The following is a 144,179-nucleotide window of genomic DNA, read 5'->3' on the forward strand; positions in this document are numbered from 1 at the left end:
CTATAATGTCTCTTATCACATCCCAGTATACACTGGCGACACACTTTATCGCAGTGCGGCCAGATCCGCAAGCCGGGAGATTTCCCGGCTTGCTAGTGGCCGCCCCTCGGCGTGCCGCGCGTCATAGACGCGCGGTCACGCGTCTTCGGGAGCCTGCGCCCCCTGCACGCGCGTCCAGGGCTCCCCGAGGGAGCCCTGGTGTCCCGCGATCTGCGGGACGGCGGCAGGGGGTTCCGGGGGACCCGGCGGACCCGGCAGCGGGAGGGAGAGCGCCCCGATCGGAGGGCGCTCTTCCGCTGCTTCGGCGCGCGCCCGTCACACTCGGGCGCGCGCCAGGCTACTGCTGCGGCACAGAACGGGCAAATGCTCGAATAAACTGCGCCGCAGCAGTATGGATACTTTCTATTATCACAAGCTGCTAACATGTGACAGGGCTCAGAGTCTGAGCCCAGAATGTGACATACTGAACATTCTCATTCTAAATTTCAAAAAATATTGTGTTGATTTCTGACCTGACTGCCGTGGTTACAGCTCAACCACTCTGTTCTACTGCATGTCACCACTTTCTGCCACAACCAGCTGACGGTGGATCTGCAAGGAGTTCAACGCTCATTGGCATCACATCTGTGGCTTGGTTAACGTATCATTTCTCCAGCTTTTTATTGTATTGTTTTGAAGTAGATTATATTTATTTAGTTGAATAGATATTTATTTAGTTTAATAGATATTTATTTAGTTAAATAGATTATATTTGTAAGTTTAATAAGTTATATTTCTTAGTTTAATAAGTTATATTTCTTAGTTTAATAAATTATATTTCTTAGTTAAATAAGTTATATTTCTTACAGTAGTTTAATAAATTATATTTCTTAGTTTAATAAGTTATATTTCTTAGTTTAATAAATTATATTTCTTAGTTTAATAAGATATATTTGTTAGTTTAATAAGTTATATTTCTTAGTTTAATAAGTTATATTTCTTAGTTTAATAAGTTATATTTCTTAGTTTAATAAATTATATTTCTTAGTTTAATAAGTTATATTTCTTAGTTTAATAAGTTATATTTGTTAGTTAATAGATTATATTTGTTAGCACAGTAGATTATATTTAGTAGTATTTAAGTCTCCCCCTCAGTGCCCCATTAGGACCCGTGCGCATATTTCACATCTTTTCGGAGTCGCTTATTTTTTAGACCCTCGGAGCCGAAACCTAAAGGGGTCAGCTAAGAAAGTTCGGATCAAGAGGAGCCGCACAGTTTAAAGACAGAACATTTCCAAGGGAGATGGAGACAATTTGGGTAAGATCTGATTAAAGGACAACCTTTGGGGAAGGAAAGGGTGACGCGGGAGTGTAAGAGGGGGGTGAGAGAGCAAGGTGGTGTGTCAGATTGGGGCAGAGCAAGAGAACGCAAAAATGATGGGGATTTGCTGCACACCAAAAAAAACAATTAGTGATACTTTTACCGGTGCCCCTTAGTCTCAGGGAAGACCGGCATTTCGTCCAATGTATACAATATGATTGATGGAAAAGGGCACACGGATTTGAATAAAAAAAGATAATTTATTGTGCCACAGACTACAATGTTTCGGCTGCTGGCCTTTCTTTACTGGCTTTAGTGGGTTTAGCCACTTTACCTGAGAAAGGCCAGCAGGCTGAAATGTTGTTGTCTATGGCAATGCAAGAGAAAACAGGTTGGGGGGGTGGGTTCTCACAAGGTCGCCGACCCATGGGTGAGTGTCCCCGGTGGCAACTAGTCCTGGACCCCGGGAAAGCTGTCTGTGGCCCATACAAGCTGAGTAACATGTAGAAAGGACACATGTATGTTCAGAATGAGTTAGCATGGTATTTTGAGAGGCATCATAGCAGGTCAGTGCAAGTCAGTGCAGAGCACTGCAAGGTCAGTCAATATGAGGAAGGGTCCGATGGAGGAGTTGGAGGGTCCCAGAATATCTCTTAAAGCAGGGGTGGGCAAATCGAGGGTTGCGACATTTTCTTGGGGAGGAGGGGCTCGGCGCTTACAGTGGCCCCTCGCTCTTCCCCACAGCATTTAAATTAAATGCCGGAAATCGCGCGCAAGGCCTCTGTAAGTTCCCTTTCCTTGATTCCGGCGGCTTCTGGAGACAGCAACGTGGCGTCACATGATGTGGCATTGCCATAGCAACGTGATATCACATGACGTCGTTACATCAGAACGTCGGAGACAAGGTGGGGAGGGGGGAGCAGGGGAAAAAGGTTGCGCAACCCTGTCTTAAAGCATTGTCTTGCATACAGATCAGAGGCGAAGAATGGATATGGATATCCGATGTGAAGGAGGAAATAATACTGAGATCACTACCGCTAAGACCGATTCGATGGAAGAAGGTGAGTGATGAAATAGCCGTCACTGTGTAACTCTTCCAATTACCTGCAACTTCATGCAGAGAAATAGCAACGCTTGTTTTTAACGCATTAAGCGCCTAATGGGGAATTCAACTGCTGAGAGTTTAAGGGAGTTACTCACCAAACTCAGCGACGTTTCTGTGTCTCTGTGATAACTCCCCCAGGACATGCTTGAAAACCAGAGGTAACTCAATGTATTTTTGATAAATAGAAACATGACCTTCTGGGGAGGGGTATATAATGGGTACTGGGCCTGGTGAGGTGGGTATAACGGGTTCTGGGCCTGGTGAGGTGGGTATAACGGGTACTGGGCCTGGGGAGGGGCGTATAGCAGGGTACTGGGCCTTGGGAGGGTTGTATAACTGGGTACTGGGCCTTGGGAGGGTTGTATAACTGGGTACTGGGCCTTGGGAGGGTTGTATAACTGGGTACTGAGCCTGGGGAGGTGGGTATAACGGGTATTTGCCCTGTGGAGGGCGGTATAACGTGGTATTGGGGAGGGGGTATAAGTGGCACAGGAGCTCTTGCGATACAGAGTATCACTGTCCCTGGTTACAAACACTTCATGTCTCCTGCAGATCAGGACACGCACGAAGGTGGTGCCCTTTGTGCCACCGGACGACGAGGCGGGCTACGAGGCGGACGACGAGGCATACGATAAAGCGGGCGTCAAGTGGTGCGAAGAGGTGGGCTACAAGGCGGCCGATGAGGCAGACGACGAAGCGGATGTCAAGTCTGGCGACGTGGTGGACAATGGCCTAGGAGAATACGAGAGGTGTGGACGGATCTGCTGCTTCACCTTTTTTAGGCGGAGGAGAAGACCCCGGGAGCAGGTAGCAGAATATGAGAGGTGCGGACAGATCTGCTGCTTCACCTTTTTTAGGCGGAGCAGCAGACCCCGGGAGCAGGTAGCAGAGGAGCCAGGGCGTAGATCCAGGGGTATTCTAGGGGCCCTGAGAAGTTGGTTTGACCGCAGGAGAGGCAGATAAGATCAGGAAGGCTGCGGGAGGGGCAGGTACTAGAGGGAGATTGGGATATTGGGCGTGAGAGGGTGAGAGAGAACAAGGAGCAGGGCCGGAGCACGGGTTTCATGCGCCCCAGGCAAAACTTAAAATTTGTGCCCCAGTTGTATAAAAAATAATAAGATAAATAAAATAATAAAATAAACAGTGGCGTAGCTATCGGGGCTGCAGGGGGTGCGACCGCACCCCAGCGCGACGCAAAATAAAAATAAAAGGGCGCCAAAATACTGGATAAAAAAAAGAATAATAATTTTAAAAAAAAGATAAATAAATTAGAAATAATAAGAGGAAAAAATAATAATGATTATTAATGCGCCCCTAGGACCTTTGCGCGCTAGGCGACCGCCTAATGGCCGGCCGGCCCTGCGAGGTATGCGGGAGGAAAAGGGGTGAATGGGATAGATATGCAGGGGGATGGGGGAGCAGGTGAGTTATTCACAGGGGCACAAGGGCCCCATCACCCGCATCTCTATATACTGAGTGTGCCCCTGTGTATAACAACGCTGATCTGTGCTGTTCCATCTGATCTCACTGCGCAGTGATCCAGGGACCATCCGATCGCCATTTAATGGGGTCAGGAAGGAATTTTTTTCCCCCATTGCACAGCAGGGGTTATGTTTCGCCTTCCTCTGGATCACAGCAACAAACTGCCCTTTGTGCATGAATTATCAGTGAGATCTTTATACACCCTGCATTGGTCTTCACCCCTTTGCTGCCGGAGGGGCCTGCAGTGCATTGCTCTGCGTGTTACTATATCGCTCTGCAATGTGCTGCAGGCCCCTCCCAGCAAAGAGATTAATTATTTAAATAAAATACTCTCTTTAACCCAACCTATGTGTATTGTCTTTTCTATCCGTTGTATCTATTGCTAACAGCTCAGTGATTCTTCCCCAGGACGCTGCACTAGTGTCACGCTGCCAAGCCCGGGTGTGAGGGAGATTTATAGGGTCACATATACACTTCTGCCAAAACACGAGTGCAAACAGGGAGCCCCTCTGATCTCATATCTTTTATAACACAAAACGGTATCTAAAAAGGTAAAAAGAACATACATGGGATTCTGCTACAAATATCTCTCTAATTACAAACCAATTAGCAAATCATTCAGATTAGAGTCGAGCGAAAAGAAAGGGTTAAGTATCTCATGTACAGTATATGCAGTGCAGGCTGTTCTGCGCATTACATGCAGGGGGCAAAGGTTAGGAGATATAAGTAATGCTGATCTCAGAGCTGACCGGCTGACCTGCTCTACCGGCTGACCGGCTGATCTGCTCTACTGGCTGACCGGCTGACCTGCTCTTCTGGCTGACCGGCTGACCTGCTCTACCGGCTGACCGGCTTCCCTTCTTCCAGCTAACTGACCTGAATTGTGGCCCCTGTATCTCCCAATTAAACGTTTTATTGGCATATTCTTGTTTGACTCGTTCTATACAGACATTTTCTATACATTCATTGTGGGATTTGATAACATCTGTAAGATCTCTCAGAACATCACATTCTGTACGTTTGTGCTGAATATTTTTCCATTCTCAATTTACTTAGGGGCCTATGCAGAGAGCAGCGCTGGAAATAATTGGAATTGGTAATAAATTGTACCTGTAATGGCGTGATTTTATCTCCATATGCAGAAAGGTCAGAGAACTGCATTTAAAATCATGCTTGATTATGGAGAGTTTCAACCGGCGAGATGCGCGCTGGTGAAACATGTTTGAAAAAAAGCGCGTTTTTTTTTTTCTTTTCACTCTCGCCGGTGAGCTCCAGTTTCCTGCCAACTTTTGTTGGCGGAGCTAATTGTAGAATTTCTCTCCATTTTAATGGCGCGAACAGCCGCTAGATGGCGATCGTGCCTTTCTGCATACGGCCCTTTTCAAAACTGGCGAGATTTTGGTTCTCGCCAGCCGTGCGGCGAATTCTACTAAAAAAAAAAAAAAAAAATGGCGCTTTTTACTCAACTCGCCATTTCCAACCTTATTATAGCCATATAGCGCTAAAAAACGCCGAAATTTCCGTTCGCGCTGCTCTCTGCATAGGCCCCTTAATATTAGTTTTTGGCTTCAATTATTTATATCGAGCCCAAAATACCTTTATACAGAATGCTGTTCCCTTTATCCCACAAATGCTGCTTCATTAAAGCCCAGGGGTGGCACTTTGTGCATTCTCAAACTTTTAGGCAACATCCCTAATTTCCAAAAGTGGGATAAAATCTGTGCATATTTAAATGGTTAATTTTTCCATTTTTCCATTGTGACAAAATATCAATTTTCTCACTCAGACTACTAAATCCCTCCCCAAATATATCCGTTTCACATAAAAGTGTGTGCGCGTCTCCTTCCGCCTAACTGGCACGTCGTCCTTACGGGCGCCACTCCATGTAACTCCACGCTGCCCTCCAGTGGCAAAAGAAATAAGATACATTTACTATACTCGTCTGGCAGCTGCTCCCGTATAAGGTGGGTAACTCTGTATTAGGGGTCTTGGTTAGAGTATATTTTATACTTATGTCGGATAGATGAGGAATTAATATTCCTAACGGGTTATTGTGAGAGGCCTTAGATCTTATCCTATATGCACGCAGCCCTCGCCTCTCTGACCTTGAACACGTACTTCAATCTGATTTTTTGAGACGTGAAACTGGATTTCCCAAAACAAACTGATTTTAAACACTGACAAGACTGTAACAATGGTATTTGGGACCAGAGCTAAATTGCTAAAGCTGCCAATGACAGAGCTTCAGATAAAAACCAGCTCTAATACCATCCTAGCCCCTGTTACTTGTTTGAAATATCTGGGCATATAGTTCAACTCCCATTTAACATTTGGGTTGCACATTGATACCCTGACATCCAAATCCTATGCCAAACTAGGTGTACTTTACAGGAACAAATCCTCCCTAAGGCCCTCATGCAGTAATCGCCTACAGCGATTCAGTAAGCCCAGAGAAGCTGGCGATTAGAGCAAAAATAACCGGTTTTTTTTTTTGCCGGAAAATAAATAAATAAATAAAATCTGCAGACGCGCGGTGATAAGCCACTTTTCGGCACTGATCGCCAGTTTTTCAAACACGCTCAATTCTATAAGCTCTGATCAGCTTATTGCGGCTGATCGCCACTTTAAAATTGCTGTTTCTTCTCCAAATTGTCCAGCCACAAAAGTAGGCAAGAAGGTGGGGTGAAGCTGCGATGAAAATAAAATGCATGTATCCCGGAGCTGATATCCATTAATATCAGCACCAGAAACCCCCGGCATGAATCCGATGCATAAAAAATGCATTTACAGGCAACTTCATTACCGCCAAGGCAATGAAGGGGTTATACACCCGTGCCAGGCTTATTGTGGGTAGCGGGGGTGGGAGAAGGTGGCATTTGGCCCTGGGTGGGTGTTTAGGCCTTGCCAGGGGGTTGGGGGATGACTTAACCTCTTCTTTAACTTAGCGGTTAATACCGCTAAGGTAATGAAGGGGTTAACCCCTCCCACTACCCCCCCACCCAGTAGGCCTAAACACCCATCCTTGGGGCCAATACCCCGTTCACCCACCCCCGCTACCCACAATAAACACAAATACACATAACAGCCCCACTGGCCACCTCCTAGGTCCCTAATAAACCATTACAATATTCATAAAACCATTATTTTGTTTACACCCAGGATTATTACATGGGATTAGGGCTATGTTATTCAGTGAGGGGTTGTATGTTTGTATTCGTAGGGACAGGCAAGGCCGGAGCCAGATGGGGTTCTCCTGCCTCTGTCCTCCCTGTCTCCTGACCCTTCCTGTAGCCGGACAAAGAAGAAGAAGCAGGCACACGGTCTTACTCAAAGGAGGTTTAACATGCCATAAAGTCCAACGTTTCGGCAGTCAAATACTGCCTTTCTCAAGGTGAAGGCTACCAAACACAAGAAAACAGTCACAATATATACCACCCCCCCTGATACTCACCCCTCCCCATTCTGCCACATAACCAGGATGCTGACGCCCACCTGATGACGCCAGAGCTACCATATGGCGCCCCCTAGTGACGTCAGACGTCTAGGTCTAAATCCCTGGCAATACAGCATAGAGCTGTCTTGGAGGACTGCAGCCACAGCCACACATGGGGGAGTGTTCAGTCTGGGGAGAGGTGTGGCTGTGGCTGCAGTCCTCCAAGGCAGCTCTATGCTGTATTGCCAGGGATTTAGACCTAGACGTCTGACGTCACTAGGGGGCGCCATATGGTAGCTCTGATGTCATCAGGTGGGCGTCAACATCCTGGTTATGTGGCAGAGTGGGGTGAAATAGGACCGGTATCTGTTAGACTTCCATCGCCCTATCTTTTGTATCGCAGCTACTGACAGCCCCGCGCGTGATGCTTCCGTTGCCGCCCCAATCCGGAACGAATGTGTCCCGTATTGTGCCTCGTCGAGGCCCTGGTGTCTTAGGCACATGCGGAAAACCCGCAGGTACTGGAATCTAGATAACGGTACCCCGTCCGCGTGAAGGAGCAGGGGGCCCTGACCGTCTGGCCTGCATGCCAAGTATTCCCTGAGCGTGCTCACTGGGCAAAATTTGGTCCCTGGTAGCCTAGCAAAGATATCCACGCTCCCCTCCCCCGCTGGTCTGTTTTTGACCTTTTCACGTGTAGTTTGACCCACCCTTCCCCTAAGACTATGTCCTCAAACTGCATCCCTCCCTCGCCTTTGCGCGACGCGCACACCAGTTCCCCGGCTCGCAGTGCTGCGAAGAAAGCCAATGCAAACGTCAGCCGGAAAAGTTTCGCCTCGAACCCCGATAGGCACACTCTGTCTGCGGCCTGCATTAAACCCTCTAATATCGCTGGTGTCACTGGCCTTCTGCTGTCATTTGCCGCCGTCCCCTTCGTTAACCACGCTAGGACCCTTTTGATGATAAATGCCTTCGTTGGGTCCCCCTTGCCCTCTAGCTGCAAAAAGAAGGAGACTCCTGTCACTTTTTTCCCTATGGACCCTCCCGATAAACCCCTTGCCCTTAAGTTTAGGACAAATGATAGCAAGGTCCCGACTCCCAATACGTCGAGACCCAATTCCCCTGCCAGACTTTGATAATCGCGCCACGCTGCCGAATAGGCCCGCCACGTACCCGGAGCCAGCGATGATCGTACCAACGAGGTCACTGGGTCGTCGCCAGCACCCAAAGGTCTGCAGGGCATGGACTGCCGATTAGGTCCGCCCCGGGGGCCAGTCTCCGAAACAGCGCCATCTGTAACCGGGATAAGGCATCAGCAATGTTATTCACCACCCCCGGGACATGTCGAGCCTTGAACGCTATGTTCAATTGCAAGCATGCCAGTACGAAACAGCGCAGAAGGGACAGCACCGGCGGGGAGCGTGAGCCGAAATTGTTCACGGCTTCCACTACACCCATGTTGTCTGTCCAAAAAATTACTTGCTTATTCGCGAATAAGTGACCCCACAGGCGCACTGCGACGAGCAAGGGAAATAGTTCCAAGAACGCCAAGTTCTTAATGAGCGGCATCCCCCGCCAGTGGGGAGGCCACCGCTCCGCGCACCATGCCCCACCGAAGTAGGCCCCAAAACCGACTGACCCTGAGGCGTCTGTAAACAACTGCAACTCTGTGTTGTTGGATGGGGGACCTCGCCACAAGGTTCTGCCGTTATAATCCTTTAAAAAACGCAGCCACACCGTCAAGTCCTTTCGGATTTCGGCGGTGATGCGGATGAAGTGGTTGGGTCGTCTCACCCCGACCGTTGCTGCGGAGAGGCGCCTGGCGAAAACCCTCCCAGCCGGCATTACGCGCGCAGCAAATACTAAGTGGCCTAGCAGCGCCTGGAAGTGCCTCAATGATGTTTTCTTGAGAGCTATGAATTCGCGGAGAAGCCTGCTTAGGGCGACCAGCTTCTCCGGAGGGAGCCTGTACTCCATCGCCTCAGAGTCGATTTCTATGCCCAAAAAGGTAAGAGTGGTTGTTGGCCGCACCGTCTTCTCGTCGGCCAAAGGAACGCCGAACTCACGCGCCAGGGCTGAAAATTCGAACAGCCACCTAGCGCATAAGTCCGAACCCCTGGGGCCAACAAAAAGGAAGTCGTCCAAGTAGTGCATGACCCCCGCTGCCTGCACCCTCTTCCGGGCCACCCATTCTAGGAAAGTGCTAAATATCTCGAAATAAAAACAAGAAAGCGCCCCTCCCATTGGTAAGCATAAGTCTATGTAGTACTGACCTTCGAGCATGCAGCCTAGCAAATGAAAGCACTCGGGGTGGACTGGCAAGTGTCTGAAGGCCGATTTGATGTCAGCTTTTGACATTAGAGCCCCTTCTCCCATCCTTTCCACCAGCGCTGCGGCTTGATCGAAGTTCGCGTAAGACACCGAACTCAACTCCCTGTCAATGCCGTCGTTTACCGACGACCCCTCGGGGTAGGATAGGTGTTGTATCAACCTATACTCCCCAGCCTCTTTTTTTGGGGACCACTCCCAATGGGGAAATCCTGAGATTAGGCAGTATATACACACACCATATGCTCCACGCAATGGCCCGAAGCCAAGCATGCAGCATATACACCATATAATCCAAACCCGTCATGTAACCGCGCATGTGGTCTATAAACATTATATTCAGAACCCAGCACGTAACCATGATTGCAGTGTATACCATATAATCCAAATACAGCACGCCACCACCACTGCGGTACCGTATACACCCCTGTAACCCAAATACCGCACATTATAACACTGACTGTAGCATATATACCCGTTATAATCCAATACGGCGCGTAACCTTGAATGCAGTATATCCACTATACCCGCCATGTAACCCACTTAAAGCACATTATAACACTGAATGCAGCATATATACACCTTATACTCCACATGCCGCACGTAACCGTGAATGCAGTATATACTCTATAAACGACTTTATAACCCTGAATGCAGCATATATACACTTTATAATCCACATACAGCACTTACCCTGAATGCGGTATATACACTATGTACGCCATGTAACCCAATTACAGCACATTACAACACTGAATGCAGCATAAATACATAGGGTGACCAGATTTCGAAAATGAAAAACCAGGACACCTTAAAAAATAATTTATTAAACAAATGACATCACGTGACACCCCCCGTTGCCATGACAACAAGACACTCTGATGCCCCTGCAGTGTTAGTGTGTATAGAGGTGGGGGCTTTGCTTGGGCCCTTCAACTCTTACAGCCAGGGCATTATTGGCCAGGAATGCCCAGTTCGGAGGGGATTACTACTTCAAAATGTATTTGATTCGTAACAACATCAAAAAACTCTAATACCAATAACTAACAACCACAGACAATGATAATCTAAACCATCAAATAAAATGTCTACGGCCCTTGTTCAAGCATGTTTGCGGTACTTACCAGATAAATCAGTGCCTGCAATCCACGACTGTATCCGCCTCTCCGAGCGTCTGAAAGCAATCCAGCGTTCCTGGTGTGTGGCTGAAGAGGTGAGGGACTCCCTCCTCTCAAACGGAAAAGAAGAGCAAAAAATAGAGTTGGAACATACCTATCATACAGGGATGAGAGAGAGAGACAGAGAATGAGAGAGAGACAGAGAATGAGAGAGAGACAGAGAATGAGAGAGAGACAGAGAGAGGGACATAGGGAGAGAGAGACACAGAGAGAGAGAGAGAGACAAAAGTAATGTACTGTATAACCATTATACCGTACCCCCTAGTATTCGTGTAATCATTGTCCCACACCCCCTATAACTCACGCTTTGGCAATACTGAAATGTTCTTTTGTCATGCCAATAAAGCTGATTTGATTTGAGAGACAGAGACACAGAGACACACACAGAGACACAGAGAGAGACAGAGATACAGAGAGAGAGAGAGAGAGAGACACACAGAGAGAGACAGAGACACACAGAGAGAGACAGAGACACAGAGAGAGAGAGAGAGACACGGGCCTATTTAGTAAGCGTTGATAAGGCTGCGTCTATAGTATTTCAGACGGAGGGAAGGCACACACGCTGCAATACACTTGCTGAAGTCTGAGCTTTTTATGGCTTTGCAGGGTATGCAGCGGGTGCGATTGGGGGCGTGGCAATGAATATTTGGAGGCGTGGCAATAACGTTCCGGCGCGGACGTCACTTCCCTACCTCACATCCCGATCCACCGGCATTTTTTCAGATGCAGCATCTGAAGCACTGTGCAGACAAGAAGAAAAATGCACACAATGCGCACCAGAGATTAAAATATAGTAAATTATTTATTAATAAAACAAGAAATAATCGTGGGGGATCCAACCCCACCTCAGTACATATGCGTCACAGATCCGGGTTCGGTTACAGAGTGACCTGACGTGTCACGACAGGTCACTCTGCGCGTATTCTGACAGGCTGAGACGGCGTTTGCAGGTAGGAATTTATATATACACTATATCTTCATCTCCTTCATAGTAATGACATTAAAAACACATTTATTCACAGAATTAAGTAGTCACTGTGTGGGATTAGTTTAAGATTTATTTATTAGATAATTTATCACTATGTAACACACTTTAAATCACAAATAAATAGGTATCACATTATTGCAATGTATTCAGTTGTAAGATATTAATGTTATTTGTAACACACAGTAGATTAGAAACATCACAATAATTAAGTATTAAATGTAATATTTATTGATCCATGTAGCACTATTACAATTTGTTGGCATGGTAATCTATAACAGGGGAGCGCAAACTTCTGAAGCTGCGTCCCCCTGCCTGGCCTCCCCCGGTCTTGCGCCCCCTCTCCTACCTGCCAGCACACTCCGGGGTCGAGTGACGTCACATGACCCCGCGGTGTCATTTGATGCCGCGTTGCCATGGAGACGTGTCTGAATCCCGGTCAGTGTTACTGTTGCAGAGGCCTCACGTGATCCCCGGCATTTCATTTAAATGCCTTGGGGAGGAGCGCGGGACCTCTGCACCCGCCCGCGCACCCCCAGACAAATCTCCCGCCCCCCAGTTCACGCACCGCTAACCTATAACATTATGTGTGTGTATATGTGTGTGTAAATATATATATACACATATACACACACATATATATATATGTATATATATATATTTATATATACATATATATATCTTCTCTCCGAAGAAGACCGTTTTATATGTATGTATGTATGTGTGTGTGTGTATATATATATATGTATGTGTGTGTATATATATATATATATATATATATATATATATATATATATATATATATATATATATACACATACGTATGTGTGTATATATATATATATATATGTGTGTGTGTGTGTCATACAAGAATCTATTACTGTATTATCTAAAATCAGTAACACATGTGATCTATTATGCCATTACCAATTGGACTGTAGGACTATAAAACCATTACGAGTGAGTTGTAGCATTATCCCCTGATGAAATCGGCCGTGTGCTGAAGAAACGCGTAGGTACTTTGTTCTCGTTATTGCCACACTATCCGTCTTGACGCCGGAAGGGAAGTTGGTACGCAGCCAAGACGAGACACCGGAATTACAGAGTGGAATCACAACTGCATACTACAGATTGCCGGAGGACCACACTGCGAGGGGCGCAGCCTATCGAGTTTCCCGGTCATCGTCCAAAGTCTGGAGCTGCGGATTGACCACCGGATTACCACGGAGCCCGAGCTTGTCTCATACAATGCTTTTACCAAACGGGCGTTTGTGAGTTTGTTATTTTTATCTTGTCCAGGAAATGAAATTGTTAAACCAAATTTACACATGGAGCGGGCGCTTTCTCTTCTTTTTGTTTTGTTTAGATATCTATCGAGGAGGTGGTTGTTTCCCCGAAGAGAGCTGCCAGGGCTCCAGAGGACGCCCGAATTGGATCCTTTTATGATTGAGTTATAACATAGCTATTAGAGCTAGTTTTCTGGACTTTTATTGTGTTTAGGCATAGTGTTTATTATTATTTTATTACAGCTACTTTTTAGTAATTGCACTGTTATTAATTCTGGCCACTATTTCTCACTGCCATTATAATCTCTCTCTAGCGACAACCAGATTGCTATATCAGCTATATTATTTATTGGTTATACCAGGGGAGCACAAACTTTTGCAGCTCGCCCCCCTGCCTTCCCTCTGTTGGTGCTCGCGCCCCCCCCCCCCCCTTACCTTGATGCGGCGTTACGTGACCTGCAGCGGCATTTGACGAGGGTGACGTCACATGACCCCGCGGCGTAATTTAACACCGCGTTGCCATGGACACGAGTGACGCCGGCAGAGTCAAGGTAAGTAATAGCATTGCAGAGGCCTCACGTGATCCCCCGGCATTTAATTTTAATGCCTCGAGGAAGTGCGCGGGGCCTCTGCAACCGCCTGCGCCAACCCCCCCCCCCGAAAATTCTCCCCCCCCCCACTTTGCGCACCTCTGGGTTATACCATATATATATATATATATATATATATATATATATATATATATATATATATATATTGTGACAGAAACCAGGGGATGGTAATAAATTCCGTATATAGGGCTCCCAGGATACTAGACAGTTTCTATCCTGTTTGGCCTGGGAGTGCAGCCTTATAATACATACACTCCATCCCACAGTTTGGCAAGCGCTGGAACTGAGGGATGAGAGATCCAGACCAGAGTTTGTCTGCTGCCTGATTTCTGTCACCTGTCATGCTAATTAGGAATCAGGTATGAAAGACTGATTTCCTGTTTGCTCTGGGCTCCCCACAAGAGCCAGGAGGCTGGAAGGCTGCTGAACTACAGAGGGGAGAAGCCTCTTCCCCAAACAGGTTCAATCTTTCTGTTCATTTGTGTAAGACTGCAAAAGTACCGTGTTTTGATGTTGGAAGTGGAAAAGCCACTTCCAACCCTGAGTCAGGGATATCTAAGTTAAGTTATCGCTCAGGTGAGCAGCTTTTGTTTTGATCTGTTTTCTGTTGTATGCACTGTGGCAGTCTCAGTGCCTGGGACTGAATAAACCAGGCATAGCCTGTTTAAAGGAACAGTACGTGACGCCTCATCATTTAACCTACCCTAAAAGACCGTGTTCTAAACAGTCCCGGACAAACGACGGAGCCCCGGAGTAAGCCGTTTGTCACAATATATATATATATATACACACACACACATATACACACACACACACGTGTATGTGTGTATAAAACAGACTATATATATACATATAGTATGATATATATATATACATACTATATGTGTATGTATATATATATATATAAATATATATATATATGTATATATATATATATATATACGACTATTAAGGTTAAAGATAATGGTGAAATACAGGGTTGCAGACCTGTCTAAGACATGCAAATGAATATACAGGAATATTTACAGTATATATATATATATATATGGCCACCAGAATACCAAGAAGTGATCTCCTTGAATACAAACAGAAGGAGACAAGCGACAGGGTTCCTTTGGTGGTCACATATAACCCACACCTAGGAGACCTACGCAAGATCGCCAGGAAACTACAACCCATCCTCCAGGAAGATACAAGACTGCAACAGGTCTTCCCTGAAGCACCCTTATTATCATACAGACAACCCCATAATCTCAAGAATATTATGGTGAGGAGTAAAGTATTCAGCAGTACAACTGAATGCGGGATAAAACCATGCCAGGACCCAAGATGCAAAACCTGCGCAATGCTCTACACAGCGGACACAATACAAATACCACACAAGAATCGGGAATACAAAATCAGAGGAGGGTTCACCTGTTCCTCCAGCAATGTCGTGTACCTCATCATGTGCATGAAATGCCCAGGGGGCTGCTACTACATAGGTGAGACAGGACAGGGGCTAAACAAGAGAATGAACCTGCATCGCCACAGCATCACACGCGGAACAAGAGACAGTCCTGTTGGCGAACATTTCTCTGACTCTGGCCATAAGATGAACGATCTGAGGGTTGCCATACTCAAAGGTAATCTTAAAACCCCGAAAGAGAGACGGTTGCATGAATACAAATTTATGCAACTGTTCGGGACACTTAGCAGTGGCCTAAACAGAGATCGAAATTTTATGAGTCATTACTGACACTAGCGAACTCTCTTCCCATGAGCGCTAAAGGCCATGTCTGTACATACTGTGCTATATGTATGCACACACAGCTGTCTCTCACACATACTAATACTCCTTATTTTTCCATCCATATACACCAATAGGGACCACATAGTATCCACACACACTTTTACTTGTGCTACAAACTCTCACATTTCCACACCCACCCACACCATTTATATCCCTCTCACTCCACACACACTTTGTGTAGAGCACTGTTTATACTGTGGGCTCTCCATTCATTTTTATTCACACTGATACACATACACACTCTTTCTTCACTTGCTTTCAGTTACCCTTTGACACCTCTAGCCATAAAACACATCCACACCGGGGGAAGGAGAAGCACAGATAACATTCCAAGAGACACTGTTTTTAAGTTATCCTTGCTTCATTCATTGTAACATCGCCGGAAGAAGAGATCAGTGTATCTCGAAAGCTCGCACAAATAAAAGCATTTCGTTAGCCACAGAACGGTATCATCTATTTATTTTTTGATTATTGAAGCTCGGCTAACACAGTACTGATACCTCTACATGTATATATATATATATATATATATATATATATATATATATATATATATATATATATATATGTGTTCAAATAACGGGGGGAAAAAAGGGGGGAAGGTGGGAAAAAAAACCTCGCATCTACTTTTGCAATATTAATGCCACCATAAGCCAATAAATAACTTTACATCAGTAAGAATTGGCGGTGCTCACGGGTTGTAAATAGTATGAGTGAAAAGAGAAAAAAGTAACCCGTATGGGAGCACTCAGGTATGCAGATTAACATATAGTATTTTATTTATTTGACACAGTGCAAAAAAGGATAAGTAAACAGTACATGATTAAAAACACTTAAAAAAGGCTAGGACCCCTGTCACGGGTACTACCCATAGACACAAGTGGGCAAAACTAGGGAATGACTCAAATTGTCAACCCTTAACATGAAAATGGATAGTGACTCAAGAAACACTTGGATCGGTCAGAATAAATCACAACAGGTTAATGGGTTCACAGGCACCTATACAAAGCTAAAGATAATACGTACTACACACCAATGAAGTGACTAGTCAAAATATAAATGACAATCTTAAACCATCATGAATCTGCTTGAGCATACAATTATGTAACCAATACCAACAGCACAAATAAATCACTTGAAGGAAAAAGGTGGCATGATGGGATGAAGTCACTAGATGTGTAGAGCAATGAAGTGTGTGAATAGCATGTATGGAAAATTGCCTGATGAACACCTATTAGATAACCTTGTGTGTGTTGTCAGTATCCATAATGAAAAAATAGAGTGTCACAGTCCAGAGATTAGTTGCACCAGTGCTGGGTAGCATAGTTACGTGAACATCTGTCAGGGGTCCTGCCTAGCACCCCCACTCCGACGCGTTTCGTCCAGAGACTTAGACTTGGAGTGGGGGTGCGTCGGAGTGGGGGTGCTAGGCAGGACCCCTGACAGATGTTCACGTAACTATGCTACCCAGCACTGGTGCAACTAATCTCTGGACTGTGACACTCTATTTTTTCATTATGGATACTGACAACACACACAAGGTTATCTAATAGGTGTTCATCAGGCAATTTTCCATACATGCTATTCACACACTTCATTGCTCTACACATCTAGTGACTTCATCCCATCATGCCACCTTTTTCCTTCAAGTGATTTATTTGTGCTGTTGGTATTGGTTACATAATTGTATGCTCAAGCAGATTCATGATGGTTTAAGATTGTCATTTATATTTTGACTAGTCACTTCATTGGTGTGTAGTACGTATTATCTTTAGCTTTGTATAGGTGCCTGTGAACCCATTAACCCGTTGTGATTTATTCTGACCTATCCAAGTGTTTCTTGAGTCACTATCCATTTTCATGTTAAGGGTTGACAATTTGAGTCATTCCCTAGTTTTGCCCACTTGTGTCTATGGGTAGTACCCGTGACAGGGGTCCTAGCCTTTTTTAAGTGTTTTTAATCATGTACTGTTTACTTATCCTTTTTTGCACTGTGTCAAATAAATAAAATACTATATGTTAATCTGCATACCTGAGTGCTCCCATACGGGTTACTTTTTTCTCTTTTTACTCTATATATATATATATATATATATATATATTGCGCGCGCACACACACATATAACGTTTTATCCAACTTTTTCATTTATCATTTGTAGAGAAAATGAACATTGTCGCCAGAAGCGCTATTTTTTCAAAATGTAACATCTCTACTAGTGTAAAATGATACTTCATATAAAGCAGGTTATGGGACCCAGTATAAAATGACTATAATGTCTCTTATCACATCCCAGTATATGGATACTTTCTATTATCACAAGCTGCTAACATGTGACAGGGCTCAGAGTCTGAGCCCAGAATGTGACATACTGAACATTCTCATTCTAAATTTCAAAAAATATTGTGTTGATTTCTGACCTGACTGCCGTGGTTACAGCTCAACCACTCTGTTCTACTGTATGTCACCACTTTCTGCCACAACCAGCTGACGGTGGATCTGCAAGGAGTTCAACGCTCATTGGCATCACATCTGTGGCTTGGTTAACGTATCATTTCTCCAGCTTTTTATTGTATTGTTTTGAAGTAGATTATATTTATTTATTTGAATAGATATTTATTTAGTTTAATAGATATTTATTTAGTTAAATAGATTATATTTGTAAGTTTAATAAGTTATATTTTTTAGTTTAATAAGTTATATTTCTTAGTTTAATAAATTATATTTCTTAGTTTAATAAGATATATTTGTTAGTTTAATAAATTATATTTGTTAGTTAATAGATTATATTTGTTAGCACAGTAGATTATATTTACTAGTATTTAAGTCTCCCCCTCAGTGCCCCATTAGCACCCGTGCGCATATTTCACATCTTTTCGGAGTCGCTTATTTTTTAGACCCTCGGAGCCGAAACCTAAAGGGGTCAGCTAAGAAACTCCGGATCAAGAGGAGCCGCACAGTTTAAAGACAGAACATTTCCAAGGGAGATGGAGACAATTTGGGTAAGATCTGATTAAAGGACAACCTTTGGGGAAGGAAAGGGTGACGCGGGAGTGTAAGAGGGGGGTGAGAGAGCAAGGTGGTGTGTCAGATTGGGGCAGAGCAAGAGAACGCAAAAATGATGGGGATTTGCTGCACACTAAAAAAAACAATTAGTCATACTTTTACCGGTGCCCCTTAGTCTCAGGGAAGACCGGCATTTCGTCCAATGGATACAATATGATTGATGGAAAAGGGCACACGGATTTGAATAAAAAAAGATAATTTATTGTGCCACAGACTACAATGTTTCGGCTGCTGGCCTTTCTTTACTGGCTTTAGTGGGTTTAGCCACTTTACCTGAGAAAGGCCAGCAGGCTGAAATGTTGTTGTCTATGGCAATGCAAGAGAAAACAGGTTGGGGGGGTGGGTTCTCGCAAGGTCGCCGACCCATGGGTGAGTGTCCCCGGTGGCAACTAGTCCTGGACCCCGGGAAAGCTGTCTGTGGCCCATACAAGCTGAGTAACATGTAGAAAGGACACATGTATGTTCAGAATGAGTTAGCATGGTATTTTGAGAGGCATCATAGCAGGTCAGTGCAAGTCAGTGCAGAGCACTGCAAGGTCAGTCAATATGAGGAAGGGTCCGATGGAGGATCCCAGAATATCTCTTAAAGCAGGGGTGCGCAAATCGAGGGGTGCGACATTTTCTTGGGGAGGAGGGAGGAGGGGCTCGGCGCTTACAGTGGCCCCTCGCTCTTCCCCACAGCATTTAAATTAAATGCCGGAAATCGCACGCAAGGCCTCTGTAAGTTACCTTTCCTTGTCTCCGGCGGCTTCTGGAGACAGCAACGTGGCGTCACATGATGTGGCATTGCCATAGCAACGTGATATCACATGACGTCGTTATATCAGAACGTCGGAGACAAGGTGGGGAGGGTGGAGGGGGGAGCAGGGGAAAAAGGTTGCGCAACCCTGTCTTAAAGCATTGTCTTGCATACAGATCAGAGGCGAAGAATGGATATGGATATCCGATGTGAAGGAGGAAATAATACTGAGATCACTACCGCTAAGACCGATTCGATGGAAGAAGGTGAGTGATGAAATAGCCGTCACTGTGTAACTCTTCCAATTACCTGCAACTTCATGCAAAGAAATAGCAACGCTTGTTTTTAACGCATTAAGCACCTAATGGGGAATTCAACTGCTGAGAGTTTAAGGGAGTTACTCACCAAACTCAGCGACGTTTCTGTGTCTCTGTGATAACTCCCCCAGGACATGCTTGAAAACCAGAGGTAACTCAATGTATTTTTGATAAATAGAAACATGACCTTCTGGGGAGGGGTATATAATGGGTACTGGGCCTGGTGAGGTGGGTATAACGGGTTCTGGGCCTTGTGAGGTGGGTATAACGGGTACTGGGCCTGGGGAGGGGCGTATAGCAGGGTACTGGGCCTTGGGAGGGTTGTATAACTGGGTACTGGGCCTTGGGAGGGTTGTATAACTGGGTACTGAGCCTGGGGAGGTGGGTATAATGGGTATTTGCCCTGTGGAGGGCGGTATAACGTGGTATTGGGGAGGGGGTATAAGTGGCACAGGAGCTCTTGCGATACAGAGTATCACTGTCCCTGGTTACAAACACTTCATGTCTCCTGCAGATCAGGACACGCACGAAGGTGGTGCCCTTTGTGCCACCAGACGACGAGGCGGGCTACGAGGCGGACGACGAGGCATACGATAAAGCGGGCGTCAAGTGGTGCGAAGAGGTGGGCTACAAGGCGGCCGATGAGGCAGACGACGAAGCGGATGTCAAGTCTGGCGACGTGGTGGACGATGGCCTAGGAGAATATGAGAGGTGTGGACGGATCTGCTGCTTCACCTTTTTTAGGCGGAGGAGAAGACCCCGGGAGCAGGTAGCAGAATACGAGAGGTGCGGACAGATCTGCTGTTTCACCTTTTTTAGGCGGAGCAGCAGACCCCGGGAGCAGGTAGCAGAGGAGCCAGGGCGTAGATCCAGGGGTATTCTAGGGGCCATGAGAAGTTGGTTTGACCGCAGGAGAGGCAGATAAGATCAGGAAGGCTGCGGGAGGGGCAGGTACTATAGGGAGATTGGGATATTGGGCGTGAGAGGGTGAGAGAGAACAAGGAGCAGGGCCGGAGCACGGGTTTCATGCGCCCCAGGCGAAACTTAAAATTTGTGCCCCAGTTGTATAAAAAATAATAAGATAAATAAAATAATAAAATAAACAGTGGCGTAGCTATCGGGGCTGCAGGGGGTGCGACCGCACCCCAGCGCGACGCAAAATAAAAATAAAAGGGCGCCAAAATACTGGATAAAAAAAAGAATAATAATTTTAAAAAAAAGATAAATAAATTAGAAATAATAAGAGGAAAAAATAATAATGATTATTAATGCGCCCCTAGGACCTTTGCGCGCTAGGCGACCGCCTAATGGCCGGCCGGCCCTGCGAGGTATGCGGGAGGAAAAGGGGTGAATGGGATAGATATGCAGGGGAATGGGGGAGCAGGTGAGTTATACACAGGGGCACAAGGGCCCCATCACCCGCATCTCTATATACTGAGTGTGCCCCTGTGTATAACAACGCTGATCTGTGCTGTTCCACCTGATCTCACTGCGCAGTGATCCAGGGACCATCCGATCGCCATTTAATGGGGTCAGGAAGGAATTTTTTCCCCCCATTGCACAGCAGGGGTTATGTTTCGCCTTCCTCTGGATCACAGCAACAAACTGCCCTTTGTGCATGAATTATCAGTGAGATCTTTATACACCCTGCATTGGTCTTCACTCCTTTGCTGCCGGAGGGGCCTGCAGTGCATTGCTCTGCGTGTTACTATATCGCTCTGCAATGTGCTGCAGGCCCCTACCAGCAAAGAGATTAATTATTTCAATAAAATACTCTCTTTAATCCAACCTATGTGTAGTGTCTTTTCTATCCGTTGTATCTATTGCTAACAGCTCAGTGATTCTTCCCCAGGTCGCTGCACTAGTGTCACACTGCCAAGCCAGGTGTGAGGGAGATTTATAGGGTCACATATACACTTCTGCCAAAACACGAGTGCAAACAGGAAGCCCCTCTGATCTGTCATATCTTTTATAACACAAAACAGTATCTAAAAAGGTAAAAAGAACATACATGGGATTCTGCTACAAATATCTCTCTAATTACAAACCAATTAGCAAATCATTCAGATTAGAGTCGAGCGAAAAGAAAGGGTTAAGTATCTCATGTACAGTATATGCAGTGTAGGCTGTTCTGCGCATTACATGCAGGGGACAACGTTTAGGGGATATAAGTAATGCTGATCTCAGAGCTGACCGGCTGACCTGCTCTACCGGCTGATCTGCTCTACTGGCTGACCGGCTGACCTGCTCTTCTGGCTGACCGGCTGACCTGCTCTACTGGCTGACAGGCTGACCGGCTCTACCGGCTGACCGGCTTCCCTTCTTCCAGCTAACTGACCTGAATTGTGGCCCCTGTATCTCCCAATTAAACGTTTTATTGGCATATTCTTGTTTGACTCGTTCTATACAGACATTTTCTATACATTCATTGTGGGATTTGATAACATCTGTAAGATCTCTCAGAACATCACATTCTGTACGTTTGTGCTGAATATTTTTCCATTCTCAATTTACTTAGGGGCCTATGCAGAGAGCAGCGCTGGAAATAATTGGAATTGGTAATAAATTGTACCTGTAATGGCGTGATTTTATCTCCATATGCAGAAAGGTCAGAAAACTGCATTTAAAATCATGCTTGATTATGGAGAGTTTCAACCGGCGAGATGCGCGCTGGTGAAACATGTTTGAAAAAAAGGGCGTTTTTTTTTTTTCTTTTCACTCTCGCCGGTGAGCTCCAGTTTCCTGCCAACTTTTGCTGGCGGAGCTAATTGTAGAATTTCTCTCCATTTTAATGGCGCGAACAGCCCCTAGATGGCGATCGTACCTTTCTGCATACGGCCCTTTTCAAAACTGGCGAGATTTTGGTTCTCGCCAGCCGTGCGGCGAGTTCTACTAAAAAAAAATAAAAAAATGGCGCTTTTTACTCAACTCGCCATTTCCAACCTTATTATAGCCATATAGCGCTAAAAAACGCCGAAATTTCCGTTCGCGCTGCTCTCTGCATAGGCCCCTTAATATTAGTTTTTGGCTTCAATTATTTATATCGAGCCCAAAATACCTTTATACAGAATGCTGTTCCCCTTATCCCACAAATGCTGCTTCATTAAAGCCCAGGGGTGGCACTTTGTGCATTCTCAAACTTTTAGGCAACATCCCTAATTTCCAAAAGTGGGATAAAATCTGTGCATATTTAAATGGTTAATTTTTCCATTGTGACAAAATATCAATTTTCTCACTCAGACTCCTAAATCCCTCCCCAAATATATCCGTTTCACATAAAAGTGTGTGCGCTTCTCCTTCCGCCTAACTGGCATGTCGTCCTTACGGGCGCCACTCCTTGCAACTCCACGCTGCCCTCCAGTGGCTAAAGAAATAAGATACATTTACTATACTCGTCTGGCAGCTGCTCCCGTATAAGGTGGGTAACTCTGTATTAGGGGTCTAGGTAGAGTATATTTTATACTTATGTCGGATAGATGAGGAATTTATATTGTGAGTGGCCTTAGATCTTATCCTATATGCACGCAGCCCTCGCCTCTCTGACCTTGAACACATACTTCAATCTGATTTTTTGAGACTTGAAACTGGATTTCCCAAAACAAACTGATTTTAAACACTGACAAGACTGTAACAATGGTATTTGGGACCAGAGCTAAATTGCTAAAGCTACCAATGACAGAGCTTCAGATAAAAACCAGCTCTAATACCATCCTAGCCCCTGTTACTGGTTTGAAATATCTGGGCATATAGTTCAACTCCCATTTAACATTTGGGTTGCACATTGATACCCTGACATCCAAATCCTATGCCAAACTAGGTGTACTTTACAGGAACAAATCCTCCCTAAGGCCCTCATGCAGTAATCGCCTACAGCGATTCAGTAAGCCCAGAGAAGCTGGCGATTAGAGCAAAAATAACCGGTTTTTTTTTTGCCGGAAAATAAATAAATAAATAAAATCGGCAGACGCGCGGTGATAAGCCACTTTTCGGCACTGATCGCCAGTTTTTCAAACACGCTCAATTCTATAAGCCCTGATCAGCTTATTGCGGCTGATCGCCACTTTAAAATTGCTGTTTCTTCTCCAAATTGTCCCGCCACAAAAGTTGGCAAGAAGGTGGGGTGAAGCTGCGATGAAAATAAAATGCATGTATCCCGGAGCTGATATCCATTAATATCAGCATCAGAGACCCCCGGCATGAATCCCATGCATAAAAAATACGCAAAAATACCCGTGCCAGGCTTATTGTGGGTAGCGGGGGTGGGAGAAGGTGGTATTTGGCCCTGGGTGGGTGTTTAGGCCTTGCCAGGGGGTTGGGGGATGACTTAACCTCTTCTTTAACTTAGTGGTTAATACCGCTAAGGTAATGAAGGGGTTAACCCCTCCCACTACCCCCCCACCCGGTAGGCCTAAACACCCATCCTTGGGGCCAATACCCCGTTCACCCACCCCCGCTACCCACAATAAACACAAATACACATAACAGCCCCACTGGCCACCTCCTAGGTCCCTAATAAACCATTACAATATTCATAAAACCATTATTTTGTTTACCCCCAGGATTATTACATGGGGTTAGGGCTATGTTATTTAGTGAGGGGTTGTATGTTTGTATTTGTAAGGACAGGCAAGGCCGGAGCCAGATGGGGTTCTCCTGCCTCTGTCCTCCCTGTCTCCTGACCCTTCCTGTAGCCGGACAAAGAAGAAGAAGCAGGCACACGGTCTTACTCAAAGGAGGTTTAATATGCCATAAAGTCCAACGTTTCGGCAGTCAAATACTGCCTTTCTCAAGGTGAAGGCTACCAAACACAAGAAACAGTCACAATATATACCACCCCCCCTGATACTCACCCCTCCAGGCTCTGCCACATAACCAGGATGCTGACGCCCACCTGATGACGTCAGAGCTACCATATGGCGCCCCCTAGTGACGTCAGACGTCTAGGTCTAAATCCCTGGCAATACAGCATAGAGCTGTCTTGGAGGACTGCAGCCACAGCCACACATGGGGGAGTGTTCAGTCTGGGGAGAGGTGTGGCTGTGGCTGCAGTCCTCCAAGACAGCTCTATGCTGTATTGCCAGGGATTTAGACCTAGACGTCTGACGTCACTAGGGGGCGCCATATGGTAGCTCTGATGTCATCAGGTGGGCGTCAACATCCTGGTTATGTGGCAGAGTGGGGTGATATAGGACCGGTATCTGTTAGACTTCCATCGCCCTATCTTTTGTATCGCAGCTACTGACAGCCCCGCGCGTGATGCTTCCGTTGCCGCCCCAATCCGGAACGAATGTGTCCCGTATTGTGCCTCGTCGAGGCCCTGGTGTCTTAGACACATGCGGAAAACCCACAGGTACTGGAATCTAGATAACGGTACCCCGTCCGCGTGAAGGAGCAGGGGGCCCTGACCGTCTGGCCTGCATGCCAAGTATTCCCTGAGCGTGCTCACTGGGCAAAATTTGGTCCCTGGTAGCCCTAGCAAAGATATCCACGCTCCCCTTCCCCGCTGGTCTGTTTTTGACCTTTTCACGTGTAGTTTGACCCACCCTTCCCCTAAGACTATGTCCTCAAACTGCATCCCTCCCTCGCCCTTGCGCGACGAGCACACCAACTCCCCAGCTCGCAGTGCTGCGAAGAAAGCCAATGCAAACGTCAGCCGGAAAAGTTTCGCCTCCAACCCCGATAGGCACACTCTGTCTGTGGCCTGCATTAAACCTTCTAATATCGCTGGTGTCACTGGCCGTCTGCTGTCATTTGTCGCCGTCCCCTTTGTTAACCCCGCTAGGACCCTTTTGATGATAAACGCCTTCGTTGGGTCCCCCTTGCCCTCTAGCTGCAAAAAGAAGGAGACCCCTGTCACTTTTTTCCCTATGGATCCTCCCGATAAACCCCCTGCCCTTAAGTTTAGGACAAATGATAGCAAGGTCCCGACTCCCAATACATCGAGACCCAATTCCCCTGCCAGACTTTGATAATCGCGCCACGCTGCCGAATAGGCCCGCCACGTACCCGGAGCCAGCGATGATCGTACCAACGAGGTCACTTGGTCGTCGCCAGCACCCAAAGGTCTGCAGGGCATGGACTGCCGATTAGGTCCGCCCCGGGGGCCAGTCTCCGAAACAGCGCCATCTGTAACCGGGATAAGGCATCAGCAATGTTATTCACCACCCCCGGGACATGTCGAGCCTTGAACGCTATGTTCAATTGCAAGCATGCCAGTACGAAACAGCGCAGAAGGGACAGCACCGGCGGGGAGCGTGAGCCGAAATTGTTCACGGCTTCCACTACACCCATGTTGTCTGTCCAAAAAATTACTTGCTTATTCGCGAATAAGTGACCCCACAGGCGCACTGCGACGAGCAAGGGAAATAGTTCCAAGAACGCCAAGTTCTTAATGAGCGGCGTCCCCCGCCAGTGGGGAGGCCACCGCTCCGCGCACCATGCCCCACCGAAGTAGGCCCCAAAACCGACTGACCCTGAGGCGTCTGTAAACAACTGCAACTCTGTGTTGTTGGATGGGGGACCTCGCCACAAGGTTCTGCCGTTATAATCCTTTAAAAAACGCAGCCACACCGTCGAGTCCTTTCGGATTTCGGCGGTGATGCGGATGAAGTGGTTGGGTCGTCTCACCCCGACCGTTGCTGCGGAGAGGCGCCTGGCGAAAACCCTCCCAGCCGGCATTACGCGCGCAGCAAATACTAAGTGGCCTAGCAGCGCCTGGAAGTGCCTCAATGATGTTTTCTTGAGAGCTATGAATTCGCGGAGAAGCCTGCTTAGGGCGACCAGCTTCTCCGGAGGGAGCCTGTACTCCATCGCCTCAGAGTCGATATCTATGCCCAAAAACGTAAGAGTGGTTGTTGGCCGCACCGTCTTCTCGTCGGCCAAAGGAACGCCGAACTCACGCGCCAGGGCTGAAAATTCGAACAGCCACATAGCGCATAAGTCCGAACCCCTGGGGCCAACAAAAAGGAAGTCGTCCAAGTAGTGCATGACCCCCGCTGCCTGCACCCTCTTCCGGGCCACCCATTCTAGGAAGGTGCTAAATGTCTCGAAATAAAAACAAGAAAGCGCCCCTCCCATTGGTAAGCATAAGTCTATGTAGTACTGACCTTCGAGCATGCAGCCTAGCAAATGAAAGCACTCGGGGTGGACTGGCAAGTGTCTGAAGGCCGATTTGATGTCAGCTTTTGACATTAGAGCCCCTTCTACCATCCTTTCCACCAGCGCTGCGGCTTGATCGAAGTTCGCGTAAGACACCGAACACAACTCCCTGTCAATGCCGTCGTTTACCGACGACCCCTCGGGGTAGGATAGGTGTTGTATCAACCTATACTCCCCAGCCTCTTTTTTTGGGGACCACTCCCAATGGGGAAATCCTGAGATTAGGCAAGGGAGGGGACTCGAAGGGGCCAGCCATCCTTCCCAATTGGACTTCCTTCCAGACCTTTTCCCTAGCTACGTCACCGTGTGTCCTGACCAATTTCAAGTTCCGACTAAACTCAGATCCCGCTTGATATTCAAACGGGATCCTAAACCCCTCCTTAAACCCAGCTAAGAGTAGCTGGGCTGCTTCCCTATTGGGATACCTTGCTAGCCACGGTGCCAAATTGGCGACGATTATTGGTGTCGCTGCCCTCGCGTCCAAACTTCCGCCCTTTGCTCCTCCCCCTGCGACCGCCCTTCTTAAAACACTTTGCCTGGGCGTGGCGGCCGCCGCAAAAGGAGCAGATGTGTTGGAAACGGCAGTTGTCGTACGTGCAGTTGGACTGGTTAAACGGCCAACAGACGCCCGAGTTGGTGCGCAGCGACTGGCTAGTCCCTGGTACGTTATTCCGCCATGTCCCCCTACCTCCGGTGCCGCACCCTTGAAAGGAATCTGCCCCGCCCCCAGACACAAACTGCAGATACAGGTTGACGTCCTTGACGTTCCATGGTATCACCACCTCATGGGCCTTTATTGATTGCCTAAAGCACTGGTCATATGTTCACCAACCCGTTCCCCCGTAAGCGTGGTGTGCTTCCTCGATCATGTCGTGATACGTAAAGAGCGAGGCGCACGCCTGGGGATCCTTCTCCCCAATTACTCCAGCCAGGATAACAAATGCCTTAGACCAATTGCGAAAGGTGTGTGGGAAAAGCCTCTTTTCCACATCCACCTTCTTCGCTTCCCCCGTCTTTGAGGACGCGGCCAACGCCTCCCTGTAGCCTGGTAGCAGAGATAATATATCTACGTACTCCCCGGCCCATATCTTGTCCTTCACCTCTTTCAGCAAGTGCAAGCCCACTGAGCTAGGTCTGGATGTATAAGAGACCTTATATGCCGCATCGGGCATCCTCTTATCCTTGGCTAGCTCCTCTGAGGCGGGTGCCGCCTGAGGGAGGGGGAGCATGGAGGATGGTGAGTCCACTAGCCCGGCCTGCCCACCGGCCCCTAGAGGTGTGTTGTTAACCGCCTGCGGGGGAACCGCGGCCACTGCCGCTGCTGGAACTACAGGTGTCGCTACCGCTGGCGCCGCCCCCAATGCTGGCGCTACGACTGTCGCTATAGCTGGAGCTATCGCCGCTGCTGATGCGATTAGCGTTGCTAGAACTGGCGCTGCGCTTATCGCTGGTGTCACTACTGCTGGTGACTCTGCCGGTGCATGAGCATCAACAGCTGCCTCTGGAACCAGCCTTCTTCCTTGCTTCGCGCGTCAGCCTGCAGTTGTATGATTTTGTCTACGAAGTACATTCTGATTGATGCGCTAAGTGTCGCGGGAGTGTGATTTCAATTTGCGTGATTTAACTATGTGTTCCGTCTACTGGGTTTTCTGTGAGTATGGGAAGTATCGAGGGTCGACGGAGGCGGATCCGATCCGGATGAAAACTGAATTGCTACTCGCACGAGGTACCGAAACTGACTGAAAGAAACATGAATTGATATGTTATCATCGATACATGGGACCTCCTGCTAACCGAAGAAGGGGCGTTAGGCCTGCTATTTGCAACCGCCCCTTTACCCCCTTCCCGCATGCATATTTGCTATACCAGCATAGTTTCCTGATCGTGCCCAGTCAGGGAGTGGGATTACCCGCACCATCCCTGGCCATGTGCTGAACAGGAAGTGGGATTACCCACACCAAACCAGAGGCATGCGGCCCTGTGCTGAACAGGGAGTGGGGGGTTACCCGTCCATAGCAGGGCCGTGTGTTAAACAGGAACTGGGATTACCCATACAACCGCAGGGCCGTATATTAAACAGGAAATGGGATTACCCATACGATAGAGGGAGCCAAGTGCTGAACAGGAAGAGGGATTACCCATGCCCTACCAGGGCCTGCGCTGAACAGGAAGTGAAATTAACCCCTACACGCGTTATACCTCTGCCTGCAGCATAACGCACCGTATACCCCACGTCGTCCTGAATGTAGCATGTAACGCTGGACCAATACAGCACATGACCCCCAAAGGCAGTATATACACACACCATATGCTCCACGCAATGGCCCGAAGCCAAGCATGCAGCATATACGCCATATAATCCAAACCCGTCATGTAACCGCGCATGTGGTCTATAAACATTATATTCAGAACCCAGCACGTAACCATGATTGCAGTGTATACCATATAATCCAAATACAGCACGCCACCACCACTGCGGTACCGTATACACCCCTGTAACCCAAATACCGCACATTATAACACTGACTGTAGCATATATACCCGTTATAATCCAATACGGCGCGTAACCTTGAATGCAGTATATCCACTATACCCGCCATGTAACCCACTTAAAGCACATTATAACACTGAATGCAGCATATATACACCTTATACTCCACATGCCGCACGTAACCGTGAATGCAGTATATACTCTATAAACGACCTTATAACCCTGAATGCAGCATATATACACTTTATAATCCACATACAGCACTTACCCTGAATGCGGTATATACACTATGTACGCCATGTAACCCAATTACAGCACATTACAACACTGAATGCAGCATAAATACATAGGGTGACCAGATTTCGAAAATGAAAAACCGGGACACCTTAAAAAATAATTTATTAAACAAATGACATCACGTGACACCCCCGGTTGCCATGACAACAAGACACTCTGATGCCCCTGCAGTGTTAGTGTGTATAGAGGTGGGGGTTTTGCTTGGGCCCTTCAACTCTTACAGCCAGGGCATTATTGGCCAGGAATGCCCAGTTCGGAGGGGATTACTACTTCAAAATGTGTTTGATTCGTAACAACATCAAAAAACTCTAATACCAATAACTAACAACCACAGACAATGATAATCTAAACCAGGGGGGCGCAAACTTTTTTCCCTGCGCCCCCCTGACGGCTGTCCCCTCGCTCCCGCGCCCCCCCCAACCCCAACTTACCCGCGCTCCGGCGTAATGACGTCACGTTGCCATAGCAACGTGACGTCACATGACCTCGCAGCGTCATTTTGACGCCGCGTTGCCATGGCGCCGTAGGGAGGAAGCCGCCGGAGCCACGGTAAGTTAGGTTTACAGAGGCCCTGCAGCTCCCCCGGCACTTAATTTAAGTGCCTTCGGGAAGCGCGCGGGGCCTCTGTAAACCCCGCGCCCCCCGTCGGCAGTGTCGCGCCCCCCCTGGGGGTCGCGCCCCACAGTTTGCGCACCGCTGATCTAAATCATCAAATAAAATGTCTACGGCCCTTGTTCAAGCATGTTTGCGGTACTTACCAGATAAATCAGTGCCTGCAATCCACGACTGTATCCGCCTCTCCGAGTGTCTGAAAGCAATCCAGCGTTCCTGGTGTGTGGCTGAAGAGGTGAGGGACTCCCTCCTCTGAAACGGAAAAGAAGAGCAAAAAATAGAGTTGGAACATACCTATCATACAGGGATGAGAGAGAGAGACAGAGAATGAGAGAGAGACAGAGAATGAGAGAGAGACAGAGAATGAGAGAGAGAGACAGAGAATGAGAGACACAGAGAGAGAGAGAGAGACACAAAAGTAATGTACTGTATAACAATTATATCGTACCCCCTAGTATTCGTGTAATCATTGTCCTACACCCCCTATAACTCACGCTTTGGCAATACTGAAATGTTCTTTTGACATGCCAATCAAGCTGATTTGATTTGAGAGACAGAGACACAGAGACACAGAGACACAGAGAGAGACAGAGATACAGAGACACACAGAGAGAGACAAAGATACAGAGACACACACAGAGACACACAGAGAGAAACAGAGACACACAGAGAGAGACAGAGACACAGAGAGAGACACAGAGACACACACAGAGACACAGAGACACACAGAGAGAGACAGAGACACACAGAGAGAGACAGAGACACAGAGAGAGAGAGAGAGAGAGACACAGAGAGAGAGAGACACAGAGACACACAGAGAGACACAGAGACACACAGAGAGAGACAGAGACACACAGAGAGAGACAGAGACACACAGAGAGAGACAGAGACACAGAGAGAGAGAGAGAGAGACACGGGCCTACTGCTGCGGCACAGTTTATTCGAGCATTTGCCCGTTCTGTGCCGCAGCAGTAGCCTGGCGCGCGCCCGAGTGTGACGGGCGCGCGCCGAAGCAGCGGAAGAGCGCCCTCCGATCGGGGCGCTCTCCCTCCCGCTGCCGGGTCCGCCGGGTCCCCCGGAACCCCCTGCCGCTGTCCCGCGATCGCGGGACACCAGGGCTCCCTCGGGGAGCCCCTGGACGTGCGTGCAGGGGGCGCACGCTCCCGAAGACGCGTGACCGCGCGTCTATGACGCGCGGCACGCCGAGGGGCGGCCACTAGCAAGCCGGGAAATCTCCCGGCTTGCGGATCTGGCCGCAGTGCAATTAAATGTGTCGCCAGTGTATTTAGTAAGCGTTGATAAGGCTGCGTCTATAGTATTTCAGACGGAGGGAAGGCACACACGCTGCAATACACTTGCTGAAGCCTGAGCTTTTTTATGGCTTTGCAGGGTATGCTTCGGGCGCGATTTGGGGGCGTGGCAATGAATATTTGGAGGCGTGGCAATAACGTTCCGGCGCGGACGTCACTTCCCTACCTCACATCCCGATCCACCGGCATTTTTTCAGATGCAGCATCTGAAGCACTGTGCAGACAAGAAGAAAAATGCACACAATGCGCACCAGAGATTAAAATATAGTAAATTATTTATTAATAAAACAAGAAATAACCGTGGGGGATCCAACCCCACCTCAGTACATATGCGTCACAGAGTTTGTGAGTTTGTTATTTTTATCTTGTCCAGGAAATGAAATTGTTAAACCAAATTTACACATGGAGCGGGCGCTTTCTCTTGTTTTTTTTGTTTAGATATCTATCGAGGAGGTGGTTGTTTCCCTGAAGAGAGCTGCCAGGGCTCCAGAGGACGCCCGAATTGGATCCTTTTATGATTGAGTTATAACATAGCTATTAGAGCTAGGTTTCTGGACTTTTATTGTGTTTAGGCATAGTGTTTATTATTATTTTATTACAGCTACTTTTTAGTAATTGCACTGTTATTAATTCTGGCCACTATTTCTGACTGCCATTATAATCTCTCTCTAGCGACAACCAGATTGCTATATCAGCTATATTATTTATTGGTTATACCAGGGGAGCACAAACTTTTGCAGCTCGCACCCCTGACTTCCCTCTGTTGGTGCTCGCGCCCCCCCCCCCCCCTTACCTTGATACGGCGTTACGTGACCTGCAGCGGCATTTGACGAGGGTGACGTCACATGACCCCGCGGTGTAATTTAACACCGCGTTGCCATGGACACGAGTGACACCGGCAGAGTCAAGGTAAGTAATAGCATTGCAGAGGCCTCACGTGATCCCCCGGCATTTAATTTTAATGCCTCGAGGAAGTGCGCGGGGCCTCTGCAACCGCCCGCGCCAACCCCCCCCCCGAAAAATCTCCCCCCCCCCCTTTGCGCACCTCTGGGTTATACCATATATATATATATATATATATATATATATATATACACACACACACACATATAAACACACACACGTGTATGTGTGTATAAAACAGACTATATATATACATATAGTATGATATATATATATACATACTATATGTGTATGTATATAAATATATAAATATATAAATATATATATATATATACGACTATTAAGGTTAAAGATAATGGTGAAAGACAGGGTTGCAGACCTGTCTAAGACATGCAAATGAATATACAGGAATATTTACAATATATATATATATATATTTACAATATATATATATATATATATATATATATATATATATATATATATATATATATATTGCGCGCGCACACACACATATAACGTTTTATCCAACTTTTTCATTTATCATTTGTAGAGAAAATGAACATTGTCGCCAGAAGCGCTATTTTTTCAAAATGTAACATCTCTACTAGTGTAAAATGATACTTCATATAAAGCAGGTTATGGGACCCAGTATAAAATGACTATAATGTCTCTTATCACATCCCAGTATATGGATACTTTCTATTATCACAAGCTGCTAACATGTGACAGGGCTCAGTGTCTGAGCCCAGAATGTGACATACTGAACATTCTCATTCTAAATTTCAAAAAATATTGTGTTGATTTCTGACCTGACTGCCGTGGTTACAGCTCAACCACTCTGTTCTACTGCATGTCACCACTTTCTGCCACAACCAGCTGACGGTGGATCTGCAAGGAGTTCAACGCTCATTGGCATCACATCTGTGGCTTGGTTAACGTATCATTTCTCCAGCTTTTTATTGTATTGTTTTGAAGTAGATTATATTTATTTAGTTGAATAGATATTTATTTAGTTTAATAGATATTTATTTAGTTAAATAGATTATATTTGTAAGTTTAATAAGTTATATTTCTTAGTTTAATAAGTTATATTTCTTAGTTTAATAAATTATATTTCTTAGTTTAATAAGATATATTTGTTAGTTTAATAAGTTATATTTCTTAGTTTAATAAATTATATTTCTTAGTTTAATAAGTTATATTTCTTAGTTTAATAAATTATATTTCTTAGTTTAATAAGTTATATTTCTTAGTTTAATAAGTTATATTTGTTAGTTAATAGATTATATTTGTTAGCACAGTAGATTATATTTACTAGTATTTAAGTCTCCCCCTCAGTGCCCCATTAGGACCCGTGTGCATATTTCACATCTTTTCGGAGTCGCTTATTTTTTAGACCCTCGGAGCCGAAACCTAAAGGGGTCAGCTAAGAAAGTTCGGATCAAGAGGAGCCGCACAGTTTAAAGACAGAACATTTCCAAGGGAGATGGAGACAATTTGGGTAAGATCTGATTAAAGGACAACCTTTGGGGAAGGAAAGGGTGACGCGGGAGTGTAAGAGGGGGGTGAGAGAGCAAGGTGGTGTGTCAGATTGGGGCAGAGCAAGAGAACGCAAAAATGATGGGGATTTGCTGCACACCAAAAAAAACAATTAGTCATACTTTTACCGGTGCCCCTTAGTCTCAGGGAAGACCGGCATTTCGTCCAATGTATACAATATGATTGATGGAAAAGGGCACACGGATTTGAATAAAAAAAGATAATTTATTGTGCCACAGACTACAATGTTTCGGCTGCTGGCCTTTCTTTGCTGGATTTAGTGGGTTTAGCCACTTTACCGAGAAAGGCAGCAGGCTGAAATGTTGTTGTCTATGGCAATGCAAGAGAAAACAGGTTGGGGGGGTGGGTTCTCGCAAGGTCGCCGACCCATGGGTGAGTGTCCCCGGTGGCAACTAGTCCTGGACCCCGGGAAAGCTGTTTGTGGCCCATACAAGCTGAGTAACATGTAGAAAGGACACATGTATGTTCAGAATGAGTTAGCATGGTATTTTGAGAGGCATCATAGCAGGTCAGTGCAAGTCAGTGCAGAGCACTGCAAGGTCAGTCAATATGAGGAAGGGTCCGATGGAGGAGTTGGAGGGTCCCAGAATATCTCTTAAAGCAAGGGTGTGCAAATCGAGGGGTGCAACATTTTCTTGGGGAGGAGGGGCTCGGCGCTTACAGTGGCCCCTCGCTCTTCCCCACAGCATTTAAATTAAATGCCGGAAATCGCGCGCAAGGCCTCTGTAAGTTCCCTTTCCTTGTCTCCGGCGGCTTCTGGAGACAGCAACGTGGCGTCACATGATGTGGCATTACCATAGCAACGTGATATCACATGACGTCGTTACATCAGAACGTCGGAGACAAGGTGGGGAGGGTGGAGGGGGGAGCAGGGGGAAAAGGTTGCGCAACCCTGTCTTAAAGCATTGTCTTGCATACAGATCAGAGGCGAAGAATGGATATGGATATCCGATGTTAAGGAGGAAATAATACTGAGATCACTACCGCTAAGACCGATTCGATGGAAGAAGGTGAGTGATGAAATAGCCGTCACTGTTTAACTCTTCCAATTACCTGCAACTTCATGCAAAGAAATAGCAACGCTTGTTTTTAACGCATTAAGCGCCTAATGGGGAATTCAACTGCTGAGAGTTTAAGGGAGTTACTCACCAAACTCAGCGACGTTTCTGTGTCTCTGTGATAACTCCCCCAGGACATGCTTGAAAACCAGAGGTAACTCAATGTATTTTTGATAAATAGAAACATGACCTTCTGGGGAGGGGTATATAATGGGTACTGGGCCTGGTGAGGTGGGTATAACGGGTTCTGGGCCTGGTGAGGTGGGTATAACGGGTACTGGGCCTTGGGAGGGTTGTATAACTGGGTACTGAGCCTGGGGAGGTGGGTATAACGGGTATTTGCCCTGTGGAGGGCGGTATAACGTGGTATTGGGGAGGGGGTATAAGTGGCACAGGAGCTCTTGCGATACAGAGTATCACTGTCCCTGGTTACAAACACTTCATGTCTCCTGCAGATCAGGACACGCACGAAGGTGGTGCCCTTTGTGCCACCAGACGACGAGGCGGGCTACGAGGCGGACGACGAGGCATACGATAAAGCGGGCGTCAAGTGGTGCGAAGAGGTGGGCTACAAGGCGGCCGATGAGGCAGACGACGAAGCGGATGTCAAGTCTGGCGACGTGGTGGACGATGGCCTAGGAGAATACGAGAGGTGTGGACGGATCTGCTGCTTCACCTTTTTTAGGCGGAGGAGAAGACCCCGGGAGCAGGTAGCAGAATACGAGAGGTGCGGACAGATCTGCTGCTTCACCTTTTTTAGGCGGAGCAGCAGACCCCGGGAGCAGGTAGCAGAGGAGCCAGGGCGTAGATCCAGGGGTATTCTAGGGGCCCTGAGAAGTTGGTTTGACCGCAGGAGAGGCAGATAAGATCAGGAAGGCTGCGGGAGGGGCAGGTACTAGAGGGAGATTGGGATATTGGGCGTGAGAGGGTGAGAGAGAACAAGGAGCAGGGCCGGAGCACGGGTTTCATGCGCCCCAGGCGAAACTTAAAATTTGTGCCCCAGTTGTATAAAAAATAATAAGATAAATAAAATAATAAAATAAACAGTGGCGTAGCTATCGGGGCTGCAGGGGGTGCGACCGCACCCCAGCGCGACGCAAAATAAAAATAAAAGGGCGCCAAAATACTGGATAAAAAAAAGAATAATAATTTTTAAAAAAAGATAAATAAATTAGAAATAATAAGAGGAAAAAATAATAATGATTATTAATGCGCCCCTAGGACCTTTGCGCGCTAGGCGACCGCCTAATGGCCGGCCGGCCCTGCGAGGTATGCGGGAGGAAAAGGGGTGAATGGGATAGATATGCAGGGGGATGGGGGAGCAGGTGAGTTATACACAGGGGCACAAGGGCCCCATCACCCGCATCTCTATATACTGAGTGTGCCCCTGTGTATAACAACGCTGATCTGTGCTGTTCCATCTGATCTCACTGTGCAGTGATCCAGGGACCATCCGATCGCCATTTAATGGGGTCAGGAAGGAATTTTTTTCCCCCATTGCACAGCAGGGGTTATGTTTCGCCTTCCTCTGGATCACAGCAACAAACTGCCCTTTGTGCATGAATTATCAGTGAGATCTTTATACACCCTGCATTGGTCTTCACCCCTTTGCTGCTGGAGGGGCCTGCAGTGCATTGCTCTGCGTGTTACTATATCGCTCTGCAATGTGCTGCAGGCCCCTCCCAGCAAAGAGATTAATTATTTAAATAAAATACTCTCTTTAATCCAACCTATGTGTAGTGTCTTTTCTATCCGTTGTATCTATTGCTAACAGCTCAGTGATTCTTCCCCAGGTCGCTGCACTAGTGTCACACTGCCAAGCCGGGTGTGATGGAGATTTATAGGGTCACATATACACTTCTGCCAAAACACGAGTGCAAACAGGAACCCCTCTGATCTGTCATATCTTTTATAACACAAAACGGTATCTAAAAAGGTAAAAAGAACATACATGGGATTCTGCTACAAATATCTCTCTAATTACAAACCAATTAGCAAATCATTCAGATTAGAGTCGAGCGAAAAGAAAGGGTTAAGTATCTCATGTACAGTATATGCAGTGTAGGCTGTTCTGCGCATTACATGCAGGGGACAACGTTTAGGGGATATAAGTAATGCTGATCTCAGAGCTGACCGGCTCTACCGGCTGACCTGCTCTACCGGCTGATCTGCTCTACTGGCTGACCGGCTGACCTGCTCTTCTGGCTGACCGGCTGACCTGCTCTACTGGCTGACAGGCTGACCGGCTCTACCGGCTGACCGGCTTCCCTTCTTCCAGCTAACTGACCTGAATTGTGGCCCCTGTATCTCCCAATTAAACGTTTTATTGGCATATACTTGTTTGATTCGTTCTATACAGACATTTTCTATACATTCATTGTGGGATTTGATAACATCTGTAAGATCTCTCAGAACATCACATTCTGTACGTTTGTGCTGAATATTTTTCCATTCTCAATTTACTTAGGGGCCTATGCAGAGAGCAGCGCTGGAAATAATGGGAATTGGTAATAAATTGTACCTGTAATGGCGTGATTTTATCTCCATATGCAGAAAGGTCAGAAAACTGCATTTAAAATCATGCTTGATTATGGAGAGTTTCAACCGGCGAGATGCGCGCTGGTGAAACATGTTGTAAAAAAAGCGCGGTTTTTTTTTTCTTTTCACTCTCGCCGGTGAGCTCCAGTTTCCTGCCAACTTTTGTTGGCGGAGCTAATTGTAGAATTTCTCTCCATTTTAATGGCGCGAACAGCCCCTAGATGGCGATCGTACCTTTCTGCATACGGCCCTTTTCAAAACTGGCGAGATTTTGGTTCTCGCCAGCCGTGCGGCGAGTTCTACTAAAAAAAAATAAAAAAATGGCGCTTTTTACTCAACTCGCCATTTCCAACCTTATTATAGCCATATAGCGCTAAAAAACGCCGAAATTTCCGTTCGCGCTGCTCTCTGCATAGGCCCCTTAATATTAGTTTTTGGCTTCAATTATTTATATCGAGCCCAAAATACCTTTATACAGAATGCTGTTCCCTTTATCCCACAAATGCTGCTTCATTAAAGCCCAGGGGTGGCACTTTGTGCATTCTCAAACTTTTAGGCAACATCCCTAATTTCCAAAAGTGGGATAAAATCTGTGCATATTTAAATGGTTAATTTTTCCATTTTTCCATTGTGACAAAATATAAATTTTCTCACTCAGACTCCTAAATCCCTCCCCAAATATATCCGTTTCACATAAAAGTGTGTGCGCGTCTCCTTCCGCCTAACTGGCACGTCGTCCTTACGGGCGCCACTCCATGTAACTCCACGCTGCCCTCCAGTGGCAAAAGAAATAAGATACATTTACTATACTCGTCTGGCAGCTGCTCCCGTATAAGGTGGGTAACTCTGTATTAGGGGTCTTGGTTAGAGTATATTTTATACTTATGTCGGATAGATGAGGAATTAATATTCCTAACGGGTTATTGTGAGAGGCCTTAGATCTTATCCTATATGCACGCAGCCCTCGCCTCTCTGACCTTGAACACGTACTTCAATCTGATTTTTTGAGACTTGAAACTGGATTTCCCAAAACAAACTGATTTTAAACACTGACAAGACTGTAACAATGGTATTTGGGACCAGAGCTAAATTGCTAAAGCTACCAATGACAGAGCTTCAGATAAAAACCAACTCTAATACCATCCTAGCCCCTGTTACTGGTTTGAAATATCTGGGCATATAGTTCAACTCCCATTTAACATTTGGGTTGCACATTGATACCCTGACATCCAAATCCTATGCCAAACTAGGTGTACTTTACAGGAACAAATCCTCCCTAAGGCCCTCATGCAGTAATCGCCTACAGCGATTCAGTAAGCCCAGAGAACCTGGCGATTAGAGCAAAAATAACCGTTTTTTGTTTTGCCGGAAAATAAATAAATAAATAAAATCTGCAGACGCGCGGTGATAAGCCACTTTTCGGCACTGATCGCCAGTTTTTCAAACACGCTCAATTCTATAAGCCCTGATCAGCTTATTGCGGCTGATCGCCACTTTAAAATTGCTGTTTCTTCTCCAAATTGTCCCGCCACAAAAGTTGGCAAGAAGGTGGGGTGAAGCTGCGATGAAAATAACATGCATGTGTCCCAGAGCTGATATCCATTAATATCAGCACCAGAGACCCCCGGCATGAATCCCATGCATAAAAAATGCATTTACAGGCAACTTCATTACCGCCAAGGCAATGAAGGGGTTATACACCCGTGCCAGGCTTATTGTGGGTAGCGGGGGTGGCAGAAGGTGGTATTTGGCCCTGGCTGGGTGTTTAGGCCTTGCCAGGGGGTTGGGGGATGACTTAACCTCTTCTTTAACTTAGCGGTTAATACCGCTAAGGTAATGAAGGGGTTAACCCCTCCCACTACCCCCCCACCCGGTAGGCCTAAACACCCATCCTTGGGGCCAATACCCCGTTCACCCACCCCCGCTACCCACAATAAACACAAATACACATAACAGCCCCACTGGCCACCTCCTAGGTCCCTATTAAACCATTACAATATTCATAAAACCATTATTTTGTTTACACCCAGGATTATTACATGGGGTTAGGGCTATGTTATTCAGTGAGGGGTTGTATGTTTGTATTCGTAGGGACAGGCAAGGCCGGAGCCAGATGGGGTTCTCCTGCCTCTGTCCTCCCTGTCTCCTGACCCTTCCTGTAGCCGGACAAAGAAGAAGAAGCAGGCACACGGTCTTACTCAAAGGAGGTTTAATATGCCATAAAGTCCAACGTTTCGGCAGTCAAGGTGAAAGCTACAAACACAAGAAACAGTCACAATATATACCACCCCCCTGATACTCACCCCTCCCGGCTCTGCCACATAACCAGGATGCTGACGCCCACCTGATGACGTCAGAGCTACCATATGGCGCGCCCTAGTGACGTCAGACGTCTAGGTCTAAATCCCTGGCAATACAGCATAGAGCTGTCTTGGAGGACTGCAGCCACAGCCACACATGGGGGAGTGTTCAGTCTGGGGAGAGGTGTGGCTGTGGCTGCAGTCCTCCAAGGCAGCTCTATGCTGTATTGCCAGGGATTTAGACCTAGACGTCTGACGTCACTAGGGGGCGCCATATGGTAGCTCTGATGTCATCAGGTGGGCGTCAGCATCCTGGTTATGTGGCAGAGTGGGGTGGGGTTGCATCCCTTGTTTTTATGACTTTCTAATAAAGATAGATTTCTGCCAGACCTGCCTCTTCTCTGGATCATGGTGCGCTGCACTTTCTCTAGGGTATGGGAGACTGCCTGACGGGTGGCTGGGTTATGGGAGACTGCCTGACACTTTTATGGGAGACTGCTGACACTTGGGTGGGTGGGTGGGTTATGGGAGTCTGCCTGACACTTGGGTGGGTGGGAGACTGTCTGACACTTGGGTTGACTGCCTGACACTTTGACTGCCTGACACTTAGACTGCCTGACACTTGGGTGGGTGGGTGGGAGACTGCCTGACACTTGGGTGGGTGGGTGGGAGACTGCCTGACACTTGGGTGGGTGGGTGGGAGACTGCCTGACACTTGGGTGGGTGGGTGGGAGACTGCCTGACACTTGGGTGGGTGGGAGACTGCCTTAAACTTGGGGGGGTGGGTGGGAGACTGCCTGACACTTGGTGGGTGACTGCCTGACACTTGGGTTGACTGCCTGACACGTGGGTGGGTGACTGACTGCCTGACACGTGGGTGGGTGACTGACTGCCTGACACTTGGGTGGGTGGGAGGGAGACTGCCTGACACTTGGGTGGGTGGGAGGGCGACTGCCTGACACTTGGGTGGGTGGGAGACTGCCTGAAACTTGGGGGGGTGGGTGGTAGACTGCCTGACACTTGGTGGGTGACTGCCTGACACTTGGGTTGACTGCCTGACACGTGGGTGGGTGACTGACTGCCTGACACTTGGGTGGGTGACTGACTGCCTGACACTTGGGTGGGTGGGAGGGAGACTGCCTGACTCTTGGGTGGGTGGGAGGGAGACTGCCTGACACTTGGGTGGGTGGGAGACTGCCTGACACTTGGGTGGGTGGGAGACTGCCTGAAACTTGGGGGGGTGGGTGGGAGACTGCCTGACACTTGGGTGGGTGACTGCCTGACACTTGGGTTGACTGCCTGACACGTGGGTGGGTGACTGACTGCCTGACACGTGGGTGGGTGACTGACTGACACGTGGGTGGGTGACTGACTGACACGTTAGACTGCCTGGCACGTGGGTGGGTGGGTGACTGACTGCCTGACATATGGGTGGGTGACTGACTGACACGTGGGTGACTGACTGACACGTGGGTGAGTGGGTGAGTGGGTTGGTGTCTGTATACATTCTGTCACTGATACACACAGACACTGGGAGGGGGCAGTCACACACACACTGGGGGGGCAGTCACACACAAACACAGAATGGGAGGGGGGCAGACACACACACACAGAATGGGAGGGGGGCAGACACACAAACACACAGAATGGGAGGGGGGCAGACACACACACACACAGAATGGGAGGGGGGCAGACACACACACACAGAATGGGAGGGGGGCAGACACACACACACAGAGAATGGGAGGGGGGCAGACACACACACACACACAGACTTGGAGGGGGCACTTACACACACTGGGAGAGGGGCATCACACAGTGGCAGGGGGCAGACAGACACACACACAGACTGGGAGGGGGCAGTCACACATACACACAGACTGGGAGGGGGGCAGTCAAACATACACTGGGAGGGGGGCAGTCACACACACACAGACTGGGAGAGGGGCAGTCACACACACACAGACTGGGAGGGGGAGGGCAGTCACACACACAAACAGACTGGGAGGGGGAGGGCAGTCACACACACAAACAGACTGGGAGGGGGGACAGTCACACACACACACTGGGAGGGGGCAGTCACACATACACACAGACTGGGAGCGGGGCAGTCAAACATACACTGGGAGGGGGGGCAGTCACACACACACAGACTGGGAGAGGGGCAGTCACACACACACAGACTGGGAGGGGGAGGGCAGTCACACACACAAACAGACTGGGAGGGGGGGCAGTCACACACACATAGACTGGGAGGGGGGGCAGTGACACACACACAGACTGGGAGGGGGGTAGACACACACACACACACTGGGAGGGGGGCAGTCACACACACACTGGGAGGGAGGGGCAGTCACACACACACAGACTGGGAGGGGGCAGTCACACACACACACACACACACACACACACACTGGGTGCGGGGGCAGTCACACACACACTGGGAGGGGGGCAGTCACACACCCACACTGGGTGGGGGGCAGTCACACACCCACACTGGGTGGGGGGGCAGTCACACACACACTGGGAGGGGAGGCAGTCACACACACTGGGAGGGGGGCAGTCACACACACTGGGAGGGGGGGCAGTCACACACACACTGGGAGGGGGCAGTCACACACACACTGGGAGGGGGGGCAGTCATACACACACTGGGAGGGGGGGCAGTCATACACACACTGGGAGGGGGGCAGTCACACACACTGGGAGGGGGGCAGTCACACACACTGGGAGGGGGGCAGTCACACACACACACACACAGACTGGGAGGGGAGGCAGTCACCCACACAGACTGGGAGGCGGGCAGTCATACCCACACACACTGGGAGGTGGGGCAGTCACACTTGCACAGACTGGGAGGGGGGCAGTCATACACACACACACAGACTGGGAGGGGGGCAGACACACACACACAGACTGGGAAGGGGGCAGTCACACACACACAGGCGACATGGGGCTTACCTGTAGTGCCACTGTAGGGAGCCAGAAGTAGTGAGGCTTTTTTCCAGTCTGCCGGCAGTTTCAGTTGCCAGCTGTGAGCCTTCCTTCTGGTGAAAACACACACACACACACACACACACACACACACACACACACACACACACAACACACAAACACACACACTACATCCGTCCCTGATACTAAGCCCCGCCCCCGGCATATCCTAACCTCCAACCAATCCCCTGCTTCTACTCTAAAGCCCCGCCCCCGGCATCCTGCTATTGGGGAAAAAAAAAAATACGGCCGCCGCATCCTCCACACGCTGCCGCCTCCGCGCACCGCCGCATCCTCCTCACGCTGCCGCCTCCGCGCACCGCCGCATCCTCCTCATGCTGCCGCCTCCGCGCACCGCCGCCGACTCGCGCTCGGTACCAGTCACCAGGGGCAAAACCCGGGACATTTCCGGGACGGACTGTCAACCGGGACAGCACAGAAAAAAACGGGACTGTGCCGGCAAAACCGGGACGAATGGTCACTCTATAAATACACCTTATACTCCACATGCAGCACGTAACCGTGAATGCAGTATATACTCTATATACGCCATGTACCCCAATTACGACACCTTATAACCCTGCGTGCAGCAAATGTACACCTTATAATCCACATACCGCACTTAACCCTGACTGCGGTATATACACTATACCCGCCATGTAACCCAATTACAGCACATTACAACACTGAATGCAGCATAAATACACCTTATACTCCACATGCAGCACGTAACCGTGAATGCAGTATATACACTATATACGCTATGTAACCCAGTTACACTACATTGTAACGGCGAATGCAGCACCTATACACACCCTATCGTACAGAACGTAACTACGAGTGCAGTATACACACTATATACACCATGTCACCCCATTAAAGCCCATTGTAACTTCGGATGCGGTATATACACACCCCCTATAATCCAAATACAATATACGCCATGTAACCCAATTACAGCCAATTGTACCTCAAATGCAGCTCGTATGCCTTATAACCCGAATACAACGCATTATAACCATACCCCGAATACAACGCATTATAACCATACCCCGAATACAACGCATTATAACCATACCCCGAATACAACGCATTATAACCACACTGAGGTGTATACACTTTATTCCCCACATACAGCCCGCTGTCACTACGAATGCGGTATGCAGCGATACCCACGGCCATTCTAGCATTGATCATAACTTTATCCAATGTTGAAAGAAATCAATTACAGCACATTATACCACTGCCATGTAACCCCACTGAGTGTCCCGTGCTCCAACCCCGGGGGGGGGGGGGGGGTTGGGGGATACCCACGGCCATTCTGTTGGGGGAACCGTCGTGGCAAAAAAACGTGGGGGGTTGTTGTGCCTCTCCTCGTCCTCCCTCTGGCCCCCCCCTCCCCAGCCGCAGAGGCTGATGGAGGGCGAGCCACGTGGCAAGGGAATCCCCCCTGGCTATTCCCTGGTACCGGCAAGGGGATCCCCCCGTTCCCCGGAGGCCCCCCCTCCCCGCCCGCCAGCTACCAAGGCTGATGGAGGGAGAGCCACGCGGTAAGGGGGGTCCCCACTAGCTATCCCTTGGTCCGGCAGGCGGATCCCCCCCTTCGCCGGAGGCCCCCCCCTCCCCGCCCGCCGAGCAGGCCAGCCACGGAGGCTGAGGGAGGGAGAGCCGCGCGGTAGGGGGATCCCCCGTGGCAGCACTCCCCGGCTGCCTCGCAACTATCCCCTGGACAGCCATAGCGGAGGCGGAGGGGGGGGATGCTGCGATCGGGCCCAAAGGGAGACTACAAACTCACCTGGAGGAGAGGAGAGGACACTAAACTTCGCAGCAGACCGGGAGCAGAATGGAAGATTCAGCTCCCGGCTGCCTCTTTTGTACTGACCTAGGCCTGCCCCCCCCCCCCCCCAGGGGGGGCCGCGATGGCGGCCCAGAGATCCCAGGGAGGTGAGGGGGGAGGGGGCTTGCCCCCTGGTCATGGGCTTCCCTTGCCTAATTGGCTGGAGGGATTGCTTCTGCAGGGGGCCAAGCTTTATATATTATGTGTATAGACTCTACCGCGCTGGGAGTCCGTCCCCGGACCTGATAATCAGCCCTTCCCCGCTCACCATTTGTCCCGGCACTTAGCTGCTCCCAGCCCTTTGTCACGACCCAGCATTTCTCTGCAGACAACGCAGCTAAGTGAATTACTGTGCCTGCATGCAAAGAAATGCTAAAACACACATTACATTACTGGCTGCCTTTCTAAGGCCGTGTTCGGGGTGGCTGCTACGCGACGCGTGCGTGCGCACGTCCGTCGCAATTTTAGATTGTTTGGTGGGAGTGTTCAAACTGAAAACTCCACCGGCGGTAAAGTGCAGCGTTGACGCCGCTGTAACCAGAAATGATATTTGGGGCTGCAGTCGCATCACGTGAGCTGGTTCAGCGAACCAGCTCCGTGACACGTTCCCCCCGCCAAGCCCCCAAATGCCGCGACCCGACTCCTGCAGCCTGAACACAGATCACCAGGCTGCAGGAGCACGCGGGGGAGGTGCGCGTGGACGCACGCTGCCGCAGCAGCCACGCTGAACTCAGCCTTACTGTATGGGGAAAAGGCTACACTCTAACATGGGGCATAAAGTGCTTTTCTACATATATATAGCCTGGCCTTCGGCATCTATTGCTAATTCTGGGCCTTTCCTCTGTCAGTCCTGTTAGAACAGGCAGTGGAAAGGTTAATTCCTTCAGTTAGCCTGTTTGCATTTCAGCTCTGAGTATAGTAGCAATATTCAGGGGCAGGCCTAAGCAACCTTTGAGCATGTTAATCCAAAGGGTGGATATGGGTTGGAACACCCCCTGATGTGTGTGAGCCAATCGGAATCCAGCTTTGAGTTGTAATGATTCAAAGCTAGAGACACTCCCGGAGGGGGAGGAAAGGGGAGCGGAGGAGGGGGGGGGAAAGGGGAGCGGAGGAGGGGGGGGGAAAGGGGAGCGGAGGAGGGGGGGGGGAAAGGGGAGCGGAGGAGGGGGGGGAAAGGGGAGCGGAGGAGGGGGGGGAAAGGGGAGCGGAGGAGGGGGGGAAAGGGGAGCGGAGGAGGGGGGGAAAGGGGAGCGGAGGGGGTGGTGGAAAGGGGAGCGGGGGGGGAAAGGGGAGAAAGGGGAGCGGGAGGGGGGAGAAAGGGGAGCGGGAGGGGGGAGAAAGGGGAGGGGGGAGAAAGGGGAGCGGGAGGGGGGAGAAAGGGGAGCGGGAGGGGGGAGAAAGGGGAGCGGGGGGGGAAAAGGGGGGGGAGAAAGGGGAGGCGGGGGGAGAAAGGGGAGGGGGGGGGGAGAAAGGGGAGGGGGGGAGAAAGGGGAGGGGGGGGGATCGACACACTGCTTGGACAGTTAAGGCAGGTGTCATTACGTCCCTCATAACGCACACACAAAAAACGTCTGCTACAGCCGTGTATAACGCGGGGGAACTCTTCCCTAACTCCTCCTGTTGTCACCCTTCAAATCCCGGCACCAAACTTGGGCGCAAAGACCTTGCAACAATTTGCCTCGCTACATCACCCCCTTGGCCTAATAAACATGCTATAACTATTAGTTCACAATAGCCCAAGGAAGGGGGGTTACATTTGTTGGGCGATCTGATTGAAAAACACAAAGCCCCCCCCCCGTTCCCCGTGACTCGCGGCTCGCCCCCCCCCCCTCAGTTCCCCGTGACTCGCGGCTCGCCCCCCCCCCCCCGTTCCCCGTGACTCGCGTCCCCCCCCGTTTCCCGTGACTCGCGGCTCGCCCCCCCCGTTCCCCATGACTCGCCCCCCCCCCCGTTCCCCGTGATTCGCGCTCCCCCCCGCCGGCACCCACTTGTCCCCCGATGTGCCGTCCGGCTGAGTGAGGCGTGCAGCCGGCGGCAGGAAGCACCCTGTGTGGGCCTGTGTGGGCCTAAGGCGCGAGGCTGCGCGCCTGAAATGGGAGAGTTACTGGCGCCATAAGCTGAGCGGGACACGCAGTTACTTACCTGAGGGGGAGGTAGCGCCGGGGAGGTAAGGAAGCGGCTGGGGTAGGAGGGCCGCGCTTCCCCTCCGTCTGGAGCCGGTGCAGGGCGGCGCACGTGATGGGGGGGGTGGACAGAGGCGGGGGTGGTGTGTGTGTGTGTGTGTCCTGTCTGTATATGTGTATGTGTCCTGTCTGTCTATCTGTGTCCTGTCTGTGTATCTCAGTGTGTGTGTGTGTATCTGTGTGTGTCTCAGTGTGTGTGTATCTCAGTGTGTGTGTGTGTGTGTCTCAGTGTGTGTGTATCTCAGTGTGTGTGTGTGTGTGTGTGTGTGTGTATCTGTATGTGTCTCAGTGTGTGTGTATCTTTGTGTGTGTCTCAGTGTCCTGCCTGTGTGTGTCTCCGTGTCCTGCCTGTGTGTGTCTCCGTGTGTGTGTGTATCTCTGTGTGAGTGTATGTGTGTGTCCGGCCAATGAGAGGTGTGCGGGGGCAGGCCAAGGGAGCCAATGGGATTGCCGCTAGGGACACAGGGGACACAGGGAGACACATACAGACACGGCCACAGAACACTTTCACAAATAGATAGATAGATAGATATACACACACTATTAAGGTTATGGTGGGTAAAAAAGTGACAAAAACCCTCCACAGTAAAGCATAAAGCAACTGTAAATATTACTGTATGTTCATTTGCATGTCTTAGACAGGTCTGCAACCCTGTCTTTCCCCATTGTCACCCAGCATACAGCGCTTCCACTGCAGCAAGGGATTCTGGGAAATGACATGCAAATGAGCACTCAGTGCCACCTTTTGTCTCAAGCTCGTATTACACAAGCCAATCCTCAAGCCAATGCACACTGTTTTAAACACAGCTTTTAGACAGAGGCTGGGATGAGATGCAAAGCCATTAAACCCACTCACAGACATGTTTCAACCTTTTTTTTTTTTTACTTTTTTATTCAACAACTTTTTTAAATTTACAGACTTTTTTGGAAACCAAAAAAACACACCATAGTGACAACAGTCACCCAACATTAGAAAGACACCAAAACATAATATATTTACATTTTCTTCCTTCATCCTTCAGATATATACAAACACAAAGATAAACTTTTCAGAAGGGAAAAAAAAAACATAACTTTACGAAAAAACCCTATAACCAAAACATCATACAAAGATAAGAACCATATACTTCAAGATTCTTTCATTTAAAAACAAAAACCCTTTCTCTATTCTCAAGTGATGCGATCATCTGTTTTAATTATTTCTCCATACGTTCCAAAGCTCTCTAACTGGAATCCAGACCTCACACTTTTTTCATACCCGTCCCTTGCCTCTTTCACATCCCAATATCTCCGCCCAAATCCCCTCGCAAGTTGATTGTGCAAAACCTCTTCCTTTGTAAGCCCTACTTCATCCTTTCCCTGGGTGCTCCTCCCCTTACTATCTCCCGCAGAATTTGCCTCTTTTGCCTGTACAATCCCTTTTTTGCCTGCCTTTTCTTCACTTTCGTTCCCACTTACTCCACTTACACTTCTCTGTATTTTAGTTCCCTCCACGCTTATCTGACTTTTTTGTGAGGACGAGCTGTTGCTCTCGCTACTCTCTTTCTCCCTCACCTCTCCCCTAGCCTCTTTTATTTTAACCCACTGTACATGCTCCTTTTTTAATTCTTCATATTGCTCTTTTGTCAGATGTTTTCTTTGGTACATCATTTTTTCCAATCTTTCTATTATCTGTTCATCACTACTACCCCCATGCTGCTTCCGGAAAATACCCACCCAAAACAGAACATCTCCCACTGCGTTCTCAAATTGTTCCATTTTCTCTTTTAGGGTTACCTTCCCTGATACTTTTTTAACTTTACCCTCTACACCCTTCTCTCTAGGCTCCACTTTACTCTGGCAATCCTTATCATCCTTTGTTTCTATCCCTTGCGAAGACTCGTTTTTGCTTCCACTAACAACAAACCCTTTACACTTACTCTTTCCCTCTTTACCTTTTCCACTCGCACCACCAGGGCCTGCCTTCTCCTCAGTTTCTTGCGCTTCCCTATCTAACTTCTTATTTTCCTCTTTTCCTTTACTTACGGTCTGTTCCTCTTCCCCACTCCCGTCAATACTGGACAAATCCAGCGCACAAAACTTTGACTTCGTCACCTTATCTTGCCGTAGCTCACTCTTCCCCTCCCCATCAACTGTACAAACATCATTGTCACTTTGTAAACTTCGTTTTTGCGCCCCTTTCTTGGGTCCGCTCGTGTCCATTATTTCCACTTCCACCTCCCCCTCTATTGGGCCACTTGCTAGCATTTCTTCTCTTCTTAAATCCTCCTCATACATTGCTGTTATAGCCGGATCAAGCCCTCCCTCTTGGGAACTCTCCATCTCACAAATTCCCAGACCCTCAACTGTCTCTTCCTCTTCTTCTAGCACAATGCCCCCTTTTGCTGCCTGGGCATATGTCCTTTTAGTGCACTGCCGTGCCAAGTGTCCTTCCTCTCCGCAAAGATGGCATCTCTTAGGGACTCCACAGTTGGCTGCAGTATGTCCCTCTTCCCCACAATTACGGCACACAATTCCCGTTTTCCTGCAACCCTCCCTCCTTTGTATGTCCATAAGTGTGGCAATGCCTGCAATATAGAGGCTGTCCCGAGTACAACAAAAATCCTCTGTCTCCTCTGATATTGAACATGGCTGGTGCGTGTGTAACTCCTCCCACACATGATGGATCCCGTCTCAACCGCACCCAGAAACGTCTCTTCCCGTTGTACATGCCATATGGGTTTTTAAGTTCTTCACCTCCTCTGATCATTTCACAATACCGTTTCAAAAAAGTCACAATCTCCTCTTTCCTTGCATACGGATTGTACATGTGAATTACAAGTGGTCTCTCCTCCAGCATAAAACTTGGAATTACCTTGATGCCATGTAAGATCGGGTCACCAGACTTCTCCTTGCACTTTTCAAAAGTGCACCAAACATCCGCTTCTTGATGACAGGTCAGGTCATAAATCCCCTGTGCAGGGAAATCCTGAAGGCAGAAGATCCTCTCAGTGTCCAGACCGATCAATTGCTTCAGCACCTTCTCCACTATCCACAGCAGGTTCACTCGACTTCTCTCGGTCTCCTCGATCAGGAACCGAATGGAATTGCGCATTCCAGCTTGTGACGTCATCTCTGCTCTCTCAAGCTCAGGTGCGGCACCCCAAAAGCAGCAAGGGACTTTAGCCAGTAAAGGCGATGTCCCAGGGCAAAGGTGCCGGCCCCTCACTTCCGCATCCGCTCGCTCAGAACCGCTCGCTCAGGATCACTCCTCTTAGCTCGAGATGGCGTGCCCCCCCAAAAGCAGCAGGAGTCTTTAGTCCCCGAAGGGACGATGACTCAAGGCCAAGGGGACACAGGCTCAGCTACACAGCTGTTTCGACCTTAATGGGTCTCATCAGTGTGGGGTTGGTCTTAATGGCAAAGCAGGTTTGAGACTAGACTAGGTAATCACCACTACTATTAAGGTTATGGTGGGTAAAAAAGTGACAAAAACCCTCCACAGTAAAGCATAAAGCAACTGTAAATATTACTGTATGTTCATTTGCATGTAAAGGTAATCCCAAGTTTTATGCTGGAGGAGAGACCACTTGTACTTCACATGTACACTCCGTATGCAAGGAAAGAGGAGATTGTGTGTTTTTTGAAACGGTATTGTGAAATGATTAGAGGAGGTGAAGAACTAAAAAATCCGTATGGCATGTTCAACGGGAAGAGACGTTTCTGGGTACGGTTCAGACGGGATCCATCATGTGTGGGAGGAGTTACACACCCACCGGCCATGTTCAATAGTAGAGGAGACAGAGGATTTTTGTTTTACCCGGGACAGCCTCTATATTGCAGGCATTGCCACACTTATGGACATACAAAGGAGGGTTGCACGAAAACGGGAATTGTGTGCCGTAATTGCGGGGAAGAGGGACATACTGCAGCCAACTGTGGTGTCCCTAAGAGATGCCATCTTTGCGGAGAGGAAGGACACTTGGCACGGCAGTGCACTAAAAGGACATATGCCCAGACAGCTAAAGGGGACAGTGTGCTAGAAGAAGAGGAAGAGACAGTTGAGGGTCAGGGAATTTTTGAGATGGAGAGTTCCCAAGAGGGAGGGCTTGATCCGGCTATAACAGCAATGTATGAGGAGGATTTAAGAAGAGAAGAAAGGGTAGAAAGTGGCCCAATAGAGGGTTTGGCGGGTTCTATAAGTGATATCGTGGAGAAAAAAGAGGAAGATTTCTTCCTGGACTCCTTGGCCCAGAAACTGGAGGTGGGGGGAGGGGAGGAGACGGGAACAGTGCATCAGAAAGATGCGGGGGAGGGGGAAATACGGTCATTGAGTGTGGTGGAACCTAGCTGGGCAGAAAGTATGGAGTTTCAAGATGCACAGAGGGGGAGGGAAGGTCCCCAAGATGTCTTGGAGGAGGAAATGGAAATAGGAGGGAAAAAAGCTCAAAAGCGTAAAAATCTGCAAGGGATAGAAACAAAGGAAGATAAGGATAGCCAGAGTAAAGGGGAGCCTAGAGAGGAAGGTGTAGAGGGTAAAGTTGTAAAAGTATCAGGGAAAGTAACCCTAAAAGTGAAGATGGAACATTTTGAAGACGCAGTGGGAGATGTTCTGTTTTGGGTTGGTATTTTTCGGAAGCAGCATGGGGGGAGTAGTGAGGAACAGATAATAGAAAGATTAGAAAAACTGATGTACCAAAGAAAACAGCTGACAAAAGAGCAGTATGAAGAATTAAAAAAGGAGCATGTACAGTGGGTTAAAATAAAAGAGGCTAGGGGAGAGGTGAGGGAGAAGGAGAGAAGTGAGGGCAATAGCTCGTCCTCACAAAGCCAGATAAGCGTGGAGGGAACTAAAATACAGAGAAGTGTAAGTGGAGTAAGTGGGAATGAAAGTGATGGAAAGGCAGGCCAACAGAGTGGGGTTGAAGGGGGAGAGATTAGGGAAAGTAAAGGGGGAAAAGGAGAAAAGGCAGGCCTTAGTGGAAGAACAAAAGTAAGTTATGAAAGCGAGAGAGAAAGGAAGGCGAGGGAGTGGCATGTAAAAGAGGTGATAAATAATATAAATAAAGAGGCAGGTGACTTAGGGTTAAATGTTTCAAAAACGGAATGGCTGAAAGTACAGTTCCCAAAAGCAGAGGTGTCTAAAGAGGAAGTAAGAAAATTAGGAATACAATGTAGTACGTATCATATCCGTGAGGCGTTAGAGAAATTGCTGGGACACGTGAAGTAATTAGATGCAATGTTAAATGTCCTGTGGAAAGTACGAAAAGTCGCGAGTAGAAATGGGAAGTAACCATATTTTTTTGTATTGAGTGTGTTTGGTAGTAGATGCACAGATGATGCCTTGGAATGTGTTGTTTTGTTTGGCTTTTTAGAATGGTTTTGTGCCTTTGGGTTGGTTTTTGTCTTGGCAATATAAGGATTGTATAGTGATGTTTTCGGTTTATTATTTTCTGTAAAATGATACTAAATGGTTGTTAATATGTGAACCGTAAAAAAAAAAAAAAAAAAATGTCTGTGAGTGGGTTTAATGGCTTTGCATCTCATCCCAGCCTCTGTCTAAAAGCTGTGTTTAAAACAGCATGCATTGGCTTGAGAATTGGCTTGTGTAATACGAGCTTGAGACAAAAGGTGGCACTGAGTGCTCATTTGCATGTCATTTCCCAGAATCCCTTGCTGCAGTGGAAGCGCTGTATGCTGGGTGACAATGGGGAAAGACAGGGTTGCAGACCTGTCTAAGACATGCAAATGAACATACAGTAATATTTACAGTTGCTATATATATATACATATATGTACCCCTCAGTTTTATACAGTCATGGTGTTCATCATGTGTGGGACGCAGAGCCCAGAACCTAATGTCATGTTAGCATCAGAAAGTCACAGTAATAACTCAGCACTCACCCATGTAACACCTTCTCTGGTAGCTCTCTGTCTGTGTCTCTATCTACCTTTCTGTCTCCTGCATGACCAGGGAGGCTGCGAGGGACCCCCTCCCCCTCCGAACCGGTACCCACATATAACAGACGAGTAATGACAGACTCAGTTTGAAGGTATAAAAGGCCGCGGCTTTGTTTATTAACAATCATAATACTGGAGTAAGCGCTAGTCCAAGCCAGAGTGGGGTCAGAGGGTCAGCCAGGCCTTGGCCTGCTGCCCCCGTACCCGGCCGACCCCTAAAGAGCCGGCCGTTGTCGCGAGTGGGTTCCCGGGTGTCACGTTAGCTTGACCCCGCCCAATCGCTCCTACCCCCGGGCGACGCCCGCCCCGAGCCCATCTGGCAAGGACAAGCACTTACCCCCGAACTGCCGCCACTCACGGCTCTATTTAAACCTCCTTAAATTAGACCGTGCCGCCAACCCCGCAAGGACCCTCTCCAGCCCCTCCTGCAAATCGTTATTGAACAAGTCCGCCCCTATCTCGGATAAGTGTGTGCCGTCGGCCCGGAACAGGCCGGTTGACTTGTAGTCAAACTCGTGATGGGTGATCTGCCATCCCCCACACTGCATCACAAACTTCCCCACCATCTTGTTCAGTTTGACCCGCGGTCGGTCGATGGCCCCTCCACACTCTCCTGCACAATATGTCCGACCAAACGATCTGTACTTCTGGCCAACTGGTGAGTATGAGGGCCAGGTCGTGTTTTATTGAATTAACCAGCTTGAAGTAGCGTCGAGCGGCCAGGTCGTTGCCCCCGACGTGGAGGAGCAAGATCTGCGGCGCCCTCCTATCCCTGCCCATCACCATTAGCCGCGGGAGCAACTGAGCCCACCGCAGCCCCCAACCTCCCCCCCATACCACATTTGCCTCCTCCGTTCGCAACCCGAGGTTAGCCCCGCATGGGCGTTTGACAGCCCGCTTCTCTGCCCAGTGTATAAGCGAGTCTCCGATTATCCAAGTGGGTGCGGCGTCTGTGAAGGTATAAAGAGGATGAGGGGGTTTATCCAAGCACGCTAAATCCCAGATAATGCGGGCCTGATATAGGACCGGTATCTGTTAGACTTCCATCGCCCTATCTTTTGTATCGCAGCTACTGACAGCCCCGCGCGTGATGCCTCCGTTGCCGCCCCAATCCGGAACGAATGTGTCCCGTATTGTGCCTCTTCGAGGCCCTGGTGTCTTAGGCACATGCGGAAAACCCGCATGTACTGGAATCTAGATAACGGTACCCCGTCTGCGTGAAGGAGCAGGGGACCCTGACCGTCTGGCCTGCATGCCAAGTATTCCCTGAGCGTGCTCACTGGGCAAAATTTAGTCCCTGGTAGCCCTAGCAAAGATATCCACGCTCCCCTCCCCCGCTGGTCTGTTTTTGACCTTTTCACGTGTAGTTTGACCCACCCTTCCCCTAAGACTATGTCCTCAAACTGCATCCCTCCCTCGCCCTTGCGCGACGCGCACACCAACTCCCCAGCTCGCAGTGCTGCGAAGAAAGCCAATGCAAACGTCAGCCGGAAAAGTTTCGCCTCGAACCCCGATAGGCACACTCTGTCTGTGGCCTGCATTAAACCTTCTAATATCGCTGGTGTCACTGGCCGTCTGCTGTCATTTGTCGCCGTCCCCTTTGTTAAACCCGCTAGGACCCTTTTGATGATAAACGCCTTCGTTGGGTCCCCCTTGCCCTCTAGCTGCAAAAAGAAGGAGACTCCTGTCACTTTTTTCCCTATGGATCCTCCCGCTAAAACCCTTGCCCTTAAGTTTAGGACAAATGATAGCAAGGTCCCGACTCCCAATACGTCGAGACCCAATTCCCCTGCCAGACTTTGATAATCGCGCCACGCTGCCGAATAGGCCCGCCACGTACCCGGAGCCAGCGATGATCGTACCAACGAGGTCACTGGGTCGTCGCCAGCACCCAAAGGTCTGCAGGGCATGGACTGCCGATTAGGTCCGCCCCGGGGGCCAGTCTCCGAAACAGCGCCATCTGTAACCGGGATAAGGCATCAGCAATGTTATTCGCCACCCCCGGGACATGTCGAGCCTTGAACGCTATGTTCAATTGCAAGCATGCCAGTACGAAACAGCGCAGAAGGGACAGCACCGGTGGGGAGCGTGAGCCGAAATTGTTCACGGCTTCCACTACACCCATGTTGTCTGTCCAAAAAATTACTTGCTTATTCGCGAATAAGTGACCCCACAGGCGCACTGCGACGAGCAAGGGAAATAGTTCCAAGAACGCCAAGTTCTTAATGAGCGGCGTCCCCCGCCAGTGGGGAGGCCACCGCTCCGCGCACCATGCCCCACCGAAGTAGGCCCCAAAACCGACTGACCCTGAGGCGTCTGTAAACAACTGCAACTCTGTGTTGTTGGATGGGGGACCTCGCCACAAGGTTCTGCCATTATAATCCTTTAAAAAACGCAGCCACACCGTCAAGTCCTTTCGGATTTAGGCGGTGATGCGGATGAAGTGGTTGGGTCGTCTCACCCCGACCGTTGCTGCGGAGAGGCGCCTGGCGAAAACCCTCCCGGCCGGCATTACGCGCGCAGCAAATACTAAGTGGCCTAGCAGCGCCTGGAAGTGCCTCAATGATGTTTTCTTGAGAGCTATGAATTCGCGGAGAAGCCTGCTTAGGGCGACCAGCTTCTCCGGAGGGAGCCTGTACTCCATCGCCTCAGAGTCGATTTCTATGCCCAAAAAGGTAAGAGTGGTTGTTGGCCGCACCGTCTTCTCGTCGGCCAAAGGAACGCCGAACTCACGCGCCAGGGCTGAAAATTCGAACAGCCACCTAGCGCATAAGTCCGAACCCCTGGGGCCAACAAAAAGGAAGTCGTCCAAGTAGTGCATGACCCCCGCTGCCTGCACCCTCTTCCGGGCCACCCATTCTAGGAAGGTGCTAAATGTCTCGAAATAAAAACAAGAAAGCGCCCCTCCCATTGGTAAGCATAAGTCTATGTAGTACTGACCTTCGAGCATGCAGCCTAGCAAATGAAAGCACTCGGGGTGGACTGGCAAGTGTCTGAAGGCCGATTTGATGTCAGCTTTTGACATTAGAGCCCCTTCTCCCATCCTTTCCACCAGCGCTGCGGCTTGATCGAAGTTCGCGTAAGACACCGAACACAACTCCCTGTCAATGCCGTCGTTTACCGACGACCCCTCGGGGTAGGATAGGTGTTGTATCAACCTATACTCCCCAGCCTCTTTTTTTGGGGACCACTCCCAATGGGGAAATCCTGAGATTAGGCAAGGGAGGGGACTCGAAGGGGCCAGCCATCCTTCCCAATTGGACTTCCTTCCAGACCTTTTCCCTAGCTACGTCACCGTGTGTCCTGACCGATTTCAAGTTCCGACTAAACTCAGATCCCGCTTGATATTCAAACGGGATCCTAAACCCCTCCTTAAACCCAGCTAAGAGTAGCTGGGCTGCTTCCCTATTGGGATACCTTGCTAGCCACGGTGCCAAATTGGCGACGATTATTGGTGTCGCTACCCTCGCGTCCAAACTTCCGCCCTTCGCTCCTCCCCCTGCGACCGCCCTTCTTAAAACACTTTGCCTGGGCGTGGCGGCCGCCGCAAAAGGAGCAGATGTGTTGGAAACGGCAGTTGTCGTACGTGCAGTTGGACTGGTTAAACGGCCAACAGACGCCCGAGTTGGTGCGCAGCGACTGGCTAGTCCCTGGTACGTTATTCCGCCATGTCCCCCTACCTCCGGTGCCGCTCCCTCGAAAGGAATCTGCCCCGCCCCCAGACACAAACTGCAAATAAAGGTTGACGTCCTTGACGTTCCATGGTATCACCACCTCTTGGGCCTTTATTGATTGCCTAAAGCACTGGTCATATGTCCACCAACCCGTTCCCCCGTAAGCGTGGTGTGCTTCCTCGATCATGTCGTGATACGTAAAGAGCGAGGCGCACGCCTGGGGATCCTTCTCCCCAATTACTCCAGCCAGGATAACAAATGCCTTAGACCAATTGCGAAAGGTGTGTGGGAAAAGCCTCTTTTCCACATCCACCTTCTTCGCTTCCCCCGTCTTTGAGGACGCGGCCAACGCCTGCCTCCCTGTAGCCTGGTAGCAGAGATAATATATCTACGTACTCCCCGGCCCATATCTTGTCCTTCACCTCTTTCAGCAAGTGCAAGCCCACTGAGCTAGGTCTGGATGTATAAGAGACCTTATATGCCGCATCGGGCATCCTCTTATCCTTGGCTAGCTCCTCTGAGGCGGGTGCCGCCTGAGGGAGGGGGAGCGTGGAGGATGGTGAGTCCACTAGCCTGGCCAGCCCACCGGCCCCTAGAGGTGTGTTGTTAACCGCCTGCGGGGGAACCGCGGCCACTGCCGCTGCTGGAACTACAGGTGTCGCTACCGCTGGTGCCGCCCCCAATGCTGGCGCTACGACTGTCGCTATAGCTGTAGCTATCGCCGCTGCTGATGCGATTAGCGTTGCTAGAACTGGCGCTGCGCTTATCGCTGGTGTCACTACTGCTGGTGACTCTGCCGGTGCATGAGCATCAACAGCTGACTCTGGAACCAACCTTCTTCCTTGCTTCGCGCGTCAGCCTGCAGTTGTATGATTTTGTCTACGAAGTACATTCTGATTGATGCGCTAAGTGTCGCGGGAGTGTCATTTCAATTTGCGTGATTTAACTATGTGTTCCGTCTACTGAGTTTTTCTGTGAGTATGGGAAGTATCGAGGGCCGACGGAGGCGGATCCGATCCGGATGAAAACTGAATTGCTACTCGCACGAGGTACCGAAACTGACTGAAAGAAACATGAATTGATATGTTATCATCGATACATGGGACCTCCTGCTAACCGAAGAAGGGGGGTTAGGCCTGCTATTTGCAACCGCCCCTTTACCCCCTTCCCGCATGCATATTTGCTATACCAGCATATTTTCCTGATCGTGCCCAGTCAGGGAGTGGGATTACCCGCACCATCCCTGGCCATGCGCTGAACAGGAAGTGGGATTACCCACACCGAACCAGAGGCATGCGGCCCTGTGCTGAACAGAGAGTGGGGGGTTACCCGTCCATAGCAGGGCCATGTGCTGAACAGGAAGTGGGGTTACCCATACAACCGCAGGGCCGTATATTAAACAGGAAATGGGATTACCCATACGATAGAGGGAGCCAAGTGCTGAACAGGAAGAGGGATTACCCATGCCCTACCATGGCCTGCGCTGAACAGGAAGTGAAATTAACCCCTACACGCGTTATACCTCTGCCTGCAGCATAACGCACCGTATACCCCATGTCGTCCTGAATGTAGCATGTAACGCTGGACCAATACAGCACATGACCCCCAAAGGCAGTATATACATACCCCTATGCTCCACGCAATGGCCCGAAGCCAAGCATGCAGCATATACGCCATATAATCCAAACCCGTCATGTAACCGCGCATGTGGTCTATAAACATTATATTCAGAACCCAGCACGTAACCGTGATCGCAGTGTATGCCATATAATCAAAATACGGCACGCCACCACGCCTGCGGTACCGTATACACCCCTGTAACCCAAATACCGCACATTATAACACTGACTGTAGCATATATACCCGTTATAATCCAATACGGCGCGTAACCTTGAATGCAGTATATCCACTATACCCGCCATGTAACCCACTTAAAGCACATTATAACACTGAATGCAGCATATATACACCTTATACTCCACATGCCGCACGTAACCGTGAATGCAGTATATACTCTATAAACGACCTTATAACCCTGAATGCAGCATATATACACTTTATAATCCACATACAGCACTTACCCTGAATGCGGTATATACACTATGTACGCCATGTAACCCAATTACAGCACATTACAACACTGAATGCAGCATAAATACATAAGGTGACCAGATTTCGAAAATGAAAAACCGGGACACCTTAAAAAATAATTTATTAAACAAATGACATCACGTGACACCCCCCGTTGCCATGACAATGAGACACTTTGATGCCCCTGCAGTGTTAGTGTGTATAGAGGTGGGGGCTTTGCTTGGGCCCTTCAACTTTTACAGCCAGGGCATTATTGGCCAGGAATGCCCAGTTCGGAGGGGATTACTACTTCAAAATGTATTTGATTCGTAACAACATCAAAAAACTCTAATACCAATAACTAACAACCACAGACAATGGTAATCTAAACCATCAAATAAAATGTCTACGGCCCTTGTTCAAGCATGTTTGCGGTATTTACCAGATAAATCAGTGCCTGCAATCCACGACTGTATCCGCCTCTCCGAGTGTCTGAAAGCAATCCAGCGTTCCTGGTGTGTGGCTGAAGAGGTGAGGGACTCCCTCCTCTCAAACGGAAAAGAAAAGCAAAAAATAGAGTTGGAACATACCTATCATACAGGGATGAGAGAGAGAGACAGAGAATGAGAGAGAGACAGAGAATGAGAGAGAGACAGAGAATGAGAGAGAGAGACAGAGAGAGAGAGACAGAGAATGAGAGAGACACAGAGAATGAGAGAGACACAGAGAATGAGAGAGAGACAGACACAGAGGGCCTCATGCAGAGAGCATAGAATTTTCAAATTGGCGAATTTCATAAAAAGTAGCTTTTTTGGAGAGTTTTATTCTCCATATGCAGAAAAGTGCGAATGTCAATCATGCAAAGGCCTAAGGAAACTGGAGGTCTGGCAGTGCCGACCTTGATGGCTTACTATAAAGCGGCCCAACTATGTCAGATCACGCAGTGGCATGGTGATCCAGAGCTGAGGCGATGGGTAGCTTTGGAGAGGGAGGTGTGTGCTCCGCTAGAGCTCAAGGATCTTATCTGGTATCCCAGGGCTAGACTAAAAGATCTAAAAAACCCGCTGCCCTCTGTGTTGAACTCTCTCTCGGTCTGGGAATCGACAAAAAATAGGCATTCATTGACCTCTAAAGATTCATTAATGGCCCCTTTATATGGCAATCCGGACTTTGCTCCGGGGTTAACTGAAAGGAACTTCACATGCTGGCAAAAGGGGGGCTTAAGAAGGCTTAAGGACCTGGAGGGCAGAGACACAATCAAAACATTCGAGATTTTACAGTCAGAAAAGGGCTTACCCAACACAGATTTGATTAGATACCTCCAGGTTCGGGCATTTTATACCAAACACCCAAACAGACCACCACTAACTAATTTTGAAAAGCTCTGTGATCGGGGAACCGATACACGGGGACTCATCTCTGCTCTGTACAGGGAGGTGGTTGGGACAGATAAGGATGACGCACATAGACCCAGTTTTATGACCCAATGGGAGACAGACCTGACAGGACCGTTAGAAGACGAAGAGTGGACAGCAATTTTCAAAGCTGCGGCCAGCAGCTCGATTTGTACGACACTGAAGGAGAACTCATATAAAGTATTATTGAGGTGGTACCTCACCCCAGTTAGAAGGGCAAAATTCGTCGCGGGAGCTTCCCCTCTCTGCCCTAGACAGTGTGGGGAACAGGGGGACCTGGTACACATGCTGTGGTCTTGTCCACGAATCATACCCGTCTGGACACAAATTAGAGATTGGCTTCAAAAGGTCTTTTTGGGCCTCAAAATCCAACTGGATCCGTGGGTTTTCTTGTTAGGTAGGCCCACGGACGAGGTATCTCGATCAGGAAACAAACTAATAGCACACTTTGCTACGGCGATGAGGTGCGAGACCGCAGCGTTGTGGAATCAGAATGCAATTCCATCGATAGACAAAATTCGGAACAGAATTTGGTTCGCCTGCCAGATGGAAAAGTTGACAAGTCTAGTCAACGACACTGGCTCAAATTTTCAAAAAGTATGGTCATTGTGGCTGGCACAGACCGATATCCCAGAGATGAGCAATGCCACCGTTTGGCTTTGATAGTAACAGGTGGGCTGTCCTTCAGTGACGGAACAGACACACGAGAGAGTTGACAAATAGTTTGACAGATAGGACGAATGCGAGAGACCTACACCTTCCCCCGATCGCTGGACTCGGTGGGTTGATCGAGGAGTTAGATCAGAACACGCAGAAAGAGCCAGGTTTATTGGAATACTCGGAGGATACTACACCCCTCCATGAGCCGTTACCTGCCCACCCCCCTCCACCCCCTCACCCTCCCCTCTCACGTCTTCCCCCTTCCATGTTCGTCTTGATGTTGTATGTCATAAAGCAGACTAAATGATAACAATATGATTCTGGATTGTACTATCTCTGCAAAAAAACAATAAAAGAAAGTTATAAAAAAAAAAAAAAAAAAAAAAAGTAGCTTTTTTGGAGAGTTTTATTCTCCATATGCAGAAAAGTACGAATTCTGCTATGTTTAACATGGATGCGTGTGGCGAGTTTGAATGGGAAAGATGCGCGCTTCAGAAATGTGTTAAAAAAAATCGCGGCTTTTTTCCCCCCTTTGGTATAGGCGGCGAGCGCCATTTTATTGCCAACTTTTCCTGGCGCGGCAAAAATGAGAAAATCGCGCCATTTCCCTGGCGCGAACAGCCGCTACATGCCGTTCGTACCTCTCTGCATTCGGAGAGTTTTAAAAATGGCGAGACGGAGGTTCTCGCCAGCCGCGAGGCGAGTTTTAGCAATAGAAAAAACAAAATGGCGCGTTTTTCGTAACTCGCCATTTTCTGCCGGTTTCTGCGCGAAATTGTACAAAAAATGGCGAATTTTGAAATAACGATGCTCTCTGCATGAGGCCCAGAGAGAGAGAGACAAAAGTAATGTACTGTATAACCATTATACCGTACCCCCTAGTATTCGTGTAATCATTGTCCCACACCCCCTATTACTCACGCTTTGGCAATACTGAAATGTTCTTTTGACATGCCAATCAAGCTGATTTGATTTGAGAGACACAGAGACACACACAGGGACACAGAGAGAGACAGAGATACAGAGACACACACAGAGACACACAGAGAGAAACAGAGACACACAGAGACACAGAGACACAGAGAGAGACAGAGACACAGAGACACACACAGAGACACAGAGACACACAGAGAGAGACAGAGACACACAGAGAGAGACAGAGACACACAGAGAGAGACAGAGACACACAGAGAGAGAGAGACACGGGCCTATTTAGTAAGCGTCGATAAGGCTGCGTCTATAGTATTTCAGATGGAGGGAAGGCGCACACGCTGCAATACACTTGCTGAAGCCTGAGCTTTTTTATGGCTTTGCAGGGTATGCTTCGGGCGCGATTTGGGGGCGTGGCAATGAATATTTGGAGGCGTGGCAATAACGTTCCGGCGCGGACGTCACTTCCCTACCTCACATCCCGATCCACCGGCATTTTTTCAGATGCAGCATCTGAAGCACTGTGCAGACAAGAAGAAAAATGCACACAATGCGCATCAGAGATTAAAATATAGTAAATTATTTATTAATAAAACAAGAAATAACCGTGGGGGATCCAACCCCACCTCAGTACATATGCGTCACAGATCCGGGTTCGGTTACAGAGTGACCTGACGTGTCATATATACTGTATATGTATGTTCAAATAACGGGGGAAAAAAGGGGGGGAAGGTGGGGAAAAAAACCTTGCATCTACTTTTGCAATATTAATGCCACCATAAGCCAATAAATAACTTTACATCAGTAAGAATTGGCGGTGCTCACGGGTTGTAAATAGTATGAGTGAAAAGAGAAAAAAGTCAAACGTGTGGGAGCACTCAGGTATGCAGATTAACATATAGTATTTTATTTATTTGACACAGTGCAAAAAAGGATAAGTAAACAGTACATGATTAAAAACACTTAAAAAAGGCTAGGACCCCTGTCACGGGTACTACCCATAGACACAAGTGGGCAAAACTAGGGAATGACTCAAATTGTCAACCCTTAACATGAAAATGGATAGTGACTCAAGAAACACTTGGATCGGTCAGAATAAATCACAACAGGTTAATGGGTTCACAGGCACCTATACAAAGCTAAAGATAATACGTACTACACACCAATGAAGTGACTAGTCAAAATATAAATGACAATCTTAAACCATCATGAATCTGCTTGAGCATACAATTATGTAACCAATACCAACAGCACAAATAAATCACTTGAAGGAAAAAGGTGGCATGATGGGATGAAGTCACTAGATGTGTAGAGCAATGAAGTGTGTGAATAGCATGGACGCGTTTCGTCCAGAGACTTAGACTTGGAGTGGGGGTGCGTCGGAGTGGGGGTGCTAGGCAGGACCCCTGACAGATGTTCACGTAACTATGCTACCCAGCACTGGTGCAACTAATCTCTGGACTGTGACACTCTATTTTTTCATTATGGATACTGACAACACACACAAGGTTATCTAATAGGTGTTCATCAGGCAATTTTCCATACATGCTATTCACACACTTCATTGCTCTACACATCTAGTGACTTCATCCCATCATGCCACCTTTTTCCTTCAAGTGATTTATTTGTGCTGTTGGTATTGGTTACATAATTGTATGCTCAAGCAGATTCATGATGGTTTAAGATTGTCATTTATATTTTGACTAGTCACTTCATTGGTGTGTAGTACGTATTATCTTTAGCTTTGTATAGGTGCCTGTGAACCCATTAAGCTGTTGTGATTTATTCTGACCTATCCAAGTGTTTCTTGAGTCACTATCCATTTTCATGTTAAGGGTTGACAATTTGAGTCATTCCCTAGTTTTGCCCACTTGTGTCTATGGGTAGTACCCGTGACAGGGGTCCTAGCCTTTTTTAAGTGTTTTTAATCATGTACTGTTTACTTATCCTTTTTTGCACTGTGTCAAATAAATAAAATACTATATGTTAATCTGCATACCTGAGTGCTCCCATACGGGTTACTTTTTTCTCTTTTCACTCATATATATATATATATATATATATATATATATATATATATATATATATATATATTGCGCGCGCACACACACATATAACGTTTTATCCAACTTTTTCATTTATCATTTGTAGAGAAAATGAACATTGTCGCCAGAAGCGCTATTTTTTCAAAATGTAACATCTCTACTAGTGTAAAATGATACTTCATATAAAGCAGGTTATGGGACCCAGTATAAAATGACTATAATGTCTCTTATCACATCCCAGTATATGGATACTTTCTATTATCACAAGCTGCTAACATGTGACAGGGCTCAGTGTCTGAGCCCAGAATGTGACATACTGAACATTCTCATTCTAAATTTCAAAAAATATTGTGTTGATTTCTGACCTGACTGCCGTGGTTACAGCTCAACCACTCTGTTCTACTGTATGTCACCACTTTCTGCCACAACCAGCTGACGGTGGATCTGCAAGGAGTTCAACGCTCATTGGCATCACATCTGTGGCTTGGTTAACGTATCATTTCTCCAGCTTTTTATTGTATTGTTTTGAAGTAGATTATATTTATTTAGTTGAATAGATATTTATTTAGTTTAATAGATATTTATTTAGTTAAATAGATTATATTTGTAAGTTTAATAAGTTATATTTCTTAGTTTAATAAGTTATATTTCTTAGTTTAATAAATTATATTTCTTAGTTTAATAAGATATATTTGTTAGTTTAATAAGTTATATTTCTTAGTTTAATAAATTATATTTCTTAGTTTAATAAGTTATATTTCTTAGTTTAATAAATTATATTTCTTAGTTTAATAAGTTATATTTCTTAGTTTAATAAGTTATATTTGTTAGTTAATAGATTATATTTGTTAGCACAGTAGATTATATTTACTAGTATTTAAGTCTCCCCCTCAGTGCCCCATTAGGACCCGTGGGCATATTTCACATCTTTTCGGAGTCGCTTATTTTTTAGACCCTCGAAGCCGAAACCTAAAGGGGTCAGCTAAGAAAGTCCGGATCAAGAGGAGCCGCACAGTTTAAAGACAGAACATTTCCAAGGGAGATGGAGACAATTTGGGTAAGATCTGATTAAAGGACAACCTTTGGGGAAGGAAAGGGTGACGCGGGAGTGTAAGAGGGGGGTGAGAGAGCAAGGTGCTGTGTCAGATTGGGGCAGAGCAAGAGAACGCAAAAATGATGGGGATTTGCTGCACACTAAAAAAAACAATTAGTCATACTTTTACCGGTGCCCCTTAGTCTCAGGGAAGACCGGCATTTCGTCCAATGGATACAATATGATTGATGGAAAAGGGCACACGGATTTGAATAAAAAAAGATAATTTATTGTGCCACAGACTACAATGTTTCGGCTGCTGGCCTTTCTTTATTGGCTTTAGTGGGTTTAGCCACTTTACCTGAGAAAGGCCAGCAGGCTGAAATGTTGTTGTCTATGGCAATGCAAGAGAAAACAGGTTGGGGGGGTGGGTTCTCGCAAGGTCGCCGACCCATGGGTGAGTGTCCCCGGTGGCAACTAGTCCTGGACCCCGGGAAAGCTGTCTGTGGCCCATACAAGCTGAGTAACATGTAGAAAGGACACATGTATGTTCAGAATGAGTTAGCATGGTATTTTGAGAGGCATCATAGCAGGTCAGTGCAAGTCAGTGCAGAGCACTGCAAGGTCAGTCAATATGAGGAAGGGTCCGATGGAGGAGTTGGAGGGTCCCAGAATATCTCTTAAAGCAGGGGTGCGCAAATCGAGGGGTGCGACATTTTCTTGGGGAGGGGCTCGGCGCTTACAGTGGCCCCTCGCTCTTCCCCACAGCATTTAAATTAAATGCCGGAAATCGCGCACAAGGCCTCTGTAAGTTCCCTTTCCTTGTCTCCGGCGGCTTCTGGAGACAGCAACGTGGCGTCACATGATGTGGCATTGCCATAGCAACGTGATATCACATGACGTCGTTACATCAGAACGTCGGAGACAAGGTGGGGAGGGTGGAGGGGGGAGCAGGGGAAAAAGGTTGCGCAACCCTGTCTTAAAGCATTGTCTTGCATACAGATCAGAGGCGAAGAATGGATATGGATATCCGATGTTAAGGAGGAAATAATACTGAGATCACTACCGCTAAGACCGATTCGATGGAAGAAGGTGAGTGATGAAATAGCCGTCACTGTGTAACTCTTCCAATTACCTGCAACTTCATGCAAAGAAATAGCAACGCTTGTTTTTAACGCATTAAGCGCCTAATGGGGAATTCAACTGCTGAGAGTTTAAGGGAGTTACTCACCAAACTCAGCGACGTTTCTGTGTCTCTGTGATAACTCCCCCAGGACATGCTTGAAAACCAGAGGTAACTCAATGTATTTTTGATAAATAGAAACATGACCTTCTGGGGAAGGGTATATAATGGGTACTGGGAATGGTGAGGTGGGTATAACGGGTTCTGGGCCTGGTGAGGTGGGTATAACGGGTACTGGGCCTGGGGAGGGGCGTATAGCAGGGTACTGGGCCTTGGGAGGGTTGTATAACTGGGTACTGAGCCTGGGGAGGGTTGTATAACTGGGTACTGGGCTTGGGGAGGTGGGTATAACGGGTATTTGCCCTGTGGAGGGCGGTATAATGTGGTATTGGGGAGGGGGTATAAGTGGCACAGGAGCTCTTGCGATACAGAGTATCACTGTCCCTGGTTACAAACACTTCATGTCTCCTGCAGATCAGGACACGCACGAAGGTGGTGCCCTTTGTGCCACCAGACGACGAGGCGGGCTACGAGGCGGACGACGAGGCATACGATAAAGCGGGCGTCAAGTGGTGCGAAGAGGTGGGCTACAAGGCGGCCGATGAGGCAGACGACGAAGCGGATGTCAAGTCTGGCGACGTGGTGGACGATGGCCTAGGAGAATACGAGAGGTGTGGACGGATCTGCTGCTTCACCTTTTTTAGGCGGAGGAGAAGACCCCGGGAGCAGGTAGCAGAATACGAGAGGTGCGGACAGATCTGCTGCTTCACCTTTTTTAGGCGGAGCAGCAGACCCCGGGAGCAGGTAGCAGAGGAGCCAGGGCGTAGATCCAGGGGTATTCTAGGGGCCCTGAGAAGTTGGTTTGACCGCAGGAGAGGCAGATAAGATCAGGAAGGCTGCGGGAGGGGCAGGTACTAGAGGGAGATTGGGATATTGGGCGTGAGAGGGTGAGAGAGAACAAGGAGCAGGGCCGGAGCACGGGTTTCATGCGCCCCAGGCGAAACTTAAAATTTGTGCCCCAGTTGTATAAAAAATAATAAGATAAATAAAATAATAAAATAAACAGTGGCGTAGCTATCGGGGCTGCAGGGGGTGCGACCGCACCCCAGCGCGACGCAAAATAAAAATAAAAGGGCGCCAAAATACTGGATAAAAAAAAGAATAATAATTTAAAAAAAAAGATAAATAAATTAGAAATAATAAGAGGAAAAAATAATAATGATTATTAATGCGCCCCTAGGACCTTTGCGCGCTAGGCGACCGCCTAATGGCCGGCCGGCCCTGCGAGGTATGCGGGAGGAAAAGGGGTGAATGGGATAGATATGTAGGGGGATGGGGGAGCAGGTGAGTTATACACAGGGGCACAAGGGCCCCATCACCCGCATCTCTATATACTGAGTGTGCCCCTGTGTATAACAACGCTGATCTGTGCTGCTCCATCTGATCTCACTGCGCAGTGATCCAGGGACCATCCGATCGCCATTTAATGGGGTCAGGAAGGAATTTTTTCCCCCCATTGCACAGCAGGGGTTATGTTTCTCCTTCCTCTGGATCACAGCAACAAACAGCCCTTTGTGCATGAATTATCAGTGAGATCTTTATACACCCTGCATTGGTCTTCACTCCTTTGCTGCCGGAGGGGCCTGCAGTGCATTGCTCTGCGTGTTACTATATCGCTCTGCAATGTGCTGCAGGCCCCTCCCAGCAAAGAGATTCATTATTTCAATAAAATACTCTCTTTAATCCAACCTATGTGTAGTGTCTTTTCTATCCGTTGTATCTATTGCTAACAGCTCAGTGATTCTTCCCCAGGTCGCTGCACTAGTGTCACACTGCCAAGCCGGGTGTGAGGGAGATTTATAGGGTCACATATACACTTCTGCCAAAACACGAGTGCAAACAGGGAGCCCCTCTGATCTCATATCTTTTATTACACAAAACGGTATCTAAAAAGGTAAAAAGAACATACATGGGATTCTGCTACAAATATCTCTCTAATTACAAACCAATTAGCAAATCATTCAGATTAGAGTCGAGCGAAAAGAAAGGGTTAAGTATCTCATGTACAGTATATGCAGTGCAGGCTGTTCTGCGCATTACATGCAGGGGGCAAAGGTTAGGAGATATAAGTAATGCTGATCTCAGAGCTGACCGGCTGACCTGCTCTACCGGCTGACCGGCTGATCTGCTCTACTGGCTGACCGGCTGACCTGCTCTTCTGGCTGACCGGCTGACCGGCTCTACCGGCTGACCGGCTTCCCTTCTTCCAGCTAACTGACCTGAATTGTGGCCCCTGTATCTCCCAATTAAACGTTTTATTGGCATATTCTTGTTTGACTCGTTCTATACAGACATTTTCTATACATTCATTGTGGGATTTGATAACATCTGTAAGATCTCTCAGAACATCACATTCTGTACGTTTGTGCTGAATATTTTTCCATTCTCAATTTACTTAGGGGCCTTTGCAGAGAGCAGCGCTGGAAATAATTGGAATTGGTAATAAATTGTACCTGTAATGGCGTGATTTTATCTCCATATGCAGAAAGGTCAGAAAACTGCATTTAAAATCATGCTTGATTATGGAGAGTTTCAACCGGCGAGATGCGCGCTGGTGAAACATGTTTGAAAAAAAGAGCGTTTTTTTTTTTCTTTTCACTCTCGCCGGTGAGCTCCAGTTTCCTGCCAACTTTTGTTGGCGGAGCTAATTGTAGAATTTCTCTCCATTTTAATGGCGCGAACAGCCCCTAGATGGCGATCATACCTTTCTGCATACGGCCCTTTTCAAAACTGGCGAGATTTTGGTTCTCGCCAGCCGTGCGGCGAGTTCTACTAAAAAAAAATAAAAAATGGCGCTTTTTACTCAACTCGCCATTTCCAACCTTATTATAGCCATATAGCGCTAAAAAACGCCGAAATTTCCGTTCGCGCTGCTCTCTGCATAGGCCCCTTAATATTAGTTTTTGGCTTCAATTATTTATATCGAGCCCAAAATACCTTTATACAGAATGCTGATCCCTTTATCCCACAAATGCTGCTTCATTAAAGCCCAGGGGTGGCACTTTGTGCATTCTCAAACTTTTAGGCAACATCCCTAATTTCCAAAAGTGGGATAAAATCGGTGCATATTTAAATGGTTAATTTTTCCATTGTGACAAAATATCAATTTTCTCACTCAGACTACAAAATCCCTCCCCAAATATATCCGTTTCACATAAAAGTGTGTGCGCTTCTCCTTCCGCCTAACTGGCACGTCGTCCTTACGGGCGCCACTCCGTGTAACTCCACGCTGCCCTCCAGTGGCAAAAGAAATAAGATACATTTACTACTGCACCGACACACTTTATTCGAGCAAATACCCAGTATGTACCTGGCAGATACCTGGAATGCGCCGCTCCTCACCTCTGACAAGCCCCGTTCCGTTTGCCTTCCCAGCCTGGGTTCATGCCTGGCTGACGGGCGGCTGATCTGTTAAATGATAATGATTAGGATTTAATAGGCTGCAATGCTTCGCGTGTCTACCAGATGGCATAAATTCATGAATTGTAATGCAGCATATATATATATATACTGTGCAGTATTGCAGCCAGCGGGAATAAAATGCTTCAATCCCTGTCTGGAAAATAACCCAATGCACTCGGGCAGAAAACAGTCACAAACCTCAATACACCCGGGTATACCCGAATTCGTGGGACTAGCCGAGCTCGAATAAAGTGTGTCGCCAGTGTATACTCGTCTGGCAGCTGCTCCCGTATAAGGTGGGTAACTCTGTATTAGGGGTCTAGGTAGAGTATATTTTATACTTATGTCGGATAGATGAGGAATTTATATTCCTAACGGGTTATTGTGAGAGGCCTTAGATCTTATCCTATATGCACGCAGCCCTCGCCTCTCTGACCTTGAACACATACTTCAATCTGATTTTTTGAGACTTGAAACTGGATTTCCCAAAACAAACTGATTTTAAACACTGACAAGACTGTAACAATGGTATTTGGGACCAGAGCTAAATTGCTAAAGCTACCAATGACAGAGCTTCAGATAAAAACCAGCTCTAATACCATCCTAGCCCCTGTTACTGGTTTGAAATATCTGGGCATATAGTTCAACTCCCATTTAACATTTGGGTTGCACATTGATACCCTGACATCCAAATCCTATGCCAAACTAGGTGTACTTTACAGGAACAAATCCTCCCTAAGGCCCTCATGCAGTAATCGCCTACAGCGATTCAGTAAGCCCAGAGAAGCTGGCGATTAGAGCAAAAATAACCGTTTTTTTTTTTGCCGGAAGATAAATAAATAAATAAAATCTGCAGATGCGCGGTGATAAGCCACTTTTCGGCACTGATCGCCAGTTTTTCAAACACGCTCAATTCTATAAGCCCTGATCAGCTTATTGCGGATGATCGCCACTTTAAAATTGCTGTTTCTTCTCCAAATTGTCCAGCCACAAAAGTAGGCAAGAAGGTGGGGTGAAGCTGCGATGAAAATAAAATGCATGTATCCCGGAGCTGATATCCATTAATATCAGCATCAGAGACCCCCGGCATGAATCCCATGCATAAAAAATGCATTTACAGGCAACTTCATTACCGCCAAGGCAATGAAGGGGTTATACACCCGTGCCAGGCTTATTGTGGGTAGCGGGGGTGGGAGAAGGTGGTATTTGGCCCTGGCTGGGTGTTTAGGCCTTGCCAGGGGGTTGGGGGATGACTTAACCTCTTCTTTAACTTAGCGGTTAATACCGCTAAGGTAATGAAGGGGTTAACCCCTCCCACTACCCCCCCACCCGGTAGGCCTAAACACCCATCCTTGGGGCCAATACCCGGTTCACCCACCCCCGCTACCCACAATAAACACAAATACACATAACAGCCCCACTGGCCACCTCCTAGGTCCCTAATAAACCATTACAATATTCATAAAACCATTATTTTGTTTACACCCAGGATTATTACATGGGGTTAGGGCTATGTTATTCAGTGAGGGGTTGTATGTTTGTATTCGTAGGGACAGGCAAGGCCGGAGCCAGATGGGGTTCTCCTGCCTCTGTCCTCCCTGTCTCCTGACCCTTCCTGTAGCCGGACAAAGAAGAAGAAGCAGGCACACGGTCTTACTCAAAGGAGGTTTAATATGCCATAAAGTCCAATGTTTCGGCAGTCAAATACAGCCTTTCTCAAGGTGAAGGCTACCAAACACAAGAAAACAGTCACAATATATACCACCCCCCCTGATACTCACCCCTCCCGGCTCTGCCACATAACCAGGATGCTGACGCCCACCTGATGACGTCAGAGCTACCACATGGCGCCCCCTAGTGACGTCAGACGTCTAAATCCCTGGCAATACAGCATAGAGCTGTCTTGGAGGACTGCAGCCTCAGCCACACCTCTCCCCAGACTGAACACTCCCCCATGTGTGGCTGTGGCTGCAGTCCTCCAAGACAGCTCTATGCTGTATTGACAGGGATTTAGACCTAGACGTCTGACGTCACTAGGGGGCGCCATATGGTAGCTCTGACGTCATCAGGTGGGCGTCAGCATCCTGGTTATGTGGCAGAGTGGGGTGGGGTTGCATCCCTTGTTTTTATGACTTTCTAATAAAGATAGATTTTTGCCAGACCTGCCTCTTCTCTGGATCATGGTGCGCTGCACTTTCTCTAGGGCAGGCCTGCACAACTCCAGTCCTCGAGGGCCGCACACAGGCCAGGTTTTTAGGATATCCCTACTTCAGCACAGCTGGCTCAATTAGTGGCTCAGTACGACTGCCTGAAACTTGGGGGGGTGGGTGGGAGACTGCCTGACACTTGGGTGGGTGACTGCCTGACACTTGGGTTGACTGCCTGACACGTGGGTGACTGACTGCCTGACATGTGGGTGGGTGACTGACTGACACGTGGGTGGGTGACTGACTGACATGTTAGACTGCCTGACACGTGGGTGGGTGGATGACTGACTGCCTGACATATGGGTGGGTGACTGACTGACACGTGGGTGACTGACTGACACGTGGGTGAGTGGGTTGGTGTCTGTATACATTCTGTCACTGATACACACAGACACTGGGAGGGGGCAGTCACACACACACTGGGGGGGGGCAGTCACACACAAACACAGAATGGGAGGGGGGCAGACACACACACACACAGAATGGGAGGGGGGCAGACACACACACACACAGAGAATGGGAGGGGGCAGACACACACACACACAGACTTGGAGGGGGCACTTACACACACTGGGAGAGGGGCATCACACAGTGGCAGGGGGCAGACAGACACACACACAGACACACAGACTGGGAGGGGGCAGTCACACATACACACAGACTGGGAGGGGGGCAGTCAAACATACACTGGGAGGGGGGCAGTCACACACACACAGACTGGGAGAGGGGCAGTCACACACACACAGACTGGGAGGGGGGAGGGCAGTCACACACACACAGACTGGGAGGGGGAGGGCAGTCACACACACAAACAGACTGGGAGGGGGGCAGTCACACATACACTGGGAGGGAGGGGCAGTCACACATACACACAGACTGGGAGCAGGGCAGTCAAACATACACTGGGAGGGGGGGCAGTCACACACACACAGACTGGGAGAGGGGCAGTCACACACACACAGACTGGGAGGGGGAGGGCAGTCACACACGCACAGACTGGGAGGGGGGGCAGCCACACACACATAGACTGGGAGGGGGGGCAGTCACACACACACAGACTGGGAGGGGGGTAGTCACACACACACTGGGAGGGGGGCAGTCACACACACACTGGGAGGGAGGGGCAGTCACACACACACAGACTGGGAGGGGGCAGTCACACACACACACACACACACACTGGGTGCGGGGGCAGTCACACACACACTGCGAGGGGGGCAGTCACACACCCACACTGGGTGGGGGGCAGTCACACACCCACACTGGGTGGGGGGGCAGTCACACACACACTGGGAGGGGAGGCAGTCACACACACTGGGAGGGGGGCAGTCACACACACTGGGAGGGGGGGCAGTCACACACACACTGGGAGGGGGCAGTCACACACACACTGGGAGGGGGGGCAGTCACACACACACTGGGAGGGGGGCAGTCACACACACTGGGAGGTGGGGCAGTCATACACACACAGACTGGGAGGGGGGCAGTCATACACACACAAACTGGGAGGGGAGGCAGTCACACACACAGACTGGGAGGCAGGCAGTCACACTTGCACAGACTGGAAAGGGGAGCAGTCACACACACACAGACTGGGAGGGGGCCAGTCACACACACAGACTGGGAGGGGAGGCAGTCACACATACACTGGGAGGGGGGGCAGTCACACACACAGACTGGGAGGGGGGCAGTCACACACACAGACTGGGAGGGGGCAGTCACACACACAGACTGGGAGGCAGGCAGTCATACACACACAAACTGGGAGGGGGGGCAGTCACACACACAGACTGGGAGGCGGGCAGTCACACTTGCACAGACTGGAAAGGGGAGCAGTCACACACACACAGACTGGGAGGCAGGCAGTCACACACACAGACTGGGAGGGGGGCAGTCACACACACAGACTGGGAGGGGAGGCAGTCACACACACTGGGAGGGGGGGAAGTCACACACACAGACTGGGAGGGGGGCAGTCACACACACAGACTGGGAGGGGGGCAGTCACACACACAGACTGGGAGGGGGGCAGACACACACACACAGACTGGGAAGGGGGCAGTCACACACACAGACTGGGAAGGGGGCAGACACACACACAGACTGGGAAGGGGGCAGTCACACACACAGGCGACATGGGACTTACCTTACCTTCCTTCTGGTGAAAACACACACACACACACACACACACACACACACACACACACACACACACACACACACACACACACACACACACACACACACACACACACACACACACACACACACACACACACACACACACACACACACACTACATCCGTCCCCAATACTAAGCCCCGCCCCCGGCAAATCCTGACCTCCAACCAATCCCCTGCTTCTACTCTAAAGCCCCGCCCCCGGCATCCTGCTATTGGGGAAAAAAAAATAATACGGCCGCATCCTCCTCACGCTGCCGCCTCCGCGCACCGCCGCATCCTCCTCACGCTGCCGCCTCCGCGCACCGCCGCATCCTCCTCACGCTGCCGCCTCCGCGCACCGCCGCATCCTCCTCACGCTGCCGCCTCCGCGCACCGCCGCATCCTCCTCACGCTGCCGCCTCCGCGCACCGCCGCATCCTCCTCACGCTGCCGCCTCCGCGCACCGCCGCATCCTCCTCACGCTGCCGCCTCCGCGCACCGCCGCATCCTCCTCACGCTGCCGCCTCCGCGCACCGCCGCATCCTCCTCACGCTGCCGCCTCCGCGCACCGCCGCATCCTCCTCACGCTGCCGCCTCCGCGCACCGCCGCATCCTCCTCACGCTGCCGCCTCCGCGCACCGCCGCATCCTCCTCACGCTGCCGCCTCCGCGCACCGCCGCATCCTCCTCACGCTGCCGCCTCCGCGCACCGCCGCATACTCCTCACGCTGCCGCCTCCGCGCACCGCCGCATCCTCCTCACGCTGCCGCCTCCGCGCACCGCCGCATCCTCCTCACGCTGCCGCCTCCGCGCACCGCCGCATCCTCCTCACGCTGCCGCCTCCGCGCACCGCCGCATCCTCCTCACGCTGCCGCCTCCGCGCACCGCCGCATCCTCCTCATGCTGCCGCCTCCGCGCACCGCGTGGTATAACGGGTATATACACTGGCGACACACTTTATCGCAGTGCGGCCAGATCCGCAAGCCGGGAGATTTCCCGGCTTGCTAGTGGCCGCCCCTCGGCGTGCCGCGCGTCATAGACGCGCGGTCACGCGTCTTCGGGAGCCTGCGCCCCCTGCACGCGCGTCCAGGGCTCCCCGAGGGAGCCCTGGTGTCCCGCGATCGCGGGACAGCGGCAGGGGGTTCCGGGGGACCCGGCGGACCCGGCAGAGGTAGGGAGAGCGCCCCGATCGGAGGGCGCTCTTCCGCTGCTTCGGCGCGCGCCCGTCACACTCGGGCGCGCGCCAGGCTACTGCTGCGGCACAGAACGGGCAAATGCTCGAATAAACTGTGCCGCAGCAGTATACACTATGCACGCCATGTAACCCAATTACAGCACATTACAACACTGAATGCAGCATAAATACACCTTATACTCCACATGCAGCACGTAACCGTGAATGCAGTATATACACTATATACGCCATGTACCCCAATTACGACACCTTATAACCCTGCATGCAGCAAATGTACACCTTATAATCCACATACCGCACTTAACCCTGACTGCGGTAAATACACTATGCACGCCATGTAACCCAATTACAGCACATTACAACACTGAATGCAGCATAAATACACCTTATACTCCACATGCAGCACGTAACCGTGAATGCAGTACTGTATATACACTATATACGCTATGTAACCCTGTTACAGTACATTGTAACGGCGAATGCAGCACCTATACACACCCTATCGTACAACAGAACGTAACTACGAGTGCAGTATACACACTATATACACCATGTCACCCCATTACAGCCCATTGTAACTTCGGATGCGGTATATATACACCCCCTATAATCCAAATACAATATACGCCATGTAACCCAATTACAGCCAATTGTACCTCGAATGCAGCTCGTATGCCTTATACCCCGAATACAACGCATTATAACCATACCCCGAATACAACGCATTATAACCACACTGAGGTGTATACACTTTATTCCCCACATACAGCCCGCTATCACTACGAATGCGGTATGCAGCGATACCCACGGCCATTCTAGCATTGATCATAACTTTATCCAATGTTGAAAGAAATCAATTACAGCACATTATACCACTGCCATGTAACCCCACTGAGTGTCCCGTGCTCCAACCCCGGGGGGGGGGGGGGTTGGGGGATACCCACGGCCATTCTGTTGGGGGAACCGTCGTGGCAAAAAAACGTGGGGGGTTGTTGTGCCTCTCCTCGTCCTCCCTCTGGCCCCCCCCCTCCCCAGCCGCAGAGGCTGATGGAGGGCGAGCCACGTGGCAAGGGAATCCCCCCTGGCTATTCCCTGGTACCGGCAAGGGGATCCCCCCGTTCCCCGGAGGCCCCCCTCCCCGCCCGCCAGCTACCAAGGCTGATGGAGGGAGAGCCACGCGGTAAGGGGGATCCCCACTAGCTATCCCTTGGTCCGGCAGGCAGATCCCCCCCTTCGCCGGAGGCCCCCCCCCTCCCCGCCCGCCGAGCAGGCCAGCCACGGGGGCTGAGGGAGAGCCGCGCGGTAGGGGGATCCCCCGTGGCAGCACTCCCCGGCCGCCTCGCAACTATCCCCTGGACAGCCATAGCGGAGGCGGAGGGGGGGGATGCTGCGATCGGGCCCAAAGGGAGACTACAAACTCACCTGGAGGAGAGGAGAGGACACTAAACTTCGCAGCAGACCGGGAGCAGAATGGAAGATTCAGCTCCCGGCTGCCTCTTTTGTACTGACCTAGGCCTGCCCCCCCCCCCCCCAGGGGGGGCCGCGATGGCGGCCCAGAGATCCCAGGGAGGTGAGGGGGGAGGGGGCTTGCCCCCTGGTCATGGGCTTCCCTTGCCTAATTGGCTGGAGGGATTGCTTCTGCAGGGGGCCAAGCTTTATATATTATGTGTATAGACTCTACCGCGCTGGGAGTCCGTCCCCGGACCTGATAATCAGCCCTTCCCCGCTCACCATTTGTCCCGGCACTTAGCTGCTCCCAGCCCTTTGTCACGACCCAGCATTTCTCTGCAGACAACGCAGCTAAGTGAATTACTGTGCCTGCATGCAAAGAAATGCTAAAACACACATTACATTACTGGCTGCCTTTCTAAGGCCGTGTTCGGGGTGGCTGCTACGCGACGCGTGCGTGTGCACGTCCGTCGCAATTTCAGATTGTTTGGTGGGAGTGTTCAAACTGAAAACTCCACCGGCGGTAAAGTGCAGCGTTGACGCCGCTGTAACCAGAAATGATATTTGGGGCTGCAGTCGCATCACGTGAGCTGGTTCAGCGAACCAGCTCCATGACACGTTCCCCCCGCCAAGCTCCCAAATGCCGCGACCCGACTCCTGCAGCCTGAACACAGATCACCAGGCTGCAGGAGCACGCGGGGGAGGTGCGCGTGGACGCACGCTGCCGCAGCAGCTACGCTGAACTCAGCCTTACTGTACATGGGGCATAAAGTGTTTTTCTACATATATATAGCCTGGCCTTCGGCATCTATTGCTAATTCTGGGCCTTTCCTCTGTCAGTCCTGTTAGAACAGGCAGTGGAAAGGTTAATTCCTTAAGTTAGCCTGTTTGCATTTCAGCTCTGAGTATAGTAGCAATATTCAGGGGCAGGCCTAAGCAACCTTTGAGCATGTTAATCCAAAGGGTGGATATGGGTTGGAACACCCCCTGATGTGTGTGAGCCAATCAGTATCCAGCTTTGAGTTGTAATGATTCAAAGCTAGAGACACTCCCGGAGCGGAGGGGGGGAGGAAAGGGGAGCGGAGGAGGGGGAGGAAAGGGGGAGCGGAGGAGGGGGGGGAAAGGGGAGCGGAGGAGGGGGGGGAAAGGGGAGCGGAGGGGGGGGGAAAGGGGAGCGGAGGGGGGGGGAAAGGGGAGCGGAGGGGGGGGGAAAGGGGAGCGGAGGGGGGGGGGAAGGGGAGCGGAGGGGGGGGGGAAGGGGAGCGGAGGGGGGGGGAAAGGGGAGCAGAGGGGGGAAAGGGGAGCGGAGGGGGGGGGTGGAAAGGGGAGCGGGGGGGGAAAGGGGAGCGGGAGGGGGGAGAAAGGGGAGCGGGAGGGGGGAGAAAGGGGAGCGGGAGGGGGGAGAAAGGGGAGGGGGAGAAAGGGGAGCGGGAGGGGGGAGAAAGGGGAGCGGGGGAGAAAGGGGAGGGGGGGAGAAAGGGGAGGGGGGGGAGAAAGGGGAGGGGGGGGGAGAAAGGGGAGGGGGGGGGGGAGAAAGGGGAGGGGGGGGGGAGAAAGGGGAGGGGGGGGAGAAAGGGGAGGGGGGGATCGACACACTGCTTGGACAGTTAAGGCAGGTGTCATTACGTCCCTCATAACGCACACACAAAAAACGTCTGCTACAGCCGTGTATAACGCGGGGGAACTCTTCCCTAACTCCTCCTGTTGTCACCCTTCAAATCCCGGCACCAAACTTGGGCGCAAAGACCTTGCAACAATTTGCCTCGCTACATCACCCCCTTGGCCTAATAAACATGCTATTACTATTAGTTCACATTAGCCCAAGGAAGGGGGGTTACATTTGTTGGGCGATCTGATTGAAAAACACAAAGCCCCCCCGTTCCCCGTGACTCGCGGCTCGCCCCCCCACCCGTTCCCCGTGACTCGCGGCTCGCCCCCCCCCCTCAGTTCCCCGTGACTCGCCCCCCCGTTCACCGTGACTCGCGGCTCGCCCCCCCCCCCCCGTTCCCCGTGACTCGCGCTCCCCCCCCGCCGGCGCCCACTTGTCCCCCGATGTGCCGTCCGGCTGAGTGAGGCGTGCAGCCGGCGGCAGGAAGCGCCCTGTGTGGGCCTGTGTGGGCCTGTGTGGGCCAGAGGCGCGAGGCTGCGCGCCTGAAATGGGAGAGTTACTGGCGCCATAAGCTGAGGCGGGACGCGCAGTTACTTACCTGAGGGGGAGGTAGCGCCGGGGAGGTAAGGAAGCGGCTGGGATAGGAGGGCCGCTCTTCCCCTCCGTCTGGAGCCGGTGCAGGGCGGCGCACGTGATGGGGGGGGACGGACAGAGGGGGGGGGTGGTGTGTGTGTGTGTGTCCTGTCTGTATATGTGTATGTGTCCTGTCTGTCTATCTGTGTCCTGTCTGTGTATCTCAGTGTGTGTGTGTGTATCTGTGTGTGTCTCAGTGTGTGTGTGTGTGTATCTGTATGTGTCTCAGTGTGTGTGTATCTTTGTGTGTGTCTCAGTGTCCTGCCTGTGTGTGTCTCCGTGTCCTGCCTGTGTGTGTCTCCGTGTGTGTGTGTGTATCTCTGTGTGAGTGTATGTGTGTGTCCGGCCAATGAGAGGTGTGCGGGGGCGGGCCAAGGGAGCCAATGGGATTGCCGCTAGGGACACAGGGGACACAGGGAGACACATACAGACACGGCCACAGAACACTTTCACAAATATATAGTAGATAGATAGATAGATAGATAGATAGATAGATAGATAGATAGATAGATAGATAGATAGATAGATAGATAGATAGATAGATAGATAGATAGAGATAGAGATAGAGATAGAGATAGAGATAGAGATAGAGATAGAGATAGAGATGATATAGATATAGATATAGATATAGATATAGATATAGATATAGATATAGATAGAGATATAGATAGATAGATAGATAGATAGATAGATAGATAGATAGATAGATAGATAGATAGATAGATAGATAGATAGATAGATAGATATACACACACTATTAAGGTTATGGTGGGTAAAAAAGTGACAAAAACCCTCCACAGTAAAGCATAAAGCAACTGTAAATATTACTGTATGTTCATTTGCATGTCTTAGACAGGTCTGCAACCCTGTCTTTCCCCATTGTCACCCAGCATACAGCGCTTCCACTGCAGCAAGGGATTCTGGGAAATGACATGCAAATGAGCACTCAGTGCCACCTTTTGTCTCAAGCTCGTATTACACAAGCCAATCCTCAAGCCAATGCACACTGTTTTAAACACAGCTTCTAGACAGAGGCTGGGATGAGATGCAAAGCCATTAAACCCACTCACAGACATGTTTCAACCTTTTTTTTTTTAAACTTTTTTATTCAACAACTTTTTTAAGTTTACAGACTTTTTTGGAAACCAAAAAAACACACCATAGTGACAACAGTCACCCAACATTAGAAAGACACCAAAACATAATATATTTACATTTTCTTCCTTCATCCTTCAGATATATACAAACACAAAGATAAACTTTTCAGAAGGGAAAAAAAAAACATAACTTTACGAAAAAACCCTATAATCAAAACATCATACAAAGATAAGAACCATATACTTCAAGATGCTTTCATTTAAAAACAAAAACCCTTTCTCTATTCTCAAGTGATGCGATCATCTGTTTTAATTCTTTCTCCATACGTTCCAAACCTCTCTTACTTTCCTCTAACTGGAATCCAGACATCACACTTTTTTCATACCCGTCCCTTGCCTCTTTCACATCCCAATATCTCCGCCCAAATCCCCTCGCAAGTTGATTGTGCAAAACCTCTTCCTTTGTAAACCCTACTTCATCCTTTCCCTGGGTGCTCCTCCCCTTACTATCTCCCGCAGAATTTGCCTCTTTTGCCTGTACAATCCCTTTTTTGCCTGCCTTTTCTTCACTTTCGTTCCCACTTACTCCACTTACACTTCTCTGTATTTTAGTTCCCTCCACGCTTATCTGACTTTTTTGTGAGGACGAGCTGTTGCTCTCGCTACTCTCTTTCTCCCTCACCTCTCCCCTAGCCTCTTTTATTTTAACCCACTGTACATGCTCCTTTTTTAATTCTTCATATTGCTCTTTTATCAGATGTTTTCTTTGGTACATCATTTTTCCAATCTTTCTATTATCTGTTCATCACTACTACCCCCATGCTGCTTCCGGAAAATACCCACCCAAAACAGAACATCTCCCACTGCGTTCTCAAATTGTTCCATTTTCTCTTTTAGGGTTACCTTCCCTGATACTTTTTTAACTTTACCCTCTACACCCTTCTCTCTAGGCTCCACTTTACTCTGGCAATCCTTATCATCCTTTGTTTCTATCCCTTGCGAAGACTCGTTTTTGCTTCCACTAACAACAAACCCTTTACACTTACTCTTTCCCTCTTTACCTTTTCCACTCGCACCACCAGGGCCTGCCTTCTCCTCAGTTTCTTGCGCTTCCCTATCTAACTTCTTATTTTCCTCTTTTCCTTTACTCACGGTCTGTTCCTCTTCCCTACTAACGTCAATACTGGACAAATCCAGCGCACAAAACTTTGACTTCGTCACCTTATCTTGCCGTAGCTCACTCTTCCCCTCCCCATCAACTGTACAAACATCATTGTCACTTTGTAAACTTCGTTTTTGCGCCCCTTTCTTGTGTCCGGTCGTGTCCATTATTTCCACTTCCACCTCCCCCTCTATTGGGCCACTCTCTACCATTTCTTCCCTTCTTAAATCCTCCTCATACATTGCTGTTATAGCCGGATCAAGCCCTCCCTCTTGGGAACTCTCCATCTCACAAATTCCCAGACCCTCCACTGTCTCTTCCTCTTCTTCTAGCACACTGTCCCCTTTAGCTGTCTGGGCATATGTCCTTTTTGTGCACTGCCGTGCCAAGTGTCCTTCCTCTCCGCAAAGATGGCATCTCTTAGGGACTCCACAGTTGGCTGCAGTATGTCCCTCTTCCCCGCAATTACGGCACACAATTCCCGTTTTCCTGCAACCCTCCTTTGTATGTCCATAAGTGTGGCAATGCCTGCAATATAGAGGCTGTCCCGAGTAAAACAAAAATCCTCTGTCTCCTCTTATATTGAACATGGCCGGTGGGTGTGTCACTCCTCCCGCACATGATGGATCCCGTCTCAACCGTACCCAGAAACGTCTCTTCCCGTTGAACATGCCATATGGGTTTTTAAGTTCTTCACCTCCTCTGATCATTTCACAATACCGTTTCAAAAAAGTCACAATCTCCTCTTTCCTTGCATACGGATTGTACATGTGAAGTACAAGTGGTCTCTCCTCCAGCATAAAACTTGGAATTACCTTGATGCCATGTAAGATCGGGTCACCAGACTTCTCCTTGCACTTTTCAAAAGTGCACCAAACATCCGCTTCTTGATGACAGGTCAGGTCATAAATCCCCTGTGCAGGGAAATCCTGAAGGCAGAAGATCCTCTCAGTGTCCAGACCGATCAATTGCTTCAGCACCTTCTCCACTATCCACAGCAGGTTCACTCGACTTCTCTCGGTCTCCTCGATCAGGAACCGAATGGAATTGCGCATTCCAGCTTGTGACGTCATCTCTGCTCTCTCAAGCTCAGGTGCGGCACCCCAAAAGCAGCAAGGGACTTTAGCCAGTAAAGGCGATGTTCCAGGGCAAAGGTGCCGGCCCCTCACTTCCGCATCCGCTCGCTCAGAACCGCTCGCTCAGGATCACTCCTCTTAGCTCGAGATGGCGTGCCCCCCCAAAAGCAGCAGGAGTCTTTAGTCCCCGAAGGGACGATGACTCAAGGCCAAGGGGACACAGGCTCAGATACACAGCTGTTTCGACCTTAATGGGTCTCATCAGTGTGGGGTTGGTCTTAATGGCAAAGCAGGTTTGAGACTAGACTAGGTAATCACCACTACTATTAAGGTTATGGTGGGTAAAAAAGTGACAAAAACCCTCCACAGTAAAGCATAAAGCAACTGTAAATATTACTGTATGTTCATTTGCATGTAAAGGTAATCCCAAGTTTTATGCTGGAGGAGAGACCACTTGTACTTCACATGTACACTCCGTATGCAAGGAAAGAGGAGATTGTGTGTTTTTTGAAACGGTATTGTGAAATGATTAGAGGAGGTGAAGAACTAAAAAATCCGTATGGCATGTTCAACGGGAAGAGACGTTTCTGGGTACGGTTCAGACGGGATCCATCATGTGTGGGAGGAGTTACACACCCACCGGCCATGTTCAATAGTAGAGGAGACAGAGGATTTTTGTTTTACCCGGGACAGCCTCTATATTGCAGGCATTGCCACACTTATGGACATACAAAGGAGGGTTGCACGAAAACGGGAATTGTGTGCCGTAATTGCGGGGAAGAGGGACATACTGCAGCCAACTGTGGTGTCCCTAAGAGATGCCATCTTTGCGGAGAGGAAGGACACTTGGCACGGCAGTGCACTAAAAGGACATATGCCCAGACAGCTAAAGGGGACAGTGTGCTAGAAGAAGAGGAAGAGACAGTTGAGGGTCAGGGAATTTTTGAGATGGAGAGTTCCCAAGAGGGAGGGCTTGATCCGGCTATAACAGCAATGTATGAGGAGGATTTAAGAAGAGAAGAAAGGGTAGAAAGTGGCCCAATAGAGGGTTTGGCGGGTTCTATAAGTGATATCGTGGAGAAAAAAGAGGAAGATTTCTTCCTGGACTCCTTGGCCCAGAAACTGGAGGTGGGGGGAGGGGAGGAGACGGGAACAGTGCATCAGAAAGATGCGGGGGAGGGGGAAATACGGTCATTGAGTGTGGTGGAACCTAGCTGGGCAGAAAGTATGGAGTTTCAAGATGCACAGAGGGGGAGGGAAGGTCCCCAAGATGTCTTGGAGGAGGAAATGGAAATAGGAGGGAAAAAAGCTCAAAAGCGTAAAAATCTGCAAGGGATAGAAACAAAGGAAGATAAGGATAGCCAGAGTAAAGGGGAGCCTAGAGAGGAAGGTGTAGAGGGTAAAGTTGTAAAAGTATCAGGGAAAGTAACCCTAAAAGTGAAGATGGAACATTTTGAAGACGCAGTGGGAGATGTTCTGTTTTGGGTTGGTATTTTTCGGAAGCAGCATGGGGGGAGTAGTGAGGAACAGATAATAGAAAGATTAGAAAAACTGATGTACCAAAGAAAACAGCTGACAAAAGAGCAGTATGAAGAATTAAAAAAGGAGCATGTACAGTGGGTTAAAATAAAAGAGGCTAGGGGAGAGGTGAGAGAGAAGGAGAGAAGTGAGGGCAATAGCTCGTCCTCACAAAGCCAGATAAGCGTGGAGGGAACTAAAATACAGAGAAGTGTAAGTGCAGTAAGTGGGAATGAAAGTGATGGAAAGGCAGGCCAACAGAGTGGGGGTGAAGGGGGAGAGATTAGGGAAAGTAAAGGTGGAAAAGGAGAAAAGGCAGGCCTTAGTGGAAGAACAAAAGTAAGTTATGAAAGCGAGAGAGAAAGGAAGGCGAGGGAGTGGCATGTAAAAGAGGTGATAAATAATATAAATAAAGAGGCAGGTGACTTAGGGTTAAATGTTTCAAAAACGGAATGGCTGAAAGTACAGTTCCCAAAAGCAGAGGTGTCTAAAGAGGAAGTAAGAAAATTAGGAATACAATGTAGTACGTATCATATCCGTGAGGCGTTAGAGAAATTGCTGGGACACGTGAAGTAATTAGATGCAATGTTAAATGTCCTGTGGAAAGTACGAAAAGTCGCGTGTAGAAATGGGAAGTAACCATATTTTTTTGCATTGAGTGTGTTTGGTAGTAGATGCACAGATGATGCCTTGGAATGTGTTGTTTTGTTTGGCTTTTTAGAATGGTTTTGTGCCTTTGGGTTGGTTTTTGTCTTGGCAATATAAGGATTGTATAGTGATGTTTTCGGTTTATTATTTTCTGTAAAATGATACTAAATGGTTGTTAATATGTGAACCGTAAAAAAAAAAAAAAAAATGTCTGTGAGTGGGTTTAATGGCTTTGCATCTCATCCCAGCCTCTGTCTAAAAGCTGTGTTTAAAACAGTGTGCATTGGCTTGAGGATTGGCTTGTGTAATACGAGCTTGAGACAAAAGGTGGCACTGAGTGCTCATTTGCATGTCATTTCCCAGAATCCCTTGCTGCAGTGGAAGCGCTGTATGCTGGGTGACAATGGGGAAAGACAGGGTTGCAGACCTGTCTAAGACATGCAAATGAACATACAGTAATATTTACAGTTGCTATATATATATACATATATGTACCCCTCAGTTTTATACAGTCATGGTGTTCATCATGTGTGGGACGCAGAGCCCAGAACCTAATGTCATGTTAGCATCAGAAAGTCACAGTAATAACTCAGCACTCACCCATGTAACACCTTCTCTGGTAGCTCTCTGTCTGTGTCTCTATCTACCTTTCTGTCTCCTGCATGACCAGGGAGGCTGCGAGGGACCCCCTCCCCCTCCGAACCGGTACCCACATATAACAGACGAGTAATGACAGACTCAGTTTGGAGGTATAAAAGGCCGCGGCTTTGTTTATTAACAATCATAATACTGGAGTAAGCGCTAGTCCAAGCCAGAGTGGGGTCAGGGGGTCAGCCAGGCCTTGGCCTTCTGCCCCCGTACCCGGCCGACCCCTAAAGAGCCGGCCGTTGTCGCGAGTGGGTTCCCGGGTGTCACGTTAGCTTGACCCCGCCCAATCGCTCCTACCCCCGGGCGACGCCCGCCCCGAGCCCATCTGGCAAGGACAAGCACTTACCCCCGAACTGCCGCCGCGACAGTGGCAAAATGACCAACTGGACCCTCCTGAAGGAACTTCAGTCCTTTGTTTCTCGGGAGGTCTTCGGACACTGCCCTGTAAAATATGATGTTACATGTTACAGCTTACAGGTAGTACAGACAGCTTATCACCAAGGGAATTGAAAATACTCCACGGAGTGGCCGGGTGCAAGCGTCTGCCCCCGACTGTCTTGCTAATGGGGTGGGTGGGTGGGAACTTCGCAGCAGACCGGGAGCAGAATGGAAGATTCAGCTCCCGGCTGCCTCTTTTGTACTGCCCTAGGCCTGTCCCCCCCCCCCCCCCCAGGGGGGGGCCGCGACGGCGGCCCAGAGATCCCAGCGAGGTGAGGGGGGAGGGGGGCTTGCCCCCTTGTCATGGGCTTCCCTCGCCTAATTGGCTGGAGGGATTGCTTGACCAGGGAGGCTGCGAGGGACCCCCTCCCACTTGGAAATGGTACCCACATATAACAGACAAGTAATGACAGACTCAGTTTGGAGGTATAAAAGGCCGCGGCTTTGTTTATTAACAATCATAATACTGGAGTAAGCGCTAGTCCAAGCCAGAGTGGGGTCAGAGGGTCAGCCAGGCCTTGGCCTGCTGCCCCCGTACCCGGCCGACCCCTAAAGAGCCGGCCGTTGTCGCGAGTGGGTTCCCGGGTGTCACGTTAGCTTGACCCCGCCCAATCGCTCCTACCCCCGGGCGAAACCCGCCCGAGCCCATCTGGCAAGGACAAGCACTTACCCCCGAACTGCCGCCACTCACGGCTCTATTTAAACCTCCTTAAATTAGACCGTGCCGCCAACCCCGCAAGGACCCTCTCCAGCCCCTCCTGCAAATCGTTATTGAACAAGTCCGCCCCTATCTCGGATAAGTGTGTGCCGTCGGCCCGGAACAGGCCGGTTGACTTGTAGTCAAACTCGTGATGGGTGATCTGCCATCCCCCACACTGCATCACAAACTTCCCCACCATCTTGTTCAGTTTGACCCGCGGTCGGTCGATGGCCCCTCCACACTCTCCTGCACAATATGTCCGACCAAACGATCTGTACTTCTGGCCAACTGGTGAGTATGAGGGCCAGGTCGTGTTTTATTGAATTAACCAGCTTGAAGTAGCGTCGAGTGGCCAGGTCGTTGCCCCCGACGTGGAGGAGCAAGATCTGCGGCGCCCTCCTATCCCTGCCCATCACCATTAGCCGCGGGAGCAACTGAGCCCACCGCAGCCCCCAACCTCCCCCCCATACCACATTTGCCTCCTCCGTTCGCAACCCGAGGTTAGCCCCGCATGGGCGTTTGACAGCCCGCTTCTCTGCCCAGTGTATAAGCGAGTCTCCGATTATCCAAGTGGGTGCGGCGTCTGTGAAGGTATAAAGAGGATGAGGGGGTTTATCCAAGCACGCTAAATCCCAGATAATGCGGGCCTGATATAGGACCGGTATCTGTTAGACTTCCATCGCCCTATCTTTTGTATCGCAGCTACTGACAGCCCCGCGCGTGATGCCTCCGTTGCCGCCCCAATCCGGAACGAATGTGTCCCGTATTGTGCCTCTTCGAGGCCCTGGTGTCTTAGGCACATGCGGAAAACCCGCATGTACTGGAATCTAGATAACGGTACCCCGTCTGCGTGAAGGAGCAGGGGACCCTGACCGTCTGGCCTGCATGCCAAGTATTCCCTGAGCGTGCTCACTGGGCAAAATTTAGTCCCTGGTAGCCCTAGCAAAGATATCCACGCTCCCCTCCCCCGCTGGTCTGTTTTTGACCTTTTCACGTGTAGTTTGACCCATCCTTCCCCTAAGACTATGTCCTCAAACTGCATCCCTCCCTCGCCCTTGCGCGACGCGCACACCAACTCCCCAGCTCGCAGTGCTGCGAAGAAAGCCAATGCAAACGTCAGCCGGAAAAGTTTCGCCTCGAACCCCGATAGGCACACTCTGTCTGTGGCCTGCATTAAACCTTCTAATATCGCTGGTGTCACTGGCCGTCTGCTGTCATTTGTCGCCGTCCCCTTTGTTAACCCCGCTAGGACCCTTTTGATGATAAATGCCTTCGTTGGGTCCCCCTTGCCCTCTAGCTGCAAAAAGAAGGAGACCCCTGTCACTTTTTTCCCTATGGATCCTCCCGCTAAACCCCTTGCCCTTAAGTTTAGGACAAATGATAGCAAGGTCCCGAATCCCAATACGTCGAGACCCAATTCCCCTGCCAGACTTAGATAATCGCGCCACGCTGCCGAATAGGCCCGCCACGTACCCGGAGCCAGCGATGATCGTACCAACGAGGTCACTGGGTCGTCGCCAGCACCCAAAGGTCTGCAGGGCATGGACTGCCGATTAGGTCTGCCCCGGGGGCCAGTCTCCGAAACAGCGCCATCTGTAACCGGGATAAGGCATCAGCAATGTTATTCGCCACCTCCGTGACATGTCGAGCCTTGAACGCTATGTTCAATTGCAAGCATGCCAGTACGAAACAGCGCAGAAGGGACAGCACCGGCGGGGAGCGTGAGCCGAAATTGTTCACGGCTTCCACTACACCCATGTTGTCTCTCCAAAAAATTACTTGCTTATTTGCGAATAAGTGACCCCACAGGCGCACTGCGACGAGCAAGGGAAATAGTTCCAAGAACGCCAAGTTCTTAATGAGCGGCGTCCCCCGCCAGTGGGGAGGCCACCGCTCCGCGCACCATGCCCCACCGAAGTAGGCCCCAAAACCGACTGACCCTGAGGCGTCTGTAAACAACTGCAACTCTGTGTTGTTGGATGGGGGACCTCGCCACAAGGTTCTGCCGTTATAATCCTTTAAAAAACGCAGCCACACTGTCAAGTCCTTTCGGATTTCGGCGGTGAGGCGGATGAAGTGGTTGGGTCGTCTCACCCCGACCGTTGCTGCGGAGAGGCGCCTGGCGAAAACCCTCCCAGCCGGCATTACGCGCGCAGCAAATACGAAGTGGCCTAGCAGCGCCTGGAAGTGCCTCAATGATGTTTTCTTGAGAGCTATGAATTCGCGGAGAAGCCTGCTTAGGGCGACCAGCTTCTCCGGAGGGAGCCTGTACTCCATCGCCTCAGAGTCGATTTCTATGCCCAAAAAGGTAAGAGTGGTTGTTGGCCGCACCGTCTTCTCGTCGGTCAAAGGAACGCCGAATTCACGCGCCAGGGCTGAAAATTCGAACAGCCACCTAGCGCATAAGTCCGAACCCCTGGGGCCAACAAAAAGGAAGTCGTCCAAGTAGTGCATGACCCCCGCTGCCTGCACCCTCTTCCGGGCCACCCATTCTAGGAAGGTGCTAAATGTCTCGAAATAAAAACAAGAAAGCGCACATCCCATTGGTAAGCATAAGTCTATGTAGTACTGACCTTCGAGCATGCAGCCTAGCAAATGAAAGCACTCGGGGTGGACTGGCAAGTGTCTGAAGGCCGATTTGATGTCAGCTTTTGACATTAGAGCCCCTTCTCCCATCCTTTCCACCAGCGCTGCGGCTTGATCGAAGTTCGCGTAAGACACCGAACACAACTCCCTGTCAATGCCGTCGTTTACCGACGACCCCTCGGGGTAGGATAGGTGTTGTATCAACCTATACTCCCCAGCCTCTTTTTTTGGGGACCACTCCCAATGGGGAAATCCTGAGATTAGGCAAGGGAGGGGACTCGAAGGGGCCAGCCATCCTTCCCAATTGGACTTCCTTCCAGACCTTTTCCCTAGCTACGTCACCGTGTGTCCTGACCGATTTCAAGTTTCGACTAAACTCAGATCCCGCTTGATATTCAAACGGGATCCTAAACCCCTCCTTAAACCCAGCTAGGAGTAGCTGGGCCGCTTCCCTATTGGGATACCTTGCTAGCCACGGTGCCAAATTGGCGACGATTATTGGTGTCGCTGCCCTCGCGTCCAAACGTCCGCCCTGCGCCCCTCCCCCTGCGACCGCCCTTCTTAAAACACTTTGCCTGGGCGTGGCGGCCGCCGCAAAAGGAGCAGATGTGTTGGAAACGGCAGTTGTCGTACGTGCAGTTGGACTGGTTAAACGGCCAACAGACGCCCGAGTTGGTGTGCAGCGACTGGCTAGTCCCTGGTACGTTATTCCGCCATGCCCCCCTACCTCCGGTGCCGCACCCTCGAAAGGAATCTGCCCCGCCCCCAGACACAAACTGCAGATACAGGTTGACATCCTTGACGTTCCATGGTATCACCACCTCTTGGGCCTTCATTGATTGCCTAAAGCACCGGTCATATGTCCACCAACCCGTTCCCCCGTAAGTGTGGTGTGCTTCCTCGATCATGTCGTGATACGTAAAGAGCGATGCGCACGCCTGGGGATCCTTCTCCCCAATTACTCCAGCCAGGATAACAAATGCCTTCGACCAATTGCGAAAGGTGTGTGGGAAAAGCCTCTTTTCCACATCCACCTTCTTCGCTTCCCCCGTCTTTGAGGACGCGGCCAACGCCTCCCTGTAGCCTGGTAGCAGAGATAATATATCTACGTACTCCCCGGCCCATATCTTGTCCTTCACCTCTTTCAGCAAGTGCAAGCCCACTGAGCTAGGTCTGGATGTATAAGAGACCTTATATGCCGCATCGGGCATCCTCTTATCCTTGGCTAGCTCCTCTGAGGCGGGTGCCGCCTGAGGGAGGGGGAGCGTGGAGGATGGTGATTCCACTTGCCCGGCCTGCCCACCAGCCCCTAGAGGTGTGTTGTTAACCGCCTGCGGGCGGGAACAGCGGCCACTGCCGCTGCTGGAACTACAGGTGTCGCTACCGCTGGCGCCGCCCCCAATGCTGGCGCTACGACTGTCGCTATAGCTGGAGCTATCGTCGCTGCTGATGCGATTAGCGTTGCTAGAACTGGCGCTGCGCTTATCGCTGGTGTCACTACTGCTGGTGACTCTGCCGGTGCATGAGCATCAACAGCTGCCTCTGGAACCAGCCTTCTTCCTTGCTTCGCGCGTCAGCCTGCAGTTGTATGATTTTGTCTACGAAGTACATTCTGATTGATGCGCTAAGTGTCGCGGGAGTGTGATTTCAATTTGCGTGATTTAACTATGTGTTCCGTCTACTGGGTTTTTCTGTGAGTATGGGAAGTATCGAGGGTCGACGGAGGCGGATCCGATCCGGATGAAAACTGAATTGCTACTCGCACGAGGTACCGAAACTGACTGAAAGAAACATGAATTGATATGTTATCATCGATACATGGGACCTTCTGCTAACCGAAGAAGGGGCGTTAGGCCTGCTATTTGCAACCGCCCCTTTACCCCCTTCCCGCATGCATATTTGCTATACCAGCATATTTTCCTGATCGTGCCCAGTCAGGGAGTGGGATTACCCGCACCATCCCTGGCCATGCGCTGAACAGGAAGTGGGATTACCCACACCAAACCAGAGGCATGCGGCCCTGTGCTGAACAGGGAGTGGGGGGTTACCCGTCCATAGCAGGGCCATGTGCTGAACAGGAAGTGGGGTTACCCATACAATAGCAGGGCCGTGTGTTAAACAGGAACTGGGATTACCCATACAACCGCAGGGCCGTATATTAAACAGGAACTGGGATTACCCATACAATAGCGGGAGCCAAGTGCTGAACAGGAAGAGGGATTACCCATATGATAGAGGGAGCCAAGTGCTGAACAGGAAGAGGGATTACCCATACGATAGAGGGAGCCAAGTGCTGAACAGGAAGAGGGATTACCCATGCCCTACCATGGCCTGCGCTGAACAGGAAGTGAGATTAACCCCTACACGCGTTATACCTCTGCCTGCAGCATAACGCACCGTATACCCCACGTCGTCCTGAATGTACCATGTAACGCTGGACCAATACAGCACATGACCCCCAAAGGCAGTATATACACACACCATATGCTCCACGCAATGGCCCGAAGCCAAGCATGCAGCATATACACCATATAATCCAAACCCGTCATGTAACCGCGCATGTGGTCTATAAACATTATATTCAGAACCCAGCACGTAACCATGATTGCAGTGTATACCATATAATCCAAATACAGCACGCCACCACCACTGCGGTACCGTATACACCCCTGTAACCCAAATACCGCACATTATAACACTGACTGTAGCATATATACCCGTTATAATCCAATACGGCGCGTAACCTTGAATGCAGTATATCCACTATACCCGCCATGTAACCCACTTAAAGCACATTATAACACTGAATGCAGCATATATACACCTTATACTCCACATGCCGCACGTAACCGTGAATGCAGTATATACTCTATAAACGACTTTATAACCCTGAATGCAGCATATATACACTTTATAATCCACATACAGCACTTACCCTGAATGCGGTATATACACTATGTACGCCATGTAACCCAATTACAGCACATTACAACACTGAATGCAGCATAAATACATAGGGTGACCAGATTTCGAAAATGAAAAACCAGGACACCTTAAAAAATAATTTATTAAACAAATGACATCACGTGACACCCCCCGTTGCCATGACAACAAGACACTCTGATGCCCCTGCAGTGTTAGTGTGTATAGAGGTGGGGGCTTTGCTTGGGCCCTTCAACTCTTACAGCCAGGGCATTATTGGCCAGGAATGCCCAGTTCGGAGGGGATTACTACTTCAAAATGTATTTGATTCGTAACAACATCAAAAAACTCTAATACCAATAACTAACAACCACAGACAATGATAATCTAAACCATCAAATAAAATGTCTACGGCCCTTGTTCAAGCATGTTTGCGGTACTTACCAGATAAATCAGTGCCTGCAATCCACGACTGTATCCGCCTCTCCGAGCGTCTGAAAGCAATCCAGCGTTCCTGGTGTGTGGCTGAAGAGGTGAGGGACTCCCTCCTCTCAAACGGAAAAGAAGAGCAAAAAATAGAGTTGGAACATACCTATCATACAGGGATGAGAGAGAGAGACAGAGAATGAGAGAGAGACAGAGAATGAGAGAGAGACAGAGAATGAGAGAGAGACAGAGAGAGGGACATAGGGAGAGAGAGACACAGAGAGAGAGAGAGAGACAAAAGTAATGTACTGTATAACCATTATACCGTACCCCCTAGTATTCGTGTAATCATTGTCCCACACCCCCTATAACTCACGCTTTGGCAATACTGAAATGTTCTTTTGTCATGCCAATAAAGCTGATTTGATTTGAGAGACAGAGACACAGAGACACACACAGAGACACAGAGAGAGACAGAGATACAGAGAGAGAGAGAGAGAGAGAGAGACACACAGAGAGAGACAGAGACACACAGAGAGAGACAGAGACACAGAGAGAGAGAGAGAGACACGGGCCTATTTAGTAAGCGTTGATAAGGCTGCGTCTATAGTATTTCAGACGGAGGGAAGGCGCACACGCTGCAATACACTTGCTGAAGTCTGAGCTTTTTATGGCTTTGCAGGGTATGCAGCGGGTGCGATTGGGGGCGTGGCAATGAATATTTGGAGGCGTGGCAATAACGTTCCGGCGCGGACGTCACTTCCCTACCTCACATCCCGATCCACCGGCATTTTTTCAGATGCAGCATCTGAAGCACTGTGCAGACAAGAAGAAAAATGCACACAATGCGCACCAGAGATTAAAATATAGTAAATTATTTATTAATAAAACAAGAAATAACCGTGGGGGATCCAACCCCACCTCAGTACATATGCGTCACAGATCCGGGTTCGGTTACAGAGTGACCTGACGTGTCACGACAGGTCACTCTGCGCGTATTCTGACAGGCTGAGACGGCGTTTGCAGGTAGGAATTTATATATACACTATATCTTCATCTCCTTCATAGTAATGACATTAAAAACACATTTATTCACAGAATTAAGTAGTCACTGTGTGGGATTAGTTTAAGATTTATTTATTAGATAATTTATCACTATGTAACACACTTTAAATCACAAATAAATAGGTATCACATTATTGCAATGTATTCAGTTGTAAGATATTAATGTTATTTGTAACACACAGTAGATTAGAAACATCACAATAATTAAGTATTAAATGTAATATTTATTGATCCCTGTAGCACTATTACAATTTGTTGGCATGGTAATCTATAACAGGGGAGCGCAAACTTCTGAAGCTGCGTCCCCCTGCCTGGCCTCCCCCGGTCTTGCGCCCCCTCTCCTACCTGCCAGCACACTCCGGGGTCGAGTGATGTCACATGACCCCGCGGTGTCATTTGATGCCGCGTTGCCATGGAGACGTGTCTGAATCCCGGTCAGTGTTACTGTTGCAGAGGCCTCACGTGATGCCCGGCATTTCATTTAAATGCCTTGGGGAGGAGCGCGGGACCTCTGCACCCGCCCCCGCGCCCCCCCAGACAAATCTCCCGCCCCCCAGTTCACGCACCGCTAACCTATAACATTATGTGTGTGTATATGTGTGTGTAAATATATATATACACATATACACACACATATATATATGTATATATATATATATATATATATATATACATATATATATCTTCTTCTCTCCGAAGAAGACCGTTTTATATGTATGTATGTATGTGTGTGTGTGTAAATAGATGTATGTGTGTGTGTATATATATATATATATATATACACATACGTATGTGTGTATATATATATATATATATGTGTGTGTGTGTGTCATACAAGAATCTATTACTGTATTATCTAAAATCAGTAACACATGTGATCTATTATGCCATTACCAATTGGACTGTAGGACTATAAAACCATTACGAGTGAGTTGTAGCATTATCCCCTGATGAAATCGGCCGTGTGCTGAAGAAACGCGTAGGTACTTTCTTCTCGTTATTGCCACACTATCCGTCTTGACGCCGGAAGGGAAGTTGGTACGCAGCCAAGACGAGACACCGGAATTACAGAGTGGAATCACAACTGCATACTACAGATTGCCGGAGGACCACACTGCGAGGGGCGCAGCCTATCGAGTTTCCCGGTCATCGTCCAAAGTCTGGAGCTGCGGATTGACCACCGGATTACCACGGAGCCCGAGCTTGTCTCATACAATGCTTTTACCAAACGGGCGTTTGTGAGTTTGTTATTTTTATCTTGTCCAGGAAATGAAATTGTTAAACCAAATTTACACATGGAGCGGGCGCTTTCTCTTCTTTTTGTTTTGTTTAGATATCTATCGAGGAGGTGGTTGTTTCCCCGAAGAGAGCTGCCAGGGCTCCAGAGGACGCCCGAATTGGATCCTTTTATGATTGAGTTATAACATAGCTATTAGAGCTAGTTTTCTGGACTTTTATTGTGTTTAGGCATAGTGTTTATTATTATTTTATTACAGCTACTTTTTAGTAATTGCACTGTTATTAATTCTGGCCACTATTTCTCACTGCCATTATAATCTCTCTCTAGCGACAACCAGATTGCTATATCAGCTATATTATTTATTGGTTATACCAGGGGAGCACAAACTTTTGCAGCTCGCCCCCCTGCCTTCCCTCTGTTGGTGCTCGCGCCCCCCCCCCCCTTACCTTGATGCGGCGTTACGTGACCTGCAGCGGCATTTGACGAGGGTGACGTCACATGACCCCGCGGCGTAATTTAACACCGCGTTGCCATGGACACGAGTGACGCCGGCAGAGTCAAGGTAAGTAATAGCATTGCAGAGGCCTCACGTGATCCCCCGGCATTTAATTTTAATGCCTCGAGGAAGTGCGCGGGGCCTCTGCAACCGCCCGCGCCAACCCCCCCCCCCGAAAATTCTCCCCCCCCCCCCACTTTGCGCACCTCTGGGTTATACCATATATATATATATATATATATATATATATATATATATATTGTGACAGAAACCAGGGGATGGTAATAAATTCCGTATATAGGGCTCCCAGGATACTAGACAGTTTCTATCCTGTTTGGCCTGGGAGTGCAGCCTTATAATACATACACTCCATCCCACAGTTTGGCAAGCGCTGGAACTGAGGGATGAGAGATCCAGACCAGAGTTTGTCTGCTGCCTGATTTCTGTCACCTGTCATGCTAATTAGGAATCAGGTATGAAAGACTGATTTCCTGTTTGCTCTGGGCTCCCCACAAGAGCCAGGAGGCTGGAAGGCTGCTGAACTACAGAGGGGAGAAGCCTCTTCCCCAAACAGGTTCAATCTTTCTGTTCATTTGTGTAAGACTGCAAAAGTACCGTGTTTTGATGTTGGAAGTGGAAAAGCCACTTCCAACCCTGAGTCAGGGATATCTAAGTTAAGTTATCGCTCAGGTGAGCAGCTTTTGTTTTGATCTGTTTTCTGTTGTATGCACTGTGGCAGTCTCAGTGCCTGGGACTGAATAAACCAGGCATAGCCTGTTTAAAGGAACAGTACGTGACGCCTCATCATTTAACCTACCCTAAAAGACCGTGTTCTAAACAGTCCCGGACAAACGACGGAGCCCCGGAGTAAGCCGTTTGTCACATATGGTGGAGAATGCGGGCAGAGCACTAGGGGGTCTGCGGGTTGAAGAACTTTGAAAAAAAAAAAAAAAAAAAAAAAAAAGTTTTTTCATCCTCTGCAAAGAAGATGGAAGACGTGGTGGGTGCGCTGGTACGCAATGTCGCTGCCCAGAAAGACGTGAATGAAACCCAGCAACAGCTGTTAATAGCCCAGCAAGAAACTAATGCAAACCAGCAGCAGACGAATGCAGCCCAGCAACAGCTGCTAATAGCCCAGCAAGAGATTAATGCCAACCAGCAACAGGCGAATGCCAACCAGCAACAGGCGAATGCAAACCAGCAACAGACGAATGAAGCCCTGCAAAACGCGAATGCAAACCAACAAGAGACAAACCGCTTGCTGAGAGAGGAGCAACAGCGGTTCGCTCAGGGCTTACAGCAGGAACTCGAGATCCTGAGGGGGACTATCAGTAACCTTCCACTGGCAGCGGCAGCCCCAGTTCCGAAAATGACCAGGGCAAGCCACTACCTTCAGAAGATGGGACCCTCGGATGATGTGGAAGCCTATCTTCTCACGTTTGAACGCACGGCGCAGAGAGAGGGATGGCCAGAAGCTGAGTGGGCTGGTCTAATCGCACCCTTCCTAAGCGGCGAACCCCAGAAGGCTTACTTTGATCTAGAGCCAGCCGAAGCTAACGTCTATGCAAAATTGAAGTTCGAGATCCTCGCCCGCCTCGGCGTAACCACGGCTGTTCGCGCCCAAAGGTTTCACGCATGGTCCTTCACGATGGATAAAGCCACCCGAAGCTAGATGTATGACCTCATCCACCTCGCCCGGAAGTGGCTACAACCCGAGATCAACTCAGCCAGCCACATCGTGGAACGGTTGGTCATGGACCAGTTCTTGAGGAAACTTCCCTCTGCCTTACGCCGTTGGGTCAGTCGGAGTGACCCCCACAATGCGGATGAGCTTGTGGCCCTTGTAGAAAGGTACAATGCAGCAGAAGAGCACCCGCAACCCACAGTCGTGGAGCAACCCCACTACCCGAGGTTCCAGGACTCTTCCAGAGACGGTAAAAGGGTACCGGGGTTAAGGGGCGCTGAAGAGCGGCGACCACCTTCACGCAGCACCAGCAACAGTGGTTCGCACACTAAGGGCAATAGCCAACATGGGGAGCCGGGAAAAGGCTCTAAGTGGGACACAGACTATGTACCTAAATGTGTAAATTGTCATGAGAGGGGCCACACAGCAAAAATCTGCCCACTAAATGATGAGCCCATGCAATGCAACAGCGTGGAACCTTATTCGCTGTTGTCCCAATGTATGGGCCCTAGCCCAGAGGACCCCTTGAATAACCATCTGTGGGCATTTGTAAAGGTTAATGGTAAGAGGGTTCGGGCACTTCTTGACTCTGGGAGCATGGTCACACTAGTGTCCGAATACCTCTTGCCCATTAAGAAGAAACAGGGAAACAGTTCACAAAGAGTGGCAATTTGTTGTATACATGGGGATAATCATGAATATTCCACTGTTGATGTTTTTTTTGAAACAGAGTTTGGTTCTTTAGATTTCAAGGTGGGTATTGTACCCAAACTGGCACATGATGTGTTAATAGGGACTGACTTTCCCCATTTTCTAAAAATGTGGTCCCCCGCTCAGAATAGCGCCCAGAGTTCAATAGCGGACCATAACGAAGTATTAGAAGAAACAAATCCTTTCCCTTTTTCAGAAATGGAGGTTGACGAGGGCCCAAATAAGAAGGGGGAAAAGGAGGAGTGCTGTAAAATTCCCTTCCCCATCACTACTTTGGTAGGGAATACCCCAAATCAAGATGTTGAGCAGACACTTACCACCCCAGAACCGGATAAGACCCTCGCTGACCTAGAGGTCAGTCCTGGGAGTTTTAAGAAGGCCCAGTGGGAGGACCCCACATTAGCGGTAGCAAGGGTAAATATACGGGACCAGAATAGTACTCCTGGCCAACCAGATAGGTCACTTGCTTACCCCTACTTCGAGGTAGAGAACGACCTAGTATATCGGGTTGATAAAAGGAAATCAGTTACAACTAAACAATTGTTGGTATCACGGACATTCCGTAACGTAGTATTACACCTCGCACATAGTCATCCATTGGGGGGACACCTAGGGGTGGAAAAGACAAAAGAAAAGGTTCTCCGAAGCTTCTATTGGCCTGGGGTTCTGGCAGAAATTACGAATTATTGTTCCTCATGCCCAGAATGTCAGATCACCGCCCCGTTCAAGGCGTACCGCAGCCCATTGCTACCCCTTCCCATAATAGAGGTACCATTTGACCGGATTGCTATGGATCTAGTAGGACCCCTAATAAAGTCTGCTAGGGGACATCAGCATATATTGGTAATATTAGATTATGCCACCCGATATCCGGAGGCAGTTCCCCTACGTAGCACCTCAGCTAAAAACATAGCAAAAGAGTTAGTAGTTCTGTTTTCCCGGGTCGGGATTCCTAAAGAGATTCTATCTGACCAGGGAACACCATTTATGTCCCAAGTAACGAAAGAGCTATGTAAACTCCTAAAAATCAAGCATCTCAGAACCTCAGTCTATCATCCACAAACAGATGGTTTAGTGGAAAGGTTCAATAAAACCTTAAAGAGCATGTTACGGCGGGCGGTTGATAAAGATGGGAAAAACTGGGATTGTTTGTTACCGTACCTGTTATTTGCCATTAGGGAAGTTCCCCAATCATCCACAGGCTTCTCCCCGTTTGAACTATTGTATGGCCGACACCCAAGGGGCTTACTGGATATAGCCAAAGAGACTTGGGAACACGAGGTTACCCCTTACAGAAGTGTAATAGAGCATGTTGCCCAGATGCAGGACCGCATTGCTGCAGTCCTACCCATAGTGAGGGAACACATGGAGAAAGCTCAAGAAGCACAGAGGAATACATATAATAAGGGTGCTAGGGTCAGAATTTTTTCTCCAGGTGATAGGGTACTAGTTCTGGTTCCCACCGTGGAGAGTAAATTCCTTGCTAAATGGCATGGGCCATATGAGGTCTTGGAAAGAGTGGGAGAAGTAAATTATAAGGTAAGACAGCCAGGTAGGAGGAAACCTGAGCAAATTTACCATATAAACCTACTCAAGCCCTGGAAAGATAGAGAAGTCTTGTTAACCCTAGTACCCCCAGATCCGTCAGAGAATCAAGAAACTGACCCAGAGGTTAGCATAGCTGAAACCCTGTCTGTTCATCAGAAACGAGAGGTTCAGAATTTAGTGAAAAGAAACAAAGAAATCTTCTCTATACGGCCAGGTAGAACTAGCGTAATTGAACATGACCTAGTCTCTGAACCGGGGGTCCGAGTTAACCTTAAACCGTACCGAATCCCAGAGGCCAAAAGAAAGGCTATAAGTTTAGAGGTTAAAAAAATGCTAAAACTAGGTGTAATTGAGGAATCCCAAAGTGGGTGGAACAGCCCTATAGACTTAGTCCCAAAGCCAGATGGTACAACAAGGTTTTGTAATGACTACCGGAAACTAAACGCGGTGTCAAAATTTGATACTTATCCTATGCCCAGGGTAGATGAACTTGTAGAGAGACTGGGCAAAGCCCGATATCTCACAACCCTAGACCTAACAAAAGGGTACTGGCAGGTTCCCCTCACAGAAAGGGCAAAAGAAAAGACAGCCTTCTCAACCCCAGACGGCCTCTTTCAGTATAAGGTGTTGCCTTTTGGCTTACATGGAGCTCCCGCCACATTCCAAAGAATGATGGATAAAATTTTAAAACCACATGCTCGGTATGCTGCCGCCTACCTGGATGATGTGGTAATCCATAGTGAAGATTGGCAATCCCACCTTCCAAAGGTCCAAGCTGTGCTTGACGCAGTCCGGTCTGCTGGACTAACTGCTAACCCCGCTAAATGCACTATTGGTCTGGAGGAGGCCAAGTATCTGGGATATTCTATTGGCAGAGGTTTACTCAAACCCCAAACACTCAAAGTGGAGGCGATACAAAATTGGCCAAGGCCAGTTACAAAAAAACAAGTAAGGACCTTTTTGGGGTTAATTGGGTACTATAGAAGGTTTATTCCCAATTTTGCAACTAAGGCAACCCCACTAACTGACCTCACAAAAGCAAGAGGACCGCTAATGGTAAAGTGGTCCCCCGAAACCGAACAGGCCTTTAGAAGCCTGAAAGAAGCTCTCTGTGCCCAACCAGTGTTGGTCACACCTGACTTCTCCAAAGAGTTCGTAGTCCAAACCGACGCATCTGAGGTAGGGCTGGGGGCGGTACTCTCCCAGGAGTCTCAAGGTGAGGAGCACCCCATCCTTTATTTAAGTAGGAAACTAAATCCCCAGGAGAAAAATTACTCCATAGTAGAGAAAGAGTGTCTCGCAATAAAGTGGGCTGTAGAGACGCTCAAATACTACCTGTTGGGGAGAAAATTCCGGTTGGTCACAGATCATGCACCCCTTACCTGGATGTGTCAAAACAGGGAAAAGAATGCTAGAGTGACCAGGTGGTTCCTAAGCCTACAACCCTTTAAATTTTCTGTGGAACACAGGTCAGGGCACAAACATGGCAATGCTGACGGGTTGTCAAGGATGCACTCCCTAATATCCATGGTCGCTCATCCCTCGAGGTCTGAGCTGGGGGGGAGGATATGTGACAGAAACCAGGGGATGGTAATAAATTCCGTATATAGGGCTCCCAGGATACTAGACAGTTTCTATCCTGTTTGGCCTGGGAGTGCAGCCTTATAATACATACACTCCATCCCACAGTTTGGCAAGCGCTGGAACTGAGGGATGAGAGATCCAGACCAGAGTTTGTCTGCTGCCTGATTTCTGTCACCTGTCATGCTAATTAGGAATCAGGTATGAAAGACTGATTTCCTGTTTGCTCTGGGCTCCCCACAAGAGCCAGGAGGCTGGAAGGCTGCTGAACTACAGAGGGGAGAAGCCTCTTCCCCAAACAGGTTCAATCTTTCTGTTCATTTGTGTAAGACTGCAAAAGTACCGTGTTTTGATGTTGGAAGTGGAAAAGCCACTTCCAACCCTGAGTCAGGGATATCTAAGTTAAGTTATCGCTCAGGTGAGCAGCTTTTGTTTTGATCTGTTTTCTGTTGTATGCACTGTGGCAGTCTCAGTGCCTGGGACTGAATAAACCAGGCATAGCCTGTTTAAAGGAACAGTACGTGATGCCTCATCATTTAACCTACCCTAAAAGACCGTGTTCTAAACAGTCCCGGACAAACGACGGAGCCCCGGAGTAAGCCGTTTGTCACAATATATATATATATATACACACACACACACATATACACACACACACACGTGTATGTGTGTATAAAACAGACTATATATATACATATAGTATGATATATATATATACATACTATATGTGTATGTATATATATATATATATAAATATATATATATATGTATATATATATATATATGTGTATATATATATATATATATATATATATATATATATACGACTATTAAGGTTAAAGATAATGGTGAAATACAGGGTTGCAGACCTGTCTAAGACATGCAAATGAATATACAGGAATATTTACAGTATATATATATATATATATATGGCCACCAGAATACCAAGAAGTGATCTCCTTGAATACAAACAGAAGGAGACAAGCGACAGGGTTCCTTTGGTGGTCACATATAACCCACACCTAGGAGACCTACGCAAGATCGCCAGGAAACTACAACCCATCCTCCAGGAAGATACAAGACTGCAACAGGTCTTCCCTGAAGCACCCTTATTATCATACAGACAACCCCATAATCTCAAGAATATTATGGTGAGGAGTAAAGTATTCAGCAGTACAACTGAATGCGGGACAAAACCATGCCAGGACCCAAGATGCAAAACCTGCGCAATGCTCTACACAGCGGACACAATACAAATACCACACAAGAATCGGGAATACAAAATCAGAGGAGGGTTCACCTGTTCCTCCAGCAATGTCGTGTACCTCATCATGTGCATGAAATGCCCAGGGGGCTGCTACTACATAGGTGAGACAGGACAGGGGCTAAACAAGAGAATGAACCTGCATCGCCACAGCATCACACGCGGAACAAGAGACAGTCCTGTTGGCGAACATTTCTCTGACTCTGGCCATAAGATGAACGATCTGAGGGTTGCCATACTCAAAGGTAATCTTAAAACCCCGAAAGAGAGACGGTTGCATGAATACAAATTTATGCAACTGTTCGGGACACTTAGCAGTGGCCTAAACAGAGATCGAAATTTTATGAGTCATTACTGACACTAGCGAACTCTCTTCCCATGAGCGCTAAAGGCCATGTTTGTACATACTGTGCTATATGTATGCACACACAGCTGTCTCTCACACATACTAATACTCCTTATTTTTCCATCCATATACACCAATAGGGACCACATAGTATCCACACACACTTTTAGTTGTGCTACAAACTCTCACATTTCCACACCCACCCACACCATTTATATCCCTCTCACTCCACACACACTTTGTGTAGAGCACTGTTTATACTGTGGGCTCTCCATTCATTTTTATTCACACTGATACACATACACACTCTTTCTTCACTTGCTTTCAGTTACCCTTTGACACCTCTAGCCATAAAACACATCCACACCGGGGGAAGGAGAAGCACAGATAACATTCCAAGAGACACTGTTTTTAAGTTATCCTTGCTTCATTCATTGTAACATCGCCGGAAGAAGAGATCAGTGTATCTCGAAAGCTCGCACAAATAAAAGCATTTCGTTAGCCACAGAACGGTATCATCTATTTATTTTTTGATTATTGAAGCTCGGCTAACACAGTACTGATACCTCTACATGTATATATATATATATATATATATATATATATATATATATATATATATATATATATGTGTTCAAATAACGGGGGGAAAAAAGGGGGGAAGGTGGGGAAAAAAACCTTGCATCTACTTTTGCAATATTAATGCCACCATAAGCCAATAAATAACTTTACATCAGTAAGAATTGGCGGTGCTCACGGGTTGTAAATAGTATGAGTGAAAAGAGAAAAAAGTAACCCGTATGGGAGCACTCAGGTATGCAGATTAACATATAGTATTTTATTTATTTGACACAGTGCAAAAAAGGATAAGTAAACAGTACATGATTAAAAACACTTAAAAAAGGCTAGGACCCCTGTCACGGGTACTACCCATAGACACAAGTGGGCAAAACTAGGGAATGACTCAAATTGTCAACCCTTAACATGAAAATGGATAGTGACTCAAGAAACACTTGGATCGGTCAGAATAAATCACAACAGCTTAATGGGTTCACAGGCACCTATACAAAGCTAAAGATAATACGTACTACACACCAATGAAGTGACTAGTCAAAATATAAATGACAATCTTAAACCATCATGAATCTGCTTGAGCATACAATTATGTAACCAATACCAACAGCACAAATAAATCACTTGAAGGAAAAAGGTGGCATGATGGGATGAAGTCACTAGATGTGTAGAGCAATGAAGTGTGTGAATAGCATGTATGGAAAATTGCCTGATGAACACCTATTAGATAACCTTGTGTGTGTTGTCAGTATCCATAATGAAAAAATAGAGTGTCACAGTCCAGAGATTAGTTGCACCAGTGCTGGGTAGCATAGTTACGTGAACATCTGTCAGGGGTCCTGCCTAGCACCCCCACTCCGACGCGTTTCGTCCAGAGACTTAGACTTGGAGTGGGGGTGCGTCGGAGTGGGGGTGCTAGGCAGGACCCCTGACAGATGTTCACGTAACTATGCTACCCAGCACTGGTGCAACTAATCTCTGGACTGTGACACTCTATTTTTTCATTATGGATACTGACAACACACACAAGGTTATCTAATAGGTGTTCATCAGGCAATTTTCCATACATGCTATTCACACACTTCATTGCTCTACACATCTAGTGACTTCATCCCATCATGCCACCTTTTTCCTTCAAGTGATTTATTTGTGCTGTTGGTATTGGTTACATAATTGTATGCTCAAGCAGATTCATGATGGTTTAAGATTGTCATTTATATTTTGACTAGTCACTTCATTGGTGTGTAGTACGTATTATCTTTAGCTTTGTATAGGTGCCTGTGAACCGATTAACCCGTTGTGATTTATTCTGACCTATCCAAGTGTTTCTTGAGTCACTATCCATTTTCATGTTAAGGGTTGACAATTTGAGTCATTCCCTAGTTTTGCCCACTTGTGTCTATGGGTAGTACCCGTGACAGGGGTCCTAGCCTTTTTTAAGTGTTTTTAATCATGTACTGTTTACTTATCCTTTTTTGCACTGTGTCAAATAAATAAAATACTATATGTTAATCTGCATACCTGAGTGCTCCCATACGGGTTAATTTTTTCTCTTTTTACTCATATATATATATATATATATATATATATATATATATATATATATATATATATATTGCGCGCGCACACACACATATAACGTTTTATCCAACTTTTTCATTTATCATTTGTAGAGAAAATGAACATTGTCGCCAGAAGCGCTATTTTTTCAAAATGTAACATCTCTACTAGTGTAAAATGATACTTCATATAAAGCAGGTTATGGGACCCAGTATAAAATGACTATAATGTCTCTTATCACATCCCAGTATATGGATACTTTCTATTATCACAAGCTGCTAACATGTGACAGGGCTCAGAGTCTGAGCCCAGAATGTGACATACTGAACATTCTCATTCTAAATTTCAAAAAATATTGTGTTGATTTCTGACCTGACTGCCGTGGTTACAGCTCAACCACTCTGTTCTACTGCATGTCACCACTTTCTGCCACAACCAGCTGACGGTGGATCTGCAAGGAGTTCAACGCTCATTGGCATCACATCTGTGGCTTGGTTAACGTATCATTTCTCCAGCTTTTTATTGTATTGTTTTGAAGTAGATTATATTTATTTATTTGAATAGATATTTATTTAGTTTAATAGATATTTATTTAGTTAAATAGATTATATTTGTAAGTTTAATAAGTTATATTTTTTAGTTTAATAAGTTATATTTCTTAGTTTAATAAATTATATTTCTTAGTTTAATAAGATATATTTGTTAGTTTAATAAATTATATTTCTTAGTTTAATAAATTATATTTCTTAGTTTAATAAGTTATATTTCTTAGTTTAATAAATTATATTTCTTAGTTTAATAAGTTATATTTCTTAGTTTAATAAGTTATATTTGTTAGTTAATAGATTATATTTGTTAGCACAGTAGATTATATTTACTAGTATTTAAGTCTCCCCCTCAGTGCCCCATTAGGACCCGTGGGCATATTTCACATCTTTTCGGAGTCGCTTATTTTTTAGACCCTCGAAGCCGAAACCTAAAGGGGTCAGCTAAGAAAGTCCGGATCAAGAGGAGCCGCACAGTTTAAAGACAGAACATTTCCAAGGGAGATGGAGACAATTTGGGTAAGATCTGATTAAATGACAACCTTTGGGGAAGGAAAGGGTGACGCGGGAGTGTAAGAGGGGGGTGAGAGAGCAAGGTGCTGTGTCAGATTGGGGCAGAGCAAGAGAACGCAAAAATGATGGGGATTTGCTGCACACTAAAAAAAACAATTAGTCATACTTTTACCGGTGCCCCTTAGTCTCAGGGAAGACCGGCATTTCGTCCAATGGATACAATATGATTGATGGAAAAGGGCACACGGATTTCTTTATTGGCTTTAGTGGGTTTAGCCACTTTACCTGAGAAAGGCCAGCAGGCTGAAATGTTGTTGTCTATGGCAATGCAAGAGAAAACAGGTTGGGGGGGTGGGTTCTCGCAAGGTCGCCGACCCATGGGTGAGTGTCCCCGGTGGCAACTAGTCCTGGACCCCGGGAAAGCTGTCTGTGGCCCATACAAGCTGAGTAACATGTAGAAAGGACACATGTATGTTCAGAATGAGTTAGCATGGTATTTTGAGAGGCATCATAGCAGGTCAGTGCAAGTCAGTGCAGAGCACTGCAAGGTCAGTCAATATGAGGAAGGGTCCGATGGAGGAGTTGGAGGGTCCCAGAATATCTCTTAAAGCAGGGGTGCGCAAATCGAGGGGTGCGACATTTTCTTGGGGAGGGGCTCGGCGCTTACAGTGGCCCCTCGCTCTTCCCCACAGCATTTAAATTAAATGCCGGAAATCGCGCGCAAGGCCTCTGTAAGTTCCCTTTCCTTGTCTCCGGCGGCTTCTGGAGACAGCAACGTGGCGTCACATGATGTGGCATTGCCATAGCAACGTGATATCACATGACGTCGTTACATCAGAACGTCGGAGACAAGGTGGGGAGGGTGGAGGGAGGAGCAGGGGAAAAAGGTTGCGCAACCCTGTCTTAAAGCATTGTCTTGCATACAGATCAGAGGCGAAGAATGGATATGGATATCCGATGTTAAGGAGGAAATAATACTGAGATCACTACCGCTAAGACCGATTCGATGGAAGAAGGTGAGTGATGAAATAGCCGTCACTGTGTAACTCTTCCAATTACCTGCAACTTCATGCAAAGAAATAGCAACGCTTGTTTTTAACGCATTAAGCGCCTAATGGGGAATTCAACTGCTGAGAGTTTAAGGGAGTTACTCACCAAACTCAGCGACGTTTCTGTGTCTCTGTGATAACTCCCCCAGGACATGCTTGAAAACCAGAGGTAACTCAATGTATTTTTGATAAATAGAAACATGACCTTCTGGGGAAGGGTATATAATGGGTACTGGGCCTGGTGAGGTGGGTATAACGGGTTCTGGGCCTGGTGAGGTGGGTATAACGGGTACTGGGCCTGGGGAGGGGCGTATAGCAGGGTACTGGGCCTTGGGAGGGTTGTATAACTGGGTACTGAGCCTGGGGAGGGTTGTATAACTGGGTACTGGGCTTGGGGAGGTGGGTATAACGGGTATTTGCCCTGTGGAGGGCGGTATAATGTGGTATTGGGGAGGGGGTATAAGTGGCACAGGAGCTCTTGCGATACAGAGTATCACTGTCCCTGGTTACAAACACTTCATGTCTCCTGCAGATCAGGACACGCACGAAGGTGGTGCCCTTTGTGCCACCAGACGACGAGGCGGGCTACGAGGCGGACGACGAGGCATACGATAAAGCGGGCGTCAAGTGGTGCGAAGAGGTGGGCTACAAGGCGGCCGATGAGGCAGACGACGAAGCGGATGTCAAGTCTGGCGACGTGGTGGACGATGGCCTAGGAGAATACGAGAGGTGTGGACGGATCTGCTGCTTCACCTTTTTTAGGCGGAGGAGAAGACCCCGGGAGCAGGTAGCAGAATACGAGAGGTGCGGACAGATCTGCTGCTTCACCTTTTTTAGGCGGAGCAGCAGACCCCGGGAGCAGGTAGCAGAGGAGCCAGGGCGTAGATCCAGGGGTATTCTAGGGGCCCTGAGAAGTTGGTTTGACCGCAGGAGAGGCAGATAAGATCAGGAAGGCTGCGGGAGGGGCAGGTACTAGAGGGAGATTGGGATATTGGGCGTGAGAGGGTGAGAGAGAACAAGGAGCAGGGCCGGAGCACGGGTTTCATGCGCCCCAGGCGAAACTTAAAATTTGTGCCCCAGTTGTATAAAAAATAATAAGATAAATAAAATAATAAAATAAACAGTGGCGTAGCTGTCGGGGCTGCAGGGGGTGCGACCGCACCCCAGCGCGACGCAAAATAAAAATAAAAGGGCGCCAAAATACTGGATAAAAAAAAGAATAATAATTTTTAAAAAAAGATAAATAAATTAGAAATAATAAGAGGAAAAAATAATAATGATTATTAATGCGCCCCTAGGACCTTTGCGCGCTAGGCGACCGCCTAATGGCCGGCCGGCCCTGCGAGGTATGCGGGAGGAAAAGGGGTGAATGGGATAGATATGTAGGGGGATGGGGGAGCAGGTGAGTTATACACAGGGGCACAAGGGCCCCATCACCCGCATCTCTATATACTGAGTGTGCCCCTGTGTATAACAACGCTGATCTGTGCTGCTCCATCTGATCTCACTGCGCAGTGATCCAGGGACCATCCGATCGCCATTTAATGGGGTCAGGAAGGAATTTTTTCCCCCCATTGCACAGCAGGGGTTATGTTTCGCCTTCCTCTGGATCACAGCAACAAACAGCCCTTTGTGCATGAATTATCAGTGAGATCTTTATACACCCTGCATTGGTCTTCACTCCTTTGCTGCCGGAGGGGCCTGCAGTGCATTGCTCTGCGTGTTACTATATCGCTCTGCAATGTGCTGCAGGCCCCTCCCAGCAAAGAGATTAATTATTTCAATAAAATACTCTCTTTAATCCAACCTATGTGTAGTGTCTTTTCTATCCGTTGTATCTATTGCTAACAGCTCAGTGATTCTTCCCCAGGTCGCTGCACTAGTGTCACACTGCCAAGCCGGGTGTGAGGGAGATTTATAGGGTCACATATACACTTCTGCCAAAACACGAGTGCAAACAGGGAGCCCCTCTGATCTCATATCTTTTATTACACAAAACGGTATCTAAAAAGGTAAAAAGAACATACATGGGATTCTGCTACAAATATCTCTCTAATTACAAACCAATTAGCAAATCATTCAGATTAGAGTCGAGCGAAAAGAAAGGGTTAAGTATCTCATGTACAGTATATGCAGTGCAGGCTGTTCTGCGCATTACATGCAGGGGGCAAAGGTTAGGAGATATAAGTAATGCTGATCTCAGAGCTGACCGGCTGACCTGCTCTACCGGCTGACCGGCTGATCTGCTCTACTGGCTGACCGGCTGACCTGCTCTTCTGGCTGACCGGCTGACCGGCTCTACCGGCTTCCAGCTAACTGACCTGAATTGTGGCCCCTGTATCTCCCAATTAAACGTTTTATTGGCATATTCTTGTTTGACTCGTTCTATACAGACATTTTCTATACATTCATTGTGGGATTTGATAACATCTGTAAGATCTCTCAGAACATCACATTCTGTACGTTTGTGCTGAATATTTTTCCATTCTCAATTTACTTAGGGGCCTTTGCAGAGAGCAGCGCTGGAAATAATTGGAATTGGTAATAAATTGTACCTGTAATGGCGTGATTTTATCTCCATATGCAGAAAGGTCAGAAAACTGCATTTAAAATCATGCTTGATTATGGAGAGTTTCAACCGGCGAGATGCGCGCTGGTGAAACATGTTTGAAAAAAAGAGCGTTTTTTTTTTTCTTTTCACTCTCGCCGGTGAGCTCCAGTTTCCTGCCAACTTTTGTTGGCGGAGCTAATTGTAGAATTTCTCTCCATTTTAATGGCGCGAACAGCCCCTAGATGGCGATCATACCTTTCTGCATACGGCCCTTTTCAAAACGGGCGAGATTTTGGTTCTCGCCAGCCGTGCGGCGAGTTCTACTAAAAAAAAATAAAAAATGGCGCTTTTTACTCAACTCGCCATTTCCAACCTTATTATAGCCATATAGCGCTAAAAAACGCCGAAATTTCCGTTCGCGCTGCTCTCTGCATAGGCCCCTTAATATTAGTTTTTGGCTTCAATTATTTATATCGAGCCCAAAATACCTTTATACAGAATGCTGATCCCTTTATCCCACAAATGCTGCTTCATTAAAGCCCAGGGGTGGCACTTTGTGCATTCTCAAACTTTTAGGCAACATCCCTAATTTCCAAAAGTGGGATAAAATCTGTGCATATTTAAATGGTTAATTTTTCCATTGTGACAAAATATCAATTTTCTCACTCAGACTACAAAATCCCTCCCCAAATATATCCGTTTCACATAAAAGTGTGTGCGCTTCTCCTTCCGCCTAACTGGCACGTCGTCCTTACGGGCGCCACTCCGTGTAACTCCACGCTGCCCTCCAGTGGCAAAAGAAATAAGATACATTTACTACTGCACCGACACACTTTATTCGAGCAAATACCCAGTATGTACCTGGCAGATACCTGGAATGCGCCGCTCCTCACCTCTGACAAGCCCCGTTCCGTTTGCCTTCCCAGCCTGGGTTCATGCCTGGCTGACGGGCGGCTGATCTGTTAAATGATAATGATTAGGATTTAATAGGCTGCAATGCTTCGCGTGTCTACCAGATGGCATAAATTCATGAATTGTAATGCAGCATATATATATATACTGTGCAGTATTGCAGCCAGCGGGAATAAAATGCTTCAATCCCTGTCTGGAAAATAACCCAATGCACTCGGGCAGAAAACAGTCACAAACCTCAATACACCCGGGTATACCCGAATTCGTGGGACTAGCCGAGCTCGAATAAAGTGTGTCGCCAGTGTATACTCGTCTGGCAGCTGCTCCCGTATAAGGTGGGTAACTCTGTATTAGGGGTCTAGGTAGAGTATATTTTATACTTATGTCGGATAGATGAGGAATTTATATTCCTAACGGGTTATTGTGAGAGGCGTTAGATCTTATCCTATATGCACGCAGCCCTCGCCTCTCTGACCTTGAACACATACTTCAATCTGATTTTTTGAGACTTGAAACTGGATTTCCCAAAACAAACTGATTTTAAACACTGACAAGACTGTAACAATGGTATTTGGGACCAGAGCTAAATTGCTAAAGCTACCAATGACAGAGCTTCAGATAAAAACCAGCTCTAATACCATCCTAGCCCCTGTTACTGGTTTGAAATATCTGGGCATATAGTTCAACTCCCATTTAACATTTGGGTTGCACATTGATACCCTGACATCCAAATCCTATGCCAAACTAGGTGTACTTTACAGGAACAAATCCTCCCTAAGGCCCTCATGCAGTAATCGCCTACAGCGATTCAGTAAGCCCAGAGAAGCTGGCGATTAGAGCAAAAATAACCGTTTTTTTTTTTGCCGGAAAATAAATAAATAAATAAAATCTGCAGATGCGCGGTGATAAGCCACTTTTCGGCACTGATCGCCAGTTTTTCAAACACGCTCAATTCTATAAGCCCTGATCAGCTTATTGCGGCTGATCGCCACTTTAAAATTGCTGTTTCTTCTCCAAATTGTCCAGCCACAAAAGTAGGCAAGAAGGTGGGGTGAAGCTGCGATGAAAATAAAATGCATGTATCCCGGAGCTGATATCCATTAATATCAGCATCAGAGACCCCCGGCATGAATCCCATGCATAAAAAATGCATTTACAGGCAACTTCATTACCGCCAAGGCAATGAAGGGGTTATACACCCGTGCCAGGCTTATTGTGGGTAGCGGGGGTGGGAGAAGGTGGTATTTGGCCCTGGCTGGGTGTTTAGGCCTTGCCAGGGGGTTGGGGGATGACTTAACCTCTTCTTTAACTTAGCGGTTAATACCGCTAAGGTAATGAAGGGGTTAACCCCTCCCACTACCCCCCCACCCGGTAGGCCTAAACACCCATCCTTGGGGCCAATACCCCGTTCACCCACCCCCGCTACCCACAATAAACACAAATACACATAACAGCCCCACTGGCCACCTCCTAGGTCCCTAATAAACCATTACAATATTCATAAAACCATTATTTTGTTTACACCCAGGATTATTACATGGGGTTAGGGCTATGTTATTCAGTGAGGGGTTGTATGTTTGTATTCGTAGGGACAGGCAAGGCCGGAGCCAGATGGGGTTCTCCTGCCTCTGTCCTCCCTGTCTCCTGACCCTTCCTGTAGCCGGACAAAGAAGAAGAAGCAGGCACACGGTCTTACTCAAAGGAGGTTTAATATGCCATAAAGTCCAACGTTTCGGCAGTCAAATACAGCCTTTCTCAAGGTGAAGGCTACCAAACACAAGAAAACAGTCACAATATATACCACCCCCCCTGATACTCACCCCTCCCGGCTCTGCCACATAACCAGGATGCTGACGCCCACCTGATGACGTCAGAGCTACCACATGGCGCCCCCTAGTGACGTCAGACGTCTAAATCCCTGGCAATACAGCATAGAGCTGTCTTGGAGGACTGCAGCCTCAGCCACACCTCTCCCCAGACTGAACACTCCCCCATGTGTGGCTGTGGCTGCAGTCCTCCAAGGCAGCTCTATGCTGTATTGCCAGGGATTTAGACCTAGACGTCTGACGTCACTAGGGGGCGCCATATGGTAGCTCTGATGTCATCAGGTGGGTGTCAGCATCCTGGTTATGTGGCAGAGTGGGGTGGGGTTGCATCCCTTGTTTTTATGACTTTCTAATAAAGATAGATTTTTGCCAGACCTGCCTCTTCTCTGGATCATGGTGCGCTGCACTTTCTCTAGGGCAGGCCTGCACAACTCCAGTCCTCGAGGGCCGCACACAGGCCAGGTTTTTAGGATATCCCTACTTCAGCACAGCTGGCTCAATTAGTGGCTCAGTACGACTGCCTGAAACTTGGGGGGGTGGGTGGGAGACTGCCTGAAACTTGGGGGGGTGGGTGGGAGACTGCCTGACACTTGGGTGGGTGACTGCCTGACACTTGGGTTGACTGCCTGACACGTGGGTGACTGACTGCCTGACACGTGGGTGGGTGACTGACTGACACGTGGGTGGGTGACTGACTGACATGTTAGACTGCCTGACACGTGGGTGGGTGGGTGACTGACTGCCTGACATATGGGTGGGTGACTGACTGACACGTGGGTGACTGACTGACACGTGGGTGAGTGGGTGAGTGGGTTGGTGTCTGTATACATTCTGTCACTGATACACACAGACACTGGGAGGGGGCAGTCACACACACACTGGGGGGGGGCAGTCACACACAAACACAGAATGGGAGGGGGGCAGACACACACACACACAGAATGGGAGGGGGGCAGACACACACACACACAGAGAATGGGAGGGGGCAGACACACACACACAGACTTGGAGGGGGCACTTACACACACTGGGAGAGGGGCATCACACAGTGGCAGGGGGCAGACAGACACACACACAGACACACAGACTGGGAGGGGGCAGTCACACATACACACAGACTGGGAGGGGGGCAGTCAAACATACACTGGGAGGGGGGCAGTCACACACACACAGACTGGGAGAGGGGCAGTCACACACACACAGACTGGGAGGGGGGAGGGCAGTCACACACACACAGACTGGGAGGGGGAGGGCAGTCACACACACAAACAGACTGGGAGGGGGGGCAGTCACACATACACTGGGAGGGAGGGGCAGTCACACATACACACAGACTGGGAGCGGGGCAGTCAAACATACACTGGGAGGGGGGGCAGTCACACACACACAGACTGGGAGAGGGGCAGTCACACACACACAGACTGGGAGGGGGAGGGCAGTCACACACACACAGACTGGGAGGGGGGGCAGTCACACACACATAGACTGGGAGGGGGGGCAGTCACACACACACAGACTGGGAGGGGGGTAGTCACACACACACTGGGAGGGGGGCAGTCACACACACACTGGGAGGGAGGGGCAGTCACACACACACAGACTGGGAGGGGGCAGTCACACACACACACACACACACACTGGGTGCGGGGGCAGTCACACACACACTGCGAGGGGGGCAGTCACACACCCACACTGGGTGGGGGGCAGTCACACACCCACACTGGGTGGGGGGGCAGTCACACGCACACTGGGAGGGGAGGCAGTCACACACACTGGGAGGGGGGCAGTCACACACACACTGGGAGGGGGGCAGTCACACACACTGGGAGGGGGGGCAGTCACACACACACTGGGAGGGGGCAGTCACACACACACTGGGAGGGGGGGCAGTCACACACACACTGGGAGGGGGGCAGTCACACACACTGGGAGGTGGGGCAGTCATACACACACAGACTGGGAGGGGGGCAGTCATACACACACAAACTGGGAGGGGAGGCAGTCACACACACAGACTGGGAGGCAGGCAGTCATACACACACAAACTGGGAGGGGGGGCAGTCACACACACAGACTGGGAGGCGGGCAGTCACACTTGCACAGACTGGAAAGGGGAGCAGTCACACACACACAGACTGGGAGGCGGGCAGTCACACACACAGACTGGGAGGGGGGCAGTCACACATACACTGGGAGGGGGGGCAGTCACACACACAGACTGGGAGGGGGGCAGTCACACACACAGACTGGGAGGGGGCAGTCACACACACAGACTGGGAGGCAGGCAGTCATACACACACAAACTGGGAGGGGGGGCAGTCACACACACAGACTGGGAGGCAGGCAGTCACACACACAGACTGGGAGGGGGGCAGTCACACACACAGACTGGGAGGGGAGGCAGTCACACACACTGGGAGGGGGGGAAGTCACACACACAGACTGGGAGGGGGGCAGTCACACACACAGACTGGGAGGGGGGCAGTCACACACACAGACTGGGAGGGGGGCAGACACACACACACAGACTGGGAAGGGGGCAGACACACACACACAGACTGGGAAGGGGGCAGTCACACACACAGACTGGGAAGGGGGCAGTCACACACACAGGCGACATGGTGCTTACCTGTAGTGCCACTGTAGGGAGCCAGAAGTAGTGAGGCTTTTTTCCAGTCTGCCGGCAGTTTCAGTTGCCAGCTGTGAGCCTTCCTTCTGGTGAAAAAAAACACACACACACACACACACACACACACACACACACACACACACACACACACACACACACACACACACACACACACACACACACTACATCCGTCCCCAATACTAAGCCCCGCCCCCGGCAAATCCTGACCTCCAACCAATCCCCTGCTTCTACTCTAAAGCCCCGCCCCCGGCATCCTGCTATTGGGGGAAAAAAAATAATACGGCCGCATCCTCCTCACGCTGCCGCCTCCGCGCACCGCCGCATCCTCCTCACGCTGCCGCCTCCGCGCACCGCCGCATCCTCCTCACGCTGCCGCCTCCGCGCACCGCCGCATCCTCCTCATGCTGCCGCCTCCGCGCACCGCCGCATCCTCCTCACGCTGCCGCCTCCGCGCACCGCCGCATCCTCCTCACGCTGCCGCCTCCGCGCACCGCCGCATCCTCCTCACGCTGCCGCCTCCGCGCACCGCCGCATCCTCATGCTGCCGCCTCCGCGCACCGCCGCATCCTCCTCACGCTGCCGCCTCCGCGCACCGCCGCCGCCTCGCGCACGGTACCAGTCACCAGGGGCAAAATCCGGGACATTTCCGGGACGGACTGTCAACCGGGACAGCACAGAAAAAAACGGGACTGTGCCGGCAAAACCGGGACAAATGGTCACTCTATAAATACACCTTATACTCCACATGCAGCACGTAACCGTGAATGCAGTATATACTCTATATACGCCATGTACCCCAATTACGACACCTTATAACCCTGCATGCAGCAAATGTACACCTTATAATCCACATACCGCACTTAACCCTGACTGCGGTATATACACTATACCCGCCATGTAACCCAATTACAGCACATTACAACACTGAATGCAGCATAAATACACCTTATACTCCACATGCAGCACGTAACCGTGAATGCAGTATATACACTATATACGCTATGTAACCCAGTTACAGTACATTGTAACGGCGAATGCAGCACCTATACACACCCTAGCGTACAACAGAACGTAACTACGAGTGCAGTATACACACTATATACACCATGTCACCCCATTACAGCCCATTGTAACTTCGGATGCGGTATATATACACCCCCTATAATCCAAATACAATATACGCCATGTAACCCAATTACAGCCAATTGTACCTCGAATGCAGCTCGTATGCCTTATACCCCGAATACAACGCATTATAACCATACCCCGAATACAACGCATTATAACCACACTGAGGTGTATACACTTTATTCCCCACATACAGCCCGCTATCACTACGAATGCGGTATGCAGCGATACCCACGGCCATTCTAGCATTGATCATAACTTTATCCAATGTTGAAAGAAATCAATTACAGCACATTATACCACTGCCATGTAACCCCACTGAGTGTCCCGTGCTCCAACCCCGGGGGGGGGGGGGGTTGGGGGATACCCACGGCCATTCTGTTGGGGGAACCGTCGTGGCAAAAAAACGTGGGGGGTTGTTGTGCCTCTCCTCGTCCTCCCTCTGGCCCCCCCCCTCCCCAGCCGCAGAGGCTGATGGAGGGCGAGCCACGTGGCAAGGGAATCCCCCCTGGCTCAAGCTCGTATTACACAAGCCAATCCTCAAGCCAATGCACACTGTTTTAAACACAGCTTTTAGACAGAGGCTGGGATGAGATGCAAAGCCATTAAACCCACTCACAGACATGTTTCAACCTTTTTTTTTTAAACTTTTTTATTCAACAACTTTTTTAAGTTTACAGACTTTTTTGGAAACCAAAAAAACACACCATAGTGACAACAGTCACCCAACATTAGAAAGACACCAAAACATAATATATTTACATTTTCTTCCTTCATCCTTCAGATATATACAAACACAAAGATAAACTTTTCAGAAGGGAAAAAAAAAACATAACTTTACGAAAAAACCCTATAACCAAAACATCATACAAAGATAAGAACCATATACTTCAAGATTCTTTCATTTAAAAACAAAAACCCTTTCTCTATTCTCAAGTGATGCGATCATATGTTTTAATTCTTTCTCCATACGTTCCAAACCTCTCTTACTTTCCTCTAACTGGAATCCAGACCACACTTTTTTCATACCCGTCCCTTGCCTCTTTCACATCCCAATATCTCCGCCCAAATCCCCTCGCAAGTTGATTGTGCAAAACCTCTTCCTTTGTAAGCCCTACTTCATCCTTTCCCGTTGAACATGCCATATGGGTTTTTAAGTTCTTCACCTCCTCTGATCATTTCACAGTACCGTTTCAAAAAAGTCACAATCTCCTCTTTCCTTGCATACGGATTGTACATGTGAAGTACAAGTGGTCTCTCCTCCAGCATAAAACTTGGAATTACCTTGATGCCATGTAAGATCGGGTCACCAGACTTCTCCTTGCACTTTTCAAAAGTGCACCAAACATCCGCTTCTTGATGACAGGTCAGGTCATAAATCCCCTGTGCAGGGAAATCCTGAAGGCAGAAGATCCTCTCAGTGTCCAGACCGATCAATTGCTTCAGCACCTTCTCCACTATCCACAGCAGGTTCACTCGACTTCTCTCGGTCTCCTCGATCAGGAACCGAATGGAATTGCGCATTCCAGCTTGTGACGTCATCTCTGCTCTCTCAAGCTCAGGTGCGGCACCCCAAAAGCAGCAAGGGACTTTAGCCAGTAAAGGCGATGTCCCAGGGCAAAGGTGCCGGCCCCTCACTTCCGCATCCGCTCGCTCAGAACCGCTCGCTCAGGATCACTCCTCTTAGCTCGAGATGGCGTGCCCCCCCAAAAGCAGCAGGAGTCTTTAGTCCCCGAAGGGACGATGACTCAAGGCCAAGGGGACACAGGCTCAGCTACACAGCTGTTTCGACCTTAATGGGTCTCATCAGTGTGGGGTTGGTCTTAATGGCAAAGCAGGTTTGAGACTAGACTAGGTAATCACCACTACTATTAAGGTTATGGTGGATAAAAAAGTGACAAAAACCCTCCACAGTAAAGCATAAAGCAACTGTAAATATTACTGTATGTTCATTTGCATGTAAAGGTAATCCCAAGTTTTATGCTGGAGGAGAGACCACTTGTACTTCACATGTACACTCCGTATGCAAGGAAAGAGGAGATTGTGTGTTTTTTGAAACGGTATTGTGAAATGATTAGAGGAGGTGAAGAACTAAAAAATCCGTATGGCATGTTCAACGGGAAGAGACGTTTCTGGGTACGGTTCAGACGGGATCCATCATGTGTGGGAGGAGTTACACACCCACCGGCCATGTTCAATAGTAGAGGAGACAGAGGATTTTTGTTTTACCCGGGACAGCCTCTATATTGCAGGCATTGCCACACTTATGGACATACAAAGGAGGGTTGCACGAAAACGGGAATTGTGTGCCGTAATTGCGGGGAAGAGGGACATACTGCAGCCAACTGTGGTGTCCCTAAGAGATGCCATCTTTGCGGAGAGGAAGGACACTTGGCACGGCAGTGCACTAAAAGGACATATGCCCAGACAGCTAAAGGGGACAGTGTGCTAGAAGAAGAGGAAGAGACAGTTGAGGGTCAGGGAATTTTTGAGATGGAGAGTTCCCAAGAGGGAGGGCTTGATCCGGCTATAACAGCAATGTATGAGGAGGATTTAAGAAGAGAAGAAAGGGTAGAAAGTGGCCCAATAGAGGGTTTGGCGGGTTCTATAAGTGATATCGTGGAGAAAAAAGAGGAAGATTTCTTCCTGGACTCCTTGGCCCAGAAACTGGAGGTGGGGGGAGGGGAGGAGACGGGAACAGTGCATCAGAAAGATGCGGGGGAGGGGGAAATACGGTCATTGAGTGTGGTGGAACCTAGCTGGGCAGAAAGTATGGAGTTTCAAGATGCACAGAGGGGGAGGGAAGGTCCCCAAGATGTCTTGGAGGAGGAAATGGAAATAGGAGGGAAAAAAGCTCAAAAGCGTAAAAATCTGCAAGGGATAGAAACAAAGGAAGATAAGGATAGCCAGAGTAAAGGGGAGCCTAGAGAGGAAGGTGTAGAGGGTAAAGTTGTAAAAGTATCAGGGAAAGTAACCCTAAAAGTGAAGATGGAACATTTTGAAGACGCAGTGGGAGATGTTCTGTTTTGGGTTGGTATTTTTCGGAAGCAGCATGGGGGGAGTAGTGAGGAACAGATAATAGAAAGATTAGAAAAACTGATGTACCAAAGAAAACAGCTGACAAAAGAGCAGTATGAAGAATTAAAAAAGGAGCATGTACAGTGGGTTAAAATAAAAGAGGCTAGGGGAGAGGTGAGAGAGAAGGAGAGAAGTGAGGGCAATAGCTCGTCCTCACAAAGCCAGATAAGCGTGGAGGGAACTAAAATACAGAGAAGTGTAAGTGCAGTAAGTGGGAATGAAAGTGATGGAAAGGCAGGCCAACAGAGTGGGGGTGAAGGGGGAGAGATTAGGGAAAGTAAAGGTGGAAAAGGAGAAAAGGCAGGCCTTAGTGGAAGAACAAAAGTAAGTTATGAAAGCGAGAGAGAAAGGAAGGCGAGGGAGTGGCATGTAAAAGAGGTGATAAATAATATAAATAAAGAGGCAGGTGACTTAGGGTTAAATGTTTCAAAAACGGGATGGCTGAAAGTACAGTTCCCAAAAGCAGAGGTGTCTAAAGAGGAAGTAAGAAAATTAGGAATACAATGTAGTACGTATCATATCCGTGAGGCGTTAGAGAAATTGCTGGGACACGTGAAGTAATTAGATGCAATGTTAAATGTCCTGTGGAAAGTACGAAAAGTCGCGAGTAGAAATGGGAAGTAACCATATTTTTTTGTATTGAGTGTGTTTGGTAGTAGATGCACAGATGATGCCTTGGAATGTGTTGTTTTGTTTGGCTTTTTAGAATGGTTTTGTGCCTTTGGGTTGGTTTTTGTCTTGGCAATATAAGGATTGTATAGTGATGTTTTCGGTTTATTATTTTCTGTAAAATGATACTAAATGGTTGTTAATATGTGAACCGTAAAAAAAAAAAAATGTCTGTGAGTGGGTTTAATGGCTTTGCATCTCATCCCAGCCTCTGTCTAAAAGCTGTGTTTAAAACAGCATGCATTGGCTTGAGGATTGGCTTGTGTAATACGAGCTTGAGACAAAAGGTGGCACTGAGTGCTCATTTGCATGTCATTTCCCAGAATCCCTTGCTGCAGTGGAAGCGCTGTATGCTGGGTGATAATGGGGAAAGACAGGGTTGCAGACCTGTCTAAGACATGCAAATGAACATACAGTAATATTTACAGTTGCTATATATATATACATATATATGTACCCCTCAGTTTTATACAGTCATGGTGTTCATCATGTGTGGGACGCAGAGCCCAGAACCTAATGTCATGTTAGCATCAGAGAGTCACAGTAATAACTCAGCACTCACCCATGTAACACCTTCTCTGGTAGCTCTCTGTCTGTGTCTCTATCTACCTTTCTGTCTCCTGCATGACCAGGGAGGCTGCGAGGGACCCCCTCCCCCTCCCACTTGGAACCGGTACCCACATATAACAGACGAGTAATGACAGACTCAGTTTGGAGGTATAAAAGGCCGCGGCTTTGTTTATTAACAATCATAATACTGGAGTAAGCGCTAGTCCAAGCCAGAGTGGGGTCAGAGGGTCAGCCAGGCCTTGGCCTTCTGCCCCCGTACCCGGCCGACCCCTAAAGAGCCGGCCGTTGTCGCGAGTGGGTTCCCGGGTGTCACGTTAGCTTGACCCTGCCCAATCGCTCCTACCCCCGGGCGACGCCCGCCCCGAGCCCATCTGGCAAGGACAAGCACTTACCCCCGAACTGCCGCCGCGACAGTGGTAAAATGACCAACTGGAGCCTCCTGAAGGAACTTCAGTCCTTTGTTTCTCGGGAGATCTTCGGACACTGCCCTGTAAAATATGATGGTACATGTTACAGCTTACAGGTAGTGCAGACAGCTTATCACCAAGGGAATTGTAAATACTCCACGGAGTGGCCGGGGGCAAGCGTCTGCCCCCGACTGTCTTGCTAATGGGGTGGGTGGGTTGGATACTTCGCAGCAGACCGGGAGCAGAATGGAAGATTCAGCTCCCGGCTGTCTCTTTTGTACTGCCCTAGGCCTGTCCCCTCCCCCCCCCAGGGGGGGCCGCGACGGCGGCCCAGAGATCCCAGCGAGGTGAGGGGGGAGGGGGGCTTGCCCCCTGGTCATGGGCTTCCCTCGCCTAATTGGCTGGAGGGATTGCTTGACCAGGGAGGCTGCGAGGGACCCCCTCCCACTTGGAAACGGTACCCACATATAACAGACAAGTAATGACAGACTCAGTTTGGAGGTATAAAAGGCTGCGGCTTTGTTTATTAACAATCATAATACTGGAGTAAGCGCTAGTCCAAGCCAGAGTGGGGTCAGAGGGTCAGCCAGGCCTTGGCCTGCCACCCCCGTACCCGGCCGACCCCTAAAGAGCCGGCCGTTGTCGCGAGTGGGTTCCCGGGTGTCACATTAGCTTGACCCCGCCCAATCGCTCCTACCCCCGGGCGACGCCCGCCCCGAGCCCATCTGGCAAGGACAAGCACTTACCCCCGAACTGCCGCCACTCACGGCTCTATTTAAACCTCCTTAAATTAGACCGTGCCGCCAACCCCGCAAGGACCCTCTCCAGCCCCTCCTGCAATTCGTTATTGAACAAGTCCGCCCCTATCTCGGATAAGTGTGTGCCGTCGGCCGGGAACAGGCCAGTTGACTTGTTGTCGAACTCGGGATGGGTGATCTGCCATCCCCCACACTGCGTCACAAACTTCCCCACCATCTTGTTCAGTTTGACCCGCGCTCAGTCGATGGCGCCCGGTGCCCTTGCGCCCCTCCACACTCTCCTGCACAATATGTCCGACCAAACGATCTGTACTTCTGGCCAACGGGCGAGCATGAGGGCTAGGTCGTGTTTTATTGAATTAACCAGCTCGAAGTAGCGTCGAGCGGCCAGGTCGTTGCCCCCGACGTGGAGGAGCAAGATCTGCGGCGCCCTCCTATCCCTTCCCAATCACGATTAGCCGCGGGAGCAACTGAGCCCACCGCAGCCCCCTACCTCCCCCCCATACCACATTTGCCTCCTCTGTTCGCAACCCGAGGTTAGCCCCGCATGGGCGTTTGACGGCCCGCTTCTCTGCCCAGTGTATAAGCGAGTCTCCGATTATCCAAGTGGGTGCGGCGTCTGTGAAGGCATAAAGAGGATGAGGGGGTTTATCCAAGCACGCTAAATACCAGATAATGCGGGCCTGATATAGGACCGGTATCTGTTAGACTTCCATCGCCCTATCTTTTGTACAAAAAATGTAATGACCCGGCGCTTCAGGCTACAACAATACCCCAGTCCAATGATTAGTCCATATAGATATGGAAAGTTCTTTTCAATATTCCAGCTGATGGAGCGATGGTGATCCAATTGCTGGCTGCTGGTTCCGAACTCCTCCTAGTATGTAATGGACAAAAAGGAAAAGACCATTGCGCAGCCACAAGAATCCATAAATAACTCCACAACAGATTAAAGTAATGAACTTACAGACTTGCTGTGTTATTGTTCCTTTGAGACAATCTGTGCTTTTAACCTCTTCTCTTCCAGATATCACGAATGCCACGTGTTGTATGTCTATCCTCCAGGTTTTCTGTCTGTTCACAGCATTACCACTTGGTCATAGTTCCCATGTGTTCCCAGAAAGGAAATAACATGGAAGATGATGGTGCAGATTGATAAAAATTTATTACAATAAAAATAAAAAACAGCCAAGGGCTTACTCACATAAACCAGGCTGTGTAAAAACAGCTGACAACGTGCTGTCCGCAGCTTGATACAATCAGGTAGGCAGGCTTCTGGGAGGATGGCGCTATTGTTGTTTGCAAACCCTGAAGTGGCGTCTAACTCTCAGTAGTTACTCTGCGAGATTCAGCTTGAGGTGGCCAGCACTGCAGAATGTGCTCTGCTCACCTCTCTGGGTAACTGCCGTCAGCCCGCGCTACGCCTCGTGATGTCACACTCTGATGTCACACTCTGGCGTCTCTCCTGATCGCTATGCTCCTGCTTCTGAAGACCGTGTCAGTTCTAGCTCCTCCCTCTCCATACGCGTTTCGTGACGCAATGTGGTCACTTCATCAGTGGATGAGGGGGGATAAGTATATACACCATATAATCCAAACCCGTCATGTAACCGCGCATGTGGTCTATAAACATTATATTCAGAACCCAGCACGTAACCATGATCGCAGTGTATACCATATAATCCAAATACAGCACGCCACCACCACTGCGGTACCGTATACACCCCTGTAACCCAAATACCGCACATTATAACCCTGACTGTAGCATATATACCCGTTATAATCCAATACGGCGCGTAACCTTGAATGCAGTATATCCACTATACCCGCCATGTAACCCACTTAAAGCACATTATAACACCTTATACTCCACATGCCGCACGTAACCGTGAATGCAGTATATACTCTATAAACGACTTTATAACCCTGAATGAAGCATATATACACTTTATAATCCACATACAGCACTTACCCTGAATGCGGTATATACACTATGTACGCCATGTAACCCAATTACAGCACATTACAACACTGAATGCAGCATAAATACATAGGGTGACCAGATTTCAAAAATGAAAAACCGGGACACCTTAAAAAATAATTTATTAAACAAATTACATCACGTGACACCCCCCGTTGCCATGACAATGAGACACTTTGATGCCCCTGCAGTGTTAGTGTGTATAGAGGTGGGGGCTTTGCTTGGGCCCTTCAACTCTTACAGCCAGGGCATTATTGGCCAGGAATGCCCAGTTCGGAGGGGATTACTACTTCAAAATGTACTTGATTCGTAACAACATCAAAAAACTCTAATACCAATAACTAACAACCACAGACAATGGTAATCTAAACCATCAAATAAAATGTCTACGGCCCTTGTTCAAGCATGTTTGCGGTACTTACCAGATAAATCAGTGCCTGCAATCCACGACTGTATCCGCCTCTCCGAGCGTCTGAAAGCAATCCAGCGTTCCTGGTGTGTGGCTGAAGAGGTGAGGGACTCCCTCCTCTCAAACGGAAAAGAAGAGCAAAAAATAGAGTTGGAACATACCTATCATACAGGGATGAGAGAGAGAGACAGAGAATGAGAGAGAGACAGAGAATGAGAGAGAGACAGAGAATGAGAGAGAGACAGAGAATGAGAGAGAGACAGACACAGAGGGCCTCATGCAGAGAGCATAGAATTTTCAAATTGGCGAATTTCATAAAAAGTAGCTTTTTTGGAGAGTTTTATTCTCCATATGCAGAAAAGTGCGAATTCTGCTATGTTTAACATGGATGCGTGTGGCGAGTTTGAATGGGAAAGATGCGCGCTTCAGAAATGTGTAAAAAAAAAATCGCGGCTTTTTTCCCCCCTTTGCTATAGGCGGCGAGCGCCATTTTATTGCCAACTTTTCCTGGCGCGGCAAAAATGAGAAAATCGCGCCATTTCCCTGGCGCGAACAGCCGCTACATGCCGTTCGTACCTCTCTGCATTCGGAGAGTTTTAAAAATGGCGAGACGGAGGTTCTCGCCAGCCGCGAGGCGAGTTTTAGCAATAGAAAAAACAAAATGGCGCGTTTTTCGTAACTCGCCATTTTCTGCCGGTTTCTGCGCGAAATTGTACAAAAAATGGCGAATTTTGAAATAACGATGCTCTCTGCATGAGGCCCAGAGAGAGAGAGACAAAAGTAATGTACTGTATAACCATTATACCGTACCCCCTAGTATTCGTGTAATCATTGTCCCACACCCCCTATTACTCATGCTTTGGCAATACTGAAATGTTTTTTTGACATGCCAATCAAGCTGATTTGATTTGAGAGACACAGAGACACACACAGAGACACAGAGAGAGACAGAGATACAGAGACACACACAGAGACACACAGAGAGAAACAGAGACACACAGAGACACAGAGACACAGAGAGAGACAGAGACACAGAGACACACACAGAGACACAGAGACACACAGAGAGAGACAGAGACACACAGAGAGAGACAGAGACACACAGAGAGAGACAGAGACACAGAGAGAGACAGACAGAGAGAGACACAGAGAGACACACAGAGAGAGACAGACAGAGAGAGACAGAGACACACAGAGAGAGACAGAGACACACAGAGAGAGACAGAGACACAGAGAGACACAGAGAGAGAGAGAGACACGGGCCTATTTAGTAAGCGTCGATAAGGCTGCGTCTATAGTATTTCAGACGGAGGGAAGGCGCACACGCTGCAATACACTTGCTGAAGTCTGAGCTTTTTTATGGCTTTGCAGGGTATGCTTCGGCGCGATTTTGGGGTGTGGCAATGAATATTTGGAGGCGTGGCAATAACGTTCCGGCGCGGACGTCACTTCCCTACCTCACATCCCGATCCACCGGCATTTTTTCAGATGCAGCATCTGAAGCACTGTGCAGGCAAGAAGAAAAATGCACACAATGCGCACCAGAGATTAAAATATAGTAAATTATTTATTAATAAAACAAGAAATAACCGTGGCGGATCCAACCCCACCTCAGTACATATGCGTCACAGATCCGGGTTCGGTTACAGAGTGACCTGACGTGTCACGACAGGTCACTCTGCGCGTATTCTGACAGGCTAAGACGGCGTTTGCAGGTAGGAATTTATATATACACTATATCTTCATCTCCTTCATAGTAATGACATTAAAAACACATTTATTCACAGAATTAAGTAGTCACTGTGTGGGATTAGTTTAAGATTTATTTATTAGATAATTTATCACTATGTAACACACTTTAAATCACAAATAAATAGGTATCACATTATTGCAATGTATTCAGTTGTAAGATATTAATGTTATTTGTAACACACAGTAGATTAGAAACATCACAATAATTAAGTATTAAATGTAATATTTATTGATCCCTGTAGCACTATTACAATTTGTTGGCATGGTAATCTATAACAGGGGAGCGCAAACTTCTGAAGCTGCGTCCCCCTGCCTGGCCTCCCCCGGTCTTGCGCCCCCTCTCCTACCTGCCAGCACACTCCGGGGTCGAGTGACGTCACATGACCGCGGTGTCATTTGATGCCACGTTGCCATGGAGACGTGTCTGAATCCCGGTCAGTGTTACTGTTGCAGAGGCCTCACGTGATCCCCGGCATTTCATTTAAATGCCTTGGGGAGGAGCGCGGGACCTATGCACCCGCCCGCGCACCCCCAGACAAATCTCCCGCCCCCCAGTTCACGCACCGCTAACCTATAACATTATGTGTGTGTATATGTGTGTGTAAATATATATATACACATATACACACACATATATATATGTATATATATATATATATATATATATATACATATATATATCTTCTTCTCTCCGAAGAAGACCGTTTTATATGTATGTATGTATGTGTGTGTGTGTAAATAGATGTATGTGTGTGTGTATATATATATATATATATATATTATATATATATATATATATATATACATACATACGTATGTGTGTATATATATATATATATGTGTGTGTGTGTGTGTCATACAAGAATCTATTACTGTATTATCTAAAATCAGTAACACATGTGATCTATTATGCCATTACCAATTGGACTGTAGGACTATAAAACCATTACGAGTGAGTTGTAGCATTATCCCCTGATGAAATCGGCCGTGTGCTGAAGAAACGCGTAGGTACTTTCTTCTCGTTATTGCCACACTATCCGTCTTGACGCCGGAAGGGAAGTTGGTACGCAACCAAGACGAGACACCGGAATTACAGAGTGGAATCACAACTGCATACTACAGATTGCCGGAGGACCACACTGCGAGGGGCGCAGCCTATCGAGTTTCCCGGTCATCGTCCAAAGTCTGGAGCTGCGGATTGACCACCGGATTACCACGGAGCCCGAGCCTGTCTCACACAATGCTTTTACCAAACGGGCGTTTGTGAGTTTGTTATTTTTATCTTGTCCAGGAAATGAAATTGTTAAACCAAATTTACACATGGAGCGGGCGCTTTCTCTTCTTTTTGTTTTGTTTAGATATCTATCGAGGAGGTGGTTGTTTCCCTGAAGAGAGCTGCCAGGGCTCCAGAGGACGCCCGAATTGGATCCTTTTATGATTGAGTTATAACATAGCTATTAGAGCTAGGTTTCTGGACTTTTATTGTGTTTAGGCATAGTGTTTATTATTATTTTATTACAACTACTTTTTAGTAATTGCACTGTTATTAATTCTGGCCACTATTTCTCACTGCCATTATAATCTCTCTCTAGCGACAACCAGATTGCTATATCAGCTATATTATTTATTGGTTATACCAGGGGAGCACAAACTTTTGCAGCTCGCCCCCCTGCCTTCCCTCTGTTGGTGCTCGCGCCCCCCCCCCTTACCTTGATGCGGCGTTACGTGACCTGCAGCGGCATTTGACGAGGGTGACGTCACATGACCCCGCAGCGTAATTTAACACCGCGTTGCCATGGACACGAGTGACGCCGGCAGAGTCAAGGTAAGTAATAGCATTGCAGAGGCCTCACGTGATCCCCCGGCATTTAATTTTAATGCCTCGAGGAAGTGCGCGGGGCCTCTGCAACCGCCCGCGCCACCCCCCCCCCCCCGAAAAATCTCCCCCTCCCCACTTTGCGCACCTCTGGGTTATACCATATATATATATATATATATATATATATATATATATACACACACACACACAATTGTTATTAATTCTGGCCACTATTTCTCACTGCCATTATAATCTCTCTCTAGACTATATATATACATTTAGGGGCCTATGCAGAGAGCAGCGAATTTTAAAATTGGCGAATTTATTAAAAAGTAGCTTTTTTGGAGAGTTTTAATCTCCATATGCAGAAAAGTGCGAATTCTGCTATGTTTAACATGGATGCGTGTGGCGAGTTTAAATTGGCGAGATGCGCGCTTCAGAAATGTGTTAAAACAAATTCGCACCTTTTTTTTCCCCTTTGCAATGGCCGCGAGCGGCAGTTTTTTTTGGCGAGGCAAAACGGAGACAATCGCGCCTTTTTATTTGCGCGAACAGCCGCTAGATGCCGTTCGCGCCTCTCTGCATACGGATATTTTTTAAACTGGCGAGATTGAGGTTCTCGCCAGCCGCGAGGCGAGTTTTACAAATAGAAAAGAAAAATTGGCACGTTTTTCGGAACTCGCCATTTTCTGCTGCTTTCTGCGCGATTTTCTCCAAAAAATGGCGAATTTCGAAATAGCGCTGCTCTCTGCATAGGCCCCATAGTATGATATATATATATACATACTATATGTGTATGTATATATATATATATAAATATATATATATATGTATATATATATATATATATACGACTATTAAGGTTAAAGATAATGGTGAAAGACAGGGTTGCAGACCTGTCTAAGACATGCAAATGAATATACAGGAATATTTACAGTATATATATATATATATATATATATATATATATATATATATATATATATATATATATGTTCAAATAACGGGGGAAAAAAGGGGGGGAAGGTGGGGAAAAAAACCCTGCATCTACTTTTGCAATATTAATGCCACCATAAACCAATAAATAACTTTACATCAGTAAGATGTAAGAACAGTAAGGCATTGAACTACACTGTGAGGGGAAAGTGAAGCACCCAACAGCAGCCTGCTTCTATCGGCGGTTCTCTCCACCACCCACTTTATTATGGAAAATGTGAGTTTCCTAATTACCTGTGCATAATACATTTGTATAGTTCATACTATTTGCACTATTTGTGGTTTTCTTTATTTTCATATCATCCACTTCACTGAGAGGATACAGACTCCAGTAACATAAAGGGCTCCAGTCAGAGAGAGAAGGATCTCTGACATGCAGTGATTTTATACGTTTTTTGTGAGTTCATTTCTTATGTTTTACATCTTTTAAAGCAGTGAATTACCATCTGCACTATATATATTTATATTTTTTCACATATCACGAGATCCAGCGCTCCTCCTCAACCCCAAGAAAAGAATACAGGAATATTTACAGTATATATATATATATATATATATATATATATATATATATATATATATATAAATATATATGTTCAAATAACGGGGGGAAAAAGGGGGGGAAGGTGGGGAAAAAAACCTCGCATCTACTTTTGCAATATTAATGCCACCATAAGCCAATAAATAACTTTACATCAGTAAGAATTGGCGGTGCTCACGGGTTGTAAATAGTATGAGTGAAAAGAGAAAAAGGTAAAACGTGTGGGAGCACTCAGGTATGCAGATTAACATATAGTATTTTATTTATTTGACACAGTGCAAAAAAGGATAAGTAAACAGTACATGATTAAAAACACTTAAAAAAGGCTAGGACCCCTGTCACGGGTACTACCCATAGACACAAGTGGGCAAAACTAGGGAATGCCTCAAATTGTCAACCCTTAACATGAAAATGGATAGTGACTCAAGAAACACTTGGATCGGTCAGAATAAATCACAACAGCTTAATGGGTTCACAGGCGCCTATACAAAGCTAAAGATAATACGTACTACACACCAATGAAGTGACTAGTCAAAATATAAATGACAATCTTAAACCATCATGAATCTGCTTGAGCATACAATTATGTAACCAATACCAACAGCACAAATAAATCACTTGAAGGAAAAAGGTGGCATGATGGGATGAAGTCACTAGATGTGTAGAGCAATGAAGTGTGTGAATAGCATGGACGCGTTTCGTCCAGAGACTTAGACTTGGAGTGGGGGTGCGTCGGAGTGGGGGTGCTAGGCAGGACCCCTGACAGATGTTCACGTAACTATGCTACCCAGCACTGGTGCAACTAATCTTTGGACTGTGACACTCTATTTTTTCATTATGGATACTGACAACACACACAAGGTTATCTAATAGGTGTTCATCAGGTAATTTTCCATACATGCTATTCACACACTTCATTGCTCTACACATCTAGTGACTTCATCCCATCATGCCACCTTTTTCCTTCAAGTGATTTATTTGTGCTGTTGGTATTGGTTACATAATTGTATGCTCAAGCAGATTCATGATGGTTTAAGATTGTCATTTATATTTTGACTAGTCACTTCATTGGTGTGTAGTACGTATTATCTTTAGCTTTGTATAGGTGCCTGTGAACCCATTAAGCTGTTGTGATTTATTCTGACCTATCCAAGTGTTTCTTGAGTCACTATCCATTTTCATGTTAAGGGTTGACAATTTGAGTCATTCCCTAGTTTTGCCCACTTGTGTCTATGGGTAGTACCCGTGACAGGGGTCCTAGCCTTTTTTAAGTGTTTTTAATCATGTACTGTTTACTTATCCTTTTTTGCACTGTGTCAAATAAATAAAATACTATATGTTAATCTGCATACCTGAGTGCTCCCATACGGGTTACTTTTTTCTCTTTTCACTCATATATATATATATATATATATATATATATATATTGCGCGCGCACACACACATATAACGTTTTATCCAACTTTTTCATTTATCATTTGTAGAGAAAATGAACATTGTCGCCAGAAGCGCTATTTTTTCAAAATGTAACATCTCTACTAGTGTAAAATGATACTTCATATAAAGCAGGTTATGGGACCCAGTATAAAATGACTATAATGTCTCTTATCACATCCCAGTATATGGATACTTTCTATTATCACAAGCTGCTAACATGTGACAGGGCTCAGTGTCTGAGCCCAGAATGTGACATACTGAACATTCTCATTCTAAATTTCAAAAAATATTGTGTTGATTTCTGACCTGACTGCCGTGGTTACAGCTCAACCACTCTGTTCTACTGCATGTCACCACTTTCTGCCACAACCAGCTGACGGTGGATCTGCAAGGAGTTCAACGCTCATTGGCATCACATCTGTGGCTTGGTTAACGTATCATTTCTCCAGCTTTTTATTGTATTGTTTTGAAGTAGATTATATTTATTTAGTTGAATAGATATTTATTTAGTTTAATAGATATTTATTTAGTTAAATAGATTATATTTGTAAGTTTAATAAGTTATATTTCTTAGTTTAATAAGTTATATTTCTTAGTTTAATAAATTATATTTCTTAGTTTAATAAGATATATTTGTTAGTTTAATAAGTTATATTTCTTAGTTTAATAAATTATATTTCTTAGTTTAATAAGTTATATTTCTTAGTTTAATAAATTATATTTCTTAGTTTAATAAGTTATATTTCTTAGTTTAATAAGTTATATTTGTTAGTTAATAGATTATATTTGTTAGCACAGTAGATTATATTTACTAGTATTTAAGTCTCCCCCTCAGTGCCCCATTAGGACCCGTGGGCATATTTCACATCTTTTCGGAGTCGCTTATTTTTTAGACCCTCGAAGCCGAAACCTAAAGGGGTCAGCTAAGAAAGTCCGGATCAAGAGGAGCCGCACAGTTTAAAGACAGAACATTTCCAAGGGAGATGGAGACAATTTGGGTAAGATCTGATTAAATGACAACCTTTGGGGAAGGAAAGGGTGACGCGGGAGTGTAAGAGGGGGGTGAGAGAGCAAGGTGCTGTGTCAGATTGGGGCAGAGCAAGAGAACGCAAAAATGATGGGGATTTGCTGCACACTAAAAAAAACAATTAGTCATACTTTTACCGGTGCCCCTTAGTCTCAGGGAAGACCGGCATTTCGTCCAATGGATACAATATGATTGATGGAAAAGGGCACACGGATTTGAATAAAAAAAGATAATTTATTGTGCCACAGACTACAATGTTTCGGCTGCTGGCCTTTCTTTATTGGCTTTAGTGGGTTTAGCCACTTTACCTGAGAAAGGCCAGCAGGCTGAAATGTTGTTGTCTATGGCAATGCAAGAGAAAACAGGTTGGGGGGGTGGGTTCTCGCAAGGTCGCCGACCCATGGGTGAGTGTCCCCCGGTGGCAACTAGTCCTGGACCCCGGGAAAGCTGTCTGTGGCCCATACAAGCTGAGTAACATGTAGAAAGGACACATGTATGTTCAGAATGAGTTAGCATGGTATTTTGAGAGGCATCATAGCAGGTCAGTGCAAGTCAGTGCAGAGCACTGCAAGGTCAGTCAATATGAGGAAGGGTCCGATGGAGGAGTTGGAGGGTCCCAGAATATCTCTTAAAGCAGGGGTGCGCAAATCGAGGGGTGCGACATTTTCTTGGGGAGGGGCTCGGCGCTTACAGTGGCCCCTCGCTCTTCCCCACAGCATTTAAATTAAATGCCGGAAATCGCGCGCAAGGCCTCTGTAAGTTCCCTTTCCTTGTCTCCGGCGGCTTCTGGAGACAGCAACGTGGCGTCACATGATGTGGCATTGCCATAGCAACGTGATATCACATGACGTCGTTACATCAGAACGTCGGAGACAAGGTGGGGAGGGTGGAGGGGGGAGCAGGGGAAAAAGGTTGCGCAACCCTGTCTTAAAGCATTGTCTTGCATACAGATCAGAGGCGAAGAATGGATATGGATATCCGATGTTAAGGAGGAAATAATACTGAGATCACTACCGCTAAGACCGATTCGATGGAAGAAGGTGAGTGATGAAATAGCCGTCACTGTGTAACTCTTCCAATTACCTGCAACTTCATGCAAAGAAATAGCAACGCTTGTTTTTAACGCATTAAGCGCCTAATGGGGAATTCAACTGCTGAGAGTTTAAGGGAGTTACTCACCAAACTCAGCGGCGTTTCTGTGTCTCTGTGATAACTCCCCCAGGACATGCTTGAAAACCAGAGGTAACTCAATGTATTTTTGATAAATAGAAACATGACCTTCTGGGGAAGGGTATATAATGGGTACTGGGCCTGGTGAGGTGGGTATAACGGGTTCTGGGCCTGGTGAGGTGGGTATAACGGGTACTGGGCCTGGGGAGGGGCGTATAGCAGGGTACTGGGCCTTGGGAGGGTTGTATAACTGGGTACTGAGCCTGGGGAGGGTTGTATAACTGGGTACTGGGCTTGGGGAGGTGGGTATAACGGGTATTTGCCCTGTGGAGGGCGGTATAATGTGGTATTGGGGAGGGGGTATAAGTGGCACAGGAGCTCTTGCGATACAGAGTATCACTGTCCCTGGTTACAAACACTTCATGTCTCCTGCAGATCAGGACACGCACGAAGGTGGTGCCTTTTGTGCCACCAGACGACGAGGCGGGCTACGAGGCGGACGACGAGGCATACGATAAAGCAGGCGTCAAGTGGTGCGAAGAGGTGGGCTACAAGGCGGCCGATGAGGCAGACGACGAAGCGGATGTCAAGTCTGGCGACGTGGTGGACGAAGGCCTAGGAGAATACGAGAGGTGTGGACGGATCTGCTGCTTCACCTTTTTTAGGCGGAAGAGAAGACCCCGGGAGCAGGTAGCAGAATACGAGAGGTGCGGACAGATCTGCTGCTTCACCTTTTTTAGGCGGAGCAGCAGACCCCGGGAGCAGGTAGCAGAGGAGCCAGGGCGTAGATCCAGGGGTATTCTAGGGGCCCTGAGAAGTTGGTTTGACCGCAGGAGAGGCAGATAAGATCAGGAAGGCTGCGGGAGGGGCAGGTACTAGAGGGAGATTGGGATATTGGGCGTGAGAGGGTGAGAGAGAACAAGGAGCAGGGCCGGAGCACGGGTTTCATGCGCCCCAGGCGAAACTTAAAATTTGTGCCCCAGTTGTATAAAAAATAATAAGATAAATAAAATAATAAAATAAACAGTGGCGTAGCTATCGGGGCTGCAGGGGGTGCGACCGCACCCCAGCGCGACGCAAAATAAAAATAAAAGGGCGCCAAAATACTGGATAAAAAAAAGAATAATAATTTTTAAAAAAAGATAAATAAATTAGAAATAATAAGAGGAAAAAATAATAATGATTATTAATGCGCCCCTAGGACCTTTGCGCGCTAGGCGACCGCCTAATGGCCGGCCGGCCCTGCGAGGTATGCGGGAGGAAAAGGGGTGAATGGGATAGATATGTAGGGGGATGGGGGAGCAGGTGAGTTATACACAGGGGCACAAGGGCCCCATCACCCGCATCTCTATATACTGAGTGTGCCCCTGTGTATAACAACGCTGATCTGTGCTGCTCCATCTGATCTCACTGCGCAGTGATCCAGGGACCATCCGATCGCCATTTAATGGGGTCAGGAAGGAATTTTTTTCCCCCATTGCACAGCAGGGGTTATGTTTCGCCTTCCTCTGGATCACAGCAACAAACTGCCCTTTGTGCATGAATTATCAGTGAGATCTTTATACACCCTGCATTGGTCTTCACTCCTTTGCTGCCGGAGGGGCCTGCAGTGCATTGCTCTGCGTGTTACTATATCGCTCTGCAATGTGCTGCAGGCCCCTCCCAGCAAAGAGATTAATTATTTCAATACTCTCTTTAATCCAACCTATGTGTAGTGTCTTTTCTATCCGTTGTATCTATTGCTAACAGCTCAGTGATTCTTCCCCAGGTCGCTGCACTAGTGTCACACTGCCAAGCCGGGTGTGAGGGAGATTTATAGGGTCACATATACACTTCTGCCAAAACACGAGTGCAAACAGGGAGCCCCTCTGATCTCATATCTTTTATTACACAAAACGGTATCTAAAAAGGTAAAAAGAACATACATGGGATTCTGCTACAAATATCTCTCTAATTACAAACCAATTAGCAAATCATTCAGATTAGAGTCGAGCGAAAAGAAAGGGTTAAGTATCTCATGTACAGTATATGCAGTGCAGGCTGTTCTGCGCATTACATGCAGGGGGCAAAGGTTAGGAGATATAAGTAATGCTGATCTCAGAGCTGACCGGCTGACCTGCTCTACCGGCTGACCGGCTGATCTGCTCTACTGGCTGACCGGCTGACCTGCTCTTCTGGCTGACCGGCTGACCGGCTCTACCGGCTGACCGGCTTCCCTTCTTCCAGCTAACTGACCTGAAATGTGGCCCCTGTATCTCCCAATTAAACGTTTTATTGGCATATTCTTGTTTGACTCGTTCTATACAGACATTTTCTATACATTCATTGTGGGATTTGATAACATCTGTAAGATCTCTCAGAACATCACATTCTGTACGTTTGTGCTGAATATTTTTCCATTCTCAATTTACTTAGGGGCCTTTGCAGAGAGCAGCGCTGGAAATAATTGGAATTGGTAATAAATTGTACCTGTAATGGCGTGATTTTATCTCCATATGCAGAAAGGTCAGAAAACTGCATTTAAAATCATGCTTGATTATGGAGAGTTTCAACCGGCGAGATGCGCGCTGGTGAAACATGTTTGAAAAAAAGAGCGTTTTTTTTTTTCTTTTCACTCTCGCCGGTGAGCTCCAGTTTCCTGCCAACTTTTGTTGGCGGAGCTAATTGTAGAATTTCTCTCCATTTTAATGGCGCGAACAGCCCCTAGATGGCGATCATACCTTTCTGCATACGGCCCTTTTCAAAACTGGCGAGATTTTGGTTCTCGCCAGCCGTGCGGCGAGTTCTACTAAAAAAAAATAAAAAATGGCGCTTTTTACTCAACTCGCCATTTCCAACCTTATTATAGCCATATAGCGCTAAAAAACGCCGAAATTTCCGTTCGCGTTGCTCTCTGCATAGGCCCCTTAATATTAGTTTTTGGCTTCAATTATTTATATCGAGCCCAAAATACCTTTATACAGAATGCTGATCCCTTTATCCCACAAATGCTGCTTCATTAAAGCCCAGGGGTGGCACTTTGTGCATTCTCAAACTTTTAGGCAACATCCCTAATTTCCAAAAGTGGGATAAAATCTGTGCATATTTAAATGGTTAATTTTTCCATTGTGACAAAATATCAATTTTCTCACTCAGACTACAAAATCCCTCCCCAAATATATCCGTTTCACATAAAAGTGTGTGCGCTTCTCCTTCCGCCTAACTGGCACGTCGTCCTTACGGGCGCCACTCCGTGTAACTCCACGCTGCCCTCCAGTGGCAAAAGAAATAAGATACATTTACTACTGCACCGACACACTTTATTCGAGCAAATACCCAGTATGTACCTGGCAGATACCTGGAATGCGCCGCTCCTCACCTCTGACAAGCCCCGTTCCGTTTGCCTTCCCAGCCTGGGTTCATGCCTGGCTGACGGGCGGCTGATCTGTTAAATGATAATGATTAGGATTTAATAGGCTGCAATGCTTCGCGTGTCTACCAGATGGCATAAATTCATGAATTGTAATGCAGCATATATATATATATACTGTGCAGTATTGCAGCCAGCGGGAATAAAATGCTTCAATCCCTGTCTGGAAAATAACCCAATGCACTCGGGCAGAAAACAGTCACAAACCTCAATACACCCGGGTATACCCGAATTCGTGGGACTAGCCGAGCTCGAATAAAGTGTGTCGCCAGTGTATACTCGTCTGGCAGCTGCTCCCGTATAAGGTGGGTAACTCTGTATTAGGGGTCTAGGTAGAGTATATTTTATACTTATGTCGGATAGATGAGGAATTTATATTCCTAACGGGTTATTGTGAGAGGCCTTAGATCTTATCCTATATGCACGCAGCCCTCGCCTCTCTGACCTTGAACACATACTTCAATCTGATTTTTTGAGACTTGAAACTGGATTTCCCAAAACAAACTGATTTTAAACACTGACAAGACTGTAACAATGGTATTTGGGACCAGAGCTAAATTGCTAAAGCTACCAATGACAGAGCTTCAGATAAAAACCAGCTCTAATACCATCCTAGCCCCTGTTACTGGTTTGAAATATCTGGGCATATAGTTCAACTCCCATTTAACATTTGGGTTGCACATTGATACCCTGACATCCAAATCCTATGCCAAACTAGGTGTACTTTACAGGAACAAATCCTCCCTAAGGCCCTCATGCAGTAATCGCCTACAGCGATTCAGTAAGCCCAGAGAAGCTGGAGATTAGAGCAAAAATAACCGTTTTTTTTTTTGCCGGAAGATAAATAAATAAATAAAATCTGCAGATGCGCGGTGATAAGCCACTTTTCGGCACTGATCGCCAGTTTTTCAAACACGCTCAATTCTATAAGCCCTGATCAGCTTATTGCGGCTGATCGCCACTTTAAAATTGCTGTTTCTTCTCCAAATTGTCCAGCCACAAAAGTAGGCAAGAAGGTGGGGTGAAGCTGCGATGAAAATAAAATGCATGTATCCCGGAGCTGATATCCATTAATATCAGCATCAGAGACCCCCGGCATGAATCCCATGCATAAAAAATGCATTTACAGGCAACTTCATTACCGCCAAGGCAATGAAGAGGTTATACACCCGTGCCAGGCTTATTGTGGGTAGCGGGGGTGGGAGAAGGTGGTATTTGGCCCTGGCTGGGTGTTTAGGCCTTGCCAGGGGGTTGGGGGATGACTTAACCTCTTCTTTAACTTAGCGGTTAATACCGCTAAGGTAATGAAGGGGTTAACCCCTCCCACTACCCCCCCACCCGGTAGGCCTAAACACCCATCCTTGGGGCCAATACCCGGTTCACCCACCCCCGCTACCCACAATAAACACAAATACACATAACAGCCCCACTGGCCACCTCCTAGGTCCCTAATAAACCATTACAATATTCATAAAACCATTATTTTGTTTACACCCAGGATTATTACATGGGGTTAGGGCTATGTTATTCAGTGAGGGGTTGTATGTTTGTATTCGTAGGGACAGGCAAGGCCGGAGCCAGATGGGGTTCTCCTGCCTCTGTCCTCCCTGTCTCCTGACCCTTCCTGTAGCCGGACAAAGAAGAAGAAGCAGGCACACGGTCTTACTCAAAGGAGGTTTAATATGCCATAAAGTCCAACGTTTCGGCAGTCAAATACAGCCTTTCTCAAGGTGAAGGCTACCAAACACAAGAAAACAGTCACAATATATACCACCCCCCCTGATACTCACCCCTCCCGGCTCTGCCACATAACCAGGATGCTGACGCCCACCTGATGACGTCAGAGCTACCACATGGCGCCCCCTAGTGACGTCAGACGTCTAAATCCCTGGCAATACAGCATAGAGCTGTCTTGGAGGACTGCAGCCTCAGCCACACCTCTCCCCAGACTGAACACTCCCCCATGTGTGGCTGTGGCTGCAGTCCTCCAAGGCAGCTCTATGCTGTATTGACAGGGATTTAGACCTAGACGTCTGACGTCACTAGGGGGCGCCATATGGTAGCTCTGACGTCATCAGGTGGGTGTCAGCATCCTGGTTATGTGGCAGAGTGGGGTGGGGTTGCATCCCTTGTTTTTATGACTTTCTAATAAAGATAGATTTTTGCCAGACCTGCCTCTTCTCTGGATCATGGTGCGCTGCACTTTCTCTAGGGCAGGCCTGCACAACTCCAGTCCTCGAGGGCCGCACACAGGCCAGGTTTTTAGGATATCCCTACTTCAGCACAGCTGGCTCAATTAGTGGCTCAGTACGACTGCCTGAAACTTGGGGGGGTGGGTGGGAGACTGCCTGACACTTGGGTGGGTGACTGCCTGACACTTGGGTTGACTGCCTGACACGTGGGTGACTGACTGCCTGACACGTGGGTGGGTGACTGACTGACACGTGGGTGGGTGACTGACTGACATGTTAGACTGCCTGACACGTGGGTGGGTGGGTGACTGACTGCCTGACATATGGGTGGGTGACTGACTGACACGTGGGTGACTGACTGACACGTGGGTGAGTGGGTGAGTGGGTGAGTGGGTTGGTGTCTGTATACATTCTGTCACTGATACACACAGACACTGGGAGGGGGCAGTCACACACACACTGAGGGGGGGCAGTCACACACAAACACAGAATGGGAGGGGGGCAGACACACACACACACAGAGAATGGGAGGGGGCAGACACACACACACACAGACTTGGAGGGGGCACTTACACACACTGGGAGAGGGGCATCACACAGTGGCAGGGGGCAGACAGACACACACACAGACACACAGACTGGGAGGGGGCAGTCACACATACACACAGACTGGGAGGGGGGCAGTCAAACATACACTGGGAGGGGGGCAGTCACACACACACAGACTGGGAGAGGGGCAGTCACACACACACAGACTGGGAGGGGGGAGGGCAGTCACACACACACAGACTGGGAGGGGGAGGGCAGTCACACACACAAACAGACTGGGAGGGGGGGCAGTCACACATACACTGGGAGGGAGGGGCAGTCACACATACACACAGACTGGGAGCGGGGCAGTCAAACATACACTGGGAGGGGGGGCAGTCACACACACACAGACTGGGAGAGGGGCAGTCACACACACACAGACTGGGAGGGGGAGGGCAGTCACACACGCACAGACTGGGAGGGGGGGCAGTCACACACACACAGACTGGGAGGGGGGTAGTCACACACACACTGGGAGGGGGGCAGTCACACACACACTGGGAGGGAGGGGCAGTCACACACACACAGACTGGGAGGGGGCAGTCACACACACACACACACACTGGGTGCGGGGGCAGTCACACACACACTGCGAGGGGGGCAGTCACACACCCACACTGGGTGGGGGGCAGTCACACACCCACACTGGGTGGGGGGGCAGTCACACACACACTGGGAGGGGAGGCAGTCACACACACTGGGAGGGGGGCAGTCACACACACACTGGGAGGGGGGCAGTCACACACACTGGGAGGGGGGGCAGTCACACACACACTGGGAGGGGGCAGTCACACACACACTGGGAGGGGGGGCAGTCACACACACACTGGGAGGGGGGCAGTCACACACACTGGGAGGTGGGGCAGTCATACACACACAGACTGGGAGGGGGGCAGTCATACACACACAAACTGGGAGGGGAGGCAGTCACACACACAGACTGGGAGGCAGGCAGTCATACACACACAAACTGGGAGGGGGGGCAGTCACACACACAGACTGGGAGGCGGGCAGTCACACTTGCACAGACTGGAAAGGGGAGCAGTCACACACACACAGACTGGGAGGCGGGCAGTCACACACACAGACTGGGAGGGGGGCAGTCACACATACACTGGGAGGGGGGGCAGTCACACACACAGACTGGGAGGGGGGCAGTCACACACACAGACTGGGAGGGGGCAGTCACACACACAGACTGGGAGGCAGGCAGTCATACACACACAAACTGGGAGGGGGGGCAGTCACACACACAGACTGGGAGGCGGGCAGTCACACTTGCACAGACTGGAAAGGGGAGCAGTCACACACACACAGACTGGGAGGCAGGCAGTCACACACACAGACTGGGAGGGGGGCAGTCACACACACAGACTGGGAGGGGAGGCAGTCACACACACTGGGAGGGGGGGAAGTCACACACACAGACTGGGAGGGGGGCAGTCACACACACAGACTGGGAGGGGGGCAGTCACACACACAGACTGGGAGGGGGGCAGACACACACACACACAGACTGGGAAGGGGGCAGACACACACACAGACTGGGAAGGGGGCAGACACACACACACAGACTGGGAAGGGGGCAGTCACACACACAGACTGGGAAGGGGGCAGTCACACACACAGGCGACATGGGGCTTACCTGTAATGCCACTGTAGGGAGCCAGAAGTAGTGAGGCTTTTTTCCAGTCTGCCGGCAGTTTCAGTTGCCAGCTGTGAGCCTTCCTTCTGGTGAAAAAAAACACACACACACACACACACACACACACACACACACACACACACACACACACACACACACACACACACACACACACACACACACACACACACACACTACATCCGTCCCTGATACTAAGCCCCGCCCCCGGCATATCCTAACCTCCAACCAATCCCCTGCTTCTACTCTAAAGCCCCGCCCCCGGCATCCTGCTATTGGGGAAAAAAAAAAATACGGCCGCCGCATCCTCCACACGCTGCCGCCTCCGCGCACCGCCGCATCCTCCTCATGCTGCCGCCTCCGCGCACCGCCGCCGACTCACGCTCGGTACCAGTCACCAGGGGCAAAACCCGGGACATTTCCGGGACGGACTGTCAACCGGGACAGCACAGAAAAAAACGGGACTGTGCCGGCAAAACCGGGACGAATGGTCACTCTATAAATACACCTTATACTCCACATGCAGCACGTAACCGTGAATGCAGTATATACTCTATATACGCCATGTACCCCAATTACGACACCTTATAACCCTGCGTGCAGCAAATGTACACCTTATAATCCACATACCGCACTTAACCCTGACTGCGGTATATACACTATACCCGCCATGTAACCCAATTACAGCACATTACAACACTGAATGCAGCATAAATACACCTTATACTCCACATGCAGCACGTAACCGTGAATGCAGTATATACACTATATACGCCATGTAACCCAGTTACAGTACATTGTAACGGCGAATGCAGCACCTATACACACCCTATCGTACAGAACGTAACTACGAGTGCAGTATACACACTATATACACCATGTCACCCCATTAAAGCCCATTGTAACTTCGGATGCGGTATATACACACCCCCTATAATCCAAATACAATATACGCCATGTAACCCAATTACAGCCAATTGTACCTCAAATGCAGCTCGTATGCCTTATAACCCGAATACAACGCATTATAACCATACCCCGAATACAACGCATTATAACCATACCCCGAATACAACGCATTATAACCATACCCCGAATACAACGCATTATAACCACACTGAGGTGTATACACTTTATTCCCCACATACAGCCCGCTGTCACTACGAATGCGGTATGCAGCGATACCCACGGCCATTCTAGCATTGATCATAACTTTATCCAATGTTGAAAGAAATCAATTACAGCACATTATACCACTGCCATGTAACCCCACTGAGTGTCCCGTGCTCCAACCCCGGGGGGGGGGGGTTGGGGGATACCCACGGCCATTCTGTTGGGGGAACCGTCGTGGCAAAAAAACGTGGGGGGTTGTTGTGCCTCTCCTCGTCCTCCCTCTGGCCCCCCCCTCCCCAGCCGCAGAGGCTGATGGAGGGCGAGCCACGTGGCAAGGGAATCCCCCCTGGCTATTCCCTGGTACCGGCAAGGGGATCCCCCCATTCCCCGGAGGCCCCCCCTCCCCGTCCGCCAGCTACCAAGGCTGATGGAGGGAGAGCCACGCGGTAAGGGGGATCCCCACTAGCTATCCCTTGGTCCGGCAGGCGGATCCCCCCCTTCGCCGGAGGCCCCCCCCTCCCCGCCTGCCGAGCAGGCCAGCCACGGAGGCTGAGGGAGGGAGAGCCGCGCGGTAGGGGGATCCCCCGTGGCAGCACTCCCCGGCCGCCTCGCAACTATCCCCTGGACAGCCATAGCGGAGGCGGAGGGGGGGGATGCTGCGATCGGGCCCAAAGGGAGACTACAAACTCACCTGGAGGAGAGGAGAGGACACTAAACTTCGCAGCAGACCGGGAGCAGAATGGAAGATTCAGCTCCCGGCTGCCTCTTTTGTACTGACCTAGGCCTGCCCCCCCCCCCCCCAGGGGGGGCCGCGATGGCGGCCCAGAGATCCCAGGGAGGTGAGGGGGGAGGGGGCTTGCCCCCTGGTCATGGGCTTCCCTTGCCTAATTGGCTGGAGGGATTGCTTCTGCAGGGGGCCAAGCTTTATATATTATGTGTATAGACTCTACCGCGCTGGGAGTCCGTCCCCGGACCTGATAATCAGCCCTTCCCCGCTCACCATTTGTCCCGGCACTTAGCTGCTCCCAGCTCTTTGTCACGACCCTGCATTTCTCTGCAGACAACGCAGCTAAGTGAATTACTGTGCCTGCATGCAAAGAAATGCTAAAACACACATTACATTACTGGCTGCCTTTCTAAGGCCGTGTTCGGGGTGGCTGCTACGCGACGCGTGCGTGTGCACGTCCGTCGCAATTTCAGATTGTTTGGTGGGAGTGTTCAAACTGAAAACTCCACCGGCGGTAAAGTGCAGCGTTGACGCCGCTGTAACCAGAAATGATATTTGGGGCTGCAGTCGCATCACGTGAGCTGGTTCAGCGAACCAGCTCCATGACACGTTCCCCCCGCCAAGCTCCCAAATGCCGCGACCCGACTCCTGCAGCCTGAACACAGATCACCAGGCTGCAGGAGCACGCGGGGGAGGTGCGCGTGGACGCACGCTGCCGCAGCAGCTACGCTGAACTCAGCCTTACTGTACATGGGGCATAAAGTGTTTTTCTACATATATATAGCCTGGCCTTCGGCATCTATTGCTAATTCTGGGCCTTTCCTCTGTCAGTCCTGTTAGAACAGGCAGTGGAAAGGTTAATTCCTTCAGTTAGCCTGTTTGCATTTCAGCTCTGAGTATAGTAGCAATATTCAGGGGCAGGCCTAAGCAACCTTTGAGCATGTTAATCCAAAGGGTGGATATGGGTTGGAACACCCCCTGATGTGTGTGAGCCAATCAGTATCCAGCTTTGAGTTGTAATGATTCAAAGCTAGAGACACTCCCGGAGCGGAGGGGGGGAGGAAAGGGGAGCGGAGGAGGGGGAGGAAAGGGGAGCGGAGGAGGGGGGGGAAAGGGGAGCGGAGGGGGGGGGAAAGGGGAGCGGAGGGGGGGGGAAAGGGGAGCGGAGGGGGGGGGAAAGGGGAGCGGAGGGGGGGGGAAGGGGAGCGGAGGGGGGGGGAAGGGGAGCGGAGGGGGGGGGAAAGGGGAGCAGAGGGGGGAAAGGGGAGCGGAGGGGGGGGTGGAAAGGGGAGCGGGGGGAGAAAGGGGAGCGGGAGGGGGGAGAAAGGGGAGCGGGAGGGGGGAGAAAGGGGAGCGGGAGGGGGGAGAAAGGGGAGGGGGAGAAAGGGGAGCGGGAGGGGGGAGAAAGGGGAGCGGGGGAGAAAGGGGAGGGGGGGGAGAAAGGGGAGGGGGGGAGAAAGGGGAGGGGGGGGGGAGAAAGGGGAGGGGGGGGGAGAAAGGGGAGGGGGGGGGAGAAAGGGGAGGGGGGGGATCGACACACTGCTTGGACAGTTAAGGCAGGTGTCATTACGTCCCTCATAACGCACACACAAAAAACGTCTGCTACAGCCGTGTATAACGCGGGGGAACTCTTCCCTAACTCCTCCTGTTGTCACCCTTCAAATCCCGGCACCAAACTTGGGCGCAAAGACCTTGCAACAATTTGCCTCGCTACATCACCCCCTTGGCCTAATAAACATGCTATTACTATTAGTTCACATTAGCCCAAGGAAGGGGGGTTACATTTGTTGGGCGATCTGATTGAAAAACACAAAGCCCCCCCGTTCCCCGTGACTCGCCCCCCCGTTCCCCGTGACTCGCCCCCCCCACCCGTTCCCCGTGACTCGCGGCTCGCCCCCCCCTCAGTTCCCCGTGACTCGCCCCCCCGTTCACCGTGACTCGCGGCTCGCCCCCCCCCCCCCGTTCCCCGTGACTCGCGCTCCCCCCCGCCGGCGCCCACTTGTCCCCCGATGTGCCGTCCGGCTGAGTGAGGCGTGCAGCCGGCGGCAGGAAGCGCCCTGTGTGGGCCTGTGTGGGCCTGTGTGGGCCAGAGGCGCGAGGCTGCGCGCCTGAAATGGGAGAGTTACTGGCGCCATAAGCTGAGGCGGGACGCGCAGTTACTTACCTGAGGGGGAGGTAGCGCCGGGGAGGTAAGGAAGCGGCTGGGATAGGAGGGCCGCTCTTCCCCTCCGTCTGGAGCCGGTGCAGGGCGGCGCACGTGATGGGGGGGGACGGACAGAGGGGGGGGGGTGGTGTGTGTGTGTGTGTCCTGTCTGTATATGTGTATGTGTCCTGTCTGTCTATCTGTGTCCTGTCTGTGTATCTCAGTGTGTGTGTGTGTATCTGTGTGTGTCTCAGTGTGTGTGTGTGTGTGTATCTGTATGTGTCTCAGTGTGTGTGTATCTTTGTGTGTGTCTCAGTGTCCTGCCTGTGTGTGTCTCCGTGTCCTGCCTGTGTGTGTCTCCGTGTGTGTGTGTGTATCTCTGTGTGAGTGTATGTGTGTGTCCGGCCAATGAGAGGTGTGCGGGGGCGGGCCAAGGGAGCCAATGGGATTGCCGCTAGGGACACAGGGGACACAGGGAGACACATACAGACACGGCCACAGAACACTTTCACAAATATATAGTAGATAGATAGATAGATAGATAGATAGATAGATAGATAGATAGATAGATAGATAGATAGATAGAGATAGAGATAGAGATAGAGATAGAGATAGAGATAGAGATAGAGATAGAGATAGAGATAGAGATAGAGATAGAGATAGAGATAGAGATAGATAGATAGATATACACACACTATTAAGGTTATGGTGGGTAAAAAAGTGACAAAAACCCT

This window comes from Ascaphus truei, unplaced genomic scaffold (assembly GCF_040206685.1).
Source record: "Ascaphus truei isolate aAscTru1 unplaced genomic scaffold, aAscTru1.hap1 HAP1_SCAFFOLD_157, whole genome shotgun sequence".
NCBI lineage: Eukaryota > Metazoa > Chordata > Amphibia > Anura > Ascaphidae > Ascaphus > Ascaphus truei.